Below are 144179 nucleotides of genomic sequence, written 5' to 3' on the forward strand. Positions count from 1 at the left end.
GCACACAGGGGATCCAGGGGATAGTCAAGACATACACAAGTAGGAGTTGGTGCACAAACATTGTTGTAGTAATTCTGACTAAGGCTTTTAAGCCTGAGCCCCACCCAGGGCTCAGCCCTGATCATCAGAGGTACACTAGAGGAGGTCCTACTCATGAGGAGAGTCTTGCCCATCCATTGTCTTTTACACATGAGGAGATCTCTTTTGTAAAAGGCACATTTTCTTCCCATCATTCTCTTCCCATCACAAAATAAGACCCTGGCAAGTCCAATTTATTTTTAGAAGCGAAACTTGCCGTGATTTCCTACTGTGTGCAGAAAAGTAGTACAATAAAAACGCCCACTGAATGGGCCACGTGGTCTTTGTTTACTTCTTTTTTCTGCATCAGAAAGAGGAAGTATTGTGTAAATGTGGAGATGGGGGGGGGGAGAAGCAATAGTAGGCAACAGTGATTCCCCCACCCCCATCTGATGATCCTCTCAGTTGGAGGCTTTGGAGTGTTCGTGCTGAGCTGTGGCCTGCGACCAAAGGAGGAGGATTTAAAGGGCCCTCTGGAGCGTGTTTCAAGTTGTGTCTTTTTATCAAGCAAAATATTTCACTTGCTTCTAAAACGCCCTAAAAAGCTAATCAGGACTGCCGGCTCGCCCACTGAAGACCTCTCAAGATGTGTCAGAAACATGGCCATCTTTTTTTTCTTTTTTCTTTTTTTGGTCTTGTTTTTTGGCTTTACAGCTTTCTTTTTAAAAAATCCTCTTTCTTGTTGTGGGAGACTACAATATGCCCTGAAGGAAGGCATAAAAGTGCCCTACACCCACCTCCAAATCCAGGCTACCTAGGAATTAGCTTAGCTCTTTTTCTACAATAGATTCAGAAATAAAACATAGTTTCCCACTCTATCCCTACCCCTCTCCCCTCCAATTTGCTATTTGGAGGGTAGTCAAACACGTCATACCCAGCTGCCCTAGTCCATTCCTTCCCACCACAGTCATCTTCTGACCACCACTTGGGCCCAACTTCCCTGACCCCATACTTTTAGCTTGCCAATTTTCTTAGCCACTGTACACTCCAGATGACACTTAACACGTAGAAATTAGGGGTGTGCACGGACCCCCCGCTCCGCCCTGTGGGCCGATCCGAAAATTTTGGGTCGGCCAGCTCCGCGCCGCTCCGCCCATACTCCGCTCCTCTTCGCCGTGGAGCTCCAGCTCCAAATCGGAGCTCCGCAGTGGAGGGGAGTGGCGCCAGGTAAGGCCGGGAGAGGAGGGCGGGAGGTTTACCGGGCCCTGCCGCCATCGCTGCCCGTGCGGCGACGGCGGCAGAGCCCGGTAAAGGACCAAGGGGGAGGGGGGCCTTACCTGCCTCCGTCTGCGTCTTCAATTGAGCCCGCTCAATTGAAGACGCCGACGGACCGCGGACGGAGGCAGGTATGGGAGAGGAGGGCAGGGGGGGTTACCGGGCCCTGTTGCTGTCGCCGCATGGGCGACAGCGACAGCGGCAGGGCCCAGTAAACCTCACTTACCTTTCCGGCGGTGCTCCGGATCGAGGCGAAGGATCCGCCTTCACCTCGATCCTCTTCACCACGCTCCGCCGGCCCCCCAATCATCTTCGGCTCCGCCTTAAGGGCAGGCGAAGCCCCCCGCTCCGCTTCTAATTCGCCGGCCCGATTAGAAGCGGAGCACATCCCTAGTAGAAATGCTCTAAATGTGAGGAAATCTCCTCGTACAACCCCAATGTTAATAAGCAATAGAGTCTCCAGATCCCTTTGTGCTCCTACATCTGTGTTGCAATATTTGTGAGGATTGAAACGGGGCGGGGGGGTGGAGGGAACAAGGATGTGTCTTAAAAAACTGTCCTAACAAAACTTATGGTGGTTTGTGAGTTATGTTTGAACTGAACACACAAAAGCAGCAAATCATGCGAGACATTATGCATGCCAAGTCAGAGTAGCTCCCTCATTTCATGATGATAAGCTTCTTTGGGTGTCAGCTTCTGTAGCCTTCTCTCCACCTGAAGATCAAATTGCCTATAGTCCTGTAGTTTTAGGAACTTTATAACTAAAAGATGATGATGAAAAATGGACAGTTTTGACTCAGACAATATAAAGATTACCATTTATCAAGTCCACAATGAGGCTGCGGAGCATGCAAGGTGCTTGCTGCTGCCACTTTTGCTCGGGGTTTATCATGCCATGCGAACCCACAAGTGGGTTAAGCAATCTTTACATAACTCTAGAGCAGACTATGGAATAACTCACACTTGCTGGGTTCACACAACACAACAGCTCCCAAGTGGGGGTCAGATATGCAAAGTGGCACCCATGGACTCATTATAGATTAAATAACTGACAATGAGCTATACTGTGTCATGCAGACCAGCTCATAGTGTACATATCATTATTTGCTAGACTGCTTCTCTCTACCAGCCTGCCAACTACTGAGAGGTTTTTGATCAGCTGCAGAAATATAGCAAGATGCTCCTTACCACTTAGCAAAACAATACAGATGATCAATTAATTCCACCCAAATATGCTGTGCATCCAGAGACAGATTGATGATTTGTCTCTCGTTACTTCATGTGTGTGTGTGCGCGCGCGCAAATAAATAAATTTAAACAAAATAAATTTAAACAGGCTAAACAAATAAATTGAGCCTGGAAGGACTAAATTTTGGCAAAGAGGTCTGTGTTAGCAAGAACATGTCTGCCTCGGCAAATGCCCTCAAACGGGAAATGGTCATTGAGATAACAGGAGTTGTCCATGGAGCCACCCAAGTTGCCTTCATAAGCTTTCCTGAGAGCAGGCAAATAAATGTGTTCATGTTGAGCCTGGAATATCTAGACAAATAGGGGAAGTAGTTTGTCAAAGGCTTGTCCTCTCTGTCTTCTGTGGGATTGGTGTTTTCTGCTGGACTAAGGGAGGAGAGTCGAAGCTCCATGTGAGCACAGACTTTATGCTGCCAGTATATCTTAATTAACATCATGGGAAGCTGCCTTACAGGGCCAGCCCTACCATTAAGCAGAGTGAGTCAATAACCTCAGGCAGCAGTTCCTGGGAGGCAGCAGCAAGGTGTTGGAGGAGAGAGCTGTGGGCCATGTGGTGTGCCCTATGTCTCCTGTGATAGAGGATGCTGTCACATTGCCAGTGTCAAAGATTCAACTTCCTGTCCAGTTGGCTTTTATACATGGAAAGAGACCTTTGTCTCAGGCAGCAAAATGTCTTGGGCTGGCCTGCTGCATTATACTGAAGGCTCCATCACACATATTTTCCCTCCTGCTTTGCTTCAGCATTTTTTACCTCAGATGCTCTTTTGCTTGTTTGCTCTTCCACTCCACCACGCCCCTTATTTTTCTCACTCCAGTTCATTGGTTGCTCCTTTCCCCCGCTTTAACAAGACAGGTCCTGTAAGATGAGCACTTCAACCAGACCGCCTTTCTGCCCACCAAAAATGGAACAACCCTTTAGTCTGGCTCTTTGGAGGCCTCGAGGGAGTACAATCCTGTCTCTGCAGAGATCTGGGCATAGTACAATTTTAAAAAATGCTTTAGAGCCTGTGATGCAAGGCTTGGGCTTTATAGTGAGGCTTGGAGCCGGCTTCTGGGAGAGATCGCTTTTCCCTGCCAGGACCTGATGCAATCTTTGTGCTCTCATCACAGCGCACACACCCAACAAAGGAAAACATGCTTAGGGAAAATAATCCAGACTTTAGGCATTCTAGGAAAAGACAGAAAAGGCTGAGGAAGTGGCGGGGTGTCAGCAGGACAGGCACGGCATCATGTGAGTACCGTTCTGCAAATCCACTCACCAGGCATGGCGAGAGTGCACCAAATCTCTGGTGTGATGGAACTCTGAGTCAAACCATTAGTTCATCTTGCTCAGTACTGTCTACATCAACCATCTCCAATCTGGTACCTTCCAGATATTGGACTTCAAGCCCCATCACCAGTGCCACCCAGCTTGGCCAATGGGCAGGAACAATGGTAGTTGTTGTCCAAAACATCTGGAGGACGCCATGCTGGGGAAGGCTGGGCTACACTGACTGGCCATGGCTCTCAGGGTTTTCAGATGGGGGCTTTTCTGGCCCTCCCTGGAGATGTGGGGGATTGAACCTGACACCTTCAGCATGCCAAACATGATTTCTACATTGAACTATGGCCTCTCCCTTGATAGTAATTGCCTTGCTAAATCAGGCCAAGCATTCATTTTCTTCAGCCAGCTGAATTGGGGAGCCAGCTGACCCTGAGGGAAATTCACAAACAATGAATAATGATACTGATTGCCATTATCTTTCTCAAATATCTCATTGCTGAACGCCTTTCATTTGATGCAAATCACTTCAGAGAGAGCTATGTATAGGCACCGCTCACCTGGCACTGCCGCCTTGCAGTTTCAGCTCATTCCAATATAGCTTGCATCAGGGGAAGTTGCACCAAAGTGGTGCAATGCAGTCAAGTGTCAAGCAAGGGCAACTGAAGCCTGGATTCAGAGAAGAACAAGAGCAGTTCCACTTATGCAATGGGGATTACTTGCCTTTTGCTTCCCACTGCAGCCTGGTGTCTCACTCACAAAGCCATGGGGAGAGAGGGCAGGGGACTGCCCAGAGTGGCATGGGGCTATGGAAGGAGGAATGGGCAGAAATCAGGGACCCATCTTGATGCCACCCATTGATTTCAATGGGCCTACCACTCAAGTGTGCTTATTAGATCTTTGTTCTTGTTTTTTTAGGGTTCAGTTTGGCTTAATACTAATTAATTTAAGTTAGGGGTAGGCAACTTGTGGCCCCCCAGATGTTTTGGTCTACAGCCCTAGCTAACCCTAGCCAGCATAAGCAATGGTGAGGGACAAAGGGAGTTGTGGCCACCATATATTTTGGCCTACAAGTTGCCCATCCCTGATGTAAGGATTAGTGACAATACTTTTTTTTAGATATATATAAACAAATGTCTCCATGTCAGAGATTTTAACTGAATTTAAATAACCAACATTTAGTTGCAAGAAATATCTTTCCAAAATGTGACCCAAACTGAAACAATCTGAGTTTTTTCAAATAAATTTTAGTGGTTTTCAAGTGAACAACTGCCAACAAAAAAGGGAATGGAAATGAATTACCAACAATTTCCCATAAATCTTCCCCTAAATAATTGAAATAGAAGTTGCTATTTATGTAATTAAAACTACACAGTGTTTTTTTAAATAGTTACGTAAAATCACATTTAGCAGTGGGGCAGTTGAGTTACACATTTTGACTTTATTCTTGTTCTGCTCCATAAGGTTATCTACCCTTCAAGAAACATAAATGAATCATTTCAGATTCACACCAATGTAAAATAGCATTGCTTTATTTAATGCAATATTCATATTATGGCTTATGCTGAGATCCTAATATCGTTGGGGCCCTTCAACTGATTGGGATCCCCTATTTATGATTAAGGCTTCATCTTTGGTACAATTTAAGCATTATTCCCCAACCTGGTGCCCTCCAGATGTGTTAGACTACAAATGCCAACATCTCCAGTCAGCATGGCCTGGGGATGATGACATTTGTAGTCTAGCACAAGTTAGGGAATACACGTATAGAGAAAGGATGAAGGTTCTATTGTTAGTGGAGATCATTTTGGTATGGCTGGTTAATCAGGATGTACATAAGAAGAGCCCTGCTAGATCAGACCAAGGACTCATCTAGTCCAGCACTTTGTTCATACATTGGCCAACCAGCTGTCAACCAGGAACCCACAAGCAGGATAATAGTTATGTAACATCTTATGTTTTGAATACTCTGCTGATTCACTAGTGTCTTTATTTTAACACACACACACACACACACTTATATATTTGGGGCTCATCTCAGAATGAAGATCTTTGAGATTAAGATTCCTGTAACTGCCAGATGGAGTTGGCAGAAAGTAATGGGCACATTTTCCCTGGAACACAGTATTGTGAAAATAAGTCTGCTTTGCATATCCAGGCTATGACCTAGAGCTGCTGGGCTAATCTATAAATACTCAAAAGAAAATAACTCAGAATATATGAATCCGAGTCAGACCAGTCAACAGGAATTCAAATAAGACTGAGTATACCACCTGGTTATACATCTACTGGGGAAACAGTTGAGTAAGGCTTGCCAGACAACATTTTGGCCATATCACACAGTATTGTATTTTTCAGGGGAGGGGACCAGTAGGCTTTTATATAGTAATAATTCATTTATAATGCAATCCTAAGCATGTCTACTAAGAAGTAAGTCCTGCTGAATTCAACAGCACTTATTCCCAGCTAAGTGTGCATAAGATTGCAGCCCCATTCTAAAACTGGGCACTGCTGCTGCTCACACATTCTATAACTGCCCACTCCTCAACACTGAGATTTATTTTTAGAAATGCTGTTCAAGTGATCCAAATATTTGTCACATTTTCAGGAATGTTCCAACTGTCCTTATTTACCAGGGTCAATTTTTATTCCCTGGTACCTGTCCCTGATAAATATTAGTTTGTTCCTAAACATCTTGGGGGGGGGGGTTCAGGATGCCTTTAAAAAAACACTGCGTTACTAGAACACATTTGCGTTAGAGTACACCAGTTTCCTTTCCATTTCCCCCACCAAGCCCACCCACCCACCCCGGCATGCCACACACATACACAGCCTATCCAAATACAGGAAATGTTTCCAAATGTATTTGTGTATTTGAGTTATTTAGTTAATACAAATAGATCCGTTGTGAGATTAAACATTCTGTTTAAAAAAAGTCGTTTATGAGGGAGCCCAGCTACCATAAGGGGATCAGTTCATGTGACAAGATATGCTTCAGGGCCACCCTCCAGAAAATCCAGCACCTTCTATCCCTTGCCTATGGGACTGGATCTCCCTGTCCGTTCATCACTGGAGCTGAGAAGAAATTAGATCCCTTTTCATCAACACCCCAGTGAAGCCAACACATTAATTATACTGAACTTCCTTAAATAATGGCAAATGAAGACAAAGATGCTAAACTGGAATAAACCTGAGACAACAAAGGTGTAAACTGGATTAAATCTGAGTATCCTAACTTTACAAGTTGACTCTAAACTCTCTAGCTTGTTGTTTTTTTAAAAAAAGTTGAGTTTCTAAGTGTACAGACTGTGGAATGCTAAAGCATCTTGCTGAATACTTATTCTTAAACTATGCCTCTTACTTCCTTGCACCGCAGCTCAGCAATGTCACAAAATAGGCTTGTAAAACAATACAGTGGCAATGTTGTAGCAGATACAATGCTGATATCTAGGAATGCAAAGTTAGCAGATGTGTTTGAAACAATTCTCATGCAGTTGGAAGGTTAAAAAACACTTTACAGGGTTTTTATATTTAAAAATATCATTTATTGTATTCTGTTTTTAATATATTTTCTTTTCTCATTCATTTGCCCTTGCTCCAGCACCTGCCATAGTGCACAAGGAAAGCAGAGAGCTCAGTGATCAAGAGAACCAGACATCACACATGCACACATTCTTTGTCAATTATCAAAGTATCCAAAATAAAACCAGAAATACAACAAAATCCAGGTTGGATGGAAATATGAAAAGAAATGGACATTGATTAAATATACCATGTCATCTTGGATTGTTGATGGGAGCAGATTGTTCCTTGTTTCTTTTATTATCTTATAGTCTTGCTCAGCCTTCCCCAACCACTCACGATGGGATTTGTAGTCAAACATATCTGGAGAGCCTCAGGTTGGAGAGGCTGTTCCTATCACTTCCTGCACCTCACCCTCTGACAAAGCAGAAGTATCACTCTCACATGCAACCCTAGGCCTCTGAAAAGGCGTGTATCCATAACTATCCTGAAGATTTAGACATATGATGGAGGACAACCTTCTCCTTTGACCATATGAATTTTCCCCCTTCAGAGGACTTGTCATGAGTCTGAAGGAGGAGTGGAAGGCAGCATTAATGCCAATGGATTTTCCTTACCATCCCATGACCAGCTCTGGTGTCTTGTATCTAGCAAATACAAGGCACATTAGGGCTGCATATAAATGGTGTACAGAAAAGATGGAAGAAAAGATGGCACTTAATTCTTTCTTTCTTTGCTCTCTATACAAGGAACAGAATCAAAGTTAATAAGTGTCCACAGATGAACCTTAGGGAAGCCTAAAAGGACATTAAGGGTGCAAAACAGTCCTACAACTTCCAGCATGCTGGGAGTTGTAGGACTTCCTTTCAGTCTAACCATGCATAGGACCGCACCCTAAGGAAGTTTTTTAAAAAATTATGATTCTAGTATGAGATTCAAGAAGTGATATTGCTTTTAGACTATGAGTCAAGCTTCCACTAGCAGATGAGATGGTGAATAGTGCAGCAGTATTCCTTTCTCTCTGAGACCACATGGCACTAACAGACCAGTGAAACAATGATTTAATGTTCAACTGATGGGTTGACACTATCATGCTGATGGGAGAAAGTTGGCCTGTTTTCTGCCAAGTTCCTTCACCAAAGGAATATAAATATAAGTTTGCTGGTACTGCAGCTCAGTAGGAGCCAGCTTTATTCTAAGGTTGGGGAATGAACACCCCTCAAAGGCAAATGGCTTAAGCCTCCTATGACAGGTACCCAGGATCCTCCGCTGTTGTACTTTTAAAAACAAATCATTTGGATCTAATTGGCTGGTTCATAATGGGAGTGTCCTCTTCAAAGAGGGGAAGATGGAAGGGGAGAAAAAGACCCTCCTTGGGAGGAAAGGAAGCATTCTGTGTGCCATAAGAAAGGAACCTGAAGTCTCAATGTTGATTGTGACAGGAGTCAAAGTTTCACACACTTCCGACATATTCATACCATATCCAGCCTCCCTCAACCTAGCGCTCCCAAGATGGCTTGAACCACAGCCCCGCTCATCTTTAGCCAGTATTAGTCATGTTGGCCAAGGATGATGGGACTTGTATGCCCAACACCAGATTGGGGAAGGCTGGGATACACCATCTGAGATTATGGAGCAGGGAATTGGCATAAAACGTAACTGAAGTCTATATTCAAACTCCCCCAAGAATTGAGGGCTACCTCAAGGAGATAAAAACTGAACCCATCTCAAGTCATTTGTTGCAAAAGGAAAAAGAAGTAAAAACAGTCTAAATGATAGTCAGAGGTGGTGAAAAAAAGAGTAAAAACTACCATGGATATAAATAAATGACAGTAACAATGCTTGAACATTTCCGGTGTGATGTCCACTCCGAAATTCAAGTAGTGCGCACAAGCCAAGAGTGTTTCCTCAAAGCCACAGTCAGTGAAAGAGAGAGAAGCCCTGAGGTTTGGGCACTGGAATTGTGTACCACACATACGCCATTGGTACAAGCAGCCTCCTCCATGGCATAGGAATGGAATCAGGGTAGCTGGGGGAAATAAGGGAGGGCAAAAAGGCTTACAACCTGTTCTGATGGCCATTTATGTACTGTGCCCACTGAGTACCATGCCACGTCAGTGGGTCAAAGCCACATCGCTGTCCCATTTGGATTTTTATAATGTCACTTCTAGCATGTCCCTCCGAGACAAACAGGCGGTGCCCTCAAAGCTGGAAAGGGTACTGCTTCAAATAGTCCTTCATTCTCTTTGGTAGAGGCAACTGGTCTGTCTCTGCAGTGGATCTGTTGATCTGTAGCCGGCAGAGGTGCTGCAGGCTGGGAGCACAATCCTTGCGGCTGTGCGGCTGGATCAGTTTCAAATGGACTGCTGACGCTGCCATCTCCTTTTGGATGGGAGGTGAAGGCATGGGGGGTGGGTAAGGGGCATCACTCTTGCTCTCCACAGTGCAAGAAAGAACGTAATGCTGGATAAGGCTGACCACGTCCGGGAAGGCCATAATACGAGGTTTGGAGAGGCAATTTGAGTCTAACCGGAACTTGCTGTCAGCATATTCAATGCGCACATTGGTGGGGCCTCTGTTGGTCTTGACGGAGAGTGTGAACAGGTAGCTTGGGTGAGTGCTGTCCCGTACCAGGAATGTCCCCTCGGGGGTCTTCTGGAGCTGCTGCTTGGCTTCACTGGCTGTGATAGAACCCCAGTACCAGCCTAGAAGGGAGTTCAAGAAAGACAGAGGCTAAGAAACACATAGGAAAAGTACAGACTGTACACAAGGGGGCAAAGTTCAGGGGAAATGAAATGTATTTATTTTTCTATCGCATCGGTATCCCTGCCTCCAGTGAGCTCAGAGTCACAAGGCTCCAATATCAGTAGGGTGGTGAATCCACTCTGGGTTTCAGTCAGAACCAGAACCAGACAGAACTCTAAAAGAGTGATCCAAGATGCTGAACATATTTTGGGGATAGGATTGAGAGCCTTGGACAGCTCCCTTAAAGTTCTGGCTGGTTCTGACTGAACCTCAGAGTGGATTCTCTGCCCCACTGCTATCAAAGTCACCAGCCTCCACTGCTCAGAATGACATACATGGCTCCTTTCCTCTCTTCCTTCATTTTATACACACAACAATCTGGTGAGGTAGATCAGGCTGAGAGTTCATGGCTGAACAGGATTTAAATCCAGGCCTCATTGTTCCAAGCTGAACCCTCTATCTGCTGCTACCTCACACAGGCTCTGTTGTCAGAAGCCCAGCTCAGCCCAGCCCACCCACATCTATTCAAAAGGAAGACCCACTGAGTTCAATATGGCTTGGTTACAGGTAAACAGGCAAAGCACTGTAGCTCCAGCCCCCATGAGCTGGCTTTTAAAAAGACCGTGCTGCCACTTGCCTGGTGGAAAAAGTTAATCTGCTATCAGAATGGCTTGTTTTGCCATTCTAGACCTCAGAGCCTTAGTGCCCATGCCCATCCTAGGAGAGGTGTGAGTAAGCCAGCCTTCCCCAGCCAGGCTGGGAGATTCTGGGAGCTGTCATCCAACACATCGGGAGGGCAACAGGCTGGGAAAGTCTGGCATAAGCCATTTCTCCACTACAGGGAGTTTCCAATAAGGGGGCACTTCAATCATCATTCCTTGCTATGTGCAACTCCAGAAGGCAGTAGGCTCTTCTTTCAAAGATTAGAAGTACCGTCTCAGGGCCCTTACCTGATTCCCGCAGATATGAAAATGTTTTGGCAATGCACAGCAGATCCTCTTCTGGGTCTCGTGTTTGAGGCGGGTTGCTCTCAGGCGTGGGTGCCGCGAAGGGAGAAGCCGACTCTTCTTGGAAGGGTGTGACTGAGAGAGGCTGCATGACCTGCTCTGACAAATTCACTGCAAGGCCCCCAAGCGATAGCCTCCTGAGCTTCTCCTCTGCCAGCAAAGGATGGGATCTGAAAAGGAGGGCATTTTGTATTATTATTATTATCATCATCATCATCATCCAAGCAGGTTGCGTCATAGAACTCCTGCCTACTGTACTAACCCGTTAGGCTACAACGTGCTAAATTGCATAAGCAGGGTCCTATATAAGTTATGTTCCAAACAGAAGAAACATCAGTCACTTCAGCCACAGTTGTGAACAGACTTACTAGGGAGTGAGCCTCACAGAACACAGCGGAACCTACTTTTGCATACACAGGCACAACGTTGTGCAGTTAAGCACACATTCACCGCTCGCAGCCAGGCAGAGGGTAACTGACAGCACAGTCCTATTCATGTCTACTCAGAAGTGTCCTACGGAGCTCAACGGAAATTACTCCTCAGCAATTGTATATAGGATTGCAGCCTCAACACTCTTTTGCTTTTATATCGATGTATTTACATATTCGAAGCCAATATGGAATGTTTCATTGTTCCACATGAATAACCATCGTAACAACACTCATGGGATGAAACCACATAGGTATAAATCCTTTTACTTCACTGAAATGATCCTGTGCACAATTAAGAATGTAGCGGAACCCAGTATTTTTCTTTCTCGTTGTTCTGAAAAATGTCCATTAAAAATCACCCCTTTTTTAAAAAAAAGAAAGGCTTTTAGAAAGTACTGGATGAAATTTGGATAAAGTTTTAAAATTCACCCTGATGCTTTGCAAATATTATGTTCTAGTTTCCAGTATATTTCTTACACTACAGGGCCTGAATAATTAACTAGTAAACAACAAATATTAACACATGTGCATAAAGAAATGTGAAGCTGAAAATACCTCTAGATCAATCTCTAATACTAATTTAAACATTATTCTCTGTGTGTTTGTTTATGCGTGTGTGCGTGCGTGCATACATGTGCGCATATGTTATTTATTCATCCTGTAATCAGATCTGTAATGCAACCCAATGCATATTTACTAAAAAAGCTAGCTCCACTGAGGTCACTGTGACTTTCTACTCTCCTAAGTATGGTTGGAGTTGCACCTTCAATAATGTTTATAACTTCCTTGTACTTTTAAGATAATAAATTTAATGTCGTCTGATAAGCAACTATTGAAGATAGTTCAGTGTTCTCATTTCCTTTTCTAACAAGGAAAATCCTCTCCAAAAATTTCTAGAAACCTAAAATCTCTAGATATCTTCTTTCTCTGTTAAGCTCTCCAGCATAAGGGAGATTTTAGTACTTTGTGGAATGTAAAGGATTGGTGGATGGAGTTTAAAAGTAGCACTTTTTTCTCAGGATGGTTTCAAGGAACACAATGGGGCTGTTCACATAGCATGCTTACCTACACTCAGTGGTTTGTTTTGAACCGTGAGTTATTTGTTCTCTGAATGCAGCCAGGGTGGCTTATTAACCATGCAGTGTGGCTTATTTTCTCAAACAAGCCAACTTAAGAACTCACGGTTTGTTGTTGGGCTGTTCAGGGTGATTAACAAGCCACACCACATGGTTAACAAGCCACCCTGGCTGATTTCAAACAACACAATAAAAAAATACATTGCATTCAGACAACATGCTATCCCACAGTTCAAAGATAACCCATGGTTCAAAACAACTCATACACAACCACTGAGTGTGGATTAGCATGTTGTGTGAACAGCTCCTTTGTAGTGTGGTGGTCTCAGTTATGGTGTGGTAGCCCTTTCCAGCCCCAGAAACAGCCAGTGTTCTGTGGCCTCTGACCAACGAGACCACTATCAAGATTTGAGGGAGTTGAAACCTGCTCTCCATGCAGACAGAGTTGCTCAAAGGTGAGTTTTAAAACTTCAAATGCATTGAAGTTCATTTTGAAACTGCTCATAGTAGCAGCATTTTAAAGAAACATTTTTTTAAAATCAAATGCAGATCCTAAATTTTTGCTACAGCAAGATATTATAGGGTATCGTTGGTTGAGTGGAGAAAGAATGATACACTGAACACAAAATTTATAAGAGTTGCGGATTCAAAGAATACAATATACAGTTAAAGGCAATACTACAATGCAGCCTGCACTTGGATCTTTTTTTACCATGCTTATGCTTTACCTCCTCTCCTGCCAGTTATATTGCCAATTTCCAGCTGCCCACAGGATTGTACTCATCCAATATAGAGCTACTGGAAACTCATCCATATGCAGAATGGATGAAGGACACATACAGCAAAGTGAAAGAGTCTGCATCCCATTTGCACAAATCTGTTGCCTACATGACATTGATTGCATGCAGTGTCAATGACACCCTGATGATAGCAGGGGTAAGTTATATATCCCTCCTGTCCCATCAGCACTCAAACTAATTTGTTTCCTTCCACACAGCTTCATCATGCTACATCAATTAACCCCATTTAGAACTGAAGTGTAAAGATGGGACAAGGAAAAGCAGGCAAAAAGTAATACTGCCCACAAGAGATTTGAACACAGATTGCTTTACCACAAAAAATTAATCAATCAATTAATTGCCATAGTTTTCTGAGCTACAAGCTTCTGTGTCTCTCTAAAAGTGAAATGTGTGAGATATCAAAAACTACATCTAAATAGCACTTGTTAGTATCTGCTCCAATGTGATTCACATGCTAAATCTAGATATTGCTAGAAATCCACGGTACCCAACATTTTGTATTGGCCCTCACCCTTTCTCCATAACCATGATATAAAGCCCATCTCATCCAAAGAGTGGCCAACAACAGTCTCCATGCTCAAGTATCCCAACTCGGTTAAATTCAAATACCTTTTCTGTATTCTGATGCTGCCCTAAGCAAAAGTACCTATGTGGGCCTGCGTTCCTAGTTTGTTTGCATCTTGTGTAATCATTTTGCTCTCCAAAGTGGGTGTGATATGCAAATCATGACATAATAGTACTTTGCACAGTAATAAATGACTAAACAAGGGACAAGACTAGAAGTAAGTTCCCAGTTCTGCTTCCTGGGGTCAATCACTGCCTCTCATGTTGTCCTACAATCTGTAAAGGTCACTGTTCTTGTCCTTGGGTCTTTTAGAATATTCTTTTTCCCCCCGCCAGATTATTCATAATATTCTGTACTTAATTTGTCCTCAGTAACTTTCCATGCATGGAGAGAAAGGGAACAGAATTACAGATATGGTAAAGGGGTATTTTATTTATTGTGTTTATATCCCACCATTTTTCCTCTTGCAAGGATCCCAAGGTGGCTTACATGATCCTCCTCCTCTCTATTGCTTGAAAATGAAAGTGCTTGTCTGTTTTTGGAAATATCTGGTTTGGAAGATGGGGGCGTGCGTTGTAGAACTGTCTTTGGAATTCCTTTGTGTTTAGGCATTTAGGGCTTGAGTTTAACTGCTTAATCCTCCTTCCCAACTAAAGTCTAGATTAAGCACACATTAATCACTTGCAACACTTTTATCTTCTTCCCATCTCTCTGTCTTCTCCCTTGTCTATTTTAAATCTTAAATTCCTAACAGGCAGGAACCAGATTTTGTTTGTTTGCTTGCTTAGGAAACCATGTAAAGCTCCATTAATGGCTATGGAAATAATTATTGTAATAAAAGTTACAAACAAACAAAAAAGAAAATCTTGTTCCCTAGTTTCTCAAGACTAACACCGTGTTGAATATGCTAGAAGGCGGACAGAATGTAGACATTTCTGAATCTGTTAATAGTAGTATTTATAAACTGTTGCTACTATTGTCTTTTTCTAGCAACATTTTATTCAGATTTCATTACATGGTTTCATCATGCACAAAATAAAAATTCACTGTGCTTCTCTTCCCCCCCCACACACTCCTGGAGATGCATGTTTACCACTCAAATGATCAAGTGGACAATGAACTAATTTTACTCCCCCACTCACAGATCACATCTAATAAAACAGCCACTTTGGTTGGCACTAACAGGCATTAACAGTCTTCTCCTTGCCAAGGGGAGAAGAGGGCATAAGCCACTGTAACCTACATTATTTCCTGGACGAAATAAATACTTGGCAGGGGATTTTTTGAGCCAGAGGTCTCCTTGGTGGGATTACTAGGCAGAGAGGGCAAAGGATCTGGCATGGTGGCTCCTTTTGGCTATGTCACTGCCCTGATTGATGTTGCTTGTAGGGGTTAAAATACATGTTTCTTTTTTAAAAAAAGCATTGTTGTCTTTCCTTTAATTTGGGGGTGAGCAGTTTGTGGGCTGCAATGAAATGGCATTTGTAGGTTTTTCTCTAGTACAATATCTCCCTGGGAAAATTCTACTTGGGGTCTCGTAACTCTATGATTACTGACTGCTTAGCTAGGAGAATAGTTGGGGTTTGGGGTGGAGACAGAGAGAGAGAGATAAGGTGGACTTCTACTCTTCATCAGAGTGAATGGTTCGAGTGTGTGATGGAAAGAAAGAGGAAATTATGAAGGTGAGAGACAGAGTGTGGGAGAGAGTTAGCAGAAACATTGACTGGGATTATGGAATAGACTGAATGAGTAGTAAGTTGGGGAACATTTTTGAGTAGGCGTATGCAAGCATGATACAACAGATACAGATATTATACTATGCATCAGCTTCCTAAATGTTATCACAGGGGAAAGAAAACAGAAGGAGCCATTATAGACATAGGGCAGACTGCACAAGAATAAAATCAGAATTGTAAGCCACTTTCAAAAGGAGGCTGGAGAGAATCAGAAATGCTTAACCATCAAAGTGTAATGTATCTGAGGCAGGACTTGGGCTGAGAGCCAGGATGTGTTGCAACTGATAGTGTCAGACTGAAGAGATTCAAGTTCAAATCCTCACTCAGCCATGAAGCTCACTGGATAACTTTAGGCACTTACTTTCTCTCTCTCTCTCTCTCTCTCTCTCTCTCTCTCTCTCTCTCTCTCTCTCCCCCCTCTCTCTCTCCCCCATTTGGGGCAGGACTCAAGGGGCTTCTAAACTGTACATAATTCTAGAGCACAATGGATTACAAAGTGAAGAACCATCTCAACAAGGAAATGAACTGTGAAGCAACAGAAGAACAGATGGGAATCAGATATATACATTCCTTTGAACTCAGGAGGGCTTACTTCTGAGTGGAGATGTGTAGGACTGCCCTGTAATTTTGAATTTTAACTAAAGTGCCAGTAGTATATTTCTGATTCTCCATCGGTTCCTCTGTTACTTCACAGATTTAATTTCAAGCAATTATGTTATGAGAATCTTCACATGGACTGAAAATAATAGGAGTGAACCTTAGGAAATCATAAAATCAGCATGGCCCCTATCAGCAGTACAATGAAGCAAAATCCCAAAGGAGAGGGTGGAAGTCCCTGTCTCCTACAATCTTAGAGGAAATACACTGTGAGATTCTCCTTCAGAACAGATTAAATGGCTTATAAGTTAATGACTGTAGGAGCTGATCAGTATTTTGGCATGCTGGCATGCAAAACAGCAAACAAAATGCTGTAAACATTTTGTCTGTAATAGACTGCAAATGTTAGGTTGGCTGGTGAGTTCTTGTCCAAAACTTCTGCATGATAATAACAGGAACACTACTAGTAAGGTACATCTAGTCAAAGATGCCATCCTAATTTGTGCTGTCCTAAAAGCTGCAATTTACCTTTGAGCAAGCCCCACTGAACTCAGTGAGGTTTACTTCTGAGTAGAGATGTATAGGATTGCACTGCAAGTTTCCCAAGGTACTGTGTTTCTGGGGAGATGTGTGAACTAACTCTCTCTCTCTCTCTCTCTCTCTCTCTCTCTCTCTCTTTCTCTCTCTCTCTCTCTTTCTCTCTCTCTCTCTCTCTTCTCTCTCTCTCTCTCTCTCTCTCTCTCTCTCTCTCACACACACACACACACACACACACTACCCAAGATTATCATTTTTAAGTAATTAAAAAGCAGAACTTTTAAGTCTGTAAAGAATCTTACCCGTGAACACAGAGGATCATGTCACTCCAGGACCAAGGAAAGAGCATCAAGTCTTCGGGAAACTGGGAAAAAGCTCTCCCACTTTTGGTTATCTTCTCTTTGTCCGCCTTTGTTCCCAAACGGGGGTACGACAATCGGTTGGAGAGTCACTAGAAAAAGAAGGCTGAATTTATCCTAACCAGCCTTCTCAAAAGCACCTTGGAGATCCACTCACAGAAAACAACTTGAGGTATCCAGAAAGTCGTTACTCAGCAAGCTACGGGGAGAAAAATGTGCGTGACCTTAGCTCTTCTCCAACGAACTCTTGCTGTAAACGAGAGTACTAAAAATAATTGCTTTTAAATTACCAGAGTAACATGCACATATATTTAAGGAGGAAAGAAATCGCCTTCCCGGTGGCGTTTAAAATCGCCAGTAAAAACGGGAATGGAAAAATAATAAATATCTCTCTCAATAAATAATCTCTCTCCGCCTAAACGTATGGAAACGGAGAGCGGAGAAAGAGTAGCAGCTAGCCTCGGCGCTGACTCTTGAAGTAATGCGGCGCTCGGGGAGCGAAGGGAGGGGAAGCACTACTAAGTAATCTTTTGTTTGCTCCCTTTTAATCTATTCCAGGAAGTGGTGGATTCCTGGAATTGTATTGTATTCACATCACTGTTCCGACATTCACCAAAATGAAAAGTATAAATAGATGTGTCCGTAGCAGATATCTCGATTTCAGGCTTGTTCTGCTGGGATGAAAATTATACCACCACCCCAAAAAATCAATCCCCCAGCAGGAAAAGGAGTGAGTCCAAATAAACCAGTCTATTCCTCGCGGGGATCCTGCTGCGAGAGAAAAAAGTTGTTGCTTGTTTTCAGTTTTAATCGGCATCGGCTGCTGTCGCTCTCTGCGTTCAAGGAAATACCTTTGATAGATTTCCAAGAACTTTCCAGGAAAGCAGGGCAGGGCCGTATACTTCTGCCAATCAGAGTGAGGGTGGGCAGGGCCGGACCTCGGAGCCCTGCCAATCAGAGGCGGATGACGCGGGATGCTGCAATGATGCTAACCCAGTCGACACGCTGAGGCACCAGCACGCCAACATACATGCGGAGCAGAGGGCGGGCGGAGCTGGGATCAGCAGAACGCCTTCGGGGCATCGCTAGCCTTGTGGCGAGAGAGGGTGAGTGGCGTGTAAGTCCTCTGACGACTCATTGAGGGGCGGAGAGCAATACATGTCCCTGCCTTGCATGGACTGACAGTCTCCTTGACTAGGCTGACAAGTGCCACGAGGGAGTTTTCTTTCACTGTCAAAACTTAATAGCTCCTTCCAAAGTTTCCATGAGGGCAGATGATTCCCCCACCGCCCAATTCCTTCCTCTAGCTCCACAAGTTGAATTTTAAACGCATGGTGGAAAACTGCTTCTAAAAGATGGTGGAGGCACATCTCATCCTCACAAGTTTTATTTTCTTTGCATAATACAACCATAGATTAGACTCCCGCTGCATTACAATGTACTCACTTATGATCAACGTTCCTTTAAAAAAAAAAAAAACGTTTTCGCAAAGCTGAGACTAAAAGCTGTAAAAGAATGGAACAGGCAGGAGCAATTTTAGAACTGAAATAGTTACAAGCAAACAAACAAACAAAAAGAAATGTATTAGTGACTCCTGAGGAAAACATTTAGGAATTAGAGCCATACACTAACTACATTCTGTGACTCATTCCCAGCCAGACTATAAACGCAGCCTAGAATATTTAATTCCAAGGCATCCTCAAAACCCAATACAGTGCTCCACACAGAACTAGATGATAATGAAGCGGCCATTACATGCCATTCTATTGCTTCCCAAACAATCAGATTGATCCATACATTTTAGGACTAGATGGGAATGTGACCACCCACAAAAGATCTCCTTCCCTATTCCAGGCAGTACACGATGGTGTATTATTACATTCTCCCTTCCCAAAGCGTTCTGAAAGCCAGTGGGACTTGCACCACTAGGCTGCTTTGAAAATCAAGGCCAAAGGCCATAATTCTTGACATCTTTCCCGGGCCGTTTCTACACCTTCCTTTTCCCCCCAGGATTGTCCCTGGATTGTCCCTGTGCATCCAAATGATGCACAGGGGATCCCGGGAGCAGGTAGGAATAATCCCTCCATTTTCTGGGATAACCCTTACATATAGAAAGGGCCCTGGAAGTTGAATCAGATTACAATCTCTGCCCAAATTCAGAAAACAAGCAGCTAAGTGTGATGGCTGCTTGAAAAGCAATTGTAGAGTCTATCCTTCCTGGCAAACTACTATGCCCCACAGGACTAACTGTGGCATTTTTTGTTTTGTTGTTATTCATAAGGTTGTCAGTTCAAACCCTCCTGGATGAGGGAGCTGGGCCTGTAGCTTGGAAATGTTTGATTGGATCCCTAGAATTGCACCTAAAAGTGTCTCAGGAATATTACAGACTATACAATTATGTCCAGATGACTCTTCCATTAAAGGTCTAATAAAAATGCCAACAAGTACTATATTGAACTGCTTCAACATTGTGATTTTCTCTTTCATTATACAGAGGAACCCCATTTTGCAATTCACTTGTGAATTCCTAAAATTAGATGAGCAGACCTGCCTGAACACATACTTTTTAACATAAGAAGAGCCATGCTGGATCAGACCAAGGGCGCATCTAGTCGAGCATTCTGTTCTCACAGTGGCCAACCACCAGCTTCCTGTGGGAAGCCCACAAGCAAAGAACAGGATAGCACAGAAGGATGATACATGCAATGCAAACCTGAGTTCCAGTCCATATGGGCAACTGAATCAAGCATTACCATCATGCCTTTCCCCCCTCCCCCATCCTGTGTCTTGCGTCCTTTTAGATTGTGAGACTGAGAGCAGAGCCTGTCTGCTGATTCTTGTAAGCTGCTCTTGGAGTCTTTTGACTGAAGAGTGGAAGAGACAGTTTTGAATAAATAAGTGGACATGAATGCAATAGCACCCTGCCACTAGAATTCCCCAGCTACTGGTATACAGAGACATTGGTATACAGAGGCCTCTGAAACTGGAGGTAATATACTGCCATCGGGACTAGTAGTCATTGATAGTCTTATCCTCCGTGAATTTGTCTAATCCCCCTTTAAAGCCATCCAAGTTGATTAGGAACTTCAAGGCAGCAGCTATTTCTTGATGCATCTGTAACACAACAGCACTAACACAATAGCCTGTGTCAGAAAACTTTGTGTGTGGGAGGAGGATGAGTTTCAGGGTCCAGCAGGGGTCAGGCCCCAAATGGTCAGGTTTCAGGGTTTGGGGAATGACAGCTGTCAGTTGGAGGAAGTACAGTCCTGTTCAGGCAATGATGCAAGTTTCATAAACAGACCAAAAAGCCTTGTGTGGGTATCACTGCCTAAAACAGCTAGGTTAGCTATGAGGGAGTAGGTAAACTTAGCCAGGTGAGGCCTTCTCCAGTGAGACAAATTGCTCTGACTGAAGATCACACTCTGAGGTTCAGGTTTTATAAGGTTTATAAGGTTTGGCAGAGCCAGATTGGTTCTTGGGTTCAGTTGTCTGACTGCTATGCCACTTGTTGAAGACAAGGCTAGATGACACCCGTCAGAAATGCAGTTATGTCTGCGATGCATGTGCCAGGAATGTGACTCTGACTCTAGCAAACACAAGAGGTAAAGAGGCAGGCCCAGTTTGAGACCACTTTCCCCCAGTGGCTCATGGGTAGCTAGTCTATTCTTTTGTGCTCACAGCTAGCTCTCTTTTCAGTGAAAGAAAGAAAAAAACCAGTTAATCCATTTACATATGGAAAGGATCTGTATGAAGGCTGTTGTTTTCTGCAACCCCAATTAACCTTTTTGGAAATTCACACTATTTCCATATTAAGTGGAATTCTTTGAGATTATAGATGTATTATACAGAAATGTCACGATCACTGCAGCTTATTATAAACCTAAAAGCATAAGAGTGAAAGCCACTTTTTCATGTACTTCACAGACTTCCTAGACTTGTTAGAAAGCGCCATCTAGTAGTCATAATCTGAAAAATTACTTCTGAAAGTACATGTTGAGCATTCATGCTATTTGTTTTAAATTGCATTGTACCCTTTGAGATTATAGCTTATAGCTCAGTCGCTTTATCAGAAGTTTCCAATATTTTGTGGTTGTTGAAAGGACTGAATTTGTTATTGTCATTAAGTTGTTGGGACATAAGAACACAAGAAGAGCCCTGCTGGATCAAACCAAGGTTCCATCTAGCCCAGCATTCTGATCACACAGTGGCTGCCCCTGTCCACAGGAAACCCACAAGCAGGACCTGATGGGTCATGTTTCCCCATCAACTGGCACACATAGGCTTACTGCATCTGATGCTGGAGGAACTAATAGCCATTGACAGCCTTATCCTCCATGAATTTGTCTAATCCCCCTTTAAATTCTTTTTAAAGAAAATTCCATAGTTTAACTATACACTGGGTGAAAAAGCACTCCCTTTTATCTCCCACTGATCACCTTCATGGGATGATGCTGGTTTCTAGTATTATGACAAAAGGACAGCAGTATGTGTAGGTAGACCCAAGTTAGATAGCTGGAACATTTTTCAAACTAGTTCCCTAATGGATTCAGAAATATGTCATCTTCCTGTTCGTGGGGGAAAGTATGGAAGATTTTGCATTCATCAAACAGTATGAAAAGATTGTGAGATAATATTTTAATGGATTCTAGTATTTAGTTATGCATCTATTACATTAAAAGAATAGGTTATTCTTGGAAAAATATGTTTTAGGAATTAATTGTAGTCTGATTGTGCAATTGGAATGGTGAACATTTCAGTGAATGCATCAGGCATCTAGATAATATAAATGTCAGACTGTACTATTAATTCCAGGTTACAGCACTTGAAAAATCTTCATGCATTTTGCTGATGACATCAGAGATGATCAGTGAATCACCAATTGCATACAAGTTTATGAATGAAAGATGTGTTTATCCAGCAGAGAAGTGTGATTACAGAGCATTCTATTACAAACATTCTAAGAAGGCTCACAGTAGCATTACTGGAAAGTTCAAAAAAGAGAAAGCTAAAAATAATTCCTGACTATTCCATTCAGGATTTCAACAATACAATGCTACCACCTGCTGGTAAAAGTATCCCTATGTAAAAACAAGACCTATGTACTAGGGACTAGAAATAACACTAACAGTTGTAGCACCTTACGAGAAGCCATCCTCATCCTTTCCCTCATTCATTTGTTCACACATTCACTTAGAGCTTTTCTACATACTGCTGTTAATCGGCTCTTAACCCACTGTATCTACTTTTGGTTTTGACACAAAACTGAAATCCAAGCTCTACACAAGAGTGTTCCATTTCCTGCTTTTCCACTACATAACGTCTAGATGGTACTGTGGAATAGCAGAATAGGGCAAATACACAAGAGGAAATCATGCTTTCACTTTCACAATTAAACACTGCATTTTCCTTGCTTTAAAAAAAACTCCCCCAAAGTGCTGGTTAGATACAGAAGTGAAACTGGAAGGTCACACTATCATCTAAACAACACAGAACACATAGAGTGCATGATAAATGCCTTGGGTAGAAAAACTCTTACTCACTCTGTGCTAGTAATGATGCTCTACTGGCTAAGATATCGGCTATGGCAGAGATGTCCACTTGTCTGCCCATGCAGCAAAACAACAGAGACATAACCCACCAGCTCCCCAGTAAGTAAGGGCACAGTCTTATCCAGATGCCCATCAGCCTTCAAACTCAGAGCTTGGGTTTTGTTGGATACCTGCTCATGTTGGAATAGTGGGAAATTAATTGGCTGATTTATCTGCAAAATATGTTTTGCAGTACTCTGTTAATGATGTTTCTTTGCCTGGGTCCCAAAGGGAAGTTAAATGCTGTCTCCAGAGGGAAATATTTAAAGAACGGTAAAATTGGTGGGAATTGGATGGTACTGGCTGTAGGGTATTTTCTTTTTATCCTATTCTGAAGGAGTTTCAGATGTTTAATTAGCTGGGTCAAGCGAAACAAGTTTGTCTTGACAATGATGCTTTGCTGCCCTCAAAACCCCGTGACATCGCAGCTGCAGAGTGGGAGCAGCAAATCTCCATGGCAAGAGGGAGCACTGGTTTTCCAGGCAGCGCTGGCAGCCATTCAACCTCCCGTGGGCCTCAGTCCACCCCCAGAACAACCCAGCCTCAATCCAAAGCAAGGTCACTGACAGACAGATCAAACAAGGTGGTGACCTTGGAGTAAATGGGAAAATTGCAGTAAGTCAGCGTTTTTGAAAAAGCGCAGTTCTGGGGGGAAAGCCTGTCATGGCTGCGAGTTAGCGGCTGTCTCGTATTAAACAGTGCAGAGCTACTGAGCAGCCACCACCAAGTGTAGAAGGCATGTAGACAAGTCCCTCAACGCTATGACCTGCCTAAGTACAGACATAGTTAAAAAAGGAAGCGTATAAAGAAGTAGCAAACATGCAAAACGAAACAAGAAAATAGCATTGCAAAGAATTCTAGAGAGAGGAAATTTAATCTCCCAGGGCAGCAAAAATAAACTGTAGACTGCCCCTATCTTCAGTTATTTCTCGATCTGAACGTAATAATATTTTCTAGGATAAAATAAAACTCAAGGCAGTTTGCAATAAAAATGTTAATCACAGGAAATTGGCTGGGGCAGGCTGGGGACTGTAGGACTGTCTGAACATGCAAAGGATTGCAACCTAAGTGCAATTACAAGAATGAAGAGAAAGGCTAACTAATATAAGGAATTTTATAAGTTGGAACTCATTTGTCAAATTTGAGTTCCAACTAATATTTCAGGAAAATATAGATATTGATAATTTTTTGATGTAAATTTAAAAATTGGTAATTATTGTTGGTTAATTTAATATATTTAAGTATTTTATGTATGTGTTTATGTATAAATAAATGTATATATATGTATGTATGTATAAATCATATGCATGTGTATAATTAGATACATATATTATCATATAATTATACTTTTTATGTGTAGTTTATATGTACAAATAAGTATGCTTATTTTACGTATTACAACAATAATGAAATTAATAGACACAATATAAAAAGCAATAAAAACCAAACCTAAAACAATACACAGTAGTAAAACAGCATCATAAATATATTCATAGAGCCATATCAAAAGCAGCAGACTACAAACATAACGAAGGCTCAACTAAAACTGCCTAGTGGAATGCAATAATCTTAGGGCCATAGGCATGTACAGCACATTTCATTAGGGCGTGCACCCAGGTGTTGTTGTTTTTTAAAAAGATGAACGTTTATTGAATACTCAATCATAAAGGACATTATTTCTATTCATTTATTTATTAAACACTGTAGACACTGATGCCCTACTCTGTGTTCGGCTTGCCTGACCATGGGAGGGTCATTGCAGGTGAGGAGGGGAATGAGGAGATGCTCCTCAAGCTCCAGCATTGGTGGGGCTTTGTGGTGACGCGGGCCTTTTCATTCCTGCTGCTGGGAGCAAGGATATTCTCTCGGAGACAGCAGTTCTTTGGCATGGTGGCAGAGCAGTCAGAGAGCAGTTGGAGGATTGTTCCCACTGTGTCTGGATCCCTACTCAGCACGTATTGCTTGAGACATTAGGGTGTGCCTGGGCACATCCCTTGTGCCCACCTATGCTTAGGGCACAATCCCATGTCCCTTTGACAGCATCTGGGGGACATATGATTCTTTTGGTTTCTGCAATCCGAGGTTGGAACCAGGGCTCTGACCTTGGAGCTCAGAAGCAATACTCCCACTCCCCTTGTAGCCGATGTGATTCTTGCCAAGCTGGCTATGTTTCCGCACTCAGAAATGGAGCACAGAGATGGCAAAAGGGGGTGGTCCTAGGCGGGTACAGGGAGGAGACTCTAGAAGCTGCTTTACACAACTTCCTATGAGCTGTGTGTCCTCCCCCACTCCCGCCCCAAAGCTCCCTTGCTATACAGGCGAAATTGCCTGCCTAGCCAAAAATGTGGGGCGGCTGGAGCACAGAGGCAAAGATTGCCTCCACACTCCAGCTGCCCTGCACTGGATAATCATCAGGCACAAAGTTCGGCTGATGACTATCTCCATAGGATTGTGCATCATAGAGCTCTTTTAAAAGCCAGCAAAGAGGGGGGCTTTTTATTGGGAGATATGAAGAAATACTGCGTGAGCTTTTCTGGGTGAGGCTTTTTATTGTGCACTTATCATTCCTCACTCAAGTTAATTTACTGGTGCTTAGATGACATTGTCATCCTCTAATGTCTCTTCCATGCTATCAAACCACTTCCCCCTCCCTTTTTTTGGGATGGGGGAGCAGGGAAAATGTGCTATTTTTTGGAAATGCAAAACAAAACCACCACCATCCACCAGTTTGTTTTATCATTCTGCATTGTTCCACAAATGCCACCTAGAGAAGACTTCAAGTAATAGTGCAGAAGACCAAAAGGTAATGCAATTTGATCTCTGTAGGAATAAGGTTGTACCCCCTTTTTACAGGTTAAAAAATATATTATAAGGGGGAACCATGTATGTCAGGGTGGACAACTTCAGAAGTTCCAGGGGCCATTTTCACTCCCTGGAACCCACACACTTGGAGGGGATGGTCCAGATGATGACATCTTCTACTCATAAGTCTCCCATGTTTTCCCACCACCTCTTTTATCTTTTTTCTTACTGCAGAAAACCTGTTCAAGAAAAAAAGATGGAACAGCTGCACAATGCCTTCTGGTATCCCCTTAACAACTATAATGCAGAATGTATCCGATCATAAGATCTGAGATATTGCATTTGGTGAAGATACCAAAAGAGATTCTGAATACATAAAAAACTGTAAATTTGCTACTTGGTATAGCAAAATCAAAACAGATCATAAAAGGGCTACTTATCTGTGAGAATTAACTTTTTCCCCTGTTAGGCATGCTTTTTCCCAGCTCAGATTTCAAATGATGCCCACTGAGTATCTGACTGGAAGATTTTCTAATATACCTGTAAAAGAGCACTTTTGGTTATGCAAAACAGGACATATTGAAGATCTCATACATTATATCCTATACTGTCCATTATATAATTTGCCCAGGGCTAAATTTATTCTCCCTTTCTAGATCACCTTAGAAGGCCAATCAGACGATTTTAAAATTAGATGGCTTTTGGCTGATGTGGACAAATTCATCAGCTATAGGATAGCTTTATTTGCTCTAGCTGCAAGAAAAATAAGAGCAGCCTTTCTAAACCATACCACTGTCAAATCCTAAGGGCGTTAAACAGAAGGAATGTTTTAAATCCTGATCATTATATTGTATTCTTGCTTTGTTGTATCAAATGTTTTTCTGTTTTATACTTGTGTGCTTTGTGTTTGTATTGTGATGGCCATTGGCTACAAACAATAACAACTTGAGAGAGACAATGCCTTCTAGTTGCTAATATTAGGAGTCTTCCAACTGGAAAGACCCTAAAGCATGAATGACCAAGCAAAGGCCTGAAGTTTCTGGGAGAGGGCATAACTGGAGAACTTCCAGACAGTGCTGTTTCCTCTGCTAAGTGCAATGGGGCAGATAGCATTGCTGCTTGAGTTAACATAATTGTTTCATTCGTTGGACTGCAGCCTACAGGTGGAATGTAATTCTGCTGCTCTATGATGGTCCCTCATCAATGTGGCAAACATAGCAGGATAATTGCCAGGAATGTGCCATAGCATCCCTTCTTTAAACGTGACTCCAAACTTTGCCTAGAAAGCACTCTTTATGGCAATCTTCTTGTTGATATAGAGATCAGCCCTCAACACCTAAGCAGCTTTGCTTATCTGCAGCCTGTGTTAAGGAATGCCCAACAGTTGTTACTCCATATTTGACCTGCCACAAGATGAGCAAAGAACTGTATATATTGTAATCCCTTGTTTGCCTGGGGATCATAATATGAAGTGGCCATGACACCAGTGGCAGTGTGGAGTCAGAACAGTAGTCCTGCATGTTCAGCACGGCAGATGATATGTAGCAGACACTTACCCAGGTCAACACAGCAGTCCTATATCCTCAGTGTGCCGTGTACTAACTTGGAAGGTCTGCCTTGGAAATCTTAGAAGCAGCCCCAGCATGCAAATGTAGCAGCCCCCTCACAGCTATCTTCCTGTGGGGATGATAAAATCTGCAAGTTTAGCAAGATTAGAAGATCACAGATAATTAAAAGGCAGCGCTAATTTCCACTGGTAGTATCATATTGCAGGCATGCCGTGGGAAAGTTATATTTTGAATATTTAAATATATACAGCATTGCCTTCCTTAGATGCATGCTGCAACCTTCGTGTACATGCATGATGAAAATATACTGGTGTCTGACTTTAATTACTTCCAATGGTTAGTTATAAGTCCACTTAAATGGATCTTATAAGGTTGGTGTACACATTTGCTTCTTTTATTAAGGAACTAGGCATTTGCTTTATTGGGCAATTAATATTTATTTAACCTGAAGCTTAATTAAAGCTTTTCATGAAACCTTCTGCTGTCACCTTGAACCATCCTGAAAGCACTAAGATAGCTACTGCAGCGTAAGAAAGCTAGGCCTTGGCTTACAGCTTAGATTTGTAATATTTTGTGAATTAACAAATCAATGGTTGTGACATACTTGTTCTTCCAATGGGACTCTGTCAGCTTTTATAGAAATGAACACTTTTTTGCAGAGAGTATATATGTAGCTATGTATTAACATCACGGACACAACTGGTCTGGAAGATTATCTTGGGAAGGTTTACCAAGGTTACAGCAATTGTCCAGTCAGCTAAAGAGATGCTATTGTTGGGGCCCCCGAACAACCTCCCCCTTTCCCCCAAGCTTGAATGACGTAGTCTTAAGAATAAATTTCCTATCAGAAAGAAATACTGATACTGTTCTGAGAAGTAACAAGAAATACAAAACAATAATCCTTGCCTTCACTGTAGTTGATGTTCTCTTGCTGACTCCATTGAAATTGCCTTTCTGCATCTTAAAATGTTGTCTGGTTAGTTCCATTGCAATAGATGAAATATTCAAAATACATGCCCATGCCTCACTGGCAGCAACCAGAAATATAGAACAGAATGGGAGTGTGGAAACTCACAATATATTCAAACATGCTTCATTCCCAAACCAGCAGTCTTGTCTTGATTCTTGCCTTTCTGCTTATTCCCCCCATAATAGTGTTGCTGTGTTCAATTTTCCACAGTTCCCCCACATCTGCATCTCCTTGCTGATCTTCCTCTGTCCCCTCCAGTTTACTTCACTTCACTTCCTCTTTGCACATCAGTGACATGAGGTGGATGGGTGTTGCTTGCATGATGCATGGGGGCTCTTGCAGGACAAGCAGCCCACAACACTCAGACCTGCCCATGCCTGCACCACAATTCTGCAGCTGAACTGGAAACCAACAAGGTCTACAGCATTTCGTCACTGTGAAAATGCAAGTCAAATCTTGCACCCATTTCCAAGGCCAAGAAAGATTTAAAACAAAATATCTTAACAGAGTTATCTCCTTCAGCATTGAGATATCAGAGTAATATTGGGTGTACACATTTAAAACACAATTATCTACTTGAAGTTCTAGCACTTGACCCTTGGAATTAATTTCAAAGGACTGGACAAGAGCAGTGGTGCAGCAGAGCCAGGACTCACAGGGATGCTGAGGTCATCTGCTACCCCACCTCTCCTCAGAATTCCCTGTTCCCTCTGAGCTTAGCTGCAGTCTTCATAATAGCTGGCCCTCAGGGGCAGGGAATGAATTTTCCCAGCACAAAATAAAGTATTGTGGAGTGGCTTGGTCTTTAATGGACAATTAGGACCCATTAGCTTTACAAAAGACCTACTCTTAGCAGATAAAAACTGCTAGATACGGTTTATTGATATGGATCAACACAGCAACTTGCAATTTTGGACTCCCCCTGAGGGCGTGGCTATGGGGACTGTCATGAGGAACACCTGCACTTCAAAATTTACTATTACACCATTGGATAAGAGATGTAAAGTAGATAGTAATGTGATATCTGAAGTGAGGCCTGTCAGTCATTGTACTTCACTTGTTTGTTCCTTTTAAAGTCCAAACGTGCTCACAATGGAACACTCAGAAAAATAGCAAAGCCATTCCTTCCCTGTCATTTCTATGAATCTTTTTGAGTCTTTCTCCAATATTCTATTTAACACTTTGAAGGATGTGACAAAACATACACCTTTCCTAAAAAATGTATACACACTAACCATCTTGTATTAGGGCCATCTTCCCTGCACATTCTGTGTGGACTCAATGTCATGGCTTTACCTGTTAACTAGAACTATGCCATGAAAGCATAGTGATAAGCCATGAATGTGGATATGAGGGGAACTGATTTAAAGTTTGGAAGTTATAAAATTAGGGCCTTTAGCAAAATAAACTTTTAATTAATATTTAATTTTCAGGGTCATAAAAGATTAAAGAAGAAAAGAAACATTTGCCTTCTGGGTACATATATTTTCCAAAACTTAAAAAAAAAATCAAACACCAATAAATGTAATTCAAATGAGTAAAAAGATCCTATGGCACTCACAACTCCTGCAGGCCTATCAGACTTCATCAGTGTCTCAAAGGAATCCTCAGCTGTTTGAATCACCACAAGCACAAAGGAAATTACATAGTGTAATTATTTTTCCACAATAAATATATTTCTTTGGAAGATTTGGATTTGAGGCCATAGTGCTATATCAGGAATACTCTGATGGGGTGCAAACAAATACAACCAAAGTAGGCTTTCTATTCTCAAGTGGCAGTGGTTAATTGCTAACTCAAAGGAATTTCTGACCTAGCACTTTTGTTCCTGTAAGAACAAGCTTGGCAGAGAAATTGTAAAACTTTAAACTGGCTCAGAGAAGATAGTGACTGCACAAACGAAAATGATGGATATTTATTTTATTTTATTGGGAATGATTTTGAAATTTGGCCATAGCACCAAAGAAATCTGTCATGGTTGTGATCCAAAGTTAGTGTGATTAACTACTGCAGATCATAGAAGGGTCATGAGCAACGTGCAAATGGTGGTACAAGTGGCCAGTACTGATTATTTATTTAGCTTAAATTCTAGCTAAAGATGTGAAGGCCCAGAAAAAAACCAGAAAAATTGAGGGGAAGAGTCCCCCCATTTCTTTCCGAAGTCTTTTGTGTGTGTTTCTCTGAAAAATTGGAAAAAATGAAGAAAAAATAGATTATGGGATGCTGTATTATAGCATGATGAATATAATGTTTAAGACAAGGTGTTCAGATATTTACTTCTCCAAATGATTTCTAAAAACTATGTACAGTATCAGATTATTACAATTTCTGTGCACCAAGGACAAGCAAGTCCTAGCTTGCAAACTGAGACTACAACTCTCAAATACAAGAGCAAGATGCATTTCTGCCTCTAGGGGACACTTCCATTGAAGCAGAGACTGAAACTGATAGTGATAGCTATAGCTCAGAAAATGAGTCTGATTAAATTTCATGCATATTCATTGAACTTTGGTGTCCCCCTTTGTTTCCTCAGTTCTTTTTATGGGAATGGGTGCTTTATGTCTGCTTGACACTGTGGAGGACTAGCGGAGACATAAATAATTTTATTTGTTACTAATGTTGATGGTTTCTTCTGTTGTTGTTTTTAATTGTTTTTTGCCTGCTCCTCATAAACTGGCAAAACCAAAGAGGTTCCTTACAGTTCAGGTGTTCCTAACAGTTCAGGAGCTTGTAGCTCCATTTGTTACCAAAAAAAAGTAAAAAAAAGTTAAAAAGTAAATTCAATATGTAATAATTGTTTGAACACACTGTACTTTTAATATACCAAATGTGATAATTTTATGCCAAACCAACTTGGACATAATTACATTTTATGTTCTTAAAGTAACAAAGTGACTTTCAATCTGTAAAAAATGCTAATAGTGCATTATTTCAATTTTTCTGAAAATTTCCATTTCCCCGGGGGAAAAACGTTTCTTTTCCCCATGGCTTCAAAATTTTCAGAAATTTACATCTCTACTTCTAGCCCATTTAAACCCATAGGGTTCAGGGCAATTCACAATCTAGCATAGAAAATAAGAGCTGGTACATGCTTTTATGTAACAAATATGTCTATCGCATGTATCAACATGGGTGTATAGACATGTATAGACATGGGTCTATCGCATGTATAGACAGGGATGCTTTGGGGTGGATTCCTGCATTGAGCAGGGGGTTGGACTCGATGGCCTTGTAGGCCCCTTCCAACTCTGCTATTCTATGATTCTATGTACATTGATGTCCTACAGTGGGCATTCTAAAGTATAAGCAATGCAGGTTTGAAAGGAGAATGGGGCAAAGAATTGGGGAACTGGGTAAAGGGAACTGGGGACGGGGCAGTTAGATTACTGTGAGCCAGCTACTGAGAACATCTCTTGCTATTCAAACACAGGGCAGAATCCAGCACTGCCCTTGAACACGATGCACCACTAATGCAACAGAAAGCTACCAGATCCTGCAGCAATTGGAAATAAGCCAAAACACTTGTTTCCAAATTGGGACAGGTCAGCAGAGCTTACAGAAAGGAACTCTGCTGACCTGTTCAGGAAATTAGCATTTCTGCTCATTCTCAGGGCTGCTGTGAGAAGCACTAATTCCTCTTGTATGCACAGTGCATCACACTAGTGCAACAGAAACAGCAGGAGCACAGCTGCAGTACTGAGTACTGACCAATGACCATGCTGTACAGATTTTTTTTTTAAATAGGCATAATTGGCAGATCTAAAGAAGAAAAAATTCACTGTGTTGGTGGAAATAAAATTAGTTGCTTGGATTTCCAGGTGGGATTTACTAAGGGTAGGACAAAATTATATTTGCAGCTGTGGTTATTCATTTACATTTGCATACCAGCATACACATATATTAAAAAGTAAATTGGTAGTAATAAGAGAAGAGTTAGAAGATGCAGCTTTGAACCAATAGCGATAAGTTTAAAAAACTGAAAACTCTTGCAACATGCTGTAAGGACTTTGTGCTCATCTAAGTTGTTTTACTCAGAAGAATTAACTTCAATATAACATTTACTATGACAATTGTTGTGTGTTTTCTGGTATAAAAGTGCTGCAATATTCCCTGGGTTGTATCCAATGGTGCCATTTCAATAACACAAAGCTTCTACCACATGCAGAAACCCCATTTTGATCCTTGTGCAACTGTCACTTCCAATATTTTCATTCCACTTGAACAATGGCTTTCACAACTCATGATGACTTCAATGCACCACACATTGCTTCTGCTATCAAAATGTTCTGGTGGACTGTTCACTGGCTTTAGCTGTAGAGAAGCTTTCCCCCTTTGATTGCTCTTCTCTTGTACAAAAAAATTCCAAGCTAGGTGAGCTGATTTGCTTTTGCTGGGTACTCCTTTTGCCCACAGAGATGGGGCTAAATGAGGGCAGAAGAAGGTGAGAAAGACTAAGGAATTAACCTATTCCTCTATCCCATGTTTTCCTTGAAGGACTGTATTTGCATGAAACTGCTCGTATGGCCATATTTTGTATTGATTACAAGCTGAATGACTTGCAACAGGTACAAACTGTATTACAAGGGGAAGATGAGACATGCATTCATGTTGGAACACCCAGCAAGGCTATTAACACCTAATTTAAAACAAAACAAAACAAAACATAGAGATAAATATATTTCCTTACAGAGGAGCTTTTCCAAAGGAATGCTGCTCAAAGTGACATACAAACAACAAGATTAGCAATAAAAACAAACTGCATTAAAATCCTTAACGATTAAAAAGAGAGGGAACTTTTAATTAAAAACCAAAACTACCAGTTGTCAGCTGGCAACAGATGGCATATAAGAGGTCCTTTCTGAGTTCTCTAAGAAGCAAAATCCAGGAACCAATGCCATCACCACTGTAAAGGCTCTGTTTAATAGTTGAGATCTCACCTGCATAGACAAAGGAACTGGAAACAGAGCCTCATTAGAACATTTTAAGTGTGGGAAAGTGCAAATTGAAGAAAGCTCATACAAATGTTTATTTTGTCACAAATACTTGGGTTAGGAAGCTGATTCAATGATCTCCAATAAATAGGTAAAACGCAGATGAGAAGTATTAATTGTGTAGTAGTGTTGGTGGTTGCTTATCTTAAACCTGAACCAAACATTTTTATTTAAAAAAATGTTTTTAAAAGGTTTCTTTACTGTTTCCATATATACTGTCAGAATGCCCAAAGCAAGGCAGAAATCAGAGAAAGAAATCCAATGTTCTTAGCAGGTTAAACTTTCAGCACAGAGGAGCAACTTTGACTGTACATACACACTATATGGCCAATTAACTTGCTGAGTAATATCCCTGTCCCATGATACATATTTCAGTGATTATACCAACAGTATTTGTTGTTTTGAATAACATACTTTTCTTGCAGTAAAGGTAACTTTTTCTACAACGAATTCAGCAAAATTAAATGATTAAATTAATACTTCCATAATAGATTTTAAGATAGAGTATTTCTGCTTGCAGAAGACAATGTAGAGTGCAGATTAATGGATTCTACATAAAATGATTTGTAAATTATTGATCAAGGCAATTAGTGATCTAAGTAATAATATCTCATGTTCACAACTTAGTTGAGAAGGTTCATATATCAAAAATGATCTTGAACAAATAATTCCATCAGATGCAACTTCTCCCATTGATGTAGCATTGTGACTGAAAAATCTGCAACTATTTCTCCCTTTTATGAAAAACTTTTGGATAAGGGATCCTCAGTGTTAGGACATGGCAACCTTTGCTCAATCTCTGCAGTTTTTTTTATTTAAATTTTTGATAGCATCAACATGAAGATTCTGTTTAACCCGAGCTACAGCTCATCTTGTTTTATAAGAAAAGAGGATTCATTAGTATTTGTAATTTCTGTCCTAACCCAATAGAAGTTGCTGACGTGCAGAATGTTAAATCCGGTTTGATCCCCAAGGCCTTTAATTGAATTCTCGATGGGGTTTATACTGCTCTCATTATCATAGTGTCTTAGTGCCTCCCATTATGCATTAGGCAACATTAACATCTGTCACATGTGGTTTTCTCTTTCTCTTCCAATAATAATAATAATTTATTTCTAACCCACTTCTCTGTTCTGATTGAGGCAGGGAACAACAGCAAGTATAAAATACATAAAATATTAATCAAAACACAGTATACATTGTTTAAACTTCCTAAAAACATACTAAAAGCATACTAAAAGCATCCTAAAATTCCACTGGATAGGCCTGCTGGAAGAGATCAGTCTTTATAGCTTTCTTAAATGCTAAAAGACTGTTAAGTTGACGAATCTCCTCTGGCAGGCCATTCCACTGTCTGGGAGCAGAAGGAAGTTCTTCCCAGAGGACCTGAGTGTGCGGGGCAGATTGTATGGGAGAAGGTGATCCCACAGGTAACCTGGACTCAAACCATGTAGGGCTTTAAAGGTGATAACCAACACTTTGTACTTTGCCTGGAAATTAATCGGCAGCCAGTGAAGAGATTTCAATTCCCCATTGAAGAGGAATTGTGAATATTGGGTACGTGCCCGTACATATATACACTCACTGATATATATGTACATGACACTAAATGTGGCCTGTTTGCCTAGTTCCCCTATTTTTGATAAAAATGCAGCAGCATTTATTTCCATGTGAAATTAATGTGTGGTCATGTACTAAACATGAGAGGTTCAGCCTCTTAATGTCATGCAAAAACTCATTCAGCATTGACTGACAGTTGCTGTGGAAACAATAACTTTGTCTTCACTGAGAACTGAAAACTTATCTTAATTAATCAGAGTAACTAACCAGTTAATGGGTTGATCACAGATTAGAAATAGCACGATTAACACACCCACCCCTCAGTGGCTCATTTGGGGGAAGAACCTGGTTCTAGGGCAAGGGCAACAGCAGGTCTAAATGAACAAAGAGGATTCACCCGGATGGAGGAAAGAATCTCTTGGGGTGTATTGATATTCTGTAATAGTGGCTTTTAAGATCAATTGCTGGTTCGATTTGTTGGTTAACACAGCACAGTTAATTACCTCAAATATGGCTATTCTTTATAATTATCTAAGTAGTATGCCCATATAATTGGCCCAACAGACTAAATGGAGAGGGACAGTAGCTCCATGTGATAGACCACCTGCTTTGCATGCAGGAGGCCCCAGGTTTGATCTCAGCACCTCCAGGTAGGGCAGGAAAAACTCCTGCCTGAAACCCAGGAGAGCCAGTGCCGGGGTCAGTGTCGACAATACTGGGTTAGATGGACCAATGGTCTGACCCCAGTATAAGGCAGTTTCCTATGTTACTATGTAACACTCATGGGCATGTGGCAAAATGTGTTTTGTAAATGAATATCAGCGTTGGTAAACAGCGAGATGAGCAGGCCTTAAGATGAGCTGGAGGTTAGCACGACTCATCCCCGGAAGTGCCATCAATGCTAGAGCTCAGCCTGTTAGAACACGCATGGCGCATCTGAACATTGCAAGTATCTATGCGGTTAAGCTTTAGTGATACTTGGAGAGATCGCGCTACCCACACGGGCTGGAGCCTCGCTTTAAAAATTAACTTCGGCGGAGAATACGTACGTTGCCTCGCTCTCCAAACTAACAGAGGCGAAAGACACGCGTTCGGCTCAGCCTGACAGCGTTCCCACCTCCGCTGTGTCACCATTTCGCTTCTCCCCACGCTCCTGCGCCTTATGTCCTCTTTCCACCAGTAGGTGTTGCCCTGTTACCATCTCACAGCCCTCCTGGAGACAATCGTGTTGTTTGCGGAATTTTACAGAATAATAATAGGCTTGCTTGGTGTAAATAAGCCTCCATCACCTCTTCCTCACCGAGCCCTACGGCTCACGAAGTCGCTTCGTATTTGCTTCCTTCAGTGTTTTTCTCTTAAAATAATTTAAAAAAATTAAAAATTTTGTGTGTTTTAAAAAAAGCGCTCTACGTAGATGCAGCAAAACACTCCGCTCTGAAGGACGCGCTCGTTCTCGCGTTGCTCTTTGTTCTCAGTCTCAACTCCGCAACACGAAGGAGATTCAGCATGAAACAAAGCAGTCAGTTCACCATGACGATTCAGGGGCATTACAACCTAGGGGAAGGTTTCTCTTAGCCAACCCCTTCTAGAAATTGGACTTGGAAGGTGAGGGGGGATATACGCTAGAAATATATATATATTCACTCTGTTTTGCACGCCGACAGCCAGTCTGCCTGTTCAAGCAAGTCACCCAAAGCACACACACCCCACCCGAGGTTCGGCAAATGGTCACGCCAAACCGCGGGCTTCCCGGCATTGTTTAGAAAGCTTCGCGCCCTCATTACCCCAGCCAAGTGGGGACTCCTCTGGCCCTTCACTTCAGGGCTCTGTTTCTGTGAGGCTGGCGACGAGCCCCAAGAAGCAGTGGCTTGTTCTTCCATTTTTTGCGCAAGGCTTTGTGAACCGAAGGAGCCTTACTCCGTCTCTTCCCCTCAGGGGGCTACCGCCATTCAGCTCCATTATTCCCTCCCACTGCCACGAGAAGCATCCCGTTCTCCTCGCTTTCCCCGCCTGCTGCTCGCGGCCAGGTGTCCCAGCGCACGTGCTCCCCCTCCTTCCCCGTGCCCCTCCCTCCTTCCCGGCGGCTGTCTCTGCCGGGACCGGGTTGGGCCGGCCGGGGCGGGGAGTCACATGAACAGGCGCCAGAGCCTGCCCTACACGGTTGGCGAAGAGCCTTGCCTGGGCCCGGGGGCGGCGAGACCTTTTATGTCCGCTGGCCCCCTCCCTTCCTTGCTGCTCGTTGGAAGAGGGAGCAGCAGCAGAGCGACCACCTGTGAGGAGCATGCGCCCAACGCAGGTAATAGCCAGCCGCTGCTTACGGAAGCTTCCTCAAGCTCTGTTCCCACGCTTTTCTCTCGCCTTGCCTCCCCCAACGCACAACTGATGCGCCTCCCAGGTGCAACTTAGCGCGGGCAGGGGGCTCTTTGTGTAGAGAGGGGGGGTGGACCACTTTCCTTCCCATACTTGCCTCTACCCACAGAGGAGCTGTTTGGGATCATGTAACTCCAATTTGATCTACTTCCCCCTCATTGGGCTACCATGGAGTTTTTGCCAGCTCACCGTCCTGTTCCTTTAAGCAAAACAACACCAGGTGAAACTTTCCCCATCAGTGTGATCCTGAGGAAACTCTCCCCGTCACATAACTTCCGAAGAGATTATGGGCCCTCTGAGGGTTTAAATTTGGCCACCTTAGGTAGGATTGAGGGGGGAAAGTATTTTAGCCGTTTGCTTGACAGGATGGTTAGGGGCCTCAGTTACTGTCAGAGAGTGAGTACATAGTCCTACTAGACTCATTTATTGAGTTGCTTCCCTTCACCCTTACCTGGGGATCCTTCTGACTTTAATTCCTCTGCTCAGATGAAGTAGAAACACATTCAAACCAAAGTGTTGATAGTGATTTTCTTTTAATTTTATACATTGTAGAGGAAGGACAGGGGGGACTTGTTCTCTTATTCTGCTAATCTATATAGTTCATTTAAGTTTTTGTTCTTGGTCTTTGTTCTGTTTTTTGTTTCATTAAAGGGTGTTCTAATATATTAGCGGTGACTAATTTCTACAAAGAGGTGTTCTGGCTTTGAAGTCACATCTCTTGACTTGAAAGCCCCATCGCTTCATGGCAGATGAGAATGGGCAGGCTTTGGTTATTCACGGTTGAAGGAGAGAAAATCTATGCACGTGCTTATAAGGCACTCTTTAGGAGTTTCGAGGTGAAATCCTGGAATTTAACAAATCTTAAGGCCAATAAATATCTTTTAGGCAAGACTACTTGTAACCAGATTTCACATGGAAGATTTGGCTCAAAAAGAAGATTGTAAGAATTGTATGTGGATCAATGTAGGATTTTACGTTTCCATAACATAGGGTGTAAGTGGCTCTTCCCTTGCTTTCCTCACAATGCCTGTGGTGACCTTGAGATGTTTTCAAGCAACATCTTCCCCAACCTGTATAGCACCAACATAGGAAGTTGAACAGGAAGTACTTCAAAGCCAGTGTACTTCTTAGGATGCTAATTTGGTGCTACAGTGACTGGATTGGTACTGCCGTTGCTTAGCTCCTTATGCTGATCATGGTTACTCTTTTTGGATTAGTAATGATCAGTATAGGTAGTAAAATTGTCCCCATTTTGCTTGCTGCTGGTGGTAATAATATATACCCTTTACATTTCTGTACTTGGAACTCAAGGAAGCTAAGAATACTAGCATATCAGTACAATACAACACGTCAGGCACAATGGGTGATTCAGCTCACCAATTCTCACAAACACTGCTGTCTGGAATCAATCTCTCGTGAGGTCTTGCATTGTTTTCTATCCTCATGGAGATGATTCACTAGTTCTTAGTGCAGGCCCACTGAAGTATTCAAATCAGATGGCTGAATTTTGCTGATGTGAGCCTTCATACCAATTCTGAAACTGTAAAGCTAACACCTTTTTTGCTTAATAACTTCCAAATAGTAGTTTTTACTTTAAAACAGAAGGGCTGTCACTTTTTTCTGCTTATGCCTTTAACAAGTGCACTATAGTCAGAAATTTGACAGTTGAAGCACTTTTTGCATGGAATGCAGTGATAAGCAATACTTCACCTGTTGAATTTTTGCCTGTTGTACAACTGCAGAAGGCACAGGCACACTGATAGAAAAAAAAAGTTAGTTTCCCTGGGTCAACCTAATTGCTGTACACCTAGCATGCCATGAGACTACTAGGTGAATTGCATTTCTTAGTGTCCTGGAGCCACTTAGTGTCCCATAGCAGAACCAGGGAAGAAATGAGAATGAGAAATTGTCCATCATTCTGCGTCTTTATAGTTAACCTCCATTTCTCTTAACTTTTGTTTCAAAGGAGATCAATTGATGAAATCCTAGGAAATGGATCCAGTCTGCTTGAAAGATTTGCTATGAACTATTTGATGGAGGCATCTTACAGAAAGCAGTAAACTAGTGGGGAGTGGGGATGACTGGCACCCATTTTTTCTAAACGTGGATTTTCTGCCTGCTATGGAACAAAGCGAGAGTCAGCAGGGCCCCCCACCAGAGAGTCAGGAGGGCAGCAAAAGCAATGCAAGACCTTTGCCTGGGGGAGCCGTTCCTGTCAAGGGGGAAATAAAGAAATACGCAGTTACCGATGACTACAAAATCTCTAAGCGGGTGCTGGGTCTCGGAATTAATGGCAAAGTACTGGAATGCTTTCACAAGGTGACAGGGCGGAAATGTGCTTTAAAGGTATGTAGAGTTATTTTTGCCTTATTTGATTCTGATGCAGTTGTCTTCCCTGATGAGGCTCCAATATTCCAGAAGAGTTCATGTTAGAAATTCTAAACTACATGTAGAGAAATCTTATGTTGTTCAGAGCCCAGTTGTTCCAAGCAGTTGTTGCTCCTCTAAGTTGTCCCTGGATTAGTGTTTTAAATTACTAATTGTAAAATTGTTTTGCTCCTTGGCGTGGGCTGAAATATGCTTCCTTATTCTTCTCCCCACCCGCCCCCATGTGAGTCAGATAGTGATTTGAATACTGAAGCTACACTGTAGCGAACCAAGAAAACATTGCTGGAGTTTAGCAGTGCAAGAGATTGAGCTCAAAACTCGCCAAAACGCATTTCCAAAATCATTCTGGTGTGGATTGACATCAAGGGCATTAGAGGCAGGATCTACTACACTACTGCTTTAAAATGGTTTATAATGGCATTGACAACTCTTGGGGCCCAGGATACACTCCATAAACACTTTTCAAACTGTTTTCGAAGTGTTGTATCTGAACTCTGGCCAGATCTACACCAAGCAGGATACAAGGACTCCTGCCTATTAGGACCATGTTTAGTGTAATGGCATATTTTTGTTTTGTTTTGTTAAAACTAAGCTAATAGACGCTTTCAATGTTGCAGTGTAACAAATGCTGCTTCAGGATTATACATATTTTTTCATACATGGTGGTACTTAATATGAAAGTGATCTTCACTGGAGGGGCGAGTGTGTGGAGCCTCTATATTGTTAATCCTTTCCTAATGATTGGTAATCCATTGCCACACTTTAAAGGCACAATCCTAAACACATTTAGACAGAAATAAGTCCTGCAGTGTTGCTGGCTGGAGAATGCTGGGAATGTTAGGCCTTTTTTCTGTCTAAACATACATAGGATTGTGCCCAAAACCACTTTTGGGGGGAAGTAGGGTCAGGAAAAAAAGTTTTTTGTTACTTTTCAAAAGTGTTTTCAACAGGTGATGAGAATAATTAAGTTTGCATATATTATTGAGAGGATAAACATCCTGTTAAATGGTACATTTATGCTTGCAGAATTGACACTGATGATAAAACAAGGTTGTGATTAACAGGCTAGGCTGGATCCTTCAAAGCAGCTTGGGATGGTGAGAATAAAATCGGAGGGTGGTGTACAATGTACTCTCTCACCAAATTTAATCTTTAATTAAAAAAAACCCCACGTGGCTTAATTGCCACGTATATACAAATAGAAGGTGTAATAGAAGTGGAATATACTGATTTGCTTAGATTAGCATGAAGAGGTGGGAGGGGAAGTGCAGAATTATGTACCCCTCTGGAATTGCCCACATTCTATGAACATGGCTGTGAACAAGATGGGGGCAGAGTAAATTGGACTGCAAAGAGGAACAACTTTCTGCATTTTGCTCTTCTTTGACTCCCAAAGGGCCAAGAGGTAGGAATGATTGTGTTGGCTATTGGTAGGAAGAGGGGGGGGGGGGAGAGAGAGAGAGAGAGAGAGAGAGAGAGATCTTTGGAAATGGAGAGACTGGTTGCATTCAAACTGAATACCAAACCATTATGCGCCATCATCCTCTATACCTGAAGATTAGACATTAGATGCTTCTCTCCCCATTTCCCTACCTGCCAATTTCTGTCAAACCATGTTTTGCTCTTCTGTCAGAACTATAGTTTGACAAGATAAAAGGATGGAATAGCATGGAGAAAGAGGAGATTGCTTGTTCTTATAACAACAAAACATGGGGCAGTATCCAGTGCTGCCCACAATGCTAGCACAATGGGAAGCTAGCAGATCCTGCAGTGATTAGAAATGAATGAAAGACTTGTTTTTGGAATGGGTCAGGTCAACAGAGCTTACAGAAGGGAGCATTTCCAGTTCTTTCTAGGATGACTGTTGGCGGCACTAGTTCCTGTTGTGCAAAGGGTGGGTACCGCTAGTACAACAGAAAAGGCAGGAGTGCTGTGGTAGTATTGGATACTGCCATTGAGTTGTATCTAATGTTCTACTTAGAGTAGATCCATCAAAATGAATGGAACAAGTTAGACTAACATTGGATAAAACTATGACATTACATCTGCAGTGTCGTCCAGGGAGGTTGTGTGCTTGTATGTTTGTATGAATTTCATACTGATTGAGACTAACCTTTGGCAGAAGGACTTTTCTATTTCAAACAAGGTAATTTTAATCAATAATATGTTTAATACTTCTTAAACTGTTTGGTGCCAAAATTGTTTTCTGAATTAAAATTATTTTTAAAATGCTCAAATTGATAATTATTTGAAACTGCTTTAAAACTGAAGGGGCAGAATCCAGTGTTGCCCAAGCAGATTTCCACTCGCATTATGAGATTTTTTTTCCTCCCCTCTGCAGCCCCCATGCCCTCCCAAAATTTGCTCCAGAGGCTTCCTCAACCTTCTGGAGCAGATTTTGAGGGTGTGGGGAAACTACGGTAGGAGAGAGAATCACCCCTCCCCGTTCTGCTGAAAGACATTGTTAGATCAGAAGGATGAGCTGAATGATTCTACACATTCTCTTACACCGATGGATTCTGCTGCGTATCCTAAAAATACCTTTGCTTGTTTCTGTTGAAGTCCTCCAATATCGCTCTTAATTTCAGCTGTCCACAGCACATGTTTTCACAGTACCATCCTATGCATGTTTATTTAGAATAAATTCTGAGAGAGAACCCATGGTTAGGTTGTGAACCCAAAGTTCACAACCTAATGACAAACCATGGGTTCTCTCTCAGAATTTATTCTAAATAAACATGTATAGGACGGTACTGTGAAAACATGTGCTGTGTACACTTGAGATCAAGAATTCTTTGTCATATTAACATTCAGGTGAGATTAGTGATGATCAGATACCTTCTTCTAAGCTTACTACTTGGCCAGATTGTGCATACTCTTATTTAGTCTTTATGTATAGTCAATCATAACTGCTTGCATATTTATTCATTTTTCTGACTAGTTCTTGCAGATCCTTCACTTTTTAGATCCTTGGGATGTTTTTTCACGATGCTAAAAAAGCACTTTACCATGGATTATATCACTTGTGTATGTTAATGTGAAATAGAGAGAGAGAGAAACTTTTAAATGTATATGCTAGTCAGTGAAGCTTTTTATCATCCAATTTGTGTATATGAGAAATACATAACCTAATATATACATGATTTATGAAAACTGCCTTGTCATAGCAAAAGTCTTGTATTTTTGATCCTTTAATGTCACATCCAGGATCCTTGTCCATACATGTTGATGACAATAATCCCTGAACAGAATTGTGCTACCTTGTCACTAATTCCCACCCAGCATTTGTAATTGAAGATACTGGCCAGGATGGAAGGAGGCTGAAAAGCTTTTCAATTCATATTCAAATTGCAGCTGCTTAGTATACACATAGTATTCACAACAACTTGTAGGAATTTCACAAAATGAACAGTATTAAAAGGGTACAATAGAAAAAGTGTTTTTCATTAGTTTGCTTTTAGAATAATCATTATTATATTAATAATATAAACACTATGAACATTTAAAACCCAACCTAATTCTAACTTCCACTTCCATCCTTAATAGACAGGGAACACTAATATTTTGACACCAGAAATTAGTTTATCATCATACCTGTCTTATTTTCTTTATTTTTAGGATTCTGTTGAGCCAGTTTACAATCCCAGATAGTTCTAGATGAGTTCTTAATACTTTATTCATCAGTAGCTTCCCTCTAGAGTCTTTACTTTTTAAAAACTCTAGAAAAGCTTACCCATTGCTTTTTAAAAATGTCATCTGAAAGTGAGCTCAAACTATTAATGAAGGAAAATTGTTGAAGGGACACTCAGAAACCAAGAGCAGTAAAATATAGATGCTTTCATTTATTCTTTGTGTATTCATATAGTAGGCGTGGAAGGATTCCATTTATTTATAAAGGTACATTGGTATACACACAACCAGATATTCTGTGCTGACACTCAATGTTACAAGCTACTGTTACCCAAAGTGGTTTCTGTTGTTGAGAATGCTAATTCAGAGTAGGTTTCCAGCATCACCAAATTCTCTCCATCAAACCTTTTCTGGACTTGGCAGATAGCTTCTCTTTGCCAAAAAGCTTTCTTTCACTGTGGGAACAAAATTGGAACAGTCTGGATCTGGACAGATTACTCAATGGAAAGAATTTTTACTCAAGTACTTGATGAAAAAAGGCTTTAAATGGGGAGAAAGACTTGTCCACAGAGCCAGATGTCATTCAACCACTGGCTGCACACACTAGTTGGGAGGTCCCTGTTGTTTCCTGTAGTTCCTGTAAGTGGAGCTCCTTAAAATTTCACTAATCATTTTTGTCTAAGAATGTAATATGTACCCTCCCCAAAGATACTGTAGGAGCTTTAATAGTGGCTTCAGTTATTTTCTTAAAGTGTTAAGTAGTTTGATTTACTCTGCTTGGCATAGCAATTATCTATGCACTTAGAAATGCTGTCAACTTTGTTTTTGTTTGAATGAAATGCCACACACACTGCTGCTTTAGTCTAGAAAACCCAAACTGGTTGCTTGTTTATTAGCCAAACCATTTGAGTGGCAGTATTTCCAGTGGATGGACTGCATGGATTTAAAAGGACAGAAGGGTAAACATGTCTAGTTCATGCCACCCACAACAAGGCGGTCCTTGAATCCGATCTTTCTTTGTGACCCATCAATACCTTTTTAACATGGTTGAATTGTCCTGTGATAATATGGTTAAAAGAGAGTGCTTTTTGCATTTTTTGCACTTTCATGTACATAGAAACTCTCCAACTCCCCTCCACCCTCTTCTTGCTTGGGAATAAACTAAAATCCTGAATAGAATGTTAAGGCCAATAGTGAGTGACCCCAAACATTTAGCCCCTTAGATAGTCCTTGAATCAACATTAAAGATTAAGCCACAGGAAGCAAAATAAATTGGATTATTTGTTTCATAGGGAAATTTTGATTTCCCCCGCTTCAGTTGACAACAGTTAATGAAATGGCAACTAATATTCTGTGACACATGAGAGAAGCATTTGCAGCAGGGTCTCCAAGCTTTTTGGGCTAGTTGATACATTTAGATTTTTTAGAAAGTGTCATAGGCCTGGTTCAGCCAACACGCTAAACCATGCTGCTTAACCACAAAATGGTTAAGGGAATGCATGCATTCCATTAACCTTTTTGTGGTTAAGCAGCATGGTTTAACGTGTTGTCTGAACCAGGCCATTATAAAATAGCTGCCATTGGGAGTGGTAATGGATGCCTTGGTAGGTGCAGCCAGTCACAAAATACCTATTTCATAGAGAGGCAATACTGATGAGGCTAAAAGATGAGTAACTTGCTTAAGAACTTGAACATAACAGAGGTGGGGCCTGAACCTGAGCCCACAATGCTGTCTGTCCTATTCAGGATCCCCCCCCCCAACACACTTCCCCCCATACTCCCAGCACACATATTCCACCGCAGTTTCTCATCTGACTTTCTTCAGAAGTGCACCCATCCACCCAAATTACCTACAGTAACTACTATTGGTGCTGAGAAAAGAATACTTTGAAAAGTATGCTTCCTTCTTGTGTGACTAACCATCAAATGTATTAGAATAACCCTGTAGCAAAACATTCTTTTCAAAGCAGTTACTCAAAGAAACACTCTGGGATTGTTCACACAACACACTAACCCACACTCAGTGGTGGAGTGTGGGTTGTTTTGAACTATGAATTGTTTGTTGAGCCATAGTTTAGCATGTCTGTATGCAACACATTTTTTGCAGGGTGGATTGTTGTGTTGCCTGAACGCAGCCAGGGTGACTTTTTAACCACCCTGAACATCCCAACAACAAACCATGGGTTCTCAAGGTGTATTGTTCAAGAAAATAAGCCACACTGCATGTTAACAAGCCACCCTGGCTGTGTTCAGATGATTCAGCATGGGTAGTTTTGTGCAAACAAACCACTCTGAGGCCTTCTAGTTGGTTTGTTGAGGGTGGCTTACTGTGACATCTGAACCTGGTAACATGGTTTTTCCTAAGGGGCTACAGAGCCTGTCTTGCCATTTGCGATCTTACCAGTGTGCCTCCTTTGCCAGCAATCGTCCCTCCACCAATGCTGAAATGGTACTTTGGAAAGACCATAACTCAGTTGCCACCGTCTTTTCTTTTTCAATGCTTAGAAGTACCCAAATGGGATTATGATGATTTTGCCTGGCCTCCATGTGTGTTCTTGCCTTGTCAATTTCCTTGTATGTTACAGTTGTCAAGTGAAGCACTGAAGTGGAGTACCCAGACAAGAAAATTGACAGTGCGAGACTACTTAGAGGGTAATCTGCGCTCACTTGCAAAGAACCAGGATAAAATAAAGTTACAATCCCATTTCCTTACTTCTGAAGCACTGGGGGAAGAAAGGTAGTGAATGAAGTAAATCCATCAAAAAGGAATAGTGATCGGAATGGGAAGGGGGGAGGCTGTAAAGTTTACTGACATAGGGATGAGAATATAATAGAATCACAGAATCATAGAATAGCAGAGTTGGAATGAGACAGGTTGCCACATAAAGGACACTAGGATATGTGCTGGTTGCAGGCTGGAGGACTAAGGGGAATAGAAGCCATGCCAAACTACCACTCACCTCTTGGTGCTGTCAGGAGTAATATTGGTTGTTCAGAGAGCAAGCAATCCAACATGACTTACTCTTGGGGTGGTTTAGTGTGCCATGCAAACCTACTAACAATATAGCTTCCTACAAAGTGCAAAATACATAGTGAGAATTAGGCAACATGGTACTCAAAGACAGCACTGCCCCTCCCCCTGTGCTCACAAAGTGTCCTGCTGGGTTTTTATTTTTATTTTTTAATTTACATTTTTGAGGGGTGGGGGTACATTTCAAAGTAAAATACTGGCACTCTTCTGCACCCTGTCCAAATTTCCAGTCAATCGGAGTTTATCACACTACACCTCCACCATTTAAACTGGATTCCACTGTGGTCACAGTAAAGCTGTGGGAAGCTTTAAACTGTTAAGCACTTGAAATATTTCACTTTAGAGTTGGTTGTAATTCATTGGCAGGAGAGGCCATGCTAATCAGTATCAAACCAGCCAGAACAACTTTTCTTGTCTTGCAACAAGGAATAAATTATCTTCCTGAAAGGGAGACATTTTTGATCCCTTGACAATCAAAGGAGACTTCAGGTATTCTGGGAAACTACACTGTCCTCATTAGCAAGGCCAAAATTTGGACAGGGCACAGTCAGTTTGCTGGAGGCGACTTCATACACTCAATTATCTTAGAAAGAATTAATATATTTGTAGGAAATACTCATTTCCTATGATGTGTGAAGTGCAGTGGAAAAACACTCCATACTTCTCATGTTATGTTAAACATGCATCTTCCTGCAAGGTGATTATTCCTGTAGGAAACTATAGTGTGTGAAACAGCTCTTGAGTGTCTCTGTAACGAATGTAATCAACTAGCCTGCCTGGAATATTTCAAGTACCTTTATTTTAAAAAAACACCCAATGTTATTGGATACTTCTGTACTGGCTGATGGTTGTGGAGACTAATTAAGTAAATCTCAGTCTTTTAAAAAGGTTTTACAGAAGTTAAATACTTTGCTAATTATGTTGGGCAATCATAGAATAGCAGAGTTGGAAGGGGCCATCAAGTCCAGCCCCCTGCTCAATGCAGGAATCCACCCTAAAGCATCTCTGACAGATGGTTGTCCAGCTGCCTCTTGAACGCCTCTAGTGTGGGAGAGCCCACAACCTCCCTAGGTAACTGATTCCATGGTCGTACTGCTCTAACAGTCAGGAAGTTTTTCCTGATGTCCAGCTGGAATCTGGCTTCCTTTAACTTGAGCCCGTTATTCCGTGTCCTGCACTCTGGGAGAATCGAGAAGAGATCCTGGCCCTCCTCTGTGTGACAACCTTTTAAGTATTTGAAGAGTGCTATCATGTCTCCCCTCAATCTTCTCTTCTCCAGGCTAAACATGCCCAGTTCTTTCAGTCTCTCTTCATAGGGCTTTGTTTCCAGACCCCTGATCATCATAGTTGCCCTCCTCTGAACACGCTCCAGTGTAGGTGTATCGTTATTGTGGAGCACACCTGAAAGTATAACTAGTGCTTAGATAGGTGTTTAGTTTGCTACATTCTGATGATGCTTTGGATGCCCTTTGTTGGAGTGTATAGGTGTTGGGGAGGATATAAATGACTTAGATATTTCTAAACTAGCTTGTTCCACGGTCCAAGATAGTCGATAAAAAGAGTGGCTCTTTCTATAACATTTTAAAATACAATAGTGGTGTTGACTGCCTTTAAAAAAAGGGAATTACATATTAGAGCTCAAGTAAATGGATGCTAACTCATCAAATTTGCAAAGTAGAAATGCAGGATTTGCAGGTGGTGAGGAGGAGAGTACTGCATAACCACAAGGTGTCTTTGTAAAACAAGCCACGCTGCTGCTCCCTTTTTATGTTATTTTCCAATCTGCCAGAAAACTGAAACAAGTTTACCCAGACTGATGACTTAACAAAGCCTCAGGATGATCAAGATATTTTTCTACAACTTTGAGCACTTTTGAAAAACTATTGAATGAAGTTCTATTTGTCTCTCTCACTGTATTTGTTGGTGTGTGTGTGTATCTGTCTGTCCATCTATTAGACCTAGATCTAAGGTAATCCATTCTTCTTAAGAATAAGAAGGCCAAACTACATGTTTCACTGGGAGCTCCATGCTTGATCTGATTACTTTTTTATTATTAATGCAGCTACAATTTTTATGTGTCGGTGGGGAGGTGATGGTTTGATCAGATAAATAGTTCTGGAGCTGGGGGTATTTATTTATTTTTCTTCTCCATGTCATTTTCCCAATTTAAATCACCCTCCCCCCCTTAAGCTGCTATTTGATCCATGGGAGAAAAATACAGGCCCCTGCACAATGTCTCTGTTTTTCTTGTCATGGAGCAAATGGTGTTGTGGGGAAAAGTGTTAAACATTCCCAACCCCTGTGCCATTTCCTTAAGCAAATTAACAGCCCTCTTGTGACTTCATTTAGTGAAAAGAAGGGGAGATCAATCATGTAACTCCTGGCTTACTGTGTAGCTTACTCCTGAGAGACACATGCTTCTCCATTAACTATGATGGAACCCACTGATTGAGGATGTCATCATATATTACAAACAAGTTTCAGAAGAGGAAAGATTAGTGTCACATTTCCTCAGTAATATGTACACCCTGGGATTTTGTTCTCTGATACCTGTATGTTGGCAATCAACTTTTTGAGAGCTATGGAGTAATCAATAGAGGTATTCTTTACTGTAATTATTTATGATACTTACTAGTAGAAACGAACCCAAATGGGGTTCTCATATTGAGTGTCAAAATGTAGGGGGAAACCACATTTTTATGTATTTAAGTTCTGGTGTAGTTGTCACCACTTAGAGGGCTGAGAGTTCAGTTGGTTACATGAAATAGAATAATATTTAAAGAATCTCTTAAGTGAAGTAATTTTTTCATGGATGTAAGTGAGCGGTTTATACAACACCTTGTACTGAGAAGTGCATTGAAAATGGCAGTCATCGTGCTGCTTCCTATCAGAATGCTTTTCAGATGAAATGGGATAGTCTTTGTGTTATTAAAGTACTGGCATCGTTCAAACTGCTGGAACTATGTATAATTCCACGTAGCCATGGCCGTTCACTTCCCCCTCTTCCCTCCCCATCCCCTTTTCCTCATGTTTCATGTCTTTTTTAGAATGTAAGCCTGAGGGCAGAGACTGTCTTCTTTACTTATTGATTGTAAGCTGCTCCAGGAGCCTTTTGGGTTGAGGTGTGGGATAAAAATATAAATAAATAAATAAATGTTTTTGCCATGATAAGAGGTTATTCCAAGCCTATTTAAATGCTACAAATCTCACATGGAAGCAAATTCCCCATGTTGGCAGCCATAATATATAAAAGGCTTTGACCCTATGCATTGGCTTATGTACATGCAACAACTGAATGTCAGAGCAGCCTATCAACCGGGATATAAAATGCTGGAGATCAGATTCTATATGCATATAGGATATGGGTGTAGCTATGCCTGCTGGAGAGAACCCTGACAATGATGAATATTGTTTCATGATGTCCCTGTTAGAGCTGTAATGTTTCGATCACCCCTTATTGGCTAAGCTTCCTGGTTCTAGATCACACTCTACTGCAGCATCCAGGATTGTGGGACTGGCATAGATGTATCAAGTGAAGATGGAATAGCATAGCTGACCTCTTTACTGAGTTGGAAAATCATGAGAACTCCCTCCTCTTTTGTAATCAATTGAAACTCGGGACGCCCATCTTCCTCTATTGAAGCATACAAATTATCTGGATGGTGGTATTTTACACAGGCCTTCTAAATGTTTAAGATGATTCAAAGCTTTCTCAATGAGATTAAACTATAACTCTCTTACATTTTAATACATTGTAAATGCAGAGTGAAAGAACTATAGTTCAACATGCAAAGTAGCTGTGCACTTCCTATTATCTGACTCTTTACAATGTGGCAGCTCATGCTGGGATGTTAAACAAATTATGCTTAGGGAGAGATAGCAAGAAGTGGCAAATATATATAACACTTGTTTTTAATAAAATGTCATAGCAGAATGCTCACAGACCAGTTTGAAAGAGTTACATTTATAACGTCAATGAATAGTAATGAATGAACTAGCCAAATAGCCAAATATTTTTTAAAAAAATGTTTGCTCTTGGAGGTTCTTTGCATAATTAGTGTACCTGACTGTATATGTATGAACCCCCTAGAGTGTTTGTAATAACACATGCTCCCTACCTCAGTCACTTTTAAGAAGCTGTTTGCTTGCAGTGAGTTTCTACCTCTGCATATTCGACTTGAAAGCCATGCTATAATTTACGCAATCAGTTATCCTGAAATGGAACGGAAGCGAGGCAAGAACATCTAATTAAATAGGGCCTCTCTTTCTCTTTCTTTCTCTGACTAACCCCCAGAATATATCTATAGATTAGAAATACAAGCAAAGGGGTATTGTCCTCTTCACAAGAGCTGATCCAAATAGAAGGTAGCTGAAGCAAGTTTGCAGTCATCAGTTTAAAATCTGGTTGATAGCTGTGGGCTTTTTCTGTAAGAATATGATTTCTTTTGACACTTAAATCTGGGGGTGGGTAACTAAGACATTGGGACTTGACATTTGAGTTGTTCTGACTTTTTGGATTAGTTGGTTCACATTTATTTAGGGGTAAAGGTGATCAGAATGTGCTCTTAAAATATGAGGGAAGGGAAAGATACAGTCTTTGAAGGACCTAAGAAAGCTCCTGATATTTTCTTTCCTCTCTATTGAATTTTCAAGGGCATTATCATACCTTGCAATTCTTCATTTCTCATTCTTTACTAAACAATGGGAAAAGGAAAGTGGTTCAAAACCAATGACCTTTCCATGAACAAGATATTTGTAGGAAACTTCTTGTATTTAATAAGAATGTTAAATATTGATAATCCAGTAGTAATGTGAAATTAGGATCTAGCTGACCTATTTGTGTGCTTGTGTCAACCTAATGATCCTTAATGCATACTTATAAGTTGGTGAACAGTGGGAAGGGGAAACAAAGGATTTACTGAAGCACAGGAAAACAGTGGGGTTATCCTTGTGAGTAAGAAGAGTGTTGATCCCAGCACACCAATTCCATAGTGAGGCTTTTGCAGGCGCCTCTCTCTCTCTCTCTCTCTCTCTCTCTCTCTCTCTCTCTCTCATTTTTATTATTATTATTATTTATTTATATAGCACCATCAATGTACATGGTGCTGTACAGAGTAACACACACACACACACACACACACACGTTTCACAGTAAACAGCTAGTGACTTGAATACCTATCCTGTGCTGTACCTTTCCCCAATCTGATGCCCTGAGATGTATTGGATTACAACTCTCACTCTTAGGCACACACTGGCTGAGGATAATGGGGGTTGTAGTCTGACACATCTGGAGGGCCCCAGGTTGGGGAAGGCTGCTGTATAACCTTCACAGAGTTTGAAGATGCAAGAGCTCTGGTTCTGTGTAGTTGTTCTTTGGTACCTATTTACAGTAACACTTGGGACTAATTCTATCACATTAGCACTCCAATAACAGTCCTCCCTCTTATGTGCTTGATATTTTTTGTTTTTGTTTTAGGTACCTCAAAATTTCTATCCTGATTTCCCTTTTCAGAATCCATTTCTCACAGGGCTTTAGAGATTTCCAGTTCCCCACATGTTGCATTCAGTCAATGTGGCTTTGTCAAAAGCAGTCTGGTTGCCATGGCAACAGAGCTGTTAACACCAAAGATGTCATTGCTTGAAGGTAGGGAGAGAAGGGGGTGGTTCTGTGGCTCAGCTGTGTCTGCGCTGCACAAGCCCCTGTTGGAGCCACAGTACAGTACAAGGTGCCCATTGTCTCTCACGGGTAAAAGCCTTTTAAATATCTGTCCCCCTTCTCTTTCCTTTCAGATCAATTTACAGTCACATTTTGACATTTGGGGAGGGTGGAGGTAGGGCGCCAGCTTGAAATGCCGAAACTTCTTATGCTCTTAAGCAGGCCTACTTAAGGAGGATGCTCCTTTCTGACCAAATGGGAATTGTGTGTAAAGCACAGCACACTCACATGGCTGGATCCTGCATCCCTTGGTTTGTCTTATGTAGGGTTACAATCATGTGTGGAGTATATAACCACTAAAATCTCCTGAGCAAACATAGCAATCATGGAATAAGAGAAGATGTCCTTTTATGGATCAATAACTGATTAAAGAACAGAAAGAGAGAGTAGGAATAAATGATAAATTCTCCCAATGGAGGGATGTAAATAGTTGGTCCCGCAAAGATCAGCAGCGGGACTAATGCTTTTCAACCTATTCATAAATGATCTGGAATTATGAGTGAGCAGTAAAGTGGTCAAGTTTGCCTATGACACCAAATTATTTAGGGTAGTCCAAACACAAAGGGATTATGAAGAGCTCCAAAGGGATCTCTCTAAGCATCTAAATGGCAAATGCGGTTCAATGTAAACAAGTCTAAAGTGATACACGTTGGGACAAAAAATCCAGACTTCAAGAATGACCTGATGGGATCTGAGCTAGCAGTGACCATCCCTGACCCTAAGATCATCTTCAGTGGTCCTTCTCCAGGAACCCCTGCCAAAGGAAGTGAAGTGGATCCTACCAAAAAGAGGGCCTTTTATGCTGTGGCTCCCCAGTTATGGAGTGAGCTTCCCATAGAGGCTCACTTGGCACCTACGTTGTGCTCTTTATCAGCGCCCTTATTTTTCCAGGCTTGTTAGTCTTTCCGTTCTGTTGTTTTAAACCTCTTATTATATTTTAAATCTCTGTGTTGCTACTAGGTTTTATTTTGGTCTTACTTTTATACTGTAGTTTCAAATTTCAAATTTTATGTTGTATTTTATTATTTTAATTGTTGTGAACTGCCTAGAGAGCTCTGGCTATTGGGCAGTATAGAAATGTAATAAATAAGTTATAGTCCAACATATCTGGAGGGCACTTAGTTTGAAAAGGTTTAGAAAATCTCCAGTGGCTACCAGGGTGGTTCCCAAATTATGAAAAGTCCTTCCCAGAAAGGCATGGCTGGCACTTACATTGTAGCCCTTTTTGCATTAAATGAAACCCTTTTTATTCTCCCAAGCATTTCAAAAGCTTGTAAAGATCAGTTTGTTTATTTATTAAATTTCTATGAACAGTTTTAAGGTTGTTTTAAGACATTTTAAGATCGCCAGTGTTCAGTTTCCCTTTGTGGATATTATTTTATTGTTGTTAGCTTTATTTATTCATTTAGTTTGTACTATGGTGGGGGTTGTTTTAATCTATTTGATTATTTGGTTTTAGTGTTTTAACTTTCAATTTTGTAAACCGCCCAGAAGTCTATGTTGAGTGGGGAGTATATGACTGTTGAACCAAATAAATTAAATTAAATAAAAACAGCCATATCACGCCCTCAGCTCTTTTCTATAGTACCGAAGTAACATAGAGGAAAATAATACTGGTCTGCCTTTTACAGCTCTTGTATTGATGCTTCCACTATCTGCATTTAAGAGCTAGTAACTCCCTCACTCCTTTCTGTTATTCTGTAAAGAACTATGCACTGATGGCACTGTATACTTCGTTTTTAATCCCTCCCCAGCAAAACTACAAAGGACACCAATAACTGTCTTTAAAGGCCAGCTATGTACTTTAGCTCAACTTGTTTGCAGCTTCCGCTGCAGAGGTTCTTGGTTTAGGAACAGAAGGGCAGGTTCGATGATACTTTAAGCCACGGGGGTTTAATAAGCTACAGACTGTACCTTGTTTTTGAAATGCTCCATGATGCCCCTCCACACAGGTAGGCTAATAAGCTACAGTTCATAGTTTATTAAGCTACTGTGTGTAATTTGATTAATCCCCCTGCCCCAATGCAGTTCTCTCCCCAGAGCACAATGGTATCCTATCTTCCCTTGCATTGTTTAATCCTCCCCACTGACATAGCTGATTGAATTTGTTCCTTAAACCTCACTTGCCAAAATGTCAATGCTCATTCCCCCCCCGCCCCGGCCATAGTCATTGCTGGCATAGACACTTTAACATTATCCCAATACCGCTAAAGTGTAATTGCATATTTCCCCAATAAACATTGCTGACATAGATGCTTTAACGTGTCTCCAATATTGCTAAAGCGCAAAGGTGCTTGGACAGGTTCGTGCAACCAGCTCTGTATTGGATCCTTGCCCCACTTAGTTAATAAAAGTCAGCATGGATGGAACAGCCAGCTGGGCCATGGAAGTGATTAATGACTCTCTGCAAGATGGAGTGGTCCCAGGCTCTCTGAAAGAGGCAGTAGTGAGACCACTCCTGAAGAAATCTTCCCTGGACCCGGAAAAACTTAGTAACTATAAGCTGGTGGCAAATGTTCCATTCCTGGGCAAGGTTCTTGAGCGAGTGTTTGTGGGCCACTCCAGACTCTCTTGGATGAGAGTGATTATCTGGATCCATTTCAGTCAGGTTTCAGGCCTGGCTTTGGCATGGAAACAGCCTTGGTCGCCTGGTATGATGACCTATGTCAGGAGAAAGGTAGAGAGAGTGACTCTGTTGATTTTCCTTGATCTCTCAGCGGCTTTCAATACCACTAGTTTTGTCTGGCGTAACATACGCCGTTGTAGCATATCTTAAAGTTTATTAATTAAATATCATCGTGGGGGCACGGGCTGCTTAGAGGCTGCTGATACAGCACCGTCTGCCAGACCTGGGGGGCAGGGAGGTCGGGGGGAGGGGGAGCAGGTGTCCCCCCCTCCCCGGGGTTCCTGTCAGCCTTGGGCCGCCTGCCCAGCTCGCATGAGATTGGGCCGGGGCCTCGGCTCGCAGCAGGCGAGCGGCCTCCCACCCAGCCACCAAGGGCCCCGGCTGTGTCTCGCTCATGATCCGGACCCTCTCCCCAGGGTTTCTGTCAGCCTTGGGCCGCCCACCCAACTCGCATGAGATTGGGCCGGGGCCTCGGCTCGCAGCAGGCAAGCGGCCTCCCACCCGGCCACACCTCGCTCATGCTCCGGATCGTGGTGCTGCCCCCTTCGTGGGGGGGGGAGCGAAGAGGCAGAAAGGGGGGTAAGATTACCTTGGAAAGCCCAGAGGAGTTGGGCGAGGGGCTTAGCAACCTGTATCAGCTGACGTTACATGTTGTTACTGTTGCTTAGCAACCTGTATCAGCTGAAGCCTTTACGGAAACATACCTAAGTGTTTTATATAGAGAGATTTGCCATGGTATCCTTCTGGGACAACTGGCTGAGTTGCGAGTAGGAGTCCCATTGCAGTGGTTCCACTCCTACTTGGCGGGTCGGCTCCAGAAGGTGGTGCTTGGGGAACATTGCTGTGGATTCTCCATTATGGGGTCCTGCAGGGGTCAGTCTTGTGCCCCATGCTGTTTAACATTTACATAAAACCAATGGGTGCAGTCATCTAGAGTTTTGGAGTGCATTGTCATCAGTACGCTGATGACACACAGCTCTATTTCTCCTTCTCATCTTCATCAGGTGAGGCTGTGGACGTGCTGAACTGGTGTCTGGCTGCAACAATGAACTGGATGAGGGCTAGTAAACTGAAACTCAATCCAGACAAGACTGAGATGCTGTTAGTGGGTGGTTCTTCTGACCAGATAGAGGGTGTTTGACCTGTTCTGGATGGGGTTGCATTCCCTCTGAAGGAGCAGGTTCATAGCTTGGAGGTTCTCCTAGAACCATCTCTGTCATTTGAGGCTCAGGTGGCCTCAGCGGCATAGAGTGCCTTCTACCAACTTTGGTTGATGGCCAAGCTACGCCCCTATCTGGGCGGGGATAATCTGGCTTCAGTTGTCTATGCTCTGGTAACCTCCAAGTTAGATTACTGCAATGCAGTCTACATGGGGCTGCCTTCAAAATCAGAAGCTGCAGCTTGTGCAGTATGAAGCAGCCGGATGGATAACAGGAACCAGAATGTTCAAATATATAAGACCTACTCTGGCCTGCTTGCATTGGCTGCCTGTACGTTCTGAGCCCGATTCAAGGTGCTGGTTTAACCTATAAAGCCTTACCTGGCTTGGGACCACAATACCTGTCAGAACCCCTCTGCTCAACATCTAAGGTCCTCCTCCGAGTGCCTACTCCAAGGGAAACCTGGAGGATAGCAACAAGAGAGAGGGCCTTTTCAGTGGTGGGCCCCCAATTATGGAACAATGTCCCCAACGAGGCTCGCCTGGCACCAATATTGTTATCTTTTTGGTGCCAGGTCAAGTCTTTTCTCTTCTACCAGGCTTTTGACAGCATATGTTTATTTATTTATTTATTTATTTAATTACATTTATATACCGCCCCAAAGCCAAAGCGCTCTGGGCGGTTTACAACAAGCTCTCTGGGAGGTTTACAACATGTTGACTTTTTAACTTACCCAGAATAGTTGTTTTAATTGGATATTGTATGTAATCTGTTTTTATGCTTTTAAATTTTGTATATATATTTTTATGTTCAGTGTTTCAATCTTTGTAAACTGCCCAGAGAGCTTCAGTTATGGGATGGTATATAAATGTTAATATTAATATTATTATTATTAATAATAATAATAATAATGCATTTGCCCCCATAGACACTGCTGAAATAGACAATTTAACATGTTCCCCCCATCACTCTTTCATTCATTCACTAAAGCGCATTTCCCTTCCCATAGACACTGCTAAAATAGATGACTTAAGGTGTTCTCAACTGCACATTTCCTCCCATAGACACTACTGAAATTGCCTGGGGTAAGCTGTTTCTATTACATAGAAAACGCCCATGAGGAGCAGAGGAACAGTGATCTGAACTGTTCTTGCCGCACAACTCTGAAGGCGACCAAATAATCTGCAGTGACCTCTAGACAACATGAAAAACCCACATTGGGTTAAATAACCCCTACTGCAGACCATGTTTTATCAGAGTGGGTTTGGCCAAATAAGCCATCGTGGATTTGAAATATTCCTGAGAGATAACACGATAACCCATGATGGGTTAAATAAATCATTGGGGTTTATTTAATCTGTCATGGGTTCTCATGTCAGGTTACACTATCTGTCAATCTAGTCCAATATTGTCTACTCTGCCTGGCAACAACTCTCTAGAGTTTCAGGCAGACGTCTTTCCCATCACCTGCTACTTGGTGATGGCTTTTCAGAGGCTTTTATATCACAATCCTCCTCCTTCACATACAGGTGTCCAGATAATGTTGTATCCACAGGTAACCCTCTGTTGATTTCCCACTGCTTCCTCCATCTTTTTCCTTACCACAGATGGTAAGGAAATAAAAAGATTGAACTGCTGCCTATAGTGCTAGGAGCCTTCTGTCTGTTAGCACCCCTGATCCGTTTTTAATTGGAGATATCAGGGCTTGGACCTGGGACCTTCTGCGTGTGCTCTAGCAAATTCCGTAGCCAAACCTGCTTCTTACAAAACCCAAAGTCCCCCAAGCAAGAGAAACTTCAGGCTGCACTTGCACACTTTAGGGATTCTGAAGGATGAGAAACAGCAATTGAGGGCAATGCGCAGGCACAAGGAGACTATACACAGAAAGGGGGAAAGGGGGAAAGCCAATGTGAAGAATCTGAGCCCATGCCTTTATAATAGTTAAGATTTCCAAAACGCTTTGCTGATTTTAAAAGGGGGGGGATAGACAACATAATGAGACAGCCATGAATGCACATGTCCACATTTCTAAATATGCATCGAGGGATAAATAAAGTTGACAGTATTAGGAACACTAAGAGAAATATGCACACAAGATAAATGGTGGCAGAAAACCTTGGGGAAACATAACATATCCGATTTAAGTCTCCAGCAATTAATAACAGTCCAAAAGAGAATGATATGAAGGTATGGAGCCAGGGGGATTCTGAGGAAAAAGAAATTCAACACATTTTATTAAATAACCTGAAGAAGTAGTAAATGAAAACACCAACACAGCAAACAAACAAAATATCCTTGCAGGGAAGTTCCTGTATTTGTAATATGAAAATTAAATATTGGCTTTCCAGTAATATTTAGGCCTTATTATCTGCCCCGTTGCAGGAACGGTTAGTTGGAACCCCCCTAATGGTATTGAAAATGATTTAAATATAAATGCTTCAGAAGGGATATGTGGGGTGGAATGAAGGATGGTGGCAGGAAAAATGCAAAAAGCAAAACAGGACTATCTAGGCCAATGGAATACTTAATAATGAAGGTCTTATAGGGCAGTGAAATCCTTGATAGAAATTTAATTGTCCCACTAGTCCTCAGGTCTAATTACGATACATAGTGAGGAATGTGTACACCATTTGAGGTATCTGGATCAAACAGGAGCCAATATTGCATTTATTATCAAGGGCAGGGGATTTGGCTGAAAGTCTGTTCTCTTGTTTCATCAAAAGATCCATAAACTCAAGGTGCCTGTGGAGGTTGCACCTATTCTAGTAATTGTTCACTGAGACCCGCCTCTCACTTTACTATGGAACTGAACTCATTTATTGTTTTGGTGTACTTAATCTTTAACAGGAAATGACCTCTTGTATCCTATTCTCCCTTGTAAAAGGTTAATTAAAAGGTGCCCTGTTTGCTTCATGAGGAAGTAGTGCAGTAACCAGGGAGTTTCATCTGTGTAAACAGGAATTGAATTGCACTGTGAATCTGTTTATTTTATTGTTTAGGTTTTTTTATTATTGTAAACTGCTCCAAGGGCGTCTGACAGTTGGACAGTATATAAATTTAATTAATATGTGAAATAATGCAAGCTTAATAGTAACAATGTTTTCAATAAAATCAAAAGACAAAGTTTGTTTGAAGTTAATGTTTCAAGAAATTTGCTAAAATTGAAAAAATAAAAGCATTATTACAAAGAAATAGTATTTTTGAAGGAAAAGATTATTTTTATTTATTTTTTAAATGCACACTACAAAATATATCAGTGGAATAAAGTTTGAAACAATAAATAACTATTATAGAGGAGTTTTTTAAATGTAAAATATATGTGTTAATAAAAGTTCAAATGTAATATTTATAATACAAATAATGTTTACAAAGTGTGAAGGGTGGATTTTTTTTAGAATTCTTAGAACAAAAAATGATTTCACTATATACATTGTTCTGGTTCATATATAAAAATAAGCCGTCGTTTAATTAAATGTGGTTTGTTGAATCGTGGGTTGGTATTACATGAGAACCTGGAACTATGGATTTTTTTCTCTCTTTTTCTTTTTCCCTTTACTCTTCCCTTTTCTTTTTCTTTTTTTCCTTTTTCCTTCTTTCCCCTTTTTCCCTGGATGTAATGTTTTATGTAATGCTTTTATGTCATGTATGTTTGCAAAACAATAAAAATTATTAATAATAATAATAAGAAGAAGAACCTAGAACTATGGGTTAAGTATGGGTTATTAACCACGAACAACTCAGGAAGAAAACTCATGGTTTGTTACTGGGTTATGAACTATAGCTTGTTTAAATCATGGGTTGTCATTATATGAGAACCCAGAATCGTGGGTTGTTTTGCCAATCTATAGGTATTGGGCAAGAGTGGTAAAAAAAAAAAAAGCTTCTTTATATGCCAGTACTGCAGTGCTGCAAAGGCAGTTGAGCTACAGTGAGGGAGTGGAAGAAGTAGGAGGGAAACAAACCACCCAGGGACAGAGAAAACAAAGCATGGTTTATTTGATTGCCTGCTGAACAAATCCTGGGTAGGGCAACAAACCATGGTTTAAATGAACCACAGGTTAGCATTATGTGCAAACCAGATCATTGTGCCTCATGCCTTGGGACCAATTGTCAAAGGGGTGTCACGGTGGGAAAAACAAAGAGATCCAGTCCTAATCTCTCCTATAATACAAAACAATGCTGTGTAGATAAATCCCCTAAAGAGACATGTTAAAGAATTCAGTCTTAAAAATAACATGCCAGGCTATAAAACTATTTTATAGGAAACCTGTAACGTTCACTCCTGCTGAAAGTCGAGAAGATAAACACTATGAATTTTTACACAGCAAGGATTATTTTATGAGAGGTAATAAATATGAAACTCTGGAAACATTAAATTTTGCTACTTTGGTATTTCAAAACTATGAAGAGTTATATTCTGCGTATGTCTTAGCTTGTAGTAATAATGCAAGTACTGAGACCAGCTTAAGAATGAATTCCTATCAGTATTCTGATGACACCCAAATATATTTCTCTATGCCTTCAATAACAGCATCAGCTAAGGATAGTGTGTCTCTTCTGGATGAATGCTTGGAGGCAGTAATGGGCTGGATGAGGAAAAACATACTGAAGCTGAATCCAGACAAGACGGAGGTGCTTGTTGTCAAGGGCTCTGACCTGGGTTTGGAGGTGTGTCAACCAATTCTGGATGAGGCTACACTCCCCCTGAAAAACTACGTTCACAGTTTGGGGTGCTCCTGGATCTGGCACCCCAAATGACAGCCCAGATAGATGTGACATCCAGGAGTGCCTACTATCTGCTTCAGCTGTTGCGCCAGCTGCGCCCTTTTCTAGAGTTGGAAGACCTAAAGACAGCAGTGCATGCGCTGGTAACCTCAAGGCTCAACTTCTGCAATGCGCTGTACAAAGGGCTACCATTGTACCTAGTTCGGAAACGTCAATTAGTTCAAAATATGGCAGCCAGGTTGGTCACCAGTACATCTAGGGGTGAGCACATTACCCCAACATTAAAATCTCTCCACTGGCTGCCAATTATTTCTGGGCAAAGTACAAAGTGTTGGTCATTACCTTTAAAGCCCTACATGGTTTTGATCCATGTTACCTGCAGGATCGCCTTCTCCCATACAGTCTGCCCCGCACACTCAGGGCCTCTGGAGAGAACTTACTTTAGTCAGCCAAAACTAGGCTGACAGCTGTTACCCAGAGGACCTTTCCTTCTTTCACCTACAGATTGTGGAATGACCTGCCAGAGGAGATTCATAAAATTAAGTCTCTCTCTGAATTTAAAGCAACGTTAAATACTAGCCTTTTCACGCAGGCCTACCCAGATGGATGTGAAATCAAGAATTTTTAAGATGTGTTGATTTGTTGTACTAATGTTGTTTCCTGCCTCGATCCAAAGGGAGAGGCGGTAAGAAATAAATAATTATTATTGTTATTATTATTATTATTACTATTGACAAGAAGAACTGAAGGTGTTGTGCATATCTGTGAAGAGATCAAAAAATATCTAAGAGATATAGATGTGCTAGGCTCAAATTAACACGTTTAAGAGTAAAACTTTGGTCCTTTCAAAATTCATGAAATACCATGCTGTCATACAGCTTGAAATAAAATAATAATAATAATAATAATAATAATAATAATAATAATAAATTTATTTATTACCCACCTCTCCCTCTGGATCGAGAAAGGGAACAACACTAAATAAAATATAATACATAAAATTAGTTAAAAGAGCATATAAAACCAATACTATATAAAAATAACCATCATAGCATCTTAAAATTCTTAGGTTTAAAATTCATCTGGGTAGGCCTGCCGGAAGAGACTAGTCTTTATGGCTGTCTTAAACTCAGAGAGAGAGCATTAAGCTGACGAATCTCCTCCGGCAGGCATTCCATAGTCTGGGGGCGGCAGAAGAAAAGGTCCTCTGGGTAACAGTTGCCAGCCCAGTTGCGGCTGACTGGAGTAAACCCTTCCCAGAGGACCTGAGTGTCTGGAGAGGATTGTATGGGAGAAGGCGATCCCGCAGGTAACCTGGACCCAAACCATGTAGGGCTTTAAAGTTAATAACCAACATTTTATACTTTGCCTGGAAACTAATTGGCAGCCAGTGAAGTGATTTTAAAGTTGGTGTAACATGGCTGCCATATTTTGAACTAGTTGAAGTTTCCAGATTAGGCATAAAGGTAGCCATATGTAGAGCGCATTGCAGAAGTCGAGCCTTGGATTTACAAGCGAGTGCACTAGCGTCTTTAGGTCTTCCAGCTCTAGGAAGGGGCGCATCCAAGATGTGGATGTCTAGAAAATTCAAATGAGGGTATACAGATGATTAGAAAAGTGGACACATCACTATGGAATCATATGGAATTGCATGAATATGTATAGTAGCAAAAGACATTACAAACAATCCAGAATTGTTCTATACAAGTACATCAGAAGCACTAGAGAAAATTGAGCTGATTTAATTTATATCTGTTTCCACCCCACCCTGTCCTTAATTGAAAGATTACTGGGAAGTTGCTGGAATGAAAAATCCTCTTGGATTTTACAGGAAAGTTGAATAAGTAGATGCTAGTTGCTTGTTCACTCTTAATCATAGCACTTCCTCAAATAGCTTTTCATAGGCATGCTTGGTTGCAGATGACAATCAAAAACATAAGTCGGCAATAACAGTACTAATAGTATCTAAAAGGAAATATAGAAATGGATTCGAAGGGTTAACTTCATTCAAACAGAGGTTGGTATGACCTTTCTTAATATTTAAGAAGTTAAAAGAGTTTTCTGGGATCTCCTTCCCTAAGTTTGCTAAAAGAGCCTGAAAGAGTGCCTCTTGGAAATACTCTAGACTTATGCCTTAGCTAGACCTACCTCATAGTCCACGACGGAGGTGGGAAGATCTTGTGTTGTGATTGATACGAGATCCCTCCTCCGTTTACACATGAGGCGCGACGACCTCAGGAGGAGAGGCATCGCGCCCACCATTTTTTTTTAAAGAGGAAGGACCACATGAATGCTTGTGGGCTAAAGGTAAGGTGTTTTTTTAAAATGTTAATTACTTTTCCCTCTCCCCCCACCCTACCCCCGATGGGTGTAGCGTGGCTCCGCGTGAGGAATCGCAGTAACGGGCCACACGTTCCGCAGTCTTGGGCTCAGCCCGGGACTGTGAAGAAAGCGGGCCCAAAGGGGAGGGCGAGATCCCAGAGCAAGGGAGGGATCATCCCTCCCTGATCCCAGGATCCCCAGTGCGTCATGTGGACGTACAGGGACGATCCTGGGGTTCGCCCTGGGATTTCACCCGGTCTAGCTAAGGCCTTAGAGTTCATGATGTTTGGGGTCATCCTGTTTCCTTTGAAAGGTGTTTCCTGTTGTAGAGAAGGACTTGTTAATTAAACCCTGATACTTGTTTATATATTAGGTTTAATATTCAATGCGCTGTACAAATTTGAATGTGTTGACCAAGCCTTGAGAGGAAGGTAATTGTTGTCCTCCTTTTAAAGATGGGGATATTGGTAGTGAACAAGGCTGGGCAACTTGTAGCCTTCCAGATGTTTTGGTCTATGCCTCCCATTATTCCTCACCACTGAGTATGCTACCTAGGGCTGATGAGAGTTTGCATTGATCTGGGATTTGGATTCTTTGAGGTCCCAGACAAATTAAATTCTTTTGATTACCAACAGGTTTTTTTTTAAATAGAAAATGGATGCAGAATAAATGTGCAAAGAAAGTTCACACCTCTCCTCAGTGTTTGTCACACTGCATTGTCTATCTGTGCCCCCAAAGACAGCCAAGAAGCCATTCCTCCAGAGCCACAGAAGTTCTCCAAGCTGGTCATTCACACATTGCCTCTTGGAGCGAGACCAGAGACCAAAACTAGCCTGCTTGATTTTATAGCTTTTCTTTCTCAGTTCAGGAGCTGACAGAGAGAAGTGGGGGAGAAGCTTTTCCGTCTCATGGGAAGAGGAACTTATCACATCTCTTAGGAGCTGGCATCACTCAGCTGGGCAAAAGAGCTTCAAGGTGAAACTGTAAATTACTGCCCGTGTGAAAAGGCTGCTTGATTAACTATAATGTTGCTAGAGACCAAATTACACAGGTCTCTGGGTGGCTAAGAATGCTGCGAAGTCCACTTTTTTGCTCACCAACTACTCACTATGGAGTTGTAGGCCAAAACATCTGGAAGGCCACAGGTTGCCCATCCCTGATGATTCTCCCAACGCTACACCATGGTAATAATAAGCCTTGTATTCAGATTTTCCAGCACTATTGCCTAGACACACCTGTCTCAAATTACACAGTATTAGACCCTTGTTCTTATGGATAAGAGTTAGCAGGATTGGTGCATTCGGTATCTGATCTGATAGGCATTATATAGTCCAAATTACTCTTGCTAACTGAAAATCTTGATATTGGAGCACTTGGTACCATTGTTCTGAGCTTTTAAAAGAGAGCAAGATACTGCCTGCACACAATTTCTGTTGAGTTTTTCTATTAAGATGTTGTGATTGCTATTTTAATATTGTATTGGTTTTATATGCTCTTTTAACTAGTTTTATGTAATATATTGCATTTAATGTTGTTCCCCGCCTCAATCCAGAGGGAGAGGCGGTTAAGAAATAAATTTATTAACCGAACAATTCAAGTTTTAAAATTACAACAACTGTGAATGGTTCATGCATTTTTATATAATTTCTTTCAGATACATAAACTAGCCTCAAAAGTACACACAGTTTAAATAATCCCATTTTAGTTTTTCATAGTATTACAAAGAGCTGTGAGAGCATAATTTCTTGTGATTCTATATATGTTGCAATTTCTGAAGTCGGATTTATTTCTGCACTTGTTAATCATTTTAGACAGGCGCCTTGCACTCTGTCAGAGGCCTCCAATTATTTACAGTACACAAAATATTGGTGAAGCACAAAGGGACAGAACCCCTAGCTGCATGTACTTCTGAAATTTATTGTACCAGGTAAGCTTGTTGAAGGATTAACTGGGTTAGGTTTCATTGGAGGCTTGCTAAATTTGGAAAGTGACAAAATGTCATCCCACAGGATTTCCAAAAGCAGTCTGAGGAAAGACAGATAGATAGAAAGGGATTGATGAGAAGGTCAATTCATTTAGAAACTGCCGCAATTATGATGGATTGATATGGAGTGGAAATTTCCTCAGTCTCTTAGTGCTGCATTATCTTTTTTCTTGTTGCTAAGGTGCTCAGTAGCTTACTGAGTGTTAAGAGAGTGGGAAGAGCAAGGGAATGATTTGAAGTTATTTGATAGACAATGGTGCTTCAGAACTTGACAGATGCATCTGAAGCTACATGGCGATTACTATTAAACACTGGATTTTGTGTTAAATATCTGAGAAGTAGCATAATTATCTTGCCATGAAGAAGAAGAGAAGACCATTTATACTGAATTATAAACTGATTAAAGGCTTCTTAATGAATGTGTAACTCTTGAGTTCTTTATAGTCCCTATGCAACTTTAATCCCCGTGTGTGTCTAGCATAGGCTTTCCCCACTTGGTGCCCTTCAGATGTATTGGAGCCAGTGGCATTATTGGCTGAGGATGATGGGGATTGTAGCCTTAACACATCTGGAGGGCACCAAGTTGGGGAAGACTGGGCTAGTGTTTGTCTTGCAATAGGAAATGTTGTATACAAAATTGTATATGTAAATGTTTCATGATATGAATGACTCTGCTTTTATTGTTGTTATTTTTGGCTCTTATTGTGACCATTCTGTTGCAAATAAAATGTTTTTTTAAACATAGCAAATTTTGGACAAAACTTTGGACTTACAAACCACAGATGGTAATTGAAAAATGAGAGTATATCATTCCCACCCATGCCACTATGTCAGGTTGTTGCTGCTTCTGCTTAAGAAATAAGAGCAGAAAAAGTGTGGAGGGGAGCAATGGAGTAGGAAATGTGCATGTGTTGTCTGGTAGTACAGAAATGTAAAAATTCAGTTGAGTTTGGTTGACTTGTACATGCAGGACTGCTACCTATTTGCTCCTTCCCATCACTAAATAGAGGGCTCCTATAAATTTCAGGCGCTGACCTTTTGTAAATAGCAGGAAGTACGTGGTGAATAATAATATCACATGTTTCTAACATGCCCACATATAAGAAAGCAATGCATGTTAAAGGCTAAGCCTTATTATGATTTTACATAATGGGCTGCTGCACACATAACACTAACCTGTGGTATGGATTGTTGAATTCAGGGTTGTCGCGATGTGTGAACATGGCTGTGCTAACAAACTATTGTTTGTTAACCCTAAACAACCCAGAAAGAGAATCCCTTGTTTGTTGATGGTTTGAACTCTGGGTTGTTAAAATCATGTGTGGTTGTGAACCCAGAACCATGGGTTGTTCCTGGGTTGTTTCACCAAGCTACCATCAAAAGTAGCAACCACATGTTTAGTTTCCCCCTCCATAATATCTGGTAGAACTAACATCATGTTGTGACATCACAATGTACCTCTTTTCTCCACCCATGGCACATAATTTACAATTGCTAGTGGGGATGCTGTACATCATAACGTCAAGTATGAGTTTAATTGTAGCAGAAACCAATGTGGCTCCACAAAAAGGTTAGAGATGACCTGAAAACAAAAAGGACACATATAGAAAGTGGAAGGAAGGCCAGGCTACAAAACAAGAGTACAGACAGGTAGCACAGAAGTGCCAAAATTGCATCAGGAAGGCTAAAGCTGAGAATGAGCTGAGACTAGTGAGGGATGCTAAAAACAATAAAAAGGCTTTATTCAGATACCTGAATAGTAAAAAACAGAGGAAAGAAATGGTAGTTCAACTGCTTAATGAGGATGGCAAATTGATAACAGATGGCAAAGAAAAGGCCGAAGTGCTCAATTCCTACTTTGGCTCAGTCTTCTCCAAAAAACAGTCTATGATCCCCCCCCGGCAAAACTGAAGTACAAGCTGAAGGGGCAGGATTGCAGTTTGAGATTGATAAACAAATGGTCAAGGAACACCTAATTTCTTTGCATGAGTTCAGATCACCAGGGTCTGATGAACTGCATCCTAGAGCAATAAAGGGACTAGCAGAAGAACTCTCAGAACCACTGTCTATTATCTTTGCGAAATCATGGAAGATGGGTGGGTGAAGTGCTGGATGACTGGAGGAGGGCTAATGTTGCCCCTATCTTCAAAAAGGGCAAAAAGGAGGAACCTGGGAACTACAGACCAGTCAGTCTGACATCCATCCCTGGGAAAATTTTGGAGCAGATTGTAAAGAAGTCAATCTGTAAGCACCTTGAAAACAATTCCTGGAGAAGAGAAGATTGAGGGAAGACATGATAGCACTCTTCAAATACTTAAAAGGTTGTCACACAGAGGAGGGCCAAGATCTCTTCTCGATCATCCCAGAGTGCAGGATACGGAATAACGGGCTCAAGTTACAGGAAGCCATATTCCGGCTGGACATCAGGAAAAACTTCCTGACTGTTAGAGCAGTACGACAATGGAACCAGTTACCTAGGGAGGTTGTGGGCTCTCCCACACTAGAGGCCTTCAAGAGGCAGCTGGACAACCATCTGTCAGGGATGCTTTAAGGTGGATTCCTGCATTGAGCAGGGGGTTGGACTCGATGGCCTTATAGGTCCCTTCCAACTCTATGATTCTATGGTTCTAGACATGGAGAGGGTGGGGTTGCCATTTTCAGTGTCAGCCACACATTTAATGCTGTGCCTACCATTTGTGTTCATTACATTGCAGACATAATATTATTTTTACACTCCTGGCAGCTTTGTCACTTTTCAGAATGAGCACTTCTTTAATGTGAGTTTTCTGGTTAAACATTATATACTTGATTATAGGAAGTTGGGCAGTAATGTATGGGTGTTTTTCCATCATTCAGGCTTGAGACTGAAGCTTGTCAAATGTGAACTCTCTTGCCCTTTTAATGAGTCACATAATAATAGCATTTAGCTGGTCGATTATTTGTGATAGCTGATTATCTTCTTCAACCATCACTATACTTGGGAGAATGTATTTCGCTGTTGGCAAATACACAATGGCTTCCAATGTGCAAGTCTAGCTTCCTCTCTATGGGTAATTGATGCAGAGGATAAAATGTTATCCATTTTTAATGTATGTGATATCATAAACAATGGTTTGCACATTAATTTTGGAAAAAAGCGTGCTGCCATTGATTCATCTTGAGCATCTTTTTGGTTAACTTGGTTTACTAATTTATTAGTTGCCTGTTTACACTCTGGGCCGGGTTGACCACAGGGTGCTTCTGAGCACATGCTCAGGACAGGAATAGGGGTGAATAGATTTGAAGATTCCTGTTCCTTTGTTTCTTTATGGTTGTGGAATAGCTTATTAGTGGAGAAAGAAGAAAGAGAAAAAATGGTTATTGACATTCTGGATCCTAAAGAACTCAGTAGGGCTTAGTGCTGAGTATGTATGCATAGGTTTGCACTATAAGGCTCTGATGAAAGGTGATGACCTTGCTGAAAGTGAAGTGTGTGTATCGGGGAATGTTTAGTAAGAAACCTGATTTTTTAAAGATATTTTATTCAATATCTGGAGGAGCTGTATAGTTAGGCAAGTTAGATAGGGTGACCATATGAAAAGGAGGACAGGGCTCCTGTATCTTTAACAGTTGCATAGAAAAGGGAATTTCAGCAGGTGTCATTTGTATATATGGAGAACCTGGTGAAATTCCCTCTTCAACACAACATTTAAAGTGCAGGAGCTATACTAGAGTGACCAGATTTAAAATAGGGCAGGGCACCTGCAGCTTTAACTGTTGTGATGAAGGGGAAATTTCCCCAGGTTCCCCATATAAATGACACCTGCTGAAATTCCCTTTTCAGTACAACTGCTAAAGATACAGGAGCCCTGTCCACCTTTTCATATGGTCACCCTAAGTTAGAGTTAAAAGCTTAACTAACCAAATTTAATTAGTCTGATACATTGCTGCTGCTTCAGTTGAGTGTGTCTGAATTTTGTTTATTTTAATCTGCCCAAGGATGATGATTCTTACATTTTAGTTTACATTTATATCACATATAAAGCAGAACGGAGACAACAGTGATATTATGGGATGGCCTTTTGAAGAGCAAATGTGACCAGAGATTAATGCTTACAAAAAACAAAAACAAAAAAACCACGGGCCAAGAGCGATAAAGGGTGTGTGTGTGTGTGTGTGTGTGTGTGTGTGTGTGTGTAAAATTGCTGCTCTAAATCCATACAAAGCTATTAAATGGGAAATGGGGAAAATAGTTCTGTCATTCTACCACTTTAACAGAGGTGGTCAACTTGTGGCTCTCCAGTTGTTTTAGCATACAACTCCCATGAATCCTCATAATTGGTTGTGCTGGCTAGGGCCAAAATCTGAACTTCATATAGGACTTTTATTTTGCATTTAACTCCTGTCATAAGGAGCACTGGCAATGGGAGAAAGAGAACTGTTTTTAATTCTTGTGGCTTCACCAGCCCTATACTGGTATTATTGCCTGAACCCATGGAGGGGGAGGAGCAGGAGCAGGCAGAACAGGGCTGTGTATGCTAGCCCCACCCCCATCATTCCTATGCCCACGGGCTCCACTCCCAACCTTCTTGAAGTGAGCAGAAATGTCTGAAAGAGGGCTGTTTGCTCATTCGGGAATTTGAAGGAGGATTCTAAGTGTGTTCAGCTAAATGCATGAAGAATCCTCCTTCAGACCTTCCTGTCAGGGATGGAGCATGGCAATGGGGCAGGTGGGACTAGTGGGCTCCTCCCTGCTCAGGTTCAGGCATTGGCACCTGAATAGGGCTACTAATAAATTTGTTATGTAGGGGTACGCTCACAAAATAGCTGTCATGTCTGTCTAGAAAAGCTGCCACGAGTGAGAAAAAAGAGATGATGATGATGATGATGATGATGATGATGATGACGATGATTTTAAAATAAAAACCATGAGTGGGTGGGAGCCTAAGAGGCATCACAGCCACCACTTTGGAAGCTTAATATTACATATTAAGATATGTAATAAAATGCATTTCACCACACAGGTAATTGAGAACATTTCCTTATTGTTGCTTACCCATTTTTGGTTTGCATTCTGTCTGTACTTCAAAAAGTTAGTTCTGCTGTGGTCACCTCTGCACAGAGCATACTTTTTCAAATATGAATTCCTTAACCATTGTTTTTCTCTATACCAGACTGGGGAATAGTCTGCACAGTTTTGGTTTACACTTTGGAGTTCATATGCCACAGTCCAGCATTACACACAAACACATTAGATGTCCTAGAGTGTTAGAGATGAGACAGCAATGCTGGATGGGAAAGTGTGATTGTGATCTCTCTCTCTCTCTCTCTCTCACTCACACACACACACACAGAGAGAGAGAGAGAGAGAGAGAGGCTCAGTTCAGACAACAAGTTAGTCAACACAGTGTGAAAACTCCACTCAGCGGTTGAGTTTTTAGGAGGTACTCCCTACAAAACAACATGTTCTAATTCCACCGTTATGTGACTGTGGGCTACTGTGGAGTTGAGTAAAATCCATTGCGATGTTTGATTGACAGTTCCTTCGCCCTCTCTCCTCTCCCGGTCCTCCCAATGGTATCCCATCAGCCATTGCTGCAAAAAAACCACAATCCTGGTGGCTCTCCTAGAAGGGCACTCGCTCCTTTCACTGTTTTTGCCAGGGAACTCTGTAGCCAGTGGGAAAAGCCAACGCAATGGAGAACTCCACGGAGCCCTCCACACAACACACAGGTACTCTCCTCTACACAGCGTAGATATTCAGCATGGAGTGTTCCCCCCACCCCCAAAAAACCGCCACGATGGGGTGGAGTTTTCCTGCCACTTAAGGGTAGTGTAAAAACTCCACCGTGGAGTTCTAAAACCACTATTGAGAAACGTGTTGTTTGAACTGAGCTACTATGTAGGGAGAAGATAGGGGAGAGTGTACCTTACCAAACATTTGTACATAAAAGCTCAAATTGCAAGAAAAGGGGAAGAGAAGCAATTTCCATTTTTCCATATTTTATAATTAAGTCCATTTCAGGGTGAGGTAGAGCTTGACAACTAATTAAAAATATGAAAGAACTATAGTAACATGCACACATTATTCAAAATATTAAGAGCACCATGTTTTAGAGAGCTCTAAATGGTCACTTGTTTCTGATTTGCAAATCTGAATCAAGTGTGTTTAGTATTGATGAGATAGTGAAAAGCAGGTAGAGTTATGATGGCACTGTTAATCTATCATGGACTATAGTATGAAAACTTGAAACTCTCCTTTATGGATCTGATGAAGTAGGCTATAGTCCACAAAGCTTATGCCAAAATAAACTTGTTAGTCTTTAAGGTGCCACAAGACTCTTTGTTGTTTTTACAGATGCTATAGAAAGCATAAGCTAAATTTAAAGGGCTCTAAAAATGCAGATGCTGGAGAAAGAACATCTGAAGCTTGCACTGCCCTGTGGAATAGGAAGAGAAGTAGCCACCAATCAAAGGTTAAATGTTGTGGTTGTTTTTAGATTCTACTGTCATAATGACTTGCATAACAGTGCTTCTTGTGTTGAGGATATGGAGAGCCCTTTGTTCACATGATTCAAGGTTGAAACAGTAGAATGCTAGAGCAGAGGCTGCAAAGCATGACATCTGGCATGGGTGCTTGAGAATTAGTCTCTGTTGTTGTGGAGCATAATGGCAAATACTGATTTCAGTGGCTCTTTTTGCACTTACAATCACTGACTTTCTTCTAGTCAGAAACATGGAGGTGAGTGAAATGCAGTGCCACTGAAGTCAGTGGGAGTTTTGCTGTGTACCTTAATGGAATGTGGATTATATCATTGGTTAGTATGTGCACGAGAAGTTAAATTACATACTTGTCCTGTTTTTATCTAGAGCAGAACTTATGAGAAATAGACCTAAGCAAAACTGAGTGTATTGTCCACTTGAGCCTTGACTATTCAAAGTATGTCGGAGAGGGTCTTCTCTGTAGTGGTGCTCAGAAATTACATGTGCCAGAGGATCCATCTGGCACAAATTTCAAGTCCTTTTGATTTCACCGGGTCTTTTTAAAAATATTTCCCCCTTTCTGTGACCTATGAAATTTGGAAGGCTTTAAAAGAGAGTTAGACAAATTCCTGGAGGAGAAGACGATTAATGGCTACTAGTCCTGAGCCTATGTACACCAGTTACTGGGGAACATTGGTGGGAGGGTGCTGTTGTACTAGGGTCCTGCTTGTGGGTTTCCAGTCAACACCTGGTTGGTCACTGTGTGAACAGAATGCTGGACTAGATGAAACCTTGGTCTGATCCAGCAGGACACTTCTTATGATCTGTGTCCCTGTGGGAACTTAGCCAAACTGTGGCTTGTTTACATAGATACATACATTGCCTTCTACATTTATGGAAGCTTTTAAACAGAGATGTCAGTCTTTCAAGGATTCATAAGGATTCATTGTTAGTCATGCTATGTATTTATGTATATGGTTTCCATTCTCTTACTTCGTATTTTAGTCAGATCCTTAATGTAGTCCACTGCTGCATTAGTTGCATCAACAATATCCCCTTTATACAGGGATAAAAATATTATTAAAAGTTAAGTGGTATATATTTGTGTTTGCAAAGATGTTGTTTCTGTTCTTTAAGTAAACTCCAGGGCAAAAGGAAGCTCTTAAATCTATCAAGTAATTCCAGTTTCTTCTTCTTCTTTTATACATTATATACCAGTCTTGGCTGCAGTGGCCATTCCTTGGCAGGAAAAAGTCTGGCCTGCTGCAAGACACCATTTCTCCTCCATTGTTAAGATTTGTGAAACAATATATTTTAGAAGCAATTTCAGTGTAGTATTTAATTTGAGAGCTTTGGTTCTATTTTTATTTTTGCTGCCAATGTTTTGTTTAGTCCTATCATCATAATAGTGGGAACCTGGCTTTACCATACTGGTTTATCAACAAGAATGGCTGAATATATTGGGTTGGATTGAAAATCTGCCTTCCAGAATCTGCTCGTGGTAGCTTCCTTTGCCTGATTTTTGGAGATCCCTCTGTTACACCATAGCTCACCCCCATTCAGCAAAGTCCCCTGACTCTCTGTAGCATTTTCAGGGAGCTGGAGGGGCTGCCGTGGAAAGGAGGAGGTAGAGAAATCCTCTTCCACCAGCACAGTATTGGAGGTTGGTTGACATATTCTCAGAAATATGCAGCTTCATGTTTTACTCAAATGTGGATAACCTCCATTGCTCCCCCACTCCCACACATAAAAGTCTGCTAGAAACAATATTTTATTTATTTATTTATTTATTTATTTATTTATTACATTTTTATACCGCCCAATAGCCGAAGCTTTCTGGGCGGTACACAAAAATTAAAACCATAATAAAACAACCAACAGGTTAAAAGCACAATTACAAAACACAGTATAAAAAGCACAACCAGGATAAAACCACACAGCAAAATTGATATAAGATTAAAATACAGAGTTAGAACAGTAAAATTTAAATTTAAGTTAAAATTAAGTGTTAAAATACTGAGAGAACAAAAAGGTCGTCAGCTGGCGATGAAAGGAGTACAGTGTAGGCGCCAGGCGGACCTCTATGGGGAGCTCATTCCACAACTGGGGTGCCACAGCGGAGAAAGCCCTCCTCTTAGAAGCCACCTGCCTCACTTCCTTTGGCAGGGGCTCACGGAGAAGGGCCCCTGTAGATGATCTTAAGGTCCAGGCAGGTACATATGGGAGGAGACGTTCCTTCAAATAACCTGGCCCAAAACCGTTTAGGGCTTTAAATGTCGATACCAGCACTTTGAATCGGGCCCGGACCTGGACTGGCAGCCAATGAAGTTGTAAAAGGACTGGCGTAATGTGAACTCGCCGGCCAGTCCCTGTTAGTAAACGGGCTGCCCTGTTTTGTACCAGCTGAAGCTTCCGGACTGTTTTCAAAGGCAGCCCCACGTATAACGCATTGCAGTAATCCAGTAATAATGCAGTAATATGGACAGAGGTGATCCAGTATACACATTATTAATTTGGATTTCCAAAAGGCTTTTGGCAAAGTTCCTCACCAAAGACTCCTGAGCAAAGTTAGCAGTCATGGAATAAGTGGAGAGGCCCTCTTATGGATCAATGAACTGGTTAAAGAACAGAAAGCAGAGAGTATGAACAATTTGGTAAACATTCCAATGGAGGGAAGTAAATAGTGGGGTCCCCCAGAAATCTATATTGGGATCAATGAATCAGGACTGCACAGTTAAATGGTTTGACAATGTCACCAAATAATTTAGGATGGTGAAAACAAAAATAGATCATAAGGACCTCCAAAAGGAGCTCTCCAAACTAGAAGAATGGACATCCAAATGGCAAATGTGTTTCTATGTGAGCAAGTGTAAAGTGATGCATGTTGGGGCAAAAAAATCCCAACCAAGTATAATCCGTTGGGATCTGATCTAGTAGTGACTGACCAAGAAAGACATCTTGAGGTTGTGGTGGACAGCTTGATGAAAAAGTTGACTGCTGTGGAAAAGGCAAATTCCATGTTAGGCATAATTAGGAAAAGAACTGAAAATAAACCCATATTCAAATCTATGGTGCAACCACACTTGGAATACTGTGTATGGTTCTGGTCACCAGAAGAGAATATAAAAAGATCCATGCAGGATCAGACCAAGGGTCCATCTAGTCAAGCATTCTGTTCACACAGTGACCAACGAGCTGCCCATAGGAAACCTACATGCAGGGCATGAATGAAATAGCACCCTCCCGCCCATGTTTCCCAGCAACAGGTACACATAGGCATACTGCCTCAGATACTGGAGGTATCTGAGGCAGTATCCTATATGAATTTGTACAATCCCCTTTTAAAGCTATCCAAATTGTTGGCCATCAGTACCTCTTGTGGAAGGGAATTCCATAGTTTACTATGTGCTGTGTGAAGAAGTACTTCCTTTTATCTGTTCTGAATCTTCCACCAAACAGCTTCATGGGATGACCCCCAAGTATTATGAGAGAGGGAGAAAAATGCCTCCCACATTCTTTAGCAAACTGAGTTATGCAGATCCCATGGAGTTGCAGACCAATTTTTTTTTACTTTTGGGGAAGATTTGTGTACATGCTTATTTGCAAACTGGAATGAAATTCTTGTATAACAAATCTTATTCCGTCAGTGAGCAGATGGAATGAAAGACTTCTGACAAGTAAAATATTTATTATTTCACTTAAATACTGCCCCATAACCAAAGCTCTCTGGGCGGTTTACAAAAGTTTAAAGCAGTGAACATTAAAAACAAATATACAAAATTTAAAACCATCAAAAGCATAAAAACAACAATATCCTTTTAAAACAACTATTCTGGGGTCAGTTAAAAACAAACAAACTCAGTACGTGTTGTTAACTGCCCGGGAGAAGAGAAAAGTCTTTAACAAAATCCGTACATCCCTATTTCTTCATCACAACTAGCATACTGAAATGCTGGTTGAATCCTGATAGAGAATTGCAGCTGCATGGGTTTTCAAGCTCCCTTTGTGTAAATCTGAGTTAAGATGGAAACGTGTTTACCAGTTCCATGGAACATCATGTTCTGGACAATATACCAGGTGGCATAACATGTCATTCTGTTGTTGTGGAAGTCTGTGCATTCAGAAAGTTATTAACTATTTGTTAACGCAGCTGCTATTCATTTGAGGAAATGGAAAGCATTCTATAGATTATCCTCATCATAACTCATATTTACACAAAGACAGCTTGTCCAAACCATACAGATGCAATTCTCTATCAGGATTCAACCAGTGAGATGCTTTGCAGTTTCTCCATCACTATTAACTTGTGGTAATGAGACTATTTTTTAAATTTAAAACAATGCTGAAGGAGAAAGATGACAACAGTACCAAACTATTCTATCTTTTCATTAACTGTTTCTTCCTTTCTATTTTGTTTTGTCCCGTTATAGCACATTTTGTAGAAAGCGTAACTTTAAATGGATTTTGAACTGATAAATGGCAACCACTTTTTATTTTTATTTAATTAAATTTATTCTAATAAAATTGGCACAATTTGATTCTCAACAGGATGTCATCTTTTTTTAATGCTATATGGTTTGGTGTTTTCTGTGGCATTTCATTTTTCATGGGGAAGCTCTAGTATTTTTGGAATGAAAACAAGAATTCTTTCATCCGCTGAGCATTCCAGTCTGCTCATATAACTGAAGGCTCTTTTATTTATAGTTCCTAATGTTAAAAACATGATGAGTCAGCCTTTCAGGAGATGCTTGGAAATAATGATATTCGAAAGCATATGTGTTATGTTTACATCATTGCCTTCTAAGACTTGTAAGAATACATTTGCTGAATGACACTAGGGCCTTAGCTAGATGGGGTGAAATCCTGGGGCAATCCCCAGGATCGTCCGTGTGTGTCCACATGATGCACAGGGGATACCGGGATGATCCCTTCCTTGCCCCAGGATCTCACCCAGTCTTTAGGCCTGGTTTTTTCGCAGTCTCAGGCTGAACCCGAGACCACAGAATATGTGGCCGGGCGTCATGGTTTGTCTCAGCTCCTCATGGTTACTCATGAGGAGCTGGGACCTGCGCAAGGGGCGCAGAGCTCCTCAGGAGGATGGGGTGGGGGGAGCGGGGAAAATAAGTTTTTTTAAAAAAACAACACCTTACCTTTTGCGCACGAGCACTTGTGCGCATCTTCCCCTTTAAAAAAAAAGGCAGGCGTGATACCTCTCCATGTGAGGTCGTTGCGTGCCGCGTGTAAGCAGAGGGGGGATCTCGTGATAAAAACATCGCGAGATCTTCACCCCTCCGTTGCGCAATAAAAGGTAGGTCTAGCTAAGGCCTAGGTGTTCACTAGCTTATTATCCAGTTTCTGATGATCTCATGTACACATTCATGAGATCATCAGGGGTGAAGCCCTGTCCCCTCTCACACGTATTTTGCTTTTCTCTATGCAGAGAGAGGCACAGAGAAAAGGATTCGACTGGCACTTGGCACTCCTTCAAGTGCTATTTATTTATTACATTTTTATACCGCCCAATAGCCGAAGCTCTATGTGCTAGGCTGAGTTGCAAGCTTTGTGCACCACTTGTCATCCCAACTGGGTATCCTGGGTATCCCAAAAGGGTATCCTGCCTGTTATCTCCAATCGCTGATGGGAGATAACAGTGGGGATTTCTCTCCCTGCTAGCCTCCAGGGGATGGGACTTGGAGGAGGAGGCCTCTGTGGGCCAGATGGAGTGCCCCTGCAAAACTGAGTTTTCTTATCCCAGTTTTAGATAAATGGAGAACAACACAGAGCTATAATTTAGGGATATTCTCAGCAAAAGGATGTAAACTACAACCACTTTACATAATAGCAAGAATAAGCATATATCGAAGAACATGTTGTTTGTTAAGAATATAAGAACTTTAATCCTTCCCCCCATGCTTTTCTCCATTACGACAGAGGGCAGAATTTTTCAGCTTAAAATAAAGAGATCAAGCTGTCTGGACTTTGATAAGATTTCACTGATCTCAAACAACTGCTTTGGTGAAGGCTTTCAAGCCAATATTGCTCACTCCTGCAGTAGTTAAGCAAGCACCATCCTGCTTGTGCATTGATATCCATAAAAACAAATGTTTCTTCTAAACATATTTTAAATATATAGTTACATATGAAGGAAATGCTTGATTATCGTGCACTCTCTTACGCAGAACAGTGAGCATTCCACCTGCACAAATTCGTTCATCCTTTCTTCCCACATGATGTGCCTGCCCTTCTGTACCCCTGTAATCCAATCGGCACAGGGAAGGAAGCAGATTGCTTTTCTCTAATGCTTGGAAAATTGGATCAATCATGATGACTCCTGGAAGAAGCTTTTGTATTTTTCCTCCTCCACGTAATGGAAAAGGCTGGAATGGAATGGGGGATGGTATAGACATCTTAGCAAGGTCTCAAAAATGGCAGGGTTCCATTCTTAGTATGGGTGGAGGAAGGGTGTGTGAAAGATCTGTACAAATAGAAAATGTAGATGCCTGCATCCTAGCATTTACATGTATACTGTTCTGGTTAATAGATAATGCCAAGCGGTACAGGGCTTCATGAAGAATGGGAAGATACGATATTCAACTTCTGCTCTCTCTCCCACTAAACAGTTTGGTCCTACATTCCATGCCAATTTCTAAGATAATTTGTGAGAGTCCTCTTAAATATATAATTCATACATAATTTGAATGAAACAGCATGCGTATAGAGAAGCATTTTCAGTTATTGATTCCCAGCTCTGGAATAGTCTTTCTTCTAACTTTTTTCAGAGCTCAGACCTTGAAACCTCCCAAGATAATCATTACATATGGCACAAGAATTTGGAGGCATGGATAAAGGATAGATCATAAAAAAAATGTTTGTATGTTGAAGTATAATATATTATGTCACAATTTTGACTTTTCATAACGGTGAATAGGCATTGAATAACTAGAATAATACAGGGCAGTTTCCTATCCCCTGATCTTTTATTCTAGAAGGTGCTGTCATTCCTTTGCCACTGGGATATGCTGGAATATAGAACTGATAGGATACATTCCTCAGCGAGGGGGAACACATTCTCTAGGTGGGTTAATTGACTTGAACCCTTTTCACAAAGACTGTAATGGAAGAACTAGCTTTTAAAGTTTATAAGCTTGAATCAGTGCATGTACAGCTTCATAGATATCCCACTGAATGCACTGACATTGAAGGCAGGGCCACCTGGATATTGTGCTGTCAGGGGCAGGATCTACACTACTGCTTTAAAGTGCTTTATAACAGTTTTGACAACTGCTGGGGCCCAGGACACACACTATATACAGTTGTCAAAACTGTTATAAAGCTCTTTAAAGCGCTTTAAAGCAGTAGTGTAGATCCAGCCAGGGTTGCAGTCATCAGGTGTGGCTCTGCTTCTGCCCTCCATATGTGTGGAGGGAACATCTGAAAAGTTTTGTTCTTCTCTGGAAGACCATGATTTGGTAGAGGGGGAGAGACCATAGTTCAGTACTCTGAACTATGTGCTCTGCATGTAAAAGGTTCCATGTTCCATCCCTAGCATCTCCAGTTAAAGACAACAGGTGGCATGGCTGGAATAGGCCTCTCCTGGAGATTGTAGTCACTTTTGAATGTTCAAAATGTGTCCTCTGCGTGGTGTCAATCATCCTTCTAACACCCCTGCATGGTGGAGCAGTGTGGTATTCCTGCCCCTACTCTAGTGGGAATTCTCTTCCTCTAAAACTTTTCGCACCCCTGGCAGGAAACACCTTCTCTAACATTTGGTTTCGCTGCCACCAGGGCCTTTAAGTTTCAGAGTCAGCCCTTACACAGTCTTCTCTATGAGGACACTCAGACTTTACACTTTAGTCTTATATTCTCTCTTTATTACCTTCCCCTTATGCAGCCACAAGCAGGAGGTGCAGGATTTTATAGAAAAATAAAGCTTTATTAATTACATAATAAGTTGTTCAATAATAAAACAAGTCACTCTTAAATGGTTCTATCAATATAGGTTCTCAACTCCTATTTATTTATTTATTTATTTATTTATTTATATAGCACCATCAATGTTCATGGTGCTGTACATAGTAAAAGAATAACACAGCAGCACCCTGCCACATAGGCTTACATTCTAATAAAATCATAATAAAACAATAAGAAAGGGAAGCGAATGTACCAAATAGGCAGAAGGGACAATAAAACTAACAGTGTGAAAGTAAGAACAAAGTCAAGTTATAAAAGCTGTAGCAAAAAGAAAAGATGTCAATTGAGCTTTAAAAACAGTAATTGAACTCATGATCCACAAATGCTCTAGAAGAGAATTCCAGGCATAAGGGGCAGTGAAAGAAAACGGACGAAGCCGAACAAGAGAAGTAGAAACCCTTGGGTGGGTAAGAAACATGGCATTTGATGAGCGAAGAGCGTGAGCGGGGCAATAGTGTGAGATGAGGGAAGAAAGATAGGAAGGAGTTAGACTGCGACAAGTTTTGAAAGTCAACAGGAAAAGGTTATAGTGGATTCTGAGGTAAATTGGAAGCCAATGAAGAGATTTCAGAAGTGGAGTAACATGCAGAGCGATGAGCCAAGAAGATGATCTTAGCAGCAAAGTGGTGAATAGAAACCAACAAACTGATGTGAAAAGAAGGAAGGCCAGTACTTTATATGACACACTCAAACAGTCTTCTCACAACCACCACAGACCTTCACGGAATCCTTAACACTCTCTCTCTCTCTCTCTCTCTCTCCTTCCCCCCTCCCTTCCAGACCATTTCTCTGTCTCTGATCTAAACCCTCTGTCATCTTGTCCCTATCTGCCTCCCACAGGTACAGTACCCAGTTTTTATAGCACACACCCACCCCTTCCTTCTCACTCTCTTACCCAGTCAGCTCACATATGCAAATCCAGCAATGTATCCTAAGCCAAGAAAAGAAAGAGGACATCCCAGGCATAGAAATCTGATTCACAAAACACCACTTAATGCTTGAGATATGCTAGTCTGGAATGCCACTGTTATTCCAACGGTAACTACTGCATTTTTGTGTAGGGCAACCTTCTCCAATCAGCTGTTCCCTAGGAGTGTTGGGTTACAACTATTATTTCCAGTCCACATGGCTATGTGGGCTGTGGGAGGACAGGAGTTGTATTCCGATGCATCTGGGGAACAGTCGGTTTGTAAGGTCATGTAAGGTGCAGGTGATAAAACATCCTAAGGTTAAACCCTGAAAAAGAGAGGTAAGTGTATGAATGAAGCAAGTAGGGTTTATGAAAGAAGCAGCTTCTTATCACTCCTATCTTTAAAATTGCAATAATGAAAAAGTAAATTCAACCTTCAGCCTGAAACAGATATATGTGTAACCCATAAACTGTAATACAAAGGAAAAGTACTTATGCCTGCCAAGCCACAAGTATAGATCAATAATAATCTCTTAAACAAGTTTAGGTGTGGCACACAATGTTAAGACTAAAGCTGATGTCAGATCTCCACCTCTCTCCTCCTCCTTTTCTCCGCCTTCACATACTCCCTGGGGCAAAAAACAAAACAAAAAACAGAATGAAGTTGGGGAGGGGGAGAGGAGGAGGAGATGAACAAGGTCCGGCTGGGTACAAAGGGAGAAATTAACATCAAGGGTTTCCTATTTCAACTTGTCTTTTCGTTTTTTACTTTTCCAAGGTTACACTGAAGTAGAGGAGGCAGAAAGCCACACGTTGCCATATGAAAGCTGGTGAGATATGGTGGCTAAGAAGTGAGAATTGAGAAGAAGCTAGTTCAATTCACATCCTAGCCCATGACCTCACTAGACAATTTGTGATGTTTGTGATTATAACTGTGTAATCTCTTCACAACCAGGAAAAGTAGTAACACTTGATCATTCACAAATACTATTTCTATATGTAAACATAGTATGTGCCTGCCACAGCTGAGCTAATTTTTCTTGCTAAAGATATTAGGAAAAGGCTTCAAATTCAACCTTATGCTGTCAGTGGATGGTTGCTTACATCGTTTAATAATATCCGATGCATTTGTGAGGTGTTCGCAGCTCATTCTGTCCTAACATGTAAAAGCACAGACAAAATCAGAGGAGCAGGATGGACAAGGTTATTCTAAACAAACACTGCTAGAAAACCACCTGACTTGGTGGAAATTGGCAACCTTTTCGTGGAGTGATTTACTACTTAAATGTTAGGAATGAGAAAAGTCTTGCCCATGTAACCTCCCCTTTCCTTCACCCTTTTGCCAATATACATTTGCACAGGTGTTACTGACTTCCCCAACCAGCATCCAGTTACATGGCAAATAGTGTAAGCCAGAACCCCCCTGGCAAAATAAGGATCAGACTGCATTTTACATTGATATAATATTTTAGTCTTTCAGTTTCTGTTGTTTTAGATCTGTCACTGTATTTTAAATCTTTGTGTTGCTGCTACGTATTATTTTGTTTTTTACTTTTATTTTATTCTGTAGGTTTAAACCTTTAAGTTGTATCCTATGTTGCATTTTATAGTTTTAATTGTTGTGAATTGCACAGGGAGTTTTCACTATTGGGTGGTATAGAAATGTAATAAATTAATATAATTAATTAATTAATTAATTACATTTTTATACCGCCCAATAGCCGAAGCTCTCTGGGCGGTTCACAATAATATAAATTAATTTCAGACATGACCCAGTACTGTGGCTTAGTTGCATTCCTAGTCACGTAACAATTCTATATAGGTTTAGTCCCCAAAGAGGGATGGGTCTCCTTGGAGAAAAGGTGGGATATATAAATGTAACAAACAGTCTTTAGCTAGACCTAAGGTTTATCCTGGGATCGTCCCTGCCTGCTCCCGGGATATCTTGTGTGTCATTTACATGAACGGGGATGACCCCGGGATGATCCCAGGATAAACCTTAGGTCTAGCTAAGGCCACAGTTTCAGAGAGGAAGAAAAAAGGGAGTGGTGTGGTTAGATCAGTCTCAGTTATGTCCACCTGAAAAGAAGTTGGATGGCATCTCATCCTGCTTTGAGCACTGTCAGGGGCATTAACATAAAATGTATATGTGAAAAGATATGGAATACTGTGAATATATTGAATGATGTATTGGGTATATGCATACTGATCCTGACTATATTAGCCAGTATTTTTATTGACATTTTAATTTTTTTTCATATTGAAAAACACTTTGAGCATTTGAATGGGAAGACAGGGTGAAAATCATTTTAATAGGGTAATGCTAACTTTTGGAGCTAGCTTGCTGGAGGGCAGCTCCATTCTGCACCCAGAAAGCTCAGTGGGCAGTGCTCCTGCCAAAGTAGCTGGGGGAAGGAGACCAAAGGGGCATTGCAGTGGTGTCAGCTTTTGAATCCATTGGATTCAAACCCACAGATCCCTTTTGGGGGCTGATCCTCAGTTCTCACAGGTATGGCAGCCTGGAGCAACAAGGCAACCCCTTCCATTCTGGCCAGAATGAGCTGATAGAGCTTGGGGTATGGTGGTGGATTGTCACTTGTTTCCTCTCTGACCCCTCTTTGGATTGCTCTGTAAGTACATAAAATTATCTACACCTGGGAATCAGTGTGACCCCTGAGTTATGTTTTAGCAGATAGGAAAATGTTTCACACTAATTCCCATTTGCAGCAGAACAACATGTGTACAAATGAACCACATCTTAGCCCTTAGGTCTCTTCTAATCCTTGGTTCAGCTCTCATTTCATGAATTCACTACATCTCAAATTAGCACCCCACTGCTCCATTTTCAATATGGGGTTGTAATGTTGATCTTCCTCACCAGGGTCATTGTAAAGATTAATAAGCCTGTTTGGAAGGATGATAGACAAATGCTGCCCACACACCTACATCAGCAGGCCAGTGCATCTTTAATCAAGGAGAACAAGAAAGCAGATGATGCAAAAATGAAACAAGCCAAAATTACACAAGATGCAGCAGGAATAATATCTTGGAAATATAGTTTTCTCTTTAATATCTGCTCCACACCCAAATACTTGAGAAGGGGATAGATTGTGTAGTAAGTCCAAAAGCCATGCAAACTATTATTTACATGAATATATCACTGCCCCTGTTACTCTAAAAGATGAAGAATTTTGGCTCATTCTAGCCAAATGTAGATGGTAAATGAATGAATTTAATGATAAATTATAGCCAAATAATAAATCTTAGTTGGTCACCACTAAAGATTGTATCTTGGCTACCAGCCAAGGGAGGAGAAAAGGTTTCAGAAAATGACAAGGTGCTTTATATATAGCTAATACATTTCACAAAGCTTTCCTCACTCCTTGCCAGCACACTGGTCCTGTCTTGCCTAAACAATGGAACCTCTCTCTGTGATGACTTCCTTCCTCCTGTATCCCCTTTGCTGTCTATTGGGAACTCCCCTGCTGAACTTGTATTTCTTCTTCCATCACTATTGTCACTCCACTCAATTTTATACTTTCCTTTGTTTTGAAGTTGTAAGTTGTTTTTCTCTTACACCTGCAATCTGCATTTTATAGAAGTAAAATGGTTTGCAATTATTATAGTATTCTCATGAATCAAAGTTTGAATGGATGAGTAAATTGATGTATTAACAATGTCAGTGGTTAATATAGAGTTTGGGAGATCCAGTTGCTGGCTTGAGATAGCAAAATTACTTTTTGTATTTTCAGGAGATAAACCCTGTTGGAATAAATAGGTGGAATGAGGTGTTCACACAATGGCCTGGTTCAGACAACATGCTAAACCATGCTGCTTAACCACAAAATGGTTAATGGAATGCATTAAGGTCAGTGCATTCCATTAACCATTTTGTGGTTAAGCAGCATGGTTTAGCGTGTTGCCTGAACCAGGCCAAGGCAGAAGGACGTAAGAGGGCTTTTCCTTTTCTATATAGAGACTGTAAACAGTTTTAGGATGTAATAAGAGAGTGCACAACTTAATGTTGCTGTTGTCTGCCAGGAAACATTATGAATTTGGTTTTAATCTCCCTCTTCCTGTGAACTGAAGTCAGTGCTTATTAAAGGTGCTGCTGTCATCATGGGAGGCAGAGCTATCTTCTCCAAAAGTACAGAATAGGCAGATAAGGGGCAGAGTTAGCTGGAATGCTTTATTACTAACCTTGCTAAATCCCTGCTTAGCCCTTTTGATTTCTTTGCAGATTATGATGATTGCTTTGGTACAAAAGATGTCTCCATTGGAGGACTAAAGCACCAGTTCTTTTTCTGTTAACACAATCCAAAAATTCTGAGGTCCAAATATTCCTTCATTAAATATGAACTGGAAACCTGGGATCAAAAGCTCTGTAGCATCCAGGCCTACTTTATTCATAATTATCCGCTTTTAATCACCCTGGTTTGGGTGCTTATATAATGTGAACTCTTCTTATTGCTTTATTGCCATAGTTGACTTCCTGCCTGAAGAAGGGCTCCCTTAATCTTGAAAGGTTGCATTTTCGCCAATAGGAACTTGTCTTTATCTGCTTTATATAGTCTGCTTAATTAACTAATTTCATTGCTGTTAGAACTATCCCCCCAACACACACACAATTATGCATCAGCATTGCCAATCAACAAAATGTTTTAGCTTGTAGTCTTAAGCATAGGAAGTCCAACTGAACTCAATGGGACTTGCTTGCAAGTTAGAACAGGACTGTTAATTGTAGATTCATTTGGATTACTCATCAGTGTAGGTGTATATTAATCAGCATCAGGATACATTTTATAAGGGGAAACCATGCACAGAATATTCTGCAACTGTGGACTTTTTTTTTTGCCTTCCATCTTGATAGATTTTCCTAAATCAAGATCTCTATCCTGTCCCAGTGTTTTTCCATATCTGCAGGAAAGAGGTACAAAGTAAATGAGATCTTATACCCAATGGTGTGTGTTCTTCTGCTCTCTCCTTTTCCCATTTGAAAAGTGTTCTGAACAGAATTATTGAAATATCATGTATCTGATACCTGAGCTTCCCAATAGACGGTCCTATTTTCAAGGTCAAAAGATTTATAATGTTCAAAGCAAGCAGTAATGCTAAACAGGATCCCCTATTGGGAACTGCAGCACTTAGAGAACAAATCGATGGGCTCCTCTTCTATCCTTAAAGTTTGTGCTACTGAAATCACCAGTTTCCATTTCACAATAGTTGCAAGACCTATAGAAAGCAAAAGTTTCTCATAGTAAGCAAAATGTATTACAGCTTAGTTATTGATGGGAATATATAAAAACGATGGTGACTATAGGAGTTCTGCAACTTGTTCAATGTATTCTTTGTATTTCTGTAGTGCAGCATATGTGTATTAGTTATACCTTCAAAGGAATTACAGCTTTACCAAGGTAGTTTGGGATTTAAAGGGTGCAAGAAAAATGCTAGCATGTGTTCCAAAGAGGTGCTGTTCATCTGTGGAAGATGTAAGGTAAAGACTCAATTGTTTTTACCTTGTAGAGCCACACTATTGCCACTGTCACAAATAGCCCAGTGTGGGTCAGATAATGAGAATGAAGGAGTGTCTCTTGAGCCACTTACATGTGTGTGTGTTTGTATTTGCAGAGGTACCAGCACATTTGTGGCTGGCTTGGAGTTGATGTTAGCTGTTTATTGTGGAAAGCACATAGTGGTTTCTAGGCAACCCCTGATCTCATTCTTCAGCTGTTTTCTGAGGTTTTGACTTGTGTCTGTTAGCTGCTAAGCCACCAACAAAGCATTCTCCCTTCCTGTCATTGGAAGAAATGCCCACAAATTTAGTACTTGGGAAAGGAGGAGTTAACCAAAAGAGAGAAGATGTGGGCACTACTGGTGGAAACCCATCACTCATCTGCTCCACTTCAGATTTGGTGTACCTGAGAATTTAGATGAAGACAAACCATCTTCCCTCAGCCCTAAGATGCGATACTTCAGAGGCCTTGCGGCAAAGAGTTACTGGGAATACAAGCCACTTTCAAGCTGCTGCTGCTGCTATTAAGTAATGTGCAATCGAACAAGCTCTCTTGCTGGATGTAGGCAATAAATATTATCTCTTCACATTGTGGAACCACAAGAACTTTTGTTGTTGTTGCTACATTCTGTGGTAACAGACTAATCCTGTGATGATAGTAGAAACAACACTTTCCCTTCTGGGTATACTTTGACAGCTTTCCTTCATTCATTCATCATGATGGTCCACTTCTTATGAGAAATTTTGTAATTTTGTACCAGAGCACATTTATGAAAGGTGCACATAAGTTTCAATCCTGTCTTTTCCCTCATAAAAAAATATGAGAGAAGGGTCTCTAACTCATGAAGCTAAGATGGAATCCTGAGAACTAGCCCTTTATAGGTTCATGAAATTTCAACCATGGGGTCCCATTTCCCTTCAGGCTTTTCTCCACGACATAAGAACATAAGAGCCATGCTGGAACAGACTGAGAGTCCATCTAGTCCAGCACTCTGTTCACATAGTGCCCAACCTATGGCACGGTAATGGACAGGATGAGGGCTAATAAACTGAAACTCAATCCAGACAAGACGGAGGTACTGTTAGCGGGTGGTTCATCTGTCCGGCGAGGTGATGTTTGCCCTGTCCTGGACGGGGTTGCACTCCCCTAAAAGGATCTGGTCCGTAGTTTGGGGGTGCTCTTGGATCCAGAACTGTCACTTGAGGCACAGGTGAACTCAGTGGCAAAGAGCACCTTTTATCAGCTTAGGCTGATATACCAACTGCGCCCTTATCTGGACAGAGATAGCCTAGCTACAGTTATCCATGCTCTGATAACCTCTCGTTTGGATTACTGCAATGCGTTATACGTGGGGCTGCCTTTGAAAACGGTCCGGAAACTTCAGCTGGTACAAAACAGGGCAGCATGGTTACTAACAGGGACTGGCCGACGAGACCACGTCACGCCAGTCCTTTTCCAGCTTCATTGGCTGCCAGTCCAGGTCCGAGCCCAATTCAAAGTGCTGGTATTAACATTTAAAGCCCTAAATGGCTTGGGGCCAGGCTATCTGAAGGAACGCTTCCCCCATATGTACCTGCCCGGACCCTAAGGTCATCCTCAGGGGTCCCTCTCCACGAGCCCCTGCCAAAGGAAGTGAGGCAGGTGGCTACCAGGAGGAGGGCCTTCTCTGCTGTGGCACCCCAGCTGTGGAATGAGCTCCCTAAGGAGGTTCGCTTGGCACCTACATTATATGCTTTTAGACACCAGGTAAAGACCTTTTTATTTTCCCAGCATTTTAACAGTCTATAAATAAATTTCAACTTGGTGTTTTAAATTCGTAATTTTGCATTGCTGCTGTTTTTATCTGGTTGAGCTTTTATATTGTATTTTATATTATGGTTTTATTCTGTTGTTTTATACTTTGAATGTTTTTAATTTTTGTGAACTGCCCAGAGAGCTCCGGCTATTGGGCGGTATAGAAATGTAATAAATAAATAAATAAATAAATAAATAAACCAGCTGTTGACCAGGGACCAACAAAAGAGGACATGGGGCAACAGCACCCTCCCACCTCATCTTTACCATTGTCTCTTTCCCCCTTTCCTTCCCCAGAAACCAGCTCCTGAATGTTAGTGGCAAGGGAAGCTTTGGAAACTTAATGTTTATTTATTTATTACATTTCTATGCCACCCAATAACCAAGGTTCATAAAACTTCAACAACAACAACAATAATAATAACAATTAATAATAATAGTTATGGGCCCCTTCCTTGTGGCACACACTCTGGCAAGGGACATCCAAAGCAGCAAGATTCTTTATTGTAGCAAAATCTCATAATAAAAGCTTAATGGTTGCACCCTTCAGAAATCTTGTAGCTCCATGACTGCTGCAGGACCATGGCTTTGCTCAACAAATAATGCAAAGCCTTTTATCTACAACTGTGTCAGAGATCAGTCCCACGATCTTTTCCCAAGTTGGGATCTCTACTGTTCCCAATCTAAGGCAAGATCAAGGGTCACAATGAATCCAGGCAAGATAACATTCCAGGCAATTCAAGACGTGGTTCAAAAGCAAGTTACAAACTAGAATACACCCACCCACAGGCAGAGGCCAGTCCAACGATCAGGTCTCCATTGGAATTTCCATGTGACGTGTGTCAGAGCAGATCAAAGGTCAAGGAGCACAGTAAATCCAAGCTAGAGAGAATGAGGGTAACGGGCAATAGAGACATTCTCTTTCAGTGCCTCTCCAGTCTATGCTCTCAGGCAGACTAAGTCCAGGTTTCAAGATAACAGCAGGCAGGTGGAACTGCCAAGAAGTAGAGGTATTCTCCCTTGGTGACTCTCCGATGCTAGGTCCCAGGCAAGCTAAATACCCAGGCATTGTGGTAATCCCAAGCACTTAGAAAGGTTAAGTCCAAACAAGAAAGTGGTCCAGCATTACATACCATGGCAGGTTCTTAATGATACAAGGTTCAAAAGGCAAGGGTCCGGATTGGCTGGCAAATCCAGGTGAAAAGCACTTTGAGCAGCTCAGATGGTTGTAAGTCCGAAAAGAGGATTTGGGGAAGTAAAGATGAAAACACTCCCAGCAAAAACTCTGTGGCCTCAGAACAAACTTAAATACCAAGGGAATGACTAATAAACCCCCACTTCTGGGGGATTACTTTATAGGAATCTCTAGCTCATAAACTAGCATTATACCTAATAGGGCATGTGTGCTCATCCCTCTTTAGACAGCTTCTGTTCCCAAGCAGATGGGTTTGAAAATGCCTCCTTCCTCAGCCCAGTTACCACCCCACCCCACCCCACCCCTCCAGTCTGGTTCTCTCAGAGAGGCTACTGGCTTTCTTAGATGTAGTCCTGTTTTCCAAGGTCAAAACTTGTAGCTGGACAGCTGTCCTGTGAAGTAGACAGGTATAATGATGCTCTCGCCATTCTGACATTCCTCATCTTGCTCAGGCCCACCAGCCCCTTCCCTCCTCCTGTAAGCAGGTGGGAAACGAAGCTGAGCTAAACTCTCATGGCCAAGGGCTCCCTCTGACTGAACTGGGTCCGCAATTAATCTATTCTAAACCTGAATCAGAGTCTGTCCCTGGACTCATAGGTCCCACAGCAGCACTGGGGCCAATCCTGACAATAGACCTATTCAGATATTTGTCTGAACACAGAAAGGGAGGGAGTAAGCAGGGGAGGAGCCAGCAGGTGTCGTTCTCTGCTGTACAGACAGACGGATGTTTGAATAGCACTATTGCTCCCTTCCCTGAAACCGTGCAGCTTTCTTCAGAAGGGAGGAGGACCATTGCCCCCTACTGTGTTTGTTTGCTGGCAGGGCTACCCAGTTTCAGTGGTTGTAGGCAGGTTTTCTCCCTACCACAACATTGACCCTCAGTGCAGCACTCTTCTTTCCCCCACAGGAATGAAGGGCAGCCATTCACATATAGGAGAAAGTAAAGGGATGTTCTTATAGATACCAGTGAGGTGGAGTTAAACTTGATTCCTTCCTTTGGTGAATCCAGCCATCAAGAAGCAAACGTTCTCCTATTAGTGTTTTTAGACTATTGGTTGTTTTATTACGCTTTTCATGGTTTTAATTTTTGTGAACCGCCCAGGGAGCTTCGGCTATAAATAAATAAATCATATTACTTAGTCACACTACTATGTGGGCATGTTTACACCAGCCGTTTATCCTTGGGTCAGCTCAAGGTAGTCCCTGTGTGCCCAAATGGATGACCTCTCAGTTGTCCTGGAATAAAATGGACTGGATATATTATGATTTTCCCTGCAGTCCTGGGACAACCCTGAGGACCACGGGCAGTGTGGTGCGGGTTCCTAGGCCCTCCCTCCTCCCTGCGAGTAGGGCCTCAGCAAATGGACACAGAGCTGTCCGGGGTGGGTGGGCTCTGTGCTCATCGTGGGGGGGGGAAGTAGTTTCTCCATCCCTTGGATGACTCTCGGCGTCTTTGGTCGCTGAGGTTTCAGGTGTGTGTTTTTTTCTTTTTAAACGTACTTTGGCACCCAATCATGCCTGTGTTGCTGTGCAAAAGTTTTGGTTTGGGGAAAAAACACTCCTCAATTCTGGGACGATGCACAGGCATGTGCACCCTGGGGGATGATCTCGGAAGTGGGAAAGCCCAGGATCCTCCCCCCCCCCCCGTCCCAGAAAGCCCTAAGGTGTAGACATGCCCTGTGACAGAATGTTGATGAAGAGAGGATAGATAAAATGATAGATCCTTAGAAGCATCTTAGAACAAAGCTGAAACAGCAGGTTCTATTTACCTATTTACTCATTGATCTTAAAACTACACCCTTAACTCTCTAGCTTTTCACTAATAGCTACTTTGAGTTTTCCACTTCACATTAGTTAGCCTTTAGTATGAAAAAGGGAATAAGTAGGTCAGAGTTGCTGGCAAATCTTTTATTTCAAGAGCTTGTTTATATGATCCTGCAATACTAACAGATAGTTTACATTTGTTGCCTGCATGATGTCAATGATCAGTGGTATTGCTTTCACAGGCATTGAATCTGGAGGTATTGTAGTTGTTTTCCCTGTCGTTGTACTGGGTCCCATTCAGTGTCTATGTTGAAAAAAACCCATCTCCAGGATTATGACATGGTCATTCAGAGGTTTTCTCTCATACATCCAATTGAGTTTGAGGTCTGATTTAATTCCTTGGTTATATAAACATAAATGGGTTGAGATACAGATTATTGAGATACAGATTATATAATAAAGCCTTAAATGGAACCCTGAACCCTGCAACAGTTGTTCTTAGTCTCTGTACATGCATGTGATGTTCTTCGTTTTGCAATAGTAAATTGGTTCTCAAGGACTGTTCTGCTTTGCCTATTTTGGCTTTCACTTTTACAAAAATTATAAAGTATATTATCTGTAATGAATTTGGTGCAAACAAGGTGATTTAATTTAAATCAAGGGCTCCCTGGAATATCTGAAGACTTCTCTGCCTGCTTGGCTCCTTTTCTATAGACAGCTGTCACTACCATATCACAACAGATAATTCACGTCACTTGAAAAACCACCTGGGCTTGTGGCCAGGAGATGAGGGAGGCAGTGGTGCAGGAATCAATGTTTCAAAATGACAAAATCCAGCATTTTTGGTAACACTGTCTGTGAGAGGAAGAAAGAATTGTTTTGTAGTCATCAAAACAACCACCTAGGTACCATTTCACAAATGTAGGGGGAGATATTGAAGATCTTGTCCTGATAAATGTCACTGTAATCAAGTTTTTATTTGTCTCAGTTGTGGCACAATACAAAGAGATCAAAAGAAAATAAAAAATAAGTACTATTTCAGAACCTTTTAAAATCAAACAAAAGATAATTCTCCTCCTGTTAGTCCACCTGGCCAATAAAAAAGGGTTTCATATGTAAAACAACTTGATAGAAGAAGTTCAATTAATACTGTCTACCCACGCACATTGAAACAATTTTGATGCCGCTCCTCTGCTTTGAAGGCAAAATATTCTCCCTTTTCCCTGGTCAGTGAGTAAAAACTTCATCCCCCCCCCCCGCCCCAGTGCTTGGGGCAAACTTGACTGAGGGGACTCCTTCCTCGACAGGCAATGTTGGATAGCGTTTTAGAGGTGTTAGAGGGAGATTTTTAACTAGCCCCTTCCAAGGGCAAACAGAACCAGTAATTGGACCTCCCTGCATGTTGCCCACCTCCTCCGCTCTGTGGCAGGGAGAACATGCACCAGCTGCTCAGCAAAGGAGACCTGTTGGTAACCTTGTCTACTTACTCATGGAAACTCCTGGGCAGGACTGTATATGTGCACAGGGGTTAGAGGCTTCCCACCACAGCAAAGCAGCCTCCATCTCTCTCAACAGTTGCAATGGTATCTAGCAGCAGCAGGTTCCAGTCTGTGGTTTCCATTTTAAGGAGAAAGGGAGATGGCAAAATAGAAAATCCTCAACCCATACCGATATGAACAGGAGGTCACCATGAGGGCTCCCAGTGGAACTGCCTCTTCCACTGAGCCCAATTTCTGCAGTGTTAGAACTTGCCTGGAATTCTTCTGCTGTTATTTAATTGGCATAGAAGTTTAGACTTTTGTCCTTCCGAACTATCCAAAGAGGATTCGGATGTTGGGTATTTTTTAATCCACAATGGCTTATTTGGCCAAAATAACCCACTCGGATAACCATGGTCTGCACTAAGGGTTATTTAACCCGTCGTGGCTTATCAAATAGTACCTCTGGTAGTCATTATGGGTCATTTTTATCGCCTAAAGAGCTGTGCAGCAAGAGCGGATCAAATTGCTGCTGTTCTGCTCCTCATAGGCATTATCTGTGTAATGGAAACGGCTTACACAGGCTATATCAGCAGTGTCTATGGGTGGGATGTGTAATTGCGCTTGAGCACTATAGTGCTTTAGCAAGAGAGCGCTACAGCACTCCAAAGTGCACTACTGTCAATGGGGGAAAGACAAGGAATGGGTGAGGGTGTGTATGAAGTTTTGTCCCAATCCTGCAAACTTACATGGGTTTATTTGCGCCTACCCCTTTTTGGTGCACCTGGGGTTTTCACTCCTTTGCGTGTAATCATGTAGGGTTCTGATGGTTTATCAGTGCCTCCTGACTAGGGGAGGCAGTATATGAAGTTTTGTCTTGATCCTCCAGCGCTTTATAGCCACCAGGGTGATATCAGGGTGATGCTAGAAGCACTGAATTATGCCCCGTACTGTACTCCACACCTTTCCCCTCTTGTTGGGATATGGTAGAAAGTTAAAACAGGCTGTTGCAATGCTGTCAGAGGGTGAAACAGCATGGGTGGGAGGACTACAAGAGGACAGGGGGCGGGGCGATGACTTAGATTACACACAGTAGCTTAAGAAGCTACACACAGTTGCTTATTTGTCTGATTGTGGCGGGGGGAAGGGGGATAACAGTACTGTGCATAGCTTATTAAGCAATCATGACTTAAAGTGACATCCAGATCTGACCAGAGAGTGCTTCCCTATCCCATTTCCCTAATAGCGCTGTCCTTTTCCACAGGATGCAGAGGATCAGAAATTTCTTCCTAAATATCCATGGTAAGGTTAGGTGAGCTAACTTTACCCTGTTCATTCTGATGATGCTTCTCAACTGGAAGCACACATTAGGTTACTCTAAAAGGCCTTTAGGTGCATAATACCAAGCAGGGATGCATGAGGAATGTGTTCTTTGCAAATTCCAATACAAATTGACCTTATCTGCACCTCTCAAGCTAATGTGTGGATTGAAATATAATTATCCCTTGGATTTTAGACTTCTCTGAATTTCATGATACAATTCTCAGCTCAAAAATATATAAACACATATACATTTAGAATGTGTATTTTTAGAAAAAAAATGTTTAGAAATGTGTATTTTGAGAGAATACATTCAAAAATTGATATTTGAATATGTATTTAAATATGAATTTAAATGTAAATGTTTTTGTGGATTTTTTTTTAAAAAATAATTACAACGTACTTTTGCATTTGTTCATCCATAAGTGGTACATACCAGATATAGGCTGTTCCATCCATTCCTAGGACCAAGCAGAAATATGTACAAATATGTCATTTTATTTCATTTTTTCTGCCTTTCTACACTGCTGTACTCCAGTTAAAATACAACCCAAACAAATTACCACCCCAATCACATCCTCTAATAGTAAAATCAAATGAAAATAAGCCATAATGTTTAGTATAACCAAAAGTATAAACAATTAGTAACAAGTAGTATAAAATGCAGTAATTAATTTCCTATATAATTGCAATATGAAAACGCTTTTTCTTGAGAAGCTATAACTTCAGACTCCGTGTCATGGGAAAGGTAGGGACAGCAAAATCTGGACAAAGGTATGCAGAATATTCTGAGTGGGACAGTTGGGTGGCTGACATGATTGAGAGAAGACAGACTGGAATGAATTGGACAATGTGGTTACACATGCAGGAAGCTACACAAAGGACTGGACTGAAGAAGTGGAGTTCAGAAAAGATTGTGGCCTGGTTCAGGCAACACGCTAAACCATGCTGCTTAAGCAGCATGGTTTAGCGTGATGTCTGAACCAGGCCATTGTGTCACAGGGCGACCCCGTGGAAATACAGCAGGTTCATTTTAGATAACAAAGAGAGCATCTTCTTACTTAGTACCATGGGGAATGTTGTCCACCTGTTGCTTTCCCTTTTATTCATTGGCATCCTCTTCTGGCTGTTTTCTTGTTTTACAACTAGTGCTTCTTTCAGGCGTGCTGAACATGCTGACCGCCATCTGAGTTCTCTGTTTCTAATTTGTGCAGCTCGTCCTTGTTCAAATGGTGATTTGTTCTATTCCCCGCCCCCTCAAGGTAACATGGAAGCAGTAGCAAGTGCTGCTGCTTGCTCTCCCTTGTGAAGGGACCATGGCACAGTATAAGCTTGACCTATTTCCTTTACAGGGTTTGGTGGTTTATTTTATCAGATTTTTACCCTGCGCCTTCAGCATACAAGTATCCTGAGAGTGGCTAACAAAATAATAAAAACAATACAATCACAAGTCAATAAAACCAACAGAACAGTAGATAAAAACATAACAAACGGAAACTTTTAAGAGAAGCAAATACAATAGAGTGGCTTAAAAGGTTTAAAAGTTTAAACCGTTTCTAATGCCTGGGAGAATTAAAAAAAAAATTTTTTTCACCTGGTACCTAAATGAGAACAGCGTACGCACCAAGCAACCTCGCCCGGCAGAACATTGCAAAGGCAGAGCACCGCAGCCAAGAAAGTGTGAAGGCAGTAGAACCAAAGCACCTTCTGTACCTTTCATGTCTCATACTGTGGTGTTTTCCTTTCTTGTGTGGGTGCCATGTGCATGTCTGTTTGTATGCTCTAACAGGGGTAGGCAACCTGGGACCTTCCAGCTGTTTCAGATTACAATTCCCGTAAGCTTCAACCAGCATGGCCAATGATTAGGAGCTATGGGAGCTGTAGTCCAAAACATTTGGAGGGCACTAGGTTGCCTACCCCTGCTTTATGTATTTGGGGATTGTGGGTTCCAGAGTGCATGTGAGGTGTGCCCTTTAGAGCCCCCTTGGAAATACTATTTGCAGGGTGCTTGTCTTCTGCTACATCATGTACCAAAAAAATAATAATATATCAAGATACCTTACAAAATGTTCCAACCAAAGCTGAACACAGTACTTCAAACAAAAACTCAACATTGCTAAGTAAAGAAATTTAAGTATCTATACCTTGCATAGAGTCCTCTTAATGCAAGGGTGCACTACATGCCCCTGTGATGTATTATGATGTATTAGTGGCCCCACCTGACCCCCACACCACCAGAATTTTCCAATTTAATCTGATTTTTACTCACAGCTTCCTGCTTCCAGGAAGACAGTCTAGGGACTTGCATTCAGAGGCCTGCTTCTGGAAGGATGATTTAGGAACCAGCTGTTAAAGGGCCTGCTCTCTGAGTGCTAAAAACCAGAGAGCCTAATAGACGAGAGGCCTGAGTGTCTCCATGACCTTGAGTAATGCTGCTGCATCTGCAGCAACAATGGATTCTTCAGAAGTGAAAAGGAAGGGGCAGTTGACATCGGATTTCTAGGAATTGAGATATCCAAGTCTGAAATGGTGTTTGCAATGACCCTAAATCACCAGATTTCAAAACAGCAATGTTCCATGGTGAGCCTTGGTTAGAGTAAAACTAGCCCTATGACTGTTTAGACATCATTATTATACATGTGCCTCAATGAACTTTTAATTAGACCTTTAAGCAACAGACTCAAATACTAAAAGGCACAGCGAAAATTCACACCAACATAGAACAGGCTGTTATGTGTAAATACACTTGTATGGATTGATGCCCTTAAAATAGAACATAGGCTTTGGTAAACCACTTTTAAAATCCAAATGGAGTGATATATGTACACACAAAATTTCCTGTATTTCAGAAAAAACAGGTTACATGAGGTAGCTGCTGAAAATAGGCCTGTGCCATTTAGAAACCCTATCTTCATTAGTCAAAGGAAAGCAGAAGTGATATCGTAGATGTCTGTCCATGCAATAGAATAAAAATGAAAGACTAAGAAGACAAGGTTCTGAAGCAAGCTTGAGTAAATAAACCTCCCTTTTGAGTTTCTAAGGTATGCCGGAACATTTTTGTGTTCATCTTGCTGCAGAAAAAGAACTGTCTGCTCTTTTGAAAGACGAAAAGATTCTGAACTGCTTCACACTTATTAAAAATAGATTAACCTCCCTTCTTTGCTTGTACCAAAGATGAGACTCCCACTCTGCTATTTATGTATCATAAACAATGCTTTCTTGTTACCACACTAGGGCTGCAAACTGAATACCCACTTATCTGGGAGCAAGCCCCATTGAATTCAATGGGACTTTCTTTTGAGTAAACATGCAGAAGATTGTGTTGTAAGATTCATTTCAGTGTCAGAAAAAGTACTGTGTGAAACAGTATTTGCTATCTCTCTCTGTTTTACTTATAACACAGCACTCTTTTTATAACTTGCAGGTTTTAAGTGTGTTCTTTCATCTCATAGGCATGCAGAGCACCTAGCAGCAGATAGACCTACCTTGGTCCATTGTCCCTAGAGCAGACATTTTTCCCACTCAAATAATCTCCACACAGAGAAGTGTACATGGTTATTCATTTAGTTATTCATTCACTTAATACGTTTTTATACTGCCCAATTGCCAAAGCTCTCTGAGTAGTTTATGATAACATAATATAAAACTATTAACATAGTCTATCAACATAAACTATAAAAGCAGTTTTAATCAACAATAACCCTAAGAACCATTAAAAACACTTATCACATGCTGTCAAATGCCTGGGAGTAGAGGAAAGTCTTAATCTGGTGGGGAAAAGATAAGAGTGTTGGCAGAGGCAGGCCTCATGGGAAAATGTTCCACAATTGAGGGGCCACTACTGAGAAGGCCCTTTCCCTTGTTGCCATCTTTTGAACTTCTGTCGGACGAGGCACTTGGAGGAAGGCCTCAGATGATTGTAGTGTATTTATTTATTTATTAGATTTTTATACCGCCCAATAGCTGAAGTATGGGTAGGTTCATATGGGAAGAGTGCTCCATCAGGTATTATGGTCCTGAGATGGGTAAGTCAAAACCAGCACCTTGAATTGGGCTTGGAAATGTACAGGCATGCAGTGCCAGGTTCAGTGTTATATCTTCAGACCTTCTGGTCTGTCCTATCAATCTGGTCACTGCATTTTGCACAAACTGCAGCTTTTGAACCATCTTCACAGGTAGCCCTACACAGAGCGCACTGCAGTAATCTAACTTGGAGGTTACCAGAGCATAGACTACTGAAGCTGGTAGAAAACAGTCATGCCACTTAGGCCACCTGAACCTCAAGTGACAATGACGGCTCCAAGAGAAATCCCAGGCTACAAACCTGTTCCTTCTGGGGGAGTGCAACCCCATCCAAAACAGGTTGAACACCATCTGTCCAGTCAGAAGAACCCTCCGCTACCAGCATCTCACTCTCGTTTGGATTCATTTCATTACAAAAAGTTTGCCAAAAAAATTGCATTAATTTGAAAACATAAGAAAAAACAATCCATTTTACAGCAAGTGAAATAAATGAGTCACATCAGTAGACGAATGTACCTTATTTATTCTAATACCCAATAAAATATATTTATAGCAAAAATAAACATGTGTACATTGAACAGGTAACTGTGTACATGTCTTTCCCTTTCTGGTCATTAGCTCTCTGTAGGATAAGAAGCTGTTGTGAAACAACCCTTGGATTCTGTTTAGACAGTTGTGACTAAACTTCGGGCTACCTGAATTCATGTGTTGTCCTGACTTGGTCATACTTAGACTAAACTCATTGAAGTCATAATGGGTTTAAGTACCATTGATTCAAACGGATCTACTCAAAGTATGAGTAAGTCTGGATCCAGCCCCATGATTCCACATAAGTAAAGAATAAACAAAGATCGAAGTATTAGACACAGGAGTTGGTTTTATGAAAATCTGAGGTTGCGTGATTTTTTTAATGCATCTTAACAGTTGCAGGGATACATTTAGAAGTGTGTGGGACTATGCCTAGAGAAATCTCAGTACTCAGAAGGGTATTTAAATAAGACACCTCTGTTCCCAGGAGGCAATATTTCCATATCCTTCTTTTTATCCTCCCCATGATTGGGAGATACATGTACAGATTTTTGTTTAATTTGCATCATTTCTACATGTTGTAGAATTAATCTTTACTTGGCATAGAATATGGTTACTTCCATGCCAAATTTTGATGGGTGGGTATTTTCGCCCCTTTTAGGACAGAGTACACATAATCCAACAGCAATTGCAGAAAACTCTGGTGCTCCTCAAAGTATTTTCCAAGGTAATCTCTTGATAGAGCAGTATCTTAGTGCAGACTTCTTGTGATGGTGGAAGCTAATCTCTATCGTGATGTATTCTGATGGTGACTGATAGTAGTGGATGCTTCAAAATAAAGTTGTTGGAGCTTATAGTGGGGACTGAAGCATAAAAATGAAGGCAGTGACCCTTGGAATGCATGAGGTTGGTTTAACATTCAGGAAGCATATTCATACAGTCACTCTGTATTTAACAGTCCTTGGTTGCTTCGGGGCCCTGGAATTTTTGTGCTGGTTAGAGTGGAGAGGAAAAGAAGCCAACCTTCCTTACATTGTGTGGAGAGCAGAAATGTTTGACTCCATTCAAAGTAGGTGTTACTTCTGTCAGGAAGAAGATCTACAGCAGTTTTCTCTATCCCCAGTCTTCATGATCAGTGCTTTTAAACCTTAGATCTTAGGGCTTGAGTTTGTACACCAGTGAGGAAGAGTTATTTTATGCCTGCCAGAGAGGAGGGAGAATAAACCCTTTGCTTTTTCTGCCAGTGGTTGAGGTCCTTTCCACATGCCTGCCCCTCCTTCATGTGGAGAGTCAGAATATTACACTCATTTGTCCTAATCTACTTTTGCAGGCACTGTGCTGGCCTCTCTACAGTGGGCAATTAGGCACATTACTTTGAAAAGGTATTTGCAAAACTCAAGCTTTCCAGTATGAGCTGTAGGGGATAGCCGTGAGTCTCCAAAGAGATCTCCAGCTTTCATTTAAGAAGTAGCCATAGATGAGAGGTAGCATCATAAGGCTATTCTGCTCCAATATGGTAGGTATTGTTTGGTGAAATTGCTTGTTCCTAAAGCACAGAGCAACTTCTGAGCCAGATGTCCACAATTGTTTTGGGGAAAATTAGGAATGTCTAGCTCGATGAGCTCCTATATTTGCTACATTTCATGACCGTTAGAATGCTAAGGACAATGAGCTAAAAGTCAAGCAAGAAAGGCAAGTTTGATCATTCTTCTTCTCTCCTGTTCCTTTGCAGCTCTTGTATGACAGTCCAAAAGCACGACAAGAGGTGGATCATCATTCGCGGGCTTCAGGCTGTCCCCATATTGTCCACATGCTGGATGTTTATGAGAATATACATCATGGAAAGAGATGCCTCCTTATCCTCATGGAGTGGTATGGCTCAACTGAGATCGTTCTTGTTTGATCCACATTTTTGAATCTTAGGAGAAAGTTGTAAGAGCTCCATTGGGCAGTATAACAGCACACTCCTTTCTAGAAAACATCCGTGTGTTAGTCATAATCCCCAAGAAAGGGGGTGCATTGCCCTACAGAGATTTTTGGAATCATGAAAAGTCTTATATTTCAGGATTTTTAAAACAGAGATAATCCTGGGGAAAGCATTTTGTGCCTATCCCTATGTGCTGTGTATGTGCACCACGCTCTGCTTGTCTTTTCATCATTCTCTTTACCTGTGAGTCCTTAGAAAGCAGGCTAGCCCAGTCAGAACCACCCACTATGTTGACTTTGCTCCCATGTAATACCACTCCTTATTGATCAAAGTTCATTATGAAACACAATGAAGCAACAGCAACACTCTATTTTAGAGCTTCCGGATTTCTTTCAAAAGTGCGCGTTGTTCTATGAAGGAGATAGCTGTCACTGCTGAGCCTCTCTATGAATGATATTGTCTGAACTGTTCATTTCATGGAGGATAAGGCTATCAGTGGCTGCTGGTCATGCTGGCTATGTATTACCTCCAGTATTGGAGCCATTATGCCTCTCAGTACCATTTCTGGGGAACACAAGCAGGTGGGTGCTAAATTGTGCTCATGTCCTGCTAGTGGGTTTCCCATAGACATCTGATTGGGCCCTATTTGAACAGACTGGTGAACTAGATCTTTGTTCTGATCATGCAGAGCTCTTTTCATTTTCTTCTGTTTAAACTATTTAATTTATATCCATCCTTTAATTAATACATTTCCACAGCGTTTAATCAGGTTTGTCCCCGTTGCCTTAGGCCAGTGGAGCAACAAAAATGATCACACAACTGCCTGAGAAAATAGGCTGGATTGGAGTCATGAAAACAGATCACGGTGTGGTTCTGGATTTGAAATATGCTCATTCTGTACACCCAGGACCCACACCCTGCACTAGTTCGCAGCTTATGTGGAGTTCCCAACTATCTCTGTTGCAGATGTATGGAGTTGCATGATTGTGTATAGATAACTCCAGATCATGCCAGCTTTGCATAAGCCCTGTTTCCTGCACTTCAGCATGTATGCAGTGTTGTCTGAAGCTTTTGTGCTGGACTAGAAAAAGCCACAGGCACTGTAAAATCTTTTATTCAAGTCAGTGATCTATGCATTTTGAACAGGTGCCGTCACTCAGGGACAGAATTCATATTCTCCTTCTTGTGTTATGGAGAAGTTATCTGTAGTAAATGAAGAACTGAGTCTTCACACAAAAACTCGTTCTCCAGTCGTGTTAACAGAATGTTAACACAGATCCTGTCCCTGACAAAAAAGCTCTCTTTGAAACACACAGGATACAAACAAAGCAAAACCTCCTGTTCAGACATGATCTGAGATGGTGAATAAAGGAATGGAGTTGGTGCAAACTTCCTGCTGTCCTGGCAAGCTGGCAGAGAACTGGAGGAGATGCAGAAGGTGGAGTCATCACTGGTGTGTTGAACACCCCTTTTGCAGTACATTCAAAGGCAAATCAGTCACTCTCACCAGTCATTCTAAGAATAGAACTGTTATTCTATGAATAGACAGTGGTTCCCAATTGGTGGTCCGCGGACCCCAGGGGGTCCATGTAACCCACCCAGGGGGTCCGTGGCACTATTCACCATTCATTTCTGGAGTCCACTGATGATGAAGAATTCCTACCAGAAGTAAAATATAACATCACTGAGCACCTGTGCGATTTAGCGACTAGCCTCAGTGATTACTTCCCTGCACCTAATCCTGAAAGCTCATGGATAATGAATCCTTTTGAATGTGATATACAACTAACAACTCTATCTGCGGAAGAGCAAGATGCACTTGTTGATGTGACTTGTGATCGTTCATTGAAATCATTTTTCAAAGAATATAGACTGAACCAATTCTGGATGAAGGTTTTTCCTGATTATAAGAAGTTAGGTGAAAAAGCTCTGAAACATCTAGTTCCCTTTTGTTCCACATATCTTTATGAACAAACATTTTCGACATTTTGTTATATGAAGAACAAGCATAGAAATCGGCTCGATGTTGATCCAGATTTGAGATTAAAAGTAGGAAATATTGAACCGGATGTAGAAGGGAATATTCAGGACAAAAAGAGGCATGATTTCTCCCATCACATTTAGGTTTAAATAGCTGCTAGACAAGTCATAATTTGTTCAATTGTAAACTAGACGTTAGTAAAATTAAATTCGCCTTTATATTCCTAACTAAACCATTGCCATTTTTGCGTGTTAATATCACAAATATTATGGTCTGTTTTTTAGTATACCTAAAATCCTTTGCTACCCTAGAGATAACATTTTTTTTTCAAAAGTAGGGGGTCCATGGCTTGGCATTTGAAAAACAAGGGGTCCGCAGTACTTAGCTAATTGGGAACCACTGCTGTGGGAGGATATCTGACTTTCCCCCAAATCAGTTGAAATACATGTAAATCAAACTACCCAATACTTCATCTTTGTTCTAAGGCTTCCATTTCACATCCCCACTCTACACATGTTGGCTTGGATCACATTCTTTCTCTTTATCCCTTCATGGCTCCTTGCGCAGAGCCTTTATCAGGCCCATTTTAAATTCCTCTTCGATGGTGTCTTCCTTTCCTTTTGCTGCTTCTGTTGTTTTTGTCATCCTTTCCAGAATTTTGATGGCATCAGAACTACAGGGATTACTCTTAGCCTTTCTGCAGTACAGTCTGTTGTGCTCATTTCCAGTTGGGTCAACTAATAGCAGTGATTCAGCTTTCTCTGAAGAGCTTGCCTGTATATAAAGCCTCAGGCTTTAAAACTCAGGCTTTTTTGTTGTCCCCCTGCCCCCTATTTTTAATTAATTAATAAATAAATTTACACACACACACACACACACACACACACACACACACACACAATTTGATGTAGGGCAACAACCTGCAGGCATCCAATCTCAAACAGCAGGTAATTTATTTTTATTGAAGCAGTGGTCCTGCATGCTGTTAGGCAGCTTAAATCCTATTGATGTTTGTGGGATTTCAGTAGCCTGGGTGGAAGATTGCAACCTAGTCGAGATGAGTGACATGTTTACAAAATATAACCTAACTGGTTATATTAAATCAGCAGAGAGCTTACCCTAGCCCAGACTGGGGTTTCCAGATCTCAACCTGGAGTTGCTGCTGGCCACTTTTAAAGTGATGAAGCCACTTTCTCCCCAAGCTCCTTTCCCCTCCTCTCCGCCCTCTACTGCTATGGCTGGCTGGACTTTCATTTTGCCTGGCTGTAAGCTGGGAAGGAGAGTGATCAAAGGAACTAGTAAAGAAGTAGGGCAGGAAGTGCTGCAGTGGCACCTTTTCTTGCTGTGCTGGAGTTTTTAAAGGAATGGGCAGGATCTCCAGCCTGTGGTCTGGCAAACTTAATACAAACAAAAAGGACCTTCACTGCAAGCTCCGAGGGAAGAAGATTGTGTGCACTGCTCTGCATTTAAACCTTTCCAACTCAACATGATTCACAGATGATACAAAAAGAAAACTCTTGCGCATTTGTAATGCTTATTAAGGGCTACAGGGAAAGCTCTCAGGCGTGTAGGGTCCAAGCTCTTGAGGGCTTTCATAGACCATGGCCATAGCTAGACGGGGCTTTATCCCTAGGTGATCCCTGGGATCGTCCCTGTACATCCACATGACGCACAAGGGATCCTGGGATCAGGGAGGGATGATCCCTCCCTTGCCCCGGGATCTCGCCCTCCCCTTTGGCCCTGGTTTTTCTGCTGTCCTGGGCTGAGCCCGAGACCGCGGAATGTGTGGCTGGGCACCGTGGGTTGATCCGGCTCCGCGCAATTCCTCGTAAGGAGCCGGGAGCTGCGCCCATCAGGGGTAGGGTGGGGGGGAGTGGGGTAAGTAATTTAAATTTTAAAAATGACTTACCTTTAGCGCACAAGCGTTCGTGCGCTGCTGCCCCTTTAAGTTTAAAAAAGGCGGACGCGACGTCTCTCCTTCTGAGGTCATCGCGCGTCGCATGTAAACAGAGGAGGGATCTCGCAATAAACACATCGCAAGATCTTCCCTCCTCTGTCGTGGGCTAACAGGTAGGTCTAGCTAAGGCCCATAAGTACCTTGAATTGTTCCCAGAAGACTTTAAGAAAGCACCTAACCTGAATATAACTTTGGCAGCCCAACCTTGTCCTAAGGTGGGCTGCTGCTTTTCTGCAACAGGTACAGATTCTCAACCATCAACATGGGCAACCCTACAGGTTGCATTAATTTGGCCACCAGTGATGCTTACATTATTGCTGGGCCTGCACCTGAGGGGCAGGGAAGGCTGTTGTCTTCTCTTAGGTACCCTTTCTGCCTTACTTCCTACAGACACCAGTGTTTCTGCAACCATCCCACGCTCTAACACTTCATGAGCAGGAGAATTTAGATCCAATCAGCAATACATTTCCCCACAACTACATAGCAAGCAAGGCAGCGTCTCTTCAGGGCTGCTGTTCTAAGCATTCAAGGAACTTGTGGAAAAATATTGTTGAGGCTTTCACCTAGGTTATAAGGCCAATAGCAAGAACTTTTGACAACCTTTAAAGAATAATGCAACTAGTAATAGAAACACACAGCAGAGATGAGATGGGAAAATAGCAGCCCTCATAAATTTTGTGGCATAAAAATTAGCTGTAGAAATTGCAGGGGGATGCTTTTGTGCTTGCATTTTGAGTCATCTGTGTGTGTGTGTGTGCTTTGTTCACAGCATGGAAGGCGGGGAGCTGTTCAGCAGGATCCAGGAGCGAGGAGATCAAGCTTTCACAGAAAAAGGTAGAACATGGGAATGGTGTTTTTTATTTGTGAACAGAGACCATGAAAACGTGTGTGTGTGCGTGTGTGTGTGTGTGTGCGCATAGAAAAGGCTTTTGTTGTTAGGAAGAGAACCCAGATCAGATTGTGTGTCTTCTAAAATGTTCAAAATGTTAGGTAGAATTCTTGTTTTCCGGGCATGCTCCAACACAGCCAGGCAATTCACATCAAAGGGAGACTCTCCCAGCCCTGGCCTAGGAGCACTCAGCAGGTTGTTCCTCCCCAGCCACTTTCAAGAGGAAGCGGGGGGGCGGCGGAGGAGGGTGCTGAAAACCAGAGCTCCTTGTGCGGAGGTTACAAAACCTACCGAACACTACAATCCTTATCTGAAATATTTTTTCATACACAAGAGGTGCTATTTTGGGTTCAGATTGATTAGTCATACCACAAAAAACTAATACTGTGTTTTGTTTATTGCAAGTGTGCAGCATGCAGGGTTTTCTATCGTTTTTTATTGTTGCCTTCTAGGCAGGAGACTAAGGAGCAGCGGAGCTTAAGAAGAAAGTGGGGGGGGGCACAGTGATTTGCAAAACCAAAACACAGCTGTTGGGGCTAATTTTAGTTTTTCCCTGTCTTGACACTAGCCCTGTAAACAAACAAGCTAGTTGCTAGTCAGAAGCACTGCCTAGTTGCGTATGTCTGAGGTATGGTGGGAATGTTAATGTGACCTTTCTCTAAAATTATATTTCTAGAGGCCTCTGAAATAATGAGAGACATCGGAACAGCCATCCAACATCTACATGGGATGAACATAGCCCATAGAGATGTCAAGGTAAGGCTTGAAAGTGCCTGGCAGAGAGGAGAAAATTTAAATAATAAAGCAAATAGACACGGGTGATTTACACAGGCCATGTTATTATACAGAGGGCAGTGAGTTGGTTCCTGTTTTGAATTCTGTATCTTCTAAATATTCAGTAATCTAGCAGCCCAGTGCATTTTTATAAGGCCTAATATTGGCATCACCACATTGCAAATCTACTGCTAATAAAATGCAAACTTGATTCTGGGTACTGTACCTATCAATTTAGAGGAATGGAACAGAGCCTACAAAGCCTATTCCCAGAAACCTCTCCTGTTCAGCTTCATTTTATCTTTCTTTCTTGGCATCATCACAGCCAGAAAACCTGCTTTATACATCCAAAGGGAAGGATGCAGTACTCAAGCTCACAGACTTCGGGTTTGCCAAAGAGACGACCATACAGAATGCACTGCAGACCCCCTGTTACACTCCCTATTACGTAGGTGAGTCTGTGTTTCCCCCCACCTTTTCATTGAGTTACTTTGAGGTTTGGAGGTGGGGGGAAGAACGTTGTGTTTTCGAAAATTCACTCCTCCCCTGTTGTCGGGCCTGAGCAAAGGTCAAACCCCAGGCAGTTGGGTTCCAGTACTGGGAGCAGAAGTTTGATTGGGCCAAAAGCAGATGCATGGTCCAAACGAGCTCTAAGGCAGCAACCCAGGATTGGAGTGGGAAGAAGAGTACACTTGGTCAAAATTGGGCGAGGGTCAATTTCCAGAGCAGTGACAGAGAACAGGGGGTGGGAGCGTAGGCCCGCAGTGTCCTCTTTCAAGAGGCAGGATGATCAGACTGAGGAACAATCTCTGAGGTTTTATAGGGCATGGAGGGCAGGAATGAACTCTTAACAGCTGCAAGGTTAATGATATCCAGAAATTGGAAGGTTCAAGGAGATTATGATATAGAAGATTGGTATAAAGAAATATGGGATATTGCTATAAATGTTAAATTAACATGTAATATTAGATTTGGAAGGGGAATAACAAAAAACAATGATTTTGAAGAGATATGGAAATTGTTCCTAGAACATGTATGGTCAAAAGGGAGAGGAAGAACACCTCCAGAAGATTCAATGCAGTTTTGGAAACTAGAATAAGATCCCGAGGGTGGGGGACACTTATTAATGTGAGTTGGCTCAAGAATAGAATGTATAGCTAAGAAATGAAGAGGAATGTTGTTGTTATGTATGTATATGATTTATTATGTGTTGTTAAATAATATTTTTTTAAAAAAAATAAAGGAATGAACTCTTGTGGTTAGCTGACTGGTTACTCAGGCATGTTTGTAGTGGAGTTTAGATGGTGACCTCAAAGCACAGGGATAATCTTCCAGATGTGCCATGGAAAACAATGAAAGCACTGGTGGGGCAGGGAGTAAGGTGGCAAACCTGACAGCAGACACACCTGACACCTTACATCCACACAAAATGTAAAACCAATGTTAAATACTTCTCAAGCTTCATCAGTGCCCTTAGGGTTTGTATAGAAATAATTAACATTCATTTTTTAAAAACAACAACTGACATTCAGTTCTTTTGCTTCTCTTCCCCACCACACTCCTTAGCCCCAGAAGTTCTTGGTCCTGAGAAGTATGACAAATCCTGCGATATGTGGTCTCTTGGTGTCATCATGTACATTCTGTAAGTGTGAACTGGTGGTGGTGGTGGGGGGAATAGATTAACAAAGCAGAGCCCTTGATATGTCAGGTATGAGCAGTTCCTCTGTATCCTAACCAACACCCACTCTTAATGCCAATGGCACCTTAATGATATTTCCACTTATGCTGCACTAAGAGAAATTAGTCACTGGATTATTATTCATTCTTTCAGAAGAATCAGCAGCCATCTGTGACTCTACGTGGGGCCAGAGAGGAGGGGGAGATGTGGTGATTTCCTAGTTAGCACAAGCTCTATATGCCATTCTTTTGCAGCTTGTGTGGGTTCCCTCCATTCTACTCCAACACTGGCCAAGCCATTTCCCCAGGAATGAAGAGGAGAATTCGGATGGGGCAATATGGATTTCCAAACCCTGAATGGTCAGAGGTATCGGATGAAGGTAAATGAATTGTTGTGAGTATTTGATAAACAATGCATCAGTAATACACATGCATCAGTGATGAGTAAGAGGTGTGTGTGTGTTTTAATGTCCCTGATCTTTTTGGGCTAGAAGGCACATTTCAAATTTTGAGTGTTTCATAGACATTCTCACAAAATGGCTGCTATAGTGGGTGTGATCAGTCACAAAATATCCATTTCTCAAGAGGGAAACTGATGTAGTTAAAAGAAAAGTAACTTGCCCATGAACCTGAATGCAGTGCAGTGAGTCCAAAACAAATAAGCAATTTTTTAATCATTTCTTCTCCAACACCCATTTCACAGGAGGCAAACTGATGAGGCTCAGAGATAAGAAACTTGGCCAAGAAACTGAGCACAAGGCAGAAATGCCAAATCACTTACTTGCCCCCACAAAGCACAACAAATACCCATTTTACAGCAGGGAAACTGGTGATGCTTAGAAAAACACACACTCATACCGCACAACCACTCAAACCTACACACACACACAGGCAAAACACACACCAAAATAAACAAACAAACCAGCTAACAAACCATACCAAAACAGAAACCAAGTCAACACAGATTAAAGCAAAACAAACCAACTAGCTACACACACACACACACACACACACACTATACCAAGCAATCATACAAACAAACCATCTAGGCACCAAAACAAAGCAAACAAAAACCAGGCAAATGCAGGCAAAACATCCCCTCCCTAGCCCCCACCCCAGCTTACCTTTTCCTTTTTTGGGGTGTGTGTGTGTTGGAAATGCTTCAAATTGAAGTGTTAGGCTACAATCACCCACCATTTTTATTTTCCAATTATTTCCAATTAATTATTTTTAATTAACTCTTAAATGTTTTTAGAACATCAGGAGGAGCGGGGAGCCTGATGGGTACAAGAATGTGTACCAATTAACAGTGCTGTACCAGGACATAATTGCCACCTCTGTGGCATTTTCATTGGCTTCAGCATGTTACGTTAGTGCCGGGTTGATGTGTACTGCAATAACAGCAACAGCTGCCGCTTGCAGATGTGATGTTTCCTAAAGTAGATTATGTAGCACAGAAATGAGGCACCATGCGTATAACATTATGAGCAGCTTGCTGATGCACCATACTGGAGTGATTTTGCCACTTCCAGGCCAACTTTGTCGACACAATCATGTGCATCTGATAGTTGGAGCTGATGTACTCCTTTGGGGGAAGAATTTCTGAGCCATTCTAATATTGGCTCCTTCTACCAGGTGAGGAATTTGTGGCTCTCCAGATGTTCTTGGACTACAGCTCCTACCATCCTGACCATTTGTATTACAGTCTGACAATGTCTAGAGGACCACAGATTCCCCACCCCTGTTTTCAAGCACTCATTAGCAGCTACATTTATTAATCTTGGAAATGCACCCTTCTTTGAGAGGCAGGAGAAACATGTGTGAGATTACTTGTCCACCCTGGGATATATCTAGGATTCTTCAGAAACCAACCACTGTAATCATTGTTAGGAATGAATCTCCTTTCACCAGTGTTTCTGGGATAGAACTGAGGGTTGCAGATGTGTTGGCTGCAGTCACAACCATGCACTTCAATACTTTATTTTAGGGACATGAATCAGTACATAAGATGTTACTTTCTTAGCAGAATTTCAGCAGCGCAAGACCTCGCTACTCGTCATACCTGGAAAGTGTCAGAAATGTCAGCATTCCGAACACAGCATAGCACTGCTTATCCCCCCATCCCTCCATATAAATGAGAATGCATGGAGAGTGAATATGCTCCCACTGGCCTGGCCTATCCATGCTTTCACCTTAACCTATGAATGGAGCCTATGTTCATCCAACTTTTATTGGTGTAGATTTTGTTCACAAGACTGAATGAAATTGTGGAGGTTGTGGGGCCTTCCTGCTCCCCCTCCATTTCTACATGGATAATGCATGAATAGTCTCCACATGCAAGCAGTTAATATCCTATATGTTATGGAACTAGAAGCGTGAGAAACTTCGTAAAAGATGATACGAACTGTTTTAGCCTGCTGTCCTAGGCATACTTTTATGGAATCAAGTCCTATTAAACTCCATGGAATTTACCTCTGTGAAACCTGATTAGGATTGGGCTGTCAAATGTGGGACTAAGGTGACTTGAGAGATGCAAATGGTGGAAGGTATGTTCCACATCTCAAGTTATGAAACAGTTTAGTTCTACATAATTTTCTTTTTCACCTCCTCCACGCTTTTCCTCTCCTTTGGTCTTTCTTTGCGGATCATCACTAAATAAAGCAACGTGTGTGTTCCACAGTCATGTGGAGGTGTCAAACGTTTTTCTAATTTGACAGCTCAGGAAAAGTGGCTGGACTTCAGGGATTCTGATTAGTTTTTCAATATTTTGTTCTGCAGGCATTTGGTATCTGTGTTGGTCTTTTCTTTTTGTTTTCTTTTTTCTTTTTGCAGTTAAGCAGCTAATTCGCCTATTGCTAAAGACAGACCCAACGGAAAGGATGACAATTTCTCAATTTATGAATCACCCCTGGATTAATGTAAGTCCTGCCCAATCACCTGTGTGTGTGTCTGTGTGTTTACGTGGGTACTTGACTGCCTGCTGGGGTAAGGGGGAGTATAACTAGTTTAACCAAGAGTCCGTCCTGTATGAAAAAGGATATAATTTCTCTGTCACAGTCTAATGGAACACTTAGAGGGAAAATCTTTCCCTGAGAGTGGCAGTCAAGTACACTACACCCCCATCCCAACTGCTCTCAGCTAGCATTTGCTGTTCATTGCACCGTGCACACACCCTCCTTCCCCCTCACTTATAAAAAGCTTCGTTACCTCATCAGTGTAGGATTTATGGAGGGCTATTATTAGACAGCCCAAGCACCATCGCGCTGAACTGTGTTGATATGAATAGAGAACCTACTGCTTTGAGGGCGTTCTCAATCTTTGGCACAGATCTGGAAAAGCTGGGGACAGGGAGTGGGGCGGTAGCAGAGGTTTATGCACAGCACTCTCAGAAAACAACACCAGAGGCTGCTTTTAAGGGTGATGCTAACTAAAAGGCTGTGGCAGCCCTGAACTAGGCCTCCCTCGTGGAGTAGAATTCTTTGCCTCAAGCAGAAAGCAAGCCACTGCTAAGGACACATGTTTAAAAGGTTTCAGAATCTCTGTTCTGTGCATTGCGGTGCAGGAATCAGCAAAGTTTTCTGCATTTATTTTGTGTTAGATTTCTATCTTCTTCTATCATTAAGGCTCCCAGTAGCTTGTGCGTGTAACTTTATTTATATTTTTACATTTTTGAAAAAGGAAAATTAACCCAAAGAGATTACACCCCCCTAAATAATCCATGAATAGCCCTAGAGAGCAGTTTGCAGGCAGATGTGAAGCATATTCTTTCCGTAAGTGACAGGGTGCAACCTCCGTTGGTCCTCGGGCCTGTGGCTGGAGCTAGGAAGTCTTCCTCCTCACAAACCATTCCCTGACCACACCAAAGTAATCTCTCCCATCCCCCTCCTCATTCTTTCTTCCCCTTAAGTTCAAGGTAAACTCAGTGCTGCTGCTCTATGGATTGTTTTTTCATCATTCCTTACTTTGATATAATAATGCCCCCCTTGCAATTGATTAGCAGCTACTTTAATTCTGCTAATTGAATGCAAAGGATTTTGGCTTTACAAAGTGATTTTTAATAGATATGGAAAAAGAGGCAACTCTGTGGCCTTAGCTAGACCAAGCGAAATCCCAGGGCGAAGCCCAGGATCGTCCCTGTGTGTCCACATGACGCACAGGGGATCCCGGGATCAGGGAGGGATGATCCCTCCCTTGCCCTGGGATCTCGCCCTCCACTTTGGGCCCACTTTTTCCACAGTCCCAGGCTGAGCCCAAGGCCGTGGAACGTGTGGCCCATTGCCGCGGTTTGACCCAGCTCCGCATGATTACTTGCGTGGAGCCGGGAGCTGCGCATGGGGCGCAGCGCTCCTCAGGAGCGCTGCACCCATCAGGGGTAGGGTGGGGGGAGCAGGGAAATTAAGTTAAAATTTAAAAAAAAACTTTGCGCACGACTGTTTGTGCGCTCCGTCTTGTTTACAAAATGGCGGGCGCAGCGCCTCTCCTCCTGAGGTTGTCGCACCTTATGTGTAAACGGAGGAGGGATCTCGCATTAATCACAACGCGAGATCTTCCCTCCTCTATCGTGGGATAGAAGGTAGATCTAGCTAAGGCCTATATGTAAATTGCTTGCTTGGGTCACAGAAATGGTGGTGCAGAGCAAAACTACAGATGAATTAAAAAGGAGTTTAATGAAATTTTATGCTGAAATTCAAAGAAAAATGTGGTTGAAGAAAGGAACACTTTGAAGGCTAGTTTGACTCTGTGCTACGAAGAAGAAATGGTTAAATAGACATCTAGTTGCCATCTCTACAAGCATAAGGGGAGCTCCAGTGACAAATGTACACCATGTACATTGATGGTGCTATATAAATAAATAATAATAATAACAGAGGCTGTTGCCTCCTTGCAAATGAGATATATTCATAAAGAAATGTTGTATAAGAAATGGACCATCTTTGTAGATTTCCATGAAGAATCCATGAACAGGATGCCAAGGGTACAATCAAGTTAAAACATTTTATATTTGCAGCTTGGCATCCTGTTCATGGATTCTTCATGGAAATCTGCAAAGATGGTCCATTTCTTATACAACATTTCTTCATCAAAGAGATCTGGGAATTGTTACTGTGAGGGAGCTAGGATATCTGAACATACAATTTTTAGCAGTAAGTTGCAATACCCAGTGTTTCAGGTGAGGCCGAGGGAGCCATAGCAGTTCTATCTGATTTGAAACCACAAACAGTAATGTAGGAAAAGACAATGAACTGATTCACACATAATCAGTGACCTAGTTAATTAATTGACTGCTTGCACTCTGTATCCCATCGTTTGCCACTTCCGCTTTGCATCCAGTTTAGCAAACTGGATATTTGATGTGAAATGCAAATCCAGAATTCTTGGTTGTTGGGGATGGCAACCCAGAGCTTTAACTCATGGTTCATTGTTGGGTCATTCACTAAACCAGATGCAAAATGGAAGCAGCGGTGAGCAGGTGGGAGGCAGCGCACTCGCTCACTACCACATAGAACTGACAACCCATGAATTAAACAGCCCATGGATAGTCATTATATGCAAACCAGGTCAGTAGGCCAAATCCATCTTCTTTTCCATTAGCAGGAGCATTCCCTGAGTGGTTTTCTGCTCAGAATGTTCCCAATGGTGGCTGTCAAGGTTCCTCCTTTATCTGGACCCCTTGATCTGCTCCTTTTTTTTTTGCCTCTTTAAGAGCCGTTCTCATCTGATGTTAAGTTTCTACCTTCCCCTCTTAGTAACGTGGGGTTTAGGCTTTAGGCGTAGTGTAAATGATGCTCCTGAACACAAGGTTTTAACTTTTTTTTTTACTAGATTACATGACATAAGGCAAAGACAGATAAACTTAAGGTATTTACTCAAACAGAGCTGTAAGACTTTAAAAGGCATAAAAAAAATTAAAAACGCAGTTTCCTCTAGCCTAGCTACTCTTTCACCTGTAGGCTTTGACCTAGAGTCCTTTCCAGCCTTCTCTTGGCTGTTCTTCCTCAGAGCCTCTCTCTGTAGTTCTTCCTCTCTCTCCTCCTGAACAGTTAATTCCACCCCTTTTTATACCCTCCCCCAGAACTGAAACCAAACGATTAGGTAACCTAAAACTGGGGAAATGAAACTTAACTCCTTTAGGGGGGAAATGAAACTCAAGGAATGCCCCCTCCCATCAGGAGATTTTTTGGGGCCTTCAGGTTTAAACCAAACCCAAGCCTGTGTAGGCCTCAAACCTTCACAGTGGCAAGAGGCAATCTTTGCCAATTAGTCCTTCCCTCTGCAGCCCCCAGCACAAGGGGCCTCTAATCGTCCAGAGCAGATTGCCTCATCCCCCATTCTGCCAGCAGAAATGCTTTTCCGGATGAGGCTTCTTTTTGCACAAGGAAGACTCCAGATTCAAAGCAGTAATTATTTATTCCTCAAATGTTTAAAGTTTGATTTCTTTTCTCTCTATTTCTACCAGTAATCTCTTTTGAAGTGGATTTGAGAAAGTCTATTTTATTTTGATTTATCTATAGAAATGTTTTGGTTGTGAGCTTGAGAGGTTGAACCACCCATACTGCCATATTCATTTGCAAAGACAGGCATGAAGGATACTATATTTTGCTACATGGATATTCATGGGGGATTCTTCATTGCTTCTTGGCTCATTCTAAGGATGTGGCGTTTTCCTAGTTCCAGCCTGATTTAGAGCCAGCCTAGACCAAGGATACTTAGTGCTGAAATGAGCGATTTAAAGCCATCCAAATGATAAGATGCTATGGGGAGTAAAATGGGTTTCGAAGTAAATAAAAAATATTAGAATATTTCTTTTTCCTTTTGTACCAAGCCGTTGCAGAATATAAATGCTCACATTTTTCATTATACTTGAGTTTGCCTTTTTCTACAGTATATAGCTTGGTTTGCTTGCACCATCTGGAGCAGTCTGCGCTTCAAAGCCCCTTTCTGCTGTGCAATTGCTGTCATGCTATCAGTCCAGGTTGCATTAGCAAGCTATGAAAGGGGGTCCTGAGGTCATGTGCTGCAGCAGGGGGTTGGACGAGATCTTTTTCTGTTCAAGGGCTAACTAACAAAATGCATAAATGCAGATTCGAGCCCTATTACTAGGTGTGATGAGGGGATTTTTGAGGGGGTGATTTGAAAGCAGAGAAGCCATGGAAGGGAAGGGTCACCCCTCCTGTTCTTTTCACGCTCCAAATTTATGCTTTCCTAGTAGCTTTTCCCTCTGTGGAGTTTTGATCACATAGAAAGGCCATAGCTACACTCCTATATACATTACACATCTTTCAATCCTATTAAAAACACAACTGTACTCAAGAATGCAGCCAAGTATATCTTCTCTCTCATGCTACTTAGGAGACATATTTATGCATTTTTTAAAGACTTCTAATCATCTCCTTAGCAAGAACAATGAGTGGTTAGGCTGTGAGTGTTCTCTTGTCAGACGTGGGCATGTGCAGCACATTTCATTAGGGTGTGCACCCAGGAAATTGTTTTTTAAAAAAGGTTTTTTTAAAAATTTATTGAATACTCAATCATAAAGGACATTATTTTATTTATTTATTTATTTATTAAACACTATAGACACTGATGCCCCACTCTGTGTTCAGCTTGCCTGACTGCAGAAGGGCCATTTCTGGTTGGGGTGGGGGGAATGAGAAGACACTCCTAAAGCCCCAGCACTGCTGGGGCTTTGTTGTGTCACTAGCCAGAGGAGGGGCTTATGAGGCAATATTAGCCTTTGCGGGGGCCTCCTGGGCTCTTTGGAGTGCAGACAGGCTCTCAGCAGAGCAATTCCTTTTTGCTCCAGCTGCTGGGAGCCACAGTGCTCTCTTGGAGGCAGCGGTTCTTTGGCACAGCGGCAGAGCAGCCGGAGGGCAACGGAGGACCTGTCCTGCTGTGTCTGGATCCCCATCCATTGTTCTTGAGACATTAGGGTGTGTCTGGGCACACCCTGCACACCCCTTGCACACCCCTATGTTGTCAGAAGTGATTTTTACGTAGTGCTTCTGGCTTTCTTTTCTTAGCAATCCATGGTGGTGCCACCAACACCTCTTCACACTGCCCGGGTCCTGCAGGAAGATAAAGATCACTGGGATGAAGTAAAGGTAATGGTCATATATGTTGGGTGTATAGAAGTGCTCGCTTGTTTATATTTTAAATGCTTCTTCGTTTCTGGACATCTACAGCCCTAAGTAGCATGACCTTGGCTGCACTTCATTATTTGCATAATGATTGTTAAAGTGTACACCAAGAGGGAGGAACCTCTTTCAGTCTGAGGGTCAAATTCAATTTTGGTGGCTGCATTTCAGTGGTGGGTGGGGACAGAGATATAAAAATAGCAGCATATTATAGTTTAAAGCTCTTACTGCCACTAATTAAGCCTAAGGAGAGGCATTTCAACTTGTCAGAATGGGTAAAAAAACTGCACAAAAGCCAGGAAAATGGCAGGCTAGGCTTTAGCACATAGGAAAACAGCAACTTCTAGACAGAAACGGCTTTCATTGAATATTTCTGATACTGTTGGCTTCGTAATTTCACTTGGTCCTTTAATATCTTTGTCAGCAGGATGCTGCATTTAATTCTTGTCTTCTTGTCATTCAGCATGCAGTTCAGCCTTAGATGAGGGAGGTCAGCAGAGGGCTCAGTTTTTGTCAGAGCGTAGTGGGGAAGTAGTCCTGCTCTTTAAGATTCTGACAGTTATTTTCTGTGGGTTTTTAGGAGGAGATGACTAGTGCTCTGGCGACCATGAGAGTGGACTATGATCAGGTCAAAATTAAAGATTTGAAAACATCCAATAACCCTCTCCTCAACAAACGGCGCAAGAAACAGAAACAAGGAGGCAGCTCTTCAGCATCTCCTGGATGCAACAACCAATAAAGAAACATAAGAATAAAAAAGAACAATTGGTTTGTTTGGGTTCAGCTCACCTTTACACCAAAAACAAACAGTGCATCACTGAAACATGGATGTGTGCGTGCGACCTACAGAGAAGGTGCACTGTGATGTTCTGGAACTTTTTATTTGGGCCCCTGGGTTTTTTTTTCCTAAGGGGAGTTTTATTTGTTTTTGCCATTCTTTTGCATTTTAGTACAGACTACCTAAGGAGTTCCAGAAAAGCCTTGGATTCCCATGACGCTTTAGATCAGCCTTTCTCAACCTGGGGCGCTCCAGATGTGTTGGACTACAACTCCCAGAATGCCCCAGCCAGCTGGCTGGGGCATTCTGGGAGATGCAGTCCAACACATCTGGAGTGCCCCAGGTTGAGAACCACTGCTTTAGATGAATAGATCGGTCCTTGGGGCAAGGCAGGTTCAATACTTACAGCAAGCGCAGCAGCCAACCTTAAGCACTATTAATTCCCCATGCTTTTACATGAAAAGATTTAAGCATGGGCTTAACTCCCTTCAGCTGAATTCAATGGAACTTACATCTGCTTAACTTTGGCTGGATTATGCCCAATGTACTCAAGAGAAATGAATTTTACTGTGGCACAGGCCTGAGGAGTGGAAAGTTCAGAGTATTGCAGGGAGCACACTGAAAGGTACGAGGAATGTACATTTTAATGTATTCCTGCTTTGCCTTTGACAGTTCATTTGCTGTGTTTTATTTTATTTCTAGGGTTAATGCTGTCAAACCCACACAATAGCATTGCTCTTGATTTTCAGGAAAATATTTACATCTAATGCCTTAAAAGATAATTAAGACATGTTTCCATGTTCATTAATTTCTTACATTGAAAGCACTTCATCTAGGAAAAGTTGTGAAAACATGTAGATTGTCATATTTGGAGATAGCACAGATTTCTCTTTCACTGTAGCAGCACACACAGGGAAGTTGCAATTGGCTATAGCTTCCTGGTGAGCATAACCATAGCAAAATAGGCATGAGTGAAATCATTACATGTTAGGATTCAACTGGTCAGCTTCCTTGTTCTGTATACATGCCACAATTATTCTTAGCACATAATTTTCTCAATCAGTATTTTATAAGACTGCCTTGTTTTTAAATTAAGGATCAAAGATTAGCCAACAGCGGCTGTTAATGAATCTTCTGTTGTGTTAAATCCCAAGGGCACACATTTGTGCAAATAATGAAAGATTTCAGTTGAAAGAAGATCCTGTGCTGTTCAAAAGAAAGACAGGAGAAACATTATATTCCCTATTGAAACTAGAATTTGACCTTCCGGTTCCTTTGTTACAGACAATGATTGTATTAGATTAGGATGTTGATTTCTGACTTCTGCCATTCTGCCTACTGGGTTTATAGCAATGACATGATAGAATTTATTAGCATCTTGTGTTGCCCTGATATATGTAGTAGAGAAGTTACAAACATGTGAACATGCCAAGAATCCTGCTAAAGTTGAGAAACTCCCCATGTACTGGAAGATGCCTACATGGAGAAGACGTTTTCACAATTTGTGAGGCTTACTTATTTTATCATAAATACATCAAGTAGTTTGTTCCTTAGTATGGTATGGATTAGGATGGACATGGTGAAATGTAAACAAAAACAAGTCATTTTGCCACCATGCTTAGATGTCCAGCATGGTGGCAAAATGCTGTAGGAACAGTAGTTATGCTAAACACTCCTAAGCAAACCAGGGTGGAGTTCCAAGTTTTTGTACAATATTTCATGACAGCCTAGCTGTGTGGAACTCCCATCAGATGCCAACTATTCTTATTCAAGCCATTCCATCATTTGCAAGCTGTTCCCATGTAAGGGTGCATGCTTAACAAGTGTCCTCAAATCCAAATGCCCCCAGCTCTGTAGCAAGAAGGACATTGCAGCAGACATCCCATCCCCTGATCCCTCAGTTGTGTGAATGTTTGGAGAAAATAAGAAACAACAGGAGTCTTCTCATATTGCCCGTGATCTTGAAATCTCAGCACAGCTCAGATAAATTCCTGTAAGGCCTCTGTGGTTGTCAGAGGGCTCAAGGGAGAGGGAGAGCTTTCTTCCACTTGTTTCAGATCAGTTAAGAAAACAGTGACAATTGACTCCTGCTGTTCATTACTTTCTCCAAAATTCAGCACAAATGAGTTAAATCCACTCTGCTCCCCTGCGCCACCCTCTGTACATGCCAGAACACTTGAGAGGATAGCCAATATTTGTGGACCCTTGCACCATAACCTCATTCAGAATTACAAGCATTACCTCTACTGATGTTGTGAATGCAGTGCAGAAGATCTCTATTTGTCGCTCAATGCTTCTCTTTGAACTGGAAGTAGACACTGAACTGATGATGTTAAGAAGCACTGGATAAACGTACGAACTCATGACTCTTTGTGAAATATTATTAACATTTTGCATAAATTAATAAATGGTGCTTTGCCATTTTTTTCCTACATGGGTCCTGTTTCTTCACTGTGATTAACCTACATATGTAACGGAGGCCTATGTTAGCTTCAGCTTCTTCCCCTCCCCCTCTCCACAAAAGAGACTGCATTTAAGAAGAGAATGGAAACTTAATTTGAAGGCATAATTTCTACCCAGATAAGAGTGCTATTTCTATCTTCTAATTAACTAAAATGTAGAAGTTAGTGGAGTTGCTAAGTAAGGCTGAACCAAATCAAAAGGCTTAAAACAACTGCTTCCCAACCTGTTTCTATGTCAACCAAGCTCTATAGACTTGAAAGCACAAATCTCCCAAGATGCTTTGCATGCAGAAGGCCTCAGGTTCAATCATTAGCATCTTCAGATAGGGCTTGGAAAGACCCCTTTCTGAAATCATGGAGAGTTAGGCAGCATGTAGCCAATATTGAGCTAGATGGACCAATGGTTTTCTATAGGATTGAGATAGTCTAAATTAATCCTGTTTATGGGAAGAATTGTTCACTCTACTCTGGATTCCTGGCTGACCTCAATGCTGTTTTTGGTCGAACCTGACCTGTAGTTCCAATGCACATTCAGTTACTCCTGACAATGGTGCCCACTGCCATGCATTTCACACAAGGCAAGCTGGCTTCATTCCCAGAATATTTGCTTTCCACCAGCTACATCTCCAGACTACTTTTCTACATGTGACAAACACACATGTTTATTCACTGTGGCATTGTACATGTGGCAGGAACACACTGCCAACTGTGACCACCTTCCAGAATATACTTTCAGTAATATAGTCATATATGCACACAGTTTTTCTACACAGACATTATGCCTATGTAAGAAATTATATTGTGTCATTGAGCTGTTGATCAGAAACTGTATTTCCAAGATGCATAACACACCCACATATTTAAGCTAGAAGTTAAACCCAACACACAAACTGCTGCAACCCAATTCTTTCAATACTTGGTAGAATTTTATTTATTATTTATTATATTTATTTGTATCCTGCCTTTTCCCCAATCCTGGGACTTTAATTTACAAAATTAAAGCATATACAATTAAAACATATAAATAGAAATATACACGTTAAAAACATAATTATGATGTCCATGTTTACCCAGTGAATTTTATATCTAAGTAGAGATTTGAACCCAGGTTTCCAAGTCCATGTCTAACACTACTATACCACACTAGCTCTGGCAATGCTAAACCTATCAATCAGTACTCCTTTTCCTCTGCTTTCTCCTGCTACTCTATTCCCCACTTTTGCATTCTGTTTTTCTCAAATGCATAGATACATATTCACTGCACTCTGACACACTAAAGCCGTGAGTTCTCTGAGATTTTGATGGCTGCAATTCAGACTATTATCCTGAATATCCTTTTCTAGTGATAGATTCTGAGCTTGGTGGGAATATTATTCCAATAATCTTCCAATTTCTTTTACAACAGAAGCAGTAGGACTCTTATGGATCAGATTCTGCCAGCCTTTGCATTAAAACTAATAGATTGACCAATTTAGTTTGAAAGTGTGCACATGCATCGACAATGTTGCAAGCTGCATCTGCCGTCAACAAACAACCACAGAACTGATGCTGTGCAAATCCTGTTGAAACTGTCATATTCTGTGCTAAACCCATAATAAAGTAGTGAGCAATTTATCTTAAAGTACAAAGAAAGAGTAATTCGATTTGGGGGGAAATTTACAACAGCATTCTTTGAGAAAGAAGGGAATACATTCTATTTCTTCAAGCCTAAAAATAGGCAACATGGAATGAACTAATCAAAAGAGGTGGACAAAGATTTGGACTTGGAAGATGTACCTTCTGCCATTGAGTGTGGCTTCTAGAAAAATGCTCTCATAGAGAGAGCTCAGTTCCCCATCAGTGAAATGGGGAAAACAATGTGAACACAATGATCGTAAATAAAAATAATAGCAAAACCAGAGGAGATCTCGTTACTATTTATTCAGGTCCCTAAAACTCATAACCACTACAACCAAAGAAATCACTGCTATTTGAAGACATTATGTCAATCTAGAGTGACAAAAGATAACTTGCATCTTGGAGTAGGAGGTAACCCAATGACAAATTTTTGGAAGTGCAACTCACAGAATGAGGGAAGTTAAGACTTTCCTTTGTGTGCACATGCATCTTAAGTTACCAGGTGACCATTCCTTCATGGTATGGAACATCAGCTCCTGAAAATCATGAAGTAGCTCAGAATCTGTAAGCAGCCATATATGGCATCAAAGCAGGTTCCTTTCATCTTAATTCTAGAAAGATGTGCTCTGGCAGGGGTCCTATGCTCACTTTCCCTGAATCCACTAACTTTCCTCCAACTGTTATCATTTGGTATCTTCCTAGCTTTTGTGCTGTCCTTTCCCCATTCAAAAAGGCAGAAATGCTTCTCCTAAGATACTGGCAGTAGGAGCTTTACGCTAAAATATGCTGGTATTTCTGCCCTCACCCCTTTTGCCTTGAGCCTTGCCCACTACTGGAATGCCCCTCCCCACCCGAAGAGCTTCTCAAAAATGGCTTCCAGCGCTCTGGCAGAAAGAAGTTCAGCATCCCTGGGTTATGGGATTATTTCTGGCTTCTGAGCTTTGCCTTGCTATGAACTGAAGCTCTCAGAAAGCCCCTTCTGTGTTTTTTTTTTAATGTTCTCCAATTTAAGGTGTCCTGTTGTGTTAGGGTGAACTCAGGTTCCCAAGTCCAAGGGCGGAACATTATAGTCCCTGAGAGGTTATCACAGGGGCCATGGAATACAGCAGACCTCATTCCCCCAACACAGAGCTGGAATCTACACCAGCCCAAGACCAGGTGTGGAAAATGGATTCTATTGGAAGCAATAGTAAGGGGGCAGCAGCTAGACACACACACACACACACACACACACACACACACACACACACAGCCCCCCCATCCACTTCTACCCTGACAAGGTTTAGGAAGGGGGCAGTTCCTCCACCATGGCCTTCCCCCTCCTTAGGATTGCTCTGGAAGTGGGGAGCATTTGCTTATCACAGTCTTATGAGACTGCAATCCCCCCTTTACAGTGTAAGTTCAGTTACACCAAATGCCAGTAAGGTAGGTGATCTTGAAGTTGGCCCTTGACACTAACACCAGGCATGTCTTGCTTGAAGTTTACACTCTTTTCAGCTGAAGAGTCATTCAGTGGGAAAGAGTTAAGTGGTCAAGGGTCTAGTACAGTGGTTCCCAAAGTGGGTGGTACTGCTGCCTTGGGGGCAGTGGGATTGCATAGGGGGGCATTAAGAGGCAAGGGGGCAGCAGGGGGGCACTCGAGGTGGTCTTTTCCGAGAAGTGCTTCTCCAGAAGGTCTTAAAACCCAGGGACATTTTTATGGGAGAAGGTAGTTTGGTCCCAAGCCATATAGGGGAAGAATCCACACATGTATTAATACCGTTTAAGAAGAGTCCTTTTAACGGTGAATTGAAATGTTCCAAAAGCACCAAAACGCTAATGAAGAGACATACCCTGCTTGGTGTGCCCTGCTATTCTGCACTATGGAGAGTGGTTCAGAAGCTCCTGGTTGCATTTCCAACATCATATTTGGTGGAATGTGGTTATAGTGTGGTCTGCCTACTTCTCTCCAAGCAAAGAAATCGACTCCAGATTACTAAACGTGGTGATTTAAGACATGTTAAGTGACTTTAAACCAGACATTGGGAAACTGGTATCACTTCATAAAGCCCATCCATCACATTAAGAATTTAAAGAATAGTGAGGAATTCTACCCTAGTTACTAAATGTGATATCTAATATTCTTGCTAAATGACTATCAAACTTTGAAAAGATGATATCACTGAATCAAGTTTAATTCAATAAACTAAAAAAATGTAATTGGATTTTGAATAAATATTCAATTAATTGTTACTGTTTTGAATTTTATTATTATTATCTTCCTTAGTGGGTCGTTGAAAACTGCTATTCTGAATAATGATTTTTATAGTGTAGGGTGGGGGGCACTGGGCATGAGTTTGTGTAACCAAGGGGGCGGTTACCTGAAAATGTTTGGGAACCACTGGTCTAGTACCAAAATACGTCAACTATCTGTTGAGATTCCATGCTTTTCTTAGCAGCATGAAATTAGGAACTGCTGATGTTACTCTCTTGCTACTATGTATCTTGATGAGGGATCTTACATCCCTCCTGTGCATCCCCACCCTGTCTCTCATGTGAGCCCTCTAGTACGGTCATAGTTCCTTGCTTCCTCAATTTTCTTTCCGTACCTCACTTCTATGAAAAATACAGTGTAACAAACCTTTCTTTTGACATGCTACATTTCAGATCTATTTTTAATTATAAACCACTGTCTTGCTGTTTCATTTTCTAATTGAGGAAGCTCAGCAGGCAGTCCCGGGACTGGGTTTCTCTTTAGTCCTTATTGCCCCAGGGTCAGCTGTCCAATTAAAGAGCAGCTCCTGACTGGCCCAGAGACTGAAATAATAGGATGATCATACTGTCTGTTCTCTGTTAGTTTAAGATCCTGTCCTCATTTCAGAACAATTTTCCCTTTCTTTTTTAAATCCAGTGTTGCAATTGACCTTTGATTGACATGCATCAAACGAATGTGGCTGGTTACCTGGAGAATTGTTAGGCAGCTGATTTAGAATACGCCACATGGTTTCACATAGTTGCCCTATTCACCAATGGTTTATGTCTTTGAAATTGGGATGGGGAACTCCGTTTATATTATATTGTATTGTTTTGCACATTGCTTTGACATTTATTTTAATGTAACTATCATTAAATAAATAATAATAAAAATACTCTTTTTCAGCCTGAAGGACAAATTGGCTCCTGGTATGCATGTCAGGGGCTACTTGCCAGCACTGGGCGGGGCCACCCCCACCCCCACTGTAGGTAAGCAGCCGCTGATGTGCTTGCCAGTAGTCCGTTCACACACACACATTCACACATGCATACACACAGTTCTATATTGAGCCTTCTTCATTCACCCTTCACCTTTTCCACTTTAAGGCAGCAGCTCATTCAGGAGCTAGCTTTGCTTCCCCTACCCAACAAAGCTGCTGCCTTGAATAGTGCTCCTCGAGGAGGAGGAGAAGGAGGAGGAGGAGATGGCTCAGTCAGGAGCCGCTCTCCTGCTCAAGAGCTCTATCTCATCCTTGTCTCTCTTGAAAGATGCATTGTGATTGAAGGGACAAAGTGTGCAGTTAGTGGTAGGAATAGATCATTCTTTCCTGTCTCATTCCCCTCTAGTAATTGACAACATACTGGAAGGGCTAGCTTCAAAGCTAATTTTCCCTATTGGCTATCTCAATTTTGCAAATGACACTGAAAGCCAATGTGATGTAGTGGTTACAGTATTGGTCTGGGATTTGAGAAATCCAGCTTCTAGTCCCCACTTGGCCATGAAACTCATTGACCCTATTCAGACAACACCCTAAACCATGGTGGTTAAGCTTTTTGAGCTAAACATTATGGCTTAGCATGTCGTGTGAACCATTCCTAACTATGGTGACTACATAACCTGAGTTTAAACACCTTCACTAAACATTTACTGCCAAAGGTTTAGCAGCCTAACCATGGCTTAGTGTGTAGTCTGAACAAGCCATTTGGGTAACTTTGGAAGACTCTCAGCTTAACAACTCTCAGTTGTTGTGAGAATAAAATAGAGAGGAGGAAGATCATATCAACAGCCTTGTGTTCCTTGGAGGAAAAAGGGTGGGATATAAATGTAATAATAAATAATTAATAAAATAAATAAAACCCCTGTTCCAATGTCTTATAGGCAAGAGTCCCAAATAGAAATTCCACCTCCAAAAAATTCCTTGGGGTGCAGGGTGAGTCAGAAATTCTCCCTGCTGCTTCAGGAGTTCTGTGTAACTTGAAATCCAGCATATATACTTTCACTACAGATACTCATTACAGCTCTCTTTTGATAGCAAGTGCTCTAATAATGGGTAACAATCATTTTCTCCTATGACTCTTACTTTGGTGGAGAAATTATTCTCTATGCCAAACAGAAAAGACACACAATTAAAACCCTATCACAACAAGAATGATGAAACCTAATTGGCTCATTGTTCCCAATATGAAAATGATCCAGGGGCGCATCAAAACATGTTTGGATCAAAAGATCACCAGAGGGGGGAGAAGTGGGGGGGGGCTAGAGTGCTGGAACTTGATCAGGAAGGCTTGGGTTCAAATCTCTGCTCAACGACAAAACTTATTGGTGCTGTTCAGAAGACACCTTAAACCATGGCTTTTAACCATGGTGAATAAGACAAAAACCTTATTCACCATGGTTAAAGCCGTCATTAAGGTATCTTCTGAACGGGGGCCACTGAGTGACCTTGGGCCAGCTGCGATCTCTGAGCCTAACCTACTCCACAGGGTTGTGGTGAGGATAAAATAGGAGAGCCATATATGCCATCCTATACTCTGATGGAATAATGATTAATACTAGCAGCATACTCTGAACGTAAATGGATACTTAAGACATAGCTTTGCACAACAGAAATGTCATTAGGCAGTGGAGGATGTGCATGATGTGAACCTGTGATCACAACCCACACAGCCTTGAATTAGCTGGGTCGCCTAGGTTACAGTATAGGCCTGTTTTATACTAAGAAAGCATAGTTCTTGTAAGGTGAAGTCAGCCTTCCTCAGCCTGTGCTCTCCAGATGTGTTGGACTATAATTCCCAGGGTAAATAGGAGTTTCAAGCATGGAGAGTTCCATAGGGATTTTGACTAGCCCCTGCCCAAAGTGACCAGGAAGGCTAGCGTTTCAACAAAGCATAAGCCATTGATCAAGCTTGGCATCGCTTAGGGAGGCACAAATGATATGAACGTTCAGATGGGAGCCCAGTATGTCAATCTGCTTCGACCGCCTACCTGGCACAAAGATGCCATAAAACCAGCTTCAGCGGCTTGCGAAGGTTTCCCCCTCTAATTGAAGGAAGCCCCTGCATGACACTGTGTCCCTCACACAGGTATCATACTGATGGTCTAAGAGGCACGCTGTTCATGTCCTCATGGATCCCCTGGAGCTTTTGGTACAATTGGGAGCTATTCTGAGAATGCTCTAAGGGCTAAGTGTGGCTATTAATTGATCCCAGGTGGGTAGAAAACTGAAATTATAGCAAACAGCCAGTGCCTTTCTCTGCCCAGGCTGGCAGCCAAGCCCAGCTGAATTCTGCTTAATGCTGAGTAATGTGGAGCAGTCAAGGGATCTCCCTTCACTGTTCCTTTATGGAACTTGTCCAAAGACTGACCATCACAGGAGGCTCAGGGGTTGAAATAGCTAAATCAATGGCAGCTTGGAAAGCTTTCTTGTAATTTGAGCAGTTGTGAAACGTATTTTGGCTAAATTCCACTGTATTCAGATTAAGGAGAAACGCTGTATTGCTGTTACAATAATTGCTACTCCAAACTGTCTATATGGATGTCACCTCTTTATATGTTCACAGGGGACCATCAATGCTAACCAGTTGTTTCTCTGGCTCCCTGGTGCTATTCAGGTCCATGCAATTAAATGCACTGTTGTGTTTAGTTCACTGCAGCTCTCCTGAAATTCCCTTCCTGATGCCTCTGGGAGGCTTGGAAGATCATTCTCAGAGGGGGTGTTGCTTCTTATTGCTTAGCGACCAAAATGCCTGCATTCTTATAAGCAGAAGCATAATTTAAATGTGAAAAGGGGTGGGTAGACCTGGAAGAGAAGCTTCTCCAAAGCTAAAATTAGACTAATGTGTTGGTGGAAAAATATAGCTGAAGAAAGCTGACTTTCTCAAGCTCGGAAAATAATGATCTAAGGGGCATTTGTGAAGGGCCAAGTACTGCAAAACCCCAACATGCCTGCAAAACATAAATATGAATTCTAAGATGGGATATGCAAACACACATATATGAGGGATGATGCTACTCTCATCACAATTCTTCTTGTTTCACCCTCAACATCCTGATGAAAGAGCTTTGCCTAAAGAGGACTGTCCAAATTCAACTTCAGCTGAAACACAATGGCAATGCTTATTTCCGTGGAATTTTGGAGGTCAGGCAGGCACCAAAACATCTTTATTTCAGGAAGCCTTCCATGACTGACCACCCGTGGTTTTATCAGAATTCTGTTTCTTTTTTATTTTTTTCAAATACTTTTAACATGGACTTTTGTTCTTTTATCTTATCTTGTATCTTTTATTGTTCACCACTCTGGAATCTGTCTAGATGTGGAGCAATATATAAATGTTGTAAATAAATAAATAAATCCAGTGAAACAACTGTATAATTTGGCAATAAAAGGATATCTATTTGTGAAAGTTCATAGGATTTTTAGGTTCAGATTCAGAGCACGTTTTAAAATTAAGGATTAGTGAGTTGTATCTTTAAAAAGATTTATTGCTTACATGCCATACAGTGTTACAATACAAGAGGTGTTGTTTTTTTAATACAGCAAAAGAACCAGAGGTTCTTGGTTCCTCTTTGTCAATACAGCTGGACAGAAGGCTACAATTGTAGATGCTTCTTCTGGCCAAACTGGCAAATGTACAGGTTGCTTCTCGTGTTCCTGTTATGCACTGAAGCATGGTGGATGTGGTCAAAATTAGATCCATAGAAAGTCAAAGGAAGTAAGAAACATCTCATGGAAGAAGAGAGCTGCCAGTGGGCTGCCCTCAAGCATACCCAGGAACCTAAAAAATACAGGCTTTTTGTTTTGTAAATCACATTTTTATCCCACTCCTCCTCCAAGAAGATCAGGACAACATTCATGAGGTCATCAAATTTTAATGCTTATTTAAGGATGTGGAGTCACCTGAGATGCTCCTATCCTGGAAGCAATAGAACTTGCTTCCAAGTACTTTGTTTAGGATCAGAGTGTAGATTCAGAGTGTCATCAGATTGGGGGGGGGATCCCGTTTCCCTACTGTTGCTTTGCCTCGTGCTTCTGTCCCACAATAGGGATGAACAGTTTCCTCTTTCTTCACACAGGGAAGGAAGAGGAAGCAAGCAATGACCACATGGCCATTCAGTGGGCGTTTTTGTTGCACTGCTTCTCCTACACTTAGCAGGAAATGGCGGCAAGTTCTGCTATAGCCCCCAAAATAGAATTTTCTCTGTCTCATTTTATGACGGAAAAAGACCAGAAGGAGTGGGAGGCAGACATCATCATCAGAAGGACTCGCAAAAAACCGTGAGTGGCCAGTAATGAGTGTGCTATAAAATGCTCCTGCACCTGTCATCTGTTTTCATGTGGAAAAAGAGAAGTGGTGAGACCCGCTGAAAGCAGAGTATGGCAGATCTGTGTCTTGACCCCATTCCATACTGGGGAAATAGTTGGTGCAACAGAAAGGAAGGAAGGGCATCAATTTGCCTCTCTAGGATTTTTCATTTTTTCCTCTTTGTTTCTAATGATCCTCTAGGGCCTGCTTCATCTAACTCTCATATGCTTTTACCTAATTAGATCTTCAGATTTGCTGCATTGCATCTGAGGAATAATCAGACATTAAGTAACCATCTCCCAACCAATTTCTAAACCAGCATCCAGGCGGTGAGACGTGTGTGTGTGTGCACGTTTTAATGTATCTCAGCTTGAATGAAGCCCCTAAGCATTACTTTACTAAATGAAGATTTGTACTTCAGAAATCATTATATGTTTTCTCTTTCAGAGGGGATGTTGTTAAGAAGAAGAAAATCTATGGAAGGATTTAAAAGAGAGGGAGGGGTTAAAATATGTATGTGCATCAAAACAAGAATCAGGGGATTGTGAATTCAAATAGTCCCAGCTGCACCTACATCCTTGTTATATAATAGGCTGGCTCTACCCCAAATGTGTCCTTCATTGGCTCTGCACAGACCCACCAAGAATTTCCTTGATTAATTTGTCATTCCTGCTCACTCTCAATTCCTAAGCCTTTCTCTCAAGAGACACAACTAGCTAACAGAACTCAGGCACTCTAGGCAAATGCCTTCATGTCGGGAGGCATCTGGAGACTTCCTTCATCTCACATTATGAAACAAATATGTATTTAGTTGACAGGCGTTTCAGGGTAATACTACGAAGCTGTTGTAGTTTGGCACTGAACTGAACTTCATTTATTTGGGCTCTTCTTCCCATTGTCCCAGTTTCAAATAAATCCTTGCATTATTGCTACGGGAGTGCCAAATTATTATGGACTATTATAAAGAAAATTCTTTTCAACGAGGTGACGAAGCCCCTTCCTCTCACTGAGAACACTCCAACAGCACTTCTTAAACCATATGATATACATTCCCCCTCCTTGTGGTTACATAGAAATCTGATTTGCACACAACACTTGATTAAACATGTTGGAAAAGCAATGTTGCTGAATCTGCCACTCTATCCAGGCAGCTGAATTACAGACTTTGTTTGGCATGTTAAGCAGCCTCTTGTACAAACATGTGCTGTTCAGTGCTAAAGCAGATTGTTAATATGGTTCTGGCTTGCACAATGGTGATATGACAGAACAGTGCCAGGACATTTTATGCCACTACATTGATTTTTTCCGAATCGAGGTTAACAACTTAGCAGAAGCCTACATCACAGCGTTTCAGGAATTATTCAGGCATTTTAAATTGGCCCATTATAACCAAAATGTATTCCATTTTAAAGATTTCCACATATCAATCCTCACATGTAGCCTGCTTTCCTTCTATCTTTTCCCTCATACATATTATAGAAATTCTGTGTGGTGAGTTAAGTTTTCTATAGTATGTGCAAATGCTGCATTCTATGCCCTGTTATGTGCAGAATGCAATCTCTTTATGGTAATATTTTCAGAAGCAACTGAAAAGAAAATAAAGTGAGTGATTCTAGCAATGATGTGCATCAAATCAAATCCAACGTGCCATTCTACTAGTAGAAGCTCTGTGTACAGCAAAGCCAGTTCCAGTCGACACGCAGGTGGGTCATCCACCTAGCACATTGGCTGGGAACCCTGACATCGAAGGTATGGTCATTTGGCCCATGGAGGCCTGGGGCATGTCTACACGAAGGGTTTGCCCTGGGGTGGCTTCGCAGTAGCGGCACATCATCTACATGACGCAGCTGCCATTGCAAAGCCATCCAGGGCCAAACCCTGGAAAGTCCACTCTGAAAAAGTTGGGCATCTACCCTGACTTTTTTGGCATTGGAGGCTTGTCACAGCCTATGACGCCCCCTGATTGGTCGCCATGGGCTGGACAGGGAAGGGGGCAGACCTCAGGAGAGCCCTGTGGCCCGTGGAAAATAATAATAAAAACCGGGGGGGGGGGAGGAGAAGAGGAATGTCCCCCACGCCTCTTCAAAAATTTAAAATAAAAAATAGTGGTGGGGGGAGAGGACCGGGCAGCCATAGGCAGGTCAGAGGGAGGAGAGGTGGTTAGGGCACCCGGTGTCTCTCTCCTCGTCCTCCTGGCTGCTCCTGGCTGCCTTGTTCCTGCTCCCTCGTTCTTTTCCCCCTCAGTGCCATGGGGAAAGTTCACACTTGTGTTCCTTCCCGTGCATTTGCCGGGAAGGAAGTCATGTGCGGGAGCCAGGCACCACGTCATCAAGACGAGGGCTTGGGCATTGGGTTATAGGCTTCCCACTTGAATTTTGTTGGCCACCCCAACACTAGGTTGCTTGCGCTAATAGTGCTAGTTGTGCTACTGCTAGTGGAACAAGCAACCACTAGCAGAACATCATCTCTCATATTTTTCCTGCTACAGATACAGTACAAAGGGCACAAACATACCCATGCGCTTTTCACAGGATTTGCAGCTCTGTTGGCATGGTCTACACGTTAATGTTTGGTTATTGAAGAAAGGTTGCAGTAAACTAAAGGATGTTTCCATATGTTAATAATACCATACATGTTTATTTTTTTTAAAAAAAAGATGATTTTGTTAGTGGTGTATTGCAATTGATTGCAAGGCATGCTTAATATAAACTGCCAATACTAAATGAATATTTGCAACTATTGCCCAGAAATAACAATTGCTATGAACTAGTTTACATGCATATTTATCAATTGATTATTGTAGTGCAGTGGCTTCTATAACAGCAGACCTGGTAGCCATGTCTTTGATACTGCATTACCGCTTAATGTTTCATTGGAGATGAGGTTTCAGCAAAGTCTCCAATATTTATTGTGAAGGTGCCATAGCAACACCATAGCTAATGGTAAGATTTGCACTTTAAGCAGGGATTAAACCATTCGTTATGTACAGTGTCTGTCTGCCATCCAGGCTTAAAGCATTTTCTGAGTGCAGAATGAAATTTCTGGAAATATTTAAGTAAATCTTTTAATTAGCGTATAAGCTAAAAGCATTTAAAATGTGAGCCCTTCTTACATATTTTAGAGCCTAATCTTTTATTTTTCTTTCAGATCCTTTTAGCAAAGGAATTCCTTATTCTTAAGGAAGAGACATTAATAGATTCCAAAGCTGAAATGATATTTTACATATCATTGCTAAGTATATCATTATTGATGAGTTTTTTTCAAACAGTAATGTTTTTCATGCTTTTCCATCAATTCTATTTACAGTAAAGTTTGGCCACCACATTACAGTACTTGGGACTGTGGTTTTTCTTTCTTAAATGAAATCACAGGTTTTTACAACATCACGATGAGAAGCTGATGTGATGTAGTGGCTAAGAGACAGAGGACTGCGCTAGACCTAAGGTTTATCCCGGGATCGTCCCGGGGTCATCCCTGCCTGCTCCCGGGATCCCCTGTGTGTCATTTGCATGAACAGGGATGACCCCGAGATGACCCCGGGATAAACCTTAGGTCTAGCTAAGGCCTGGTTCAAATTTCACCTCTGCCACAAACATGTTAGGTGGCCTTAGGCAAGCCACTTTCTCTTGGCCTTAGGGTTCATCTACACCAAGCAGGATATTCCACTATGAAAGTGGTATATAATAGGCAGGAGCCACACTACTGCTTTATAGCAGTATTGAAGTGCACTGACAACTGTTGGGGCCCATTGAGACATACTTTATACCGCTTTCATACTGCTATATGCTGCTTGGTGTAGATGAGCCCTTAGTCTCTTGATCTGCTATATGGAGGACAAAAACACTGACTTGCCTTTAAAGAATTCTTGTAAGGATCACAAATAGATAATGCATATATAGCACTTCAAATAATGCATATATAGCACTTTTGGGGGTTCCCCCAGGGGGTGGAGCTTAGGCTCCAAGCCCCACCCCTGAAGGAAATCCCTTGAAGGACATCCCTACTGCTATCTCCAGTCTGAGATTGGAAATAGATAGTAGCAGGGATGAGAGAATTTGGCCACACAGGGGTGGGGTGGGGGAGCGAGCCAGTCCCAACCCTGCTGCCTTTCATTTCTGCTGCTGTCTTCAAGATTGGAGACAACATCGCCATGGGAAGCGTTGGGTCTCACTCACGTGATGAAGAATGGCCACCACTCTTCTTTGTGTGGCAGGTTCTAACATCCAGGCCGCCTTGTATCCCAGGTACAGCAGCGGGGGTGCGGTAGGGTGGCTTGGGCTTTGTCCATGCTGGGAGGAGACCCAGTTCTGTGCTTCCTTCCAATGCAAAGAAAAGGGGAAAAAGAAAGAAAAAAAGGGCCCCACATCCCCTGATGCCATTTGGCCTGAGGGGTGGCATGTAATCTGCACCCATCCCAAAATAGTTCTGCAGCCCTGCAGTTCTTTATTTTATTCTGATGCATTTCATTCAAAGGACACAATCCACCTGGAACATATTCTGCACTAGCTGCATTGAGATCAACAACTGTTGTGTGCAACAGCAAGATGCCCCCCCCCCCGCTCATGTACTTCAACTGCATTTGTGTGGAACTATGAGAAGACTGTGGCCCAAACCCGTACTATTCCTGTTCTCTTCTCAATGTTTTTTCTTACAGTATCCTGAACCTCACCTAATAGTCTGACTGACTCATAACTTGTGTCATGTATCTTGCCTTGTCTGACAAGGCAACCCAAAATAACATGATTTTTTTGAACGTTTGTCGCATCATTGAGTCATGCTTCCATTTGTGATCCACTGTCATTCTAATTCCAATCCGTCTGCTGCCCAGGTGCTGTTGTTGGGCGACTTTGAGACCCATGCTGTTCTCCCTTTTTATGGTTCTTTATCTTTAAAGCAAGCTTGGACTGGACAGCCCTTTAAATAGAGGGTGCCTTCCAGGGCCAACACAAGACATTTTGCTGCCTGAGGCAGGGCAATAAATGGTGCCATTTCACCTCACATCAAGGTGCATATACAGAACCTAAGGCCAAGTCATTGTGGCTTTAGGTCCTGCACAGCCTCTGCCCCACCTGTGCAGTACAAATTCAATAATAATAAATTACATAACTAATCATTTGCTGCCCTTTAGTGTCATTCCAAATCTGCTGCAAGGCAGCCTGATCCTCACTCTACTTAATGGTAGGGTTGGCCATGACACCTTCAACTAGAGAATGGCCAGCTGCAAAGGAGGACACATAGCCAGCCAACGAGTGCTTGTTTCTACTCATGCTTCACTTGTATATTTGTTAATGAAGCAAATATTACAAAAACACCATCATTCTCCAGTACTCTCTCCTCCAAAGGAGGAGAGAGGTCATGCTGCCCCTAGAACATCTCACTTCTCAGGGAAGTGAGAAGTGTGCAACAAAATAGAATATGAAGCATTTGATAGCTTGTGATATAGTGTGGGTTGGGATTAACACCTAATACAAGTTAATAGATAATGAAAATTGTATATGTTTGGGGATATATAAAATATTGCAAAATAGTGATATGGGTGTGTGTGTGTATTTATTATTACATTTATATATCGCCCCACAGCCGAAGCTCTCTGGGCAGTTTACAACAGTTAAAAATGGTAAACATTAAAAAGTATACATAATTTAAAAACCATCAAAAACATAAAAGCAGCAGTATAAAAACAACAGTATCCATTTACAACAACAATTCTGGGGTCCATTAAAAACAAACTTAACGTTGTTAAATGCTGTTAAAATGCCTGGGAGAAGAGAAAATACTTGACCTGGCGCTGAAAAGATAACAATGTTGGCACCAGGGAGATCATTCCACAGTCAGGGGTCCACCACCGAGAAGGCCCTCTCCCTTGTTGCCATCCTCCGAGCTTCCCTCGGAGTAGGCACTCGGAGGAGGACCTTAGATGCTGAGCGTAGTGTACAGGTAGGTTCATGTCGGGAGAGGCGTTCCATCAGGTATTGCGGTCCTAAGCCATGTAGGGCTTTATAGGTTAAAACCAGCACCTTGAATTGGGCTCGGAAACGTATAGGCAGTGTGTGTGTGTGTGTGTGTGTGTATGTGTGTGTGTGTGTGTATTAAATGGTAGTTATAACATTAAGGCAGATTGTATTTAAAAATAAAGAACACAGTTTGATAAAGTTGAGCTTCAGGAAAAAATAGGAGATTCAAGACATGCAGTTCCTGCTGGTTGGGGAAATGTAGAACTTTGGTGCAATTGGTGGTCCATTGTCTTGAGTAATTCTGTAGGTTCAAAGACTGTTTAGAATGTGAAGTTCTATGGTTGGTAAGAAAATAGAATGGAAGGGAAAGGGGGAAGAGAACGAGAACTTATCTGGGCCTTTGCTAGACCAGGCTATATCCCAGGCTGATACCTGGGACCGCCCCTTTGCGTCCAGATGACACACAGGGGATCCCGAGCTCAGGGAGGCATCAACACTCCCTGGCCCCAGGATATAGCCTACCCCTTCTAGCCCGATTTTTCCCACAGTCTCAGGCTCAGCCCGAGACTGTGAGCGTGTAGCCCGTTCCATGGCTTTTCCCAGCTCCGCGCGATTATGCGCGCATAGCTGGGAGAAGCTGTGCATGGGGCACAGCAATCCCCAGGAGTGCTGCGCCCATCGGGGGCAGGTTGGGGGTGGGGAGCGGGGAAATGAATTTTTTTTTTAAAAAAAAAAACTTACCTGAGCGCACGAGCGTTCATGTACATCGCCTCTTTAACTATGAAAAAAATGGCAGACGCGATGGGTCCTTCCTTTGGGTCGTCACATCTGAAGTCTAGACTAGGGCGACAGCCTGTGATAGTTGTATCGCGGGCTCTCCCCTCCTCCGTTGTGGATTTTAAGGTAGGTCTAGCAAAGGCCCTGGTTGATCCTGAAGGATGTCTTTGTATGGAGCACACCAAGAAAAACAAAGAGGTCAAATTCTTAATAAATGGTATTCAGGCAACAGTAACTATCGGATCAGAGAACTGGGTGAAGTAAGACCTGGGTAATAAGTTAAAAGCAAAGGTTTCTGAGTTTAATAACCCACTTTTTCTTATAAATGTTCAAGTTGTTACCATTATCAATAAAATCTTACATTGGATCAATTATGATCCAAGGCTCGATACAATCCTTACACCCATGAGTAGATAGATATAGGGTGACACTGATCAAGGATCGGCAAGTCAATTGGTCAATATCAATATCCTTGACTTGATATTGGTCAATATCAAGTCAAGGATCAGCAATCCTTGACTTGATATTGACCAATAGGGATGACTTAGTGGATAAAGTGGCAGTTATGGGAACACTGGGGGAAAGTGACCACATCATACTTGAATTCTTGATTATGAAGGAGACAAAAATTGAGTGTAGCCATACACATACTCTGGATTTTAGGAAAGCTGATTTTAATAAACTTAGAACTATGATAAGTAAGGTCCCATGGCAAATGAGCCTAATGAGAAAAGGAGTGCAGGATGGGTGGGAGTATTTAAAAAAGGAAATTTTAAAGGCACAGTTACAAACAATTCCAACAAGGAGAAAAGATAGAAGACAACAGAGGAAACCAATGTGGTTCCACAAAAAGCTTAGAGATGACCTGAAAACAAAAAGGGATACATATAGGAAGTGGAAGGAAGGCCAGGCTACAAAAGAAGAGTACAGACAAGTGGCGCAGAAGATGGCCAGCTTTAGGTTTGAAGGGGTCTTTGGCAAAGTGTTCTCTGAAGTCCCCCATGTTGGTCAGTACCAGGCTGCTCGGAGCTGCCATTTTAAGCTTTCCAGCTCGAGTATTTATTTATTAAACAACTATGTATCAATTCTAAGTTAAAACAAATCCTGAAGTAGTTTTTGAGTATTTGATATTGTTAATCCCTTACCCATCTCTAAGTGGTTTTAAACAAGCACTGTCTCTAGTAGTCTTTTAGACATTGGCCTAGTTCACACATAACATTAACCCATGGTTTATTTAACCTATGGTTTGTTGTCCTGGCAGACGATCAAACAAACTATGGTTTGTTTTTTCAATCACTGGGTTGTTTGTTTTCCTCCTCATTTACCCACTCTCTTTTTTTACAAATGCTTTTGTGGTGCTATAAGACTGGCATGTACAGTGGCTGGGGTTTGTGACTGCTCTTGCCCACTGCCTCTGTAGCCTGGCAGACCAATCCATGAACAACACATGGTTCTGGCTTTACATGCAACAACCATGGTTTAAACGTCCCAGATTACACAATCCAACAACAAACTATGGGTTCTCTTCCTGGGCTATTTGTGGATAACAAACCATTGCTTGTACAACAACCCAGAACTCAACAACCCATACCATAGGCTGACATTATGTGTGAACCTGGCCAGTAATAGGTTCATCAGAAGAACAGGGGTGAACAGTTTTGTCCAGTCCTGAAGTGTTACATTTTTTCCAGGGACAGAGTTTATATATTTAGTGCTTATTTTTTGCTTATACTAGTTGAGGAGATATGGTTTGCTTGAACTGCTTGAAGCCAGTGTGGCCAAGCAACCATGTGGCCACAGATATTTTGAAACAGCCAGAACAAGGCCTTTTGGAAACTGGGTAATGTGTCTCTTTATGCCATCATGGAACAAAGGACTTTTGCTTTTCAGCAAGATTAAAAAGAACACGTTATTGTTTATATTTTGAATTCCAAGTGACCTGATTACCTAATAGTTAACCTATTCAGATGCATTAATCCGACTATGGATTTAAATGTCTTTAACTATTGATGCACTTATAATATAATCCTGTACATTTCTACCCAGGAGTAAGTCCTACTGAGTTTAATGGGGGGCTACTCCCGCACAAATGGGTATAGGATTGCTGCCTTAATGATTCTGCTGTCATACATGCTAGTTGTAAATGGAAATTATATAAAGAACCAAGGCATACCCTCCCCCCACAAATGCCTACAAGGCAGAAAGAAAAGTATTAATTATTAAGACCCATTTAAGATAGTGGTGGCTGATTAAAAAAACTCACAAAAATGGAGGTTAACAGGGAAGTAGCAATGAGAACAACGATTAGAATTTTTTGAACCTAAATCTCCCAGAAGAATAATTTTGTTTTTAGTTGTTAATTCAAGTACCAGGAAAGTAAATAGTGCAGACAGAATGTTGTGAAATAGGGGTGTTTATTAAATTGTTTTCTCTCCTTTGTAGATTAATGAAATGACTCATATATATAATTATGAGAAGCAAAAAACTGGTGGTGTGATGCATGTTGATGGCATTGTTTTTGCCAAAATGCTCTCCCACCCTCCTTCCAACCATGTCCACATATGACATGATCATTCCCGGTAATAGCAAACTTGGGTGGTGAGTGCCTATTGGTTTGAAAGTAAAACACAGCTACCCAAAAATAACAGTGATTTTTTTATATAGTTGGAGAACAGAGCAGGTATGCGGGTATAAAAGTTTGTAAATTAAAAGGAAACGTTTTTTTTAAAAAAACAACAACAACACCAAATGGCCTGAAGAGGATCTGTGACCTTCCAGCCTGTACAAAATGTTGGGTTGTTACTTGAGAAAACAAGAAGACAGAAAATTTAAGGTTGGAAGGGGGCAAAGGAATTGGTCTGCTCAAGCCCCTAACACCTTATGAAGGGGAGATTTGGGGGTTGGGGTTGGGTGCTTTGAGATTTAGAAAAACTCTCCTCCCTGCAATATATAGGGCTGTTTTAGGAGGAAGGAAAGGAAAAAAGAACATCTTTTTTCTTTTTGCACTCTGCACCCCCCCCCCCCCACCTCCAGTAATGCTATATAGCTATAAGAAACTGGCAGTTCTAAACCCTGGATCCTCTAGTGCTATAGGACAAGGCTTTTCCTTCTACCTTTAGAATATTTGTTAGTCTGACTTGAAACATTTTTCTAGGGGCTCAGCCAAGATGGATCGTTCACATTGTTGGAATCCTGGAATGGATTCTGGTTATGTTTCCATGGATTTACTAATTGCTGAGGAGCTGGAGGAATCAGAAGACTCAGCAGAAAACTTAAAGGTCAACGTTGCACCTGGACATTGATGTCATGATTGAATAATTGGTAACTTGATTGTTTCAATTAAGGGATTGCAAGCAGTTGCATCACTGTACAGTTAGCCTATAAAAAGGAATGTATTCCCATGTATATGTATCAGAGATCAGTAATGATCACTCTATCAGAGATCACTCCATCTATGTATCAGAGCTGTATTGACTGACCGTATGTAAGTATTTGTGAGTGCCATAACTAAATTATATTTTTATATGCCAGTAAAGGTTTGTTTAAACCTATTGAAAGTCTCAGTCTTAATCTGTGTCTGTGCTGACTTTGCTGGAAACTGTTGCAAAAACTCTGCTATAAGGTTATTGGCCAGAAGCCCAGTCTGGCAATAACTAAATAAGGTTGTAAATATAAAACCAACATATCCCAATACACATCACCTCCTACTTTATCTTTTAATGGGAAGAGAAAGAAGGTGTCCCTTCCTCAGTTCTAAAACACCCCCACCCTGACTTCCCTTGAGAGGCTGAACAGGACTGTGCAAAGCTCTCATTCTACACTGGCTACAGCCCTGAACAGGACTGCTCCTCGTAATGGCTAGGAATACAGGGCAACATTTTGTTGCAGGTCCCCCTTGATTCTTATCCAGTGGACACATGGTGATATTTTTTATGCCACAGAAATCTAGACCTACTCTTGGGAGTTCAATGTAATCAATAGTATAATCAAGAGATTAATGGAGTTCTCAGAATATGTTCATGTAAGAAAACGCATACCTTTCTTATTCTATATGAATGTGGTCAGAAAAGGGAGATTAGTAGCTGAGTTATGAAATTATACAGACATTTGCAAGAAACAACAGATATCTACCAAGCTGGAGTAATGACAATAAAGTAGGTATTAATCTAGGAAACCTCCTCCAAATGAAACCTCACTCACCCCAAGTCATTTATTGCTGTATCATTTAAGGTTATTGACAATAGCTTTCAATTACAATATTCAGTATCTGTCTAGATCAGATTTTATCCTGCCCTTCCTGCAAAGAGCTTGATACCTGATTTCTCCTCCCCTTTATCCTCATTAACAAACTCATGAGGTAAGTTAGCTGAGAAAATTGACTGACCTAGGGTCACCTAGTAAGCTTTGTAAGCAGAGCTGGGTGCAAATGATCTGAGGCTATGCTCTACTGATCCCCTTGCTACACCTGTGATTCACAATCTAATTTTTATTCTTTTACCTTGTGGGGTAAGTGAAGCACTGATAAATCTGATGCAAGCGTGTGTTCCAGATCATTCTATATGATCCCAGATGAAATGCAACGTTATGCTAGCAGACATCCACTAGCACAATGGGATTTTCTCCCAATATCTTCCTACCTGCAGCCCTCTGTGCCAACCAAAAATATCACCAAGTCCTCTGAAGTAGATCTTGAGGTTCTATGGGGCCCGCAAGGGGAGGGGAAAGTGCTCCCTTCCGGTTCTGCTGACAAAAGGCTGGGACTGCCTCATCCCACACTTCTCACCCACTAAGTGCTCCATCAGGAGCCTGTAATGAAGGGCTGAGCGTGAGCCGGGCACTTGCATCTCTTCAGCAAGCCTGTTTCTGGGCATGCAGAGTGCTTCCCTTCTCCTTCCTTCCCTCCCTCTTAAAGGTGAAGGCTGCACATGTTTTTCCCTCAGTTTCTGAGAAAACCAGTATCAGGATGGGGTGCCTTTGAGCATATCCAGAATTCGGCCTCTCAAAATCATGCTGTTGTATCTAGTTATGATTTTAAAACTACACATGGCAGGTAGGAGGAGGCACCGCAAATGGATGCAGCCCATTTATGTTTTCTTTTATGTGGAATTGGGTTGACTAACTTTAGGTATCACATTGGCCACCAAAGGCCAGTAAGTCTGGCCTCCTACCCAAGGCATGCTGGGAATTGTAGGTGTAAATCTATGTTGTTGTTTTTAATTAAATTCTTTAAAAAATACTTAAAAACCCCAAATTCATGTTTTTAGTTTTTTTCTGATCCAAGTACACGGAGACCTGTCTGGGTGAACAGAATTAAGGCAGTACCATATGTGGAAGTGGGTAAACATTTTGGGACATACGTGACACACACATACTTTCCGCTTTATAGGTAGAGATGTATATTAACATTTGCATTCAAAGGAGAACAGAGAAAATGTACCCTCATAGAAGGGTCAAAGAATCATACGGTGTTTGGGTAGTTATACATAGTTCTGCTAGTCCGTCCCCTCATCCATGCAAGCTGGCTGTTTGCTCCAAATGCAGCAGCATTCAGTGTTGAGCTATGTGTATGTTGACTGAACAACATGATGTGCGGCTTTCCCCCTGCATGGCGAAATCTGATTCCAATTTGTGTGTATGGAAGATCTGTTCTGCATGATCAGAGCCCTGCGACATAAAGTAGGCACTGTATCAGGATGTTCATGTTGATAAATCTAATCCCCCCAACCCCCCCTCCACACCTAGGCTTGACACAAGAATGATCTCAATACTCCATAAAATATTTTAACATCTTTCCAATAAGGCACTAATGGGGTTGATGGCTGATGCTGGGCACTGAACAAAGAGAAACTACTCCCTACATGCACCAGTGTTATCAGACAATATCACATAATGACCAACTTCTAACACAATGATATTTGAACTGACAGTCTAAATGCAAATCCAGCAGATTTTAAATTACTTTTCATCCTCCTGACCTGGATTTATTGAATTTTAATTCACTAGGTAGGTAATTTCTTCAAGAGATTTCTTCCAGAAATCATCTTGCAGAAGAGATGTAAAACCTCTTTATTTGAGCAAGCATTAAATGGTCAGGGATAATCAAGCAATTGTTTTATTGATGAAAAGTAATAGGCTTTACATACATATTTAATCTTCTAAATCTCTTTGTTTTATAATCAATATTTGTGAAGATAAATTGGTTCTTGTTTTATAAGGTTGTTATATCAACCCTGAGCCTTTTTTGGATAGCTGGTTATAAATCTAAACACATTTCTAGGAACATAAATATAATCCTAAGTAAAAGGGACCGAATTATTAAAACCTCAAATAAATTAAACACATAACTGAAAGTATTAATGGAATGTTGGGTGTAGGTCTACAATTAATCACATACAAGTATCCATCTTAAACTGACAATATAGATTTGTGATAACCAGCTGCAATACTGCACAGTTAATCTCTGGATTCAGGACCAAATTAGATGTGATGTGTTTGACACCAGCCTTAGCTAGACCTAGTGGTCTAGCGGGGTGTAGGGGTGAAGATCCCGCAATATTTTTATCGCGAGATCTCCCCGTCAGTAGACACGCAGCGCGCAATGTCCTCAGAGGGAGAGGCGTCGCGCCCACTATTTTCTTTTCTTTTTTTCTTAAAGGGACAGCAGTGCACAAACGCTCGTGCACAAAAGGTAGGTGATTTTTAAAAAATAATTACTTACCCCGCTCCCACCCCCATCCTCGATGGGTGCACCGCTCCTGACGAGCGCTGTGCCCTGTGCACGAGTCCTGGCTCCTCGCGATTCCTCTCAAGGAGCCGGGACAAACCACGGCACCCAGCCACACGTTTCATGGTCTCAGGCTCAGCCCAAAACCACAGGGCCTAAAGGGGAGGGCGAGATCCCGGGGCAAGGGAGGGAACATCCCTCCCTGATCCCTGGTGCATCATGTGGATGCACAGGGACGATCCCGGGGATTGCCCCAGGGTAAAGCCCCGTCTGGCTATGGCCACAGTTGCCCTCATGTGCTAGATATTTCTTTAACAAATAGCTGGTGTGTGTGTGTGTGAGAGAGAGAGAGAGAGAGAGGTGGATTGGGACCATGGTGTGGATGAGGGGACTTTAACTCTTTGTCTCCACTGCAGTTCCAATGGCAGGGGCCTTGAACAAATTACTTATAATGGGAGAAATGCTCCAGTTCATGTCAATGCTATTCTCAATAAGAGAAAAGTTCTCATTAGTGCCAATGGGAGCATTCTACCTATTGACAATAGCAGGCACAGTGGATCCCAACTCCAATCTGGCAAAGGGTTAAAGCCCTCCTTTTGCCACACTATAGGCTTGATCCAGCTCAGCGCCTTCAAGCCAGCTATTTGTTGAATATTCTATCATGCAAGGGCAAACTAGTTGATAAATCTCACATCTAAGTTGGTCCCCATAGTTCACTTCAATTGGACTTAAGCAGCCTAACTGTATACAGAAATGCTGCCTATGGCTACAACAATTATTTCATCTTGCTTATGAGATATTGGCAATGATAGAGTTCAGCAGTCTTTTTCTACATGCTCATTGCGTTTTCAGGTTCACTTGCAGAGCCATCTAAGGAATTCGGCTGTGATGACATCAATGTGCGTATACATAACAAATTGCAATATCTGAAGTGGAAAAACATTGTATACCCAAACTGAAATCCGTCATATTTATTACTTTGTATTTGCATAATACAAGATCATCTTATTCCAGTGAAGGATGAATGCTTCTCCTCTTCCTGCAAATCAGTCCCTCCATTTCCTACTAGACAGATCTGTCAACAGTGAACAAAGGCTCATTTCCTTGCAACTTCCTGACACTTGCATATGCTAAGTACAAGTTGCATTTCCACTGGACAGTACAGAAAAGCTGTATGAAAAAGATAAAAACCTATACAGAAGTGTGAGCTGGTTCCATAAGAGACAGTTCACACTTGACATAGCATAGCAGACACACCAGAGTTTGACAGGTGTTTGCCTGCCAATAAATGTAAAAAGGAACATCTGACTCAAAAAATTTCTGGCACATGACCATTGTGTAACTACGTGTTTGGGAATGTGTGGTGTACCTTCATACTTGTTATTTTCCTTGGTATACCCTGGAACCTAGGAGAAGCTTTACTTCAGCGTCCTCCATTCCAAATTCTACTTTTAAACTGCATTCTGTACTGTGTGTGGAACTCATGGATTCCGAATAAGAGCTTAGCCTTTCATTTGCCTGCACCATCACTTTTAGCAGTCCCATCTGCATGGGACCCAATACCACAGCATGTTATGGTCTGAGGCGTTTTAAAACATTTAAAACGAATAGATTATTAAAAACAGCACAGTATTAAAAGACATCTTAAAATTTAACTGGGTAGGCCTCACTTTATTACTGGTATAAACAATAGTTTACCAATTCAATATTGCAGGGTGGGCATACTATTCATTTTCTCTTTTTGTAAATACTTGTGATAAAATAAAACCTGTGTCACTCACTCTTAATCTTTGCCAGTGAGCTAATTCCCCTACTTTAGTCTAGCACAATATCTCAAGTGCACCCCCTGCTTCTGCAAAAGATCCTAGTAGCTTGTTGTCCTTTGCATACCTATGGATAGATGCATGTTTGCATACACGTATCTTCAGAGCGCTTGCATTTGATCCAAACAGGAAGAGGATGTTTAGAAGCTGGAAGACTAACCACCCATTTTGGGGGAGGCATTCTGAAAACCCAAGGTTCATAGCTAAGCCAGACTTGGATGAATTCCTGTGATATCTGTAATTTCTACAGCTTCAAGTTATCTTGAATGTATGGATTTACTCCTCCGAAAAACATTCCTTTTGAGGTGATATGAAAATTCTATTTGTTATATTCTTTCTGTCATGCAGACATCAAGTGATGAAACGTTTGTATTGTGAACTATACGCCTAAATGGCACATGAATGATAGGCAAGTCAGTATCCAGGCTAAGCATACTTAAGGACCTGTTCTGGTGTCAAGAGTGCAACCCAACTGCACAAGGGGAAAAACACCAATTATCTTCAGGCTAGCATTTATCACAGTTAGGTCAGTTCAGAAATAAATTGCTCACTGTACTTAGTGCTTCTCCATTCTCTCAGATTGCTTATGTCAGACACACGTTACAGATTTGTTTTTAGATGTGATGCTAATAAACACACAATAAATTTTTATGAGTATACTGAGAGGTTTTTTAATCTATTTAAGGGAAGTTGTAAATCCTATGCTAATGGTATATTAAGTTAATGAAGCAAAAGATTTAAAGTAGTCAGTAACCATTGATATGCATTAACATTATTCCATAAACAATAAGAATAATTAATCTTCAAGAAGGATCCTTTTAAGAAAGGAAATATTGGTTTGCTCATGTACACCTAATACCTGTGTCTTGATGCTTGTAAGAGTTTTGTTAGATGTAGTACAGTTCTGCCCTACTGAGCATTAAGCATCCTGAGAGCTTTTAATCAAAATTAATGACTTATAAATAATGATTACAAATCCCCTCTGGCAAAGCAGTTCTAAACACTGATACTTACTTTGCTTTTCTCTGAAACATACTCATTACCTTTATATATGCATGTATGTTTGGCAGTAACATACCAGCTGAATATAATTTTTTAAAATCCATTTATTCAATGTATTTGTAAATCGATTGTAAAGAGAACCATTTCAGAATTGAGCTTTAGAAGGCTAAGTCAAATTCTGCATTTAGTTCAGCAAGTATGCTTCAGTTCTATCCACTAAAAATGGTGGAAGGATTTTGTATATGATAAATCAGGCCTACATGGATGCAATGAAGAAATCACACATCTGATGCCAGCTTCACCATCACCTATATATTTCATGAGCCCACTTTGATGAATGGAAAGCTCTCTTGCTGACTTGTACTGACAATATATGATCAGCTATAATGATATACATTGATAGAGTAAGTATATATTATGTATTTTTCACAGACTTCCCTTGACAATTTTTTTTAAACATATATCAGATTACTGAACCATGTTTCAGCTTGTTTCATCCGGGAGTGTGAGGGGGATAAGTCTTTCAGGTTTTGGAATGATGATTAGATCACCTGGCTTTGTCATGGGTTCCCTAGGCAGGGGAACTCAGAAGCCACCATT

General features: G+C 41.6%; 2 protein-coding genes across 2 annotated transcripts; one reads left to right on the plus strand and one right to left on the minus strand.

Moving 5' to 3' along the window:
* Window positions 1-7324: 7324 nt before the first annotated feature.
* Window positions 7325-18070, minus strand: CISH (cytokine inducible SH2 containing protein). The gene is made up of 3 exons (XM_063121103.1): window positions 17121-18070; window positions 11020-11246; window positions 7325-10029 (listed from the first exon to the last, which is right to left on the minus strand). Exons 1-3 carry the CDS (start codon window positions 17165-17167, stop codon window positions 9527-9529), a joined length of 777 nt encoding a protein of 258 aa, XP_062977173.1. The 5' UTR covers window positions 17168-18070; the 3' UTR covers window positions 7325-9526.
* Window positions 18071-36897: 18827 nt separating this feature from the next.
* On the plus strand, window positions 36898-115908 carry MAPKAPK3 (MAPK activated protein kinase 3). The gene is made up of 11 exons (XM_063121108.1): window positions 36898-36952; window positions 38993-39372; window positions 99299-99438; window positions 104201-104265; window positions 104997-105076; window positions 105420-105546; window positions 106661-106736; window positions 107027-107151; window positions 109604-109689; window positions 114793-114873; window positions 115487-115908. The coding sequence occupies exons 2-11, from the start codon at window positions 39148-39150 to the stop codon at window positions 115643-115645; spliced, it is 1164 nt and encodes a 387-aa protein (XP_062977178.1). The 5' UTR covers window positions 36898-36952; window positions 38993-39147; the 3' UTR covers window positions 115646-115908.
* The last annotated feature ends 28271 nt before the right edge of the window (window positions 115909-144179 follow it).

The sequence above is a fragment of the Elgaria multicarinata genome, chromosome 3 (genome assembly GCF_023053635.1).
Source record: "Elgaria multicarinata webbii isolate HBS135686 ecotype San Diego chromosome 3, rElgMul1.1.pri, whole genome shotgun sequence".
In the NCBI taxonomy this organism is placed as follows: domain Eukaryota; kingdom Metazoa; phylum Chordata; class Lepidosauria; order Squamata; family Anguidae; genus Elgaria; species Elgaria multicarinata.

Bases quoted from the DNA above. Each gene is read 5' to 3' on its own strand.
- CISH (XM_063121103.1), bottom strand. From the start codon at position 17,167: ATGCTCTTTCCTTGGTCCTGGAGTGACATGATCCTCTGTGTTCACGG. The intron at 11,247-17,120 runs GTAAGATTCTTT...CCTCCTTTTCAG, and splicing joins ATGATCCTCTGTGTTCACGG to ATCCCATCCTTTGCTGGCAG. The intron at 10,030-11,019 runs GTAAGGGCCCTG...ACTCCCTTCTAG, and splicing joins TTCATATCTGCGGGAATCAG to GCTGGTACTGGGGTTCTATC.
- MAPKAPK3 (XM_063121108.1), top strand. From the start codon at position 39,148: ATGGAACAAAGCGAGAGTCAGCAGGGCCCCCCACCAGAGAGTCAGGAG. The intron at 99,439-104,200 runs GTATGGCTCAAC...CTTTGTTCACAG, and splicing joins CTCCTTATCCTCATGGAGTG to CATGGAAGGCGGGGAGCTGT. The intron at 104,266-104,996 runs GTAGAACATGGG...TTATATTTCTAG, and splicing joins TCAAGCTTTCACAGAAAAAG to AGGCCTCTGAAATAATGAGA.